Source organism: Rhinatrema bivittatum, chromosome 9 (assembly GCF_901001135.1).
Source record: "Rhinatrema bivittatum chromosome 9, aRhiBiv1.1, whole genome shotgun sequence".
In the NCBI taxonomy this organism is placed as follows: Eukaryota; Metazoa; Chordata; class Amphibia; order Gymnophiona; family Rhinatrematidae; genus Rhinatrema; species Rhinatrema bivittatum.
Window position 1 is genome coordinate 226,900,780 of NC_042623.1, and position 144,179 is coordinate 227,044,958.

Genomic DNA, 144,179 nt, shown 5'->3' on the forward strand with positions numbered 1-144,179 from the left:
GACAACTTGGAGAAATCTTTGATGAAATGTCGATAATAATTAGCAAATGCAAGAAACCATTGAAGTGCCCGTAGTCCGTTGGGTTGAGACCACTCTTGTATGCTTTTTACTTTAGTCGGGTCCATTTGGAAACCCTGTTTGGAAATAATGTAACCCAGGAAAGGTAAGGATTCAGTTTCAAAAACACATTTTTCGAGTTTGGCATATAACCGGTGTTCCCTTACTCGTTGCAACACTTGTATAACTTGTTGGCGATGAGTCTGTAGATCCTTAGAAAAAATCAAAATATCATCAAGATATACCACAACACAGATATACAACAGGTCTCTAAAAATTTCATTTACAAAATTTTGAAAAACAGCAGGAGCATTGGTTAACCCAAACGGCATAACAAGGTATTCATAATGTCCATCCCTGGTGTTAAAAGCAGTCTTCCACTCATCCCCCTCCCGAATCCGGACCAAATTGTAGGATCCACGTAGGTCCAGTTTGGAAAATATTCGGGCTCCTTGCAGACGGTCAAACAGTTCCGCAATAAGAGGCAGAGGATATCGGTCCTTGATAGTGATAGCATTAAGTCCATGATAATCGATGCAAGAGCATAATGTCCCATCTTTCTTCTCCACAAAAAATAACCCGGCCCCCGTGGGAGAGGTGGATCGTCGAATAAATCCTTTTTGCAAATTGTCCTGAATGTATTCAGACATAGCACGGGTCTCAGCGGCAGATAAGGGGTAGACGTGCCCTCGCGGCGTGTGGATCCTGGAATCAACTTAATAGCGCAGTTGAAATCACGATGTGGGGGCAATGTGTCAGCAGCCTTCTTAGAAAATACGTCTGCAAATTGTTTGTACAGACCAGGTAACTCCTTCAGGACTGAGGTACAGATGAAACCGGAAGCAGGAGTTGTTCCCTTCAAACAAGTCATACGGCATTCTGGTCCCCAACGAATAAGTCGAAGGGAAGACCAATCGAATTGGGGATTGTGGCGTTGCAACCATGGTATACCAAGAACCACCGGATGAATGGCTCTCTCGAGGACGTAAAAGGTAATTTGTTCTGTATGATCGGGCGCAATGTAGCAGTCCAGAGGTTCCGTGTGATGGGTTATTCTTCCTGGTAAAGGTTCCCCGTGAATGGAAGAAATGATTAATGGCTTATGACAGAGATGGGTAGGGATCTGAAGTTTATCCACTATTTCTTGTAATATGAAGTCTCCTCCGGCTCCCGAGTCCACTAAAACCAGAGTAATAAATTCATGTCCTTCCGTATGAAGGGTCACTGGTAAGGTGAGTGGGGGTTTTGGAGATGTAAGACCTAGGGAAACACCCCCCAAGGTTCCTAGGCCTTGTAGTTTCCCGGACGAATAGGGCAGGTTGCTAGTCGATGTCCGGAACCTCCACAGTACAAACATAGACACGCTTTGCCACGTCTCAGGCGTTCCTCCGGTGATAAGGGACACCTTCCGAGCTGCATGGATTCCTCCACAGATCCTTCACTGGTGGAGGTTTCTCGAGGGGTCGCAGAGGCGGTTTGAGGAACATGGGAGATAGCTGGCCTTCTCCTCCAACTTATGTTCTCACAGGTCCTTTCTTGCAGCCGGCGGTCGATTCTAGTTGCTAACTCAATGAGGCTATTTAAGGAGGACGGGAGTTCCCAGGCGGCCAGCTCATCCTTAAATTTGGCTGATAATCCTTCCAGGTAAATGGTCCGAAGGACATTCTCTTCCCAATGAAGTTCGTTAGCCAAAGTACGAAAATCAATATTGTAGTCTGTGAGAGAGCGCCCTCCTTGACGGAGATGAAGCAAGTCAGTAGCGGCGGCGGCTTGTTTCCCTGGTTCCTCGAAGATAGTCCGAAATAGTTCTATAAACCGTGGGAAGTCCTGTAATACCGGGTCTGAGCGCTGCCATAACGGAGAGGCCCAGGCAAGGGCTTTGCCTTCCAATAATGATAAGATGTAGGTGGTTTTGGTTATATCGTCTGGAAAGAAGGGGGATTGTAGGCGAAAGTGCATATTGCACTGGTCTAGGAACCCCAAACAGAGACGAAGATCTCTGGCGTATCGTGGTGGGGCTGGTAGAGGAAGAACCGGGCGGGGACAGTCTTGTGCTGCAGACGAAATCGATGCAGGTGGAGGAGTTGCGGCTGGAGTACTGGGGTGTGTAGCAACTACTGCGTCCAGTCGAGCATTGAGTCGCTCCATGGACGCTGCCATGGATTCTAGCATATTCTGTTGCTCCATGATTTTCTGAGCCAAGCCGGGAATGGCACGCAGTGCAGAAGCCTCTGCCAGGTCCATGGCCTTGACTTACTGTTATGACTTGAGAGGTGGACCCTTGGCCCGGCAATGAACGTAAGTCCCACCGTCGGAAGGTGAGGCTAATCCCGAGGGTCACTGGCGGTGATAGATGAAGATCTGGATGCAGGCGCCTCCTGCAGGTCGTGTAATCCAGATAGCTGGCGCCTCCAGCAGGTCGTGAGATCAGAAGCTGGTGCCTCCAGCAGGTCGTGAGAGCCAGAAAGTACCACAGCTAGTCCAAGGATCAGGAGCCAGAATATTCTGCAGACAGTCCAGGGGTTGAGAGCTAGAAAGTACCACAGCCAGTCCAGGGATCAGGAGCCAGAATATTCCGCTGCCAGTCCAGGGGTCGAGAGCCAGAAAGTACCACAGCCAGTCCGGGGATCAGGAGCCAGAATATTCCGTAGCCAGTCTAGGGGTCGAGAGCCAGAAAGTACCACAGCCAGTCCAGGGATCAAGCACGGAAGGTCAAATCAGGAACAACGAACAGGAACAACCACAAGAGCCAAGAAGTCAAGGCAAGGTCTGAGATGCAGACCTTGCCTTAAATAGTCTCCAGCTGTTGGAGTCTGCAGGAAGGAACCCATCCACTTCCTGTATGGCCCTTTTATTATCTTCAGCCGCGTTGCGAGGCACAGGAACCTCGGCGGGGGCAGAGCCAGAGCGCACCGAGGGACGGCCGACGCCACGGCCATGATGGCAGCCCCCGGGAAATCCACCAACGCCGACTACCGCCAGTGAGTAGTTGACCCCGGTTGCGGTTTGCCGCTGCCGGCGGTTCTAACACAAATAATACTAGCAGAGAAAGTACGGAATCTAGGAGTAATAATTGACACAGAACTAAGCTTAAAACAACACATATCTCTAAAAGTAAAGGAAGGATACGCCAAACTCATGGTTCTCAAAAGACTAAAACCACTTCTAACAACCCCCAACTTTCGATCAGTACTACAAGCACAAGCACAGATTATTGTAATGCCCTTCTACTAGGTCTACCATACACCTCACTAAGACCACTACAAATTTTGCAAAACACAGCTGCAAGAGTTTTAACTGGCAAAAGTAAAAGAGAACACATCACCGAAACACTGGCAGAATTACACTGGCTTCCCATTGAACAAAGAATACAATACAAAACACTTTGCACCATACATAAACTAATACATAACGAAAACGCAGACTGGCTTAACACAGCCCTTCACGTACACATCCCCAACAGAAACCTAAGGTCAGCCAACAAAGCACTCCTAACTATTCTATCAGTCAAAACAGCAAGACTAAAACAAGTAAGAGAAAGGGCGTTATCCTTGGCAGACCCCATACTATGGAACTGCCACTGCCATTAGCAATGGTAACATGGAATAGATTTAGTTTTTGGGTACTTGCCAGGTTCTTATGGCCTGGATTGGCCACTGTTGGAAACAGGATGCTGGGCTTGATGGACACTTGGTCTGACCCAGTATGGCATTTTCTTATGTTCTTATGTTCTTAACTCCATGCCCTTGGAGTTAAGATTACAAAGAGACAGCAAAGCCTTTAGAAAACATTTTAAAACCTGGCTCTTCAAACAAGCTTTTCAAAAAGAAAGGGGAGAATAGAAGCCAGGGCAGTGCAAGGTACAAACAATTGAACACCCAGCACATACTACAGTAATCAACAAGTGTGTAGATTTTAATAGACAGTTTTTAATAGATAGCTCATCACTAAGGAAAAGTTACAATTATAAAACTAGTGTTATACTCAAAACTGATAGAAAGAGACCTGGACATGAATTATCACATTTATCAATTAACATTGATTACAAACTATGTTACCGAACCTTATGGCACCTATATAAACTAACAGATTTTAGTATCATTACTTTTATGAGCCTTATTGTAAACTGTTGTGACGGTACCCACCTTAACGACGGTATAGAAAAGATTTAAAATAAATAAATAATAAATAAATAAATAAGACGTGCTGGAGCGCTTTGAGTCCCACTGGCTGCGGCCAGTCCCGGATTCCCTTTAATTTTGTGGGGTCCATGGAGAAGCCTTGTTGGGAGATTATATAACCCAGGAAAGGCAGGCTGGACTTTTCGAACAGACATTTGTCCAATTTTGCAAACAGATGGTTTTCACCAAGGTGCTGGAGGACAGTTTCTACATTGGCGCGAAGAGTGTCGAGATCTCTGGAAAAGACGAGGATGTCGTCCAGTTAAGCCACAACTTTATTTTATAATAGATCTCTAAACATTGTGTTCATCATTTGTTGGAATACTGTGGGTGCGTTACAGATGCCAAAAGGCATCACCAAGCATTCATAGTGACCGTCCCTGGTGTTAAAAGCAGTTTTCCATATATCATCGGGGCAAATCCTCACCAGGTTATATGCCCCGTGCAAATCCAGCTTTGTGAAGATGGAGGCATCTTGGAGACAGTCGAATAATTCAGAAATCAGCGGTAAGGGATATGTATCCTTACGAGTGATGGCATTTAGGCCGCGGTAGTCAGTACATGGCCTAAGTGACCCTTGTTTCTTGGTCATGAAAAAGAATCCCACCTCGGCGGGAGATGTAGATGGGCGAATAAAATACTTTTGCAAGATTTTCTCAGGTAATTACAAAGGATAGGTGCATCCACGGGGAGGCATGGTTCCAGGAAGGAGATCAATTGCATAGTCAAACTTTCAGAAAGGCGGAAGGAGATCGGCCTTCTGCTTAGAGAACAGATCCTCATATGCAGCAGAGGGAGCAGGTAAAACATAGGACGTAGTAGCCAGGGGAACTACAGCAGAAGGTGTCACCTTTTGGAGGCAAGACTGATGGCATGCAGGGCCCCATTCTACTAGCTGCAATGAAGCCCAGTTAAATTGGGGAGAATGCTTCTGTAGCCAGGGGAGCCCAAGTACTATAGGGTGGATGGACTTATCCAATACTAGTAATTCAAGTTCCTCAAGATGTAAAGCCCCAGTTCATAACTGGACAGGTTCCATGGTCAAGGAGATGCGGCCAGGTAGCGGCTCTCCATAGATAAAAGTGATGCACAAAGATGTATCAAGTGAATGGGTTTTTATACCCAAAAGTTGTACAAGGTCTTTAAGGATAAAGTTACCTCCTGCTCTGGAATCTACTAGAGCAAGAACCAGGAAGGCCTGGGAGTCCGAAATTAAAGTGACCAGTATGGACAATTGAGGGGCTGGAGAAGTTGCACCCAAGTTCAGGACCCCTACTGAACTCGGGCCAAGGAGTTTTGCGAACAAGTCTGTAGATGGTGGCCAGGTGCTCTGCAATACAGTCATAGGCCAGTTTGTCTCCGTTGGAGGTGCTCTTCCAGTGTCAGCTGCCCACTACCCAACTCCATTGGTTCTTCTGCTTTGACCACTCGAATATCACTGCAGGATGCAGGATTGGTAACCGGTGGTGAGTGGGAGCAAACCCGCGAAGGCTTCTTGTGCATCCGACTCTCCCGGTGACGCTCTTGAATATGATGGTCAATTTGGCCTGCCAAGTCTATAAGGTCCTCCAGAGAGGAAGGGAGCTCCCGTGCAGGCAACTCATCTTTTAGCTGTAGAGAGAGTCCATCCAGGTAGATAGCTTGGAGGCAGTCTTCCTGCCAGGCGAGCTCAGTAGCCAAAGTCCGAAACTCAATAGTATAATCAAATAGACTTTGTTGTCCTTGATGAAGATGTAATAGATTAGTGCTTACCACGGCATGTCACCCAGGATCATCAAATGTCCATCGTGTGTTCCTACAGGGGAGAAGCCCAGGCCAGCACTTTCCCTTCAAGGCGGGACAGGATAAACGTAACTTTAATCAACTCGTCCTGGAAGACGGAAGGCTGCAGAGCAAATTGCATGTAGCATTGGTTTATGAACCCTCTGCAGAGTCTGGAGTTGCCATTGTAGTGTGGAGGTGCTAGAAGTGCCAACAAGGCACAAGGCATCAATGGAGGTGGCTGTGGAGAAGGAGCAGCCGAATTACTCATAAGGGCATCAAGCCGGGCGTGAAGACGATCCATGGAGGAGGCCAATGCCTCAAGAAACTACTGCTGTTCTTATACCTTAGATGCCAAGCACGGGATGGCCTGGAGGGCACGTGACTCCGAGTCCATGGCCTTTGCAACCTGTTGCGGCAGAGGTGGACCCTTGGGCTGAGGTGGGGTTGACGCAACCCGTAAGCAAGGATCTAAGGGTCCCCACCATCAGCAGGTGGAGTGGGCTGAAACGAGAGGCCACTAGAGCTTCACCTATACCAGCCCTCATTCCCCTCGGGATGAGTCTTAGGGTGCCAGGTCTTAGGTGGACCTCGAGGTTAGCTAGAGGTGAGTAGCTGTTCAGCCCAGAGACAGCAGTCGGTAGATGAGTAGTTCTATCCTGGAATGGATTCAATACGAGGGCTCAGGTGCCAAAGGAACTGGAGGCACCCAAGCAAAGGAAGGCCTAAGCCTTGAAATTCCATGTCCAGAGGATAGGCGGGGATAGGTGTCACTGACAGGCTGGATTCTGAGCTGGCAGTGAATGGAAGTTGTGGCAAGCAACAAGGATCTCTGGATGAAGGAGAGTCTGTAGCGTAGTCGTGCAAAGCACGGGTCAGGGCACGGAGAATGCAGGTATAGTCAATCCAGGCAATAACGGTATGGAGCAGGAAGGCATGGTCAGGCGTAGCAGTGGTCAGGGCACGGAGAAGGCAGACATGGTCAGGCAAAGCAGTGGTTAGGGCACAAAGAAGGCAGAGGTGGTCAGGCATAGCGGAGATCTGGGGCTGGAGAGTAGCTGAAGAGTAGTCAGGCGTAGTGGAGGTCCGGGGCTGGAGAGTAGCTGAAGAGTAGTCAGGCGTAGCGGAGGTCCGGGGTGGACAGTAGCTGAAGAGTTGTCAGGTGTAGTGGAGGTCAAGTCCAGAGAGTCAATCCAACACATAAATGAACAGGAACTAGGAGAACAGGCACCGGGAACCACAGAAAGACAGGAACAAACGATGAAATGATTTAAGGGACAGCAGCAAGTACTCAGAGTACGAGGAGACCTGTTGCAAAGGCAATGCTATGGAGCGATGCCTGAGCTTTTAAACACTGAAGAGTCTGACGTCCGCATCCGGGTCCGCAGCCAGGTTCCCATCGCGGGACCTTTAAAAGAATTGCTGAGGCGCGCATGCACCTAGGAAGGGACACAGCGCTGGTGGCGGCGTCTTTCCGCGGGCCACATGGAGAGGCCTGACAAACAGGAACATCGTGGCTGGTAACATTGGGCAGAGTGGCAGGTCCTTCCAGGTGGATAAACTGCAAGGCCATACCAGCTCACCGGTGCAGATGGAGAGTGATAAGTGCTGTCCTTAGCTTGGCAGCTCGGAACGTAGAGTGAAGGACATCGAGGACTGATGACGGCGAGTGCGGGATGTAAGATAACTCATCACAATGAAGATGGAAGATCAACAAGATGACATCTTAGGAACTTGGGATGATGGTAAGGTTGAAATTCTGTATACACAGCAAGATCTGGAGCATAGCAGTAAATACGAGGTGACTCGCCATTGAAGTCAAGGAACAGGATGGACAACTAGATGACATCTCAGAAGACCTAGGATGGAAACCAGGGTTGGAATCACTACTTGAACTGGCAACAACCAGGTCTTGGCTGAAGATGGTCCCAGGCAGGGGCCAGAACAAGGCAAGGAGGAACTGGGTTGGAAATGCCAAGATGAAGCCAGGTTTAGGGTGCAGGCGCCTCCTGCAGATCATATAATTCCAAATACTTGGAGTTCCTGTGGAGTACACTCGGATTGATGATATACTCCCAGAAACTTGATGATACTTGACAATGAAGTTGGAAGTAGTACTGGATGAGGAAACCTGGGTGCAGGCACCTCCTGTAGGTCATTTGGAACCCAGAAAATAGAGCCAACATCACAGTGGGAAGAACAGAGATGGCTCCTGGAAGAGTAGCAGGCGATTCCAGGGAGATGTGTGCCCTTGGACCACGACGCAACTGCAGAGAGGAGCTCCTTGGAAGCGCTGCGGCAGACAAGATATAAGAACATAAGAACATGCCAAACTGGGTCAGACCAAGGGTCCATCAAGCCCAGCATCCTGTTTCCAACAGTGGCCAATCCAGGCCATAAGAACCTGGCAAATACCCCAAAACTAAGTCTATTCCATGTTACTGTTGCTAGTAATAGCAGTGGTTATGCTCTAAGTCAACTTAATTAATAGCAGGTAATGGACTTCTCATCCAAGAACTTATCCAATCCTTTTTTAAACACAGCTATGCTAACTGCACTAATCACATCCTCTGGCAACAATAATTGTGCGTTGAGTGAAAAAGAACTTTCTCCGATTAGTTTTAAATGTGCCACATGCTAACTTCATGGAGTGCCCCCCCTAGTCTTTCTATTATCTGAAAGAATAAATAATCGATTCACATCTACCCGTTCTAAACCTCTCATGATTTTAAACACCTCTATCATATTCCCCCTCAGCCAACTGTTCTCCAAGCTGAAAAGTCCTAACCTCTTTAGTCTTTCCTCATAGGGGAGCTGTGCCATTCCCCTTATCATTTTGGTCACCCTTCTCTGTACCTTCTCCATCGCAACTATATCTTTTTTGAGATGCCGCGACCAGAATTGTACACAGTATTCAAGGTACGGTCTCACCATGGAGCGATACAGAGGCATTATGACATTTTCCGTTTTATTCACCATTCGCTTTCTAATAATTCACAACATTCTGTTTGCTTTTTTGACTGCCGCAGCACACTGAACTGATGATTTCAATGTGTTATCCACTATGATGCCTAGATCTCTTTCTTGGATGGTAGCACCTAATATGGAACCTAACATTGTGTAACTATAGCATGGGTTATTTTTCCCTATATGCATCACCTTGCACTTATCCACATTAAATTTCATCTGCTATTTCGATGCCCAATTTTCCAGTCTCACAAGGTCTTTCTACAATTTATCACAATGTGCTTGTGATTTAACTACTCTGAACAATTTTGTATCATCTGCAAATTTGATTATCTCACTCCTCGTATTTCTTTCCAGATCGTTTATAAATATATTGAAAAGTAAGGGTCCCAATACAGATTCCTGAGGCACTCCACTGCCCACTCCCTTCCACTGAGAAAATTGTCCATTTAATCCTACTCTCTATTTCCTGTCTTTTAGCCAGTTTGTAATCCACGAAAGGACATCGCCACCTATTCCATGACTTTTTACTTTTCCTAGAAGCTTCTCATGAGGAACTTTGTCAAACGCCTTCTGAAAATTCAAGTACACTACATCTACTGGTTCACGTTTATCCACATGTTTATTAACTCCTTCAAAAAAGTGAAGCAGATTTGTGAGGCAAGACTTGCCTTGGGTAAAGCCATGCTGACTTTGTTCCATTAAACCACGTCTTTCTATATGTTCTGTGATTTTGATGTTTAGAACACTTTCCACTATTTTTCATAGCACTGAAGTGAGGCCGGTCTGTAGTTTCCCGGATCACCCATGGAGCCCTTTTTAAATATTGGGGTTACATTAGCTATCTTCCAGTCTTCAGGTACAATGGATTTTAATGATAGGTTACAAATTTTTACTAATAGGTCTGAAATTTCATTTTTTAGTTCTTTCAGAACTCTGGGGTGTATACCATCCGGTCCAGGTGATTTACTACTCTTCAGTTTGTCAATCAGGCCTACCACATCTTCTAGGTTCACTGTGATTTGGTTCAGTCATCTGAATCATTACCCATGAAAACCTTCTCCAGTACGGGTACCTCCCTAACATCCTCTTCAATAAACACCGAAGCAAAGAAATCATTTAATCTTTCCGCTATCTTCTCTAAGTGCCCCTTTAACCCCTCGATCATCTAATGGTCCAACTGACTCCCTCACAGGCTTTCTGCTTCGGATATATTTTTAAAAGTTTTTACTGTGAGTTTTTGCCTCTACGGCCAATTTCTGAAAATTCAAGCAGAGAGCTATGCTGGATATGCATGAAGTATCAGTCTTTCTCCCCTGACGTTACAGAAAGTGGGTCTTGAGAGGCCTTAGCCCTATGTTAGCGGGAATGATGGCTACTACCTGGAGGTAATACCCTTGTTCAATAAACATACACACGGTCAATGTGATTCCAACATTGCCCTAAGCTTCAACGGCAAGAGGAAATGTGGAAGAAAGGATTTGCATTCACAAAATAGTGGGGAGTAGCTTACTTGTTACGGCAGTTACTACCCCAAGCCAAATAAGCCTGATACTTCACTTTCAATGCATATCCAGCATAGCTCTCTGCTTCAACGGCAGGGGAGAAAGACTGATACTTCACGCATATCCAGCATAGCTCTCTGCTTCAACGGCAGGGGAGAAAGACTGATACTTCACGCATATCCAGCATAGCTCTCTGCTTCAACGGCAGGGGAGAAAGTCTGATACTTCACTTTCAATGCATATCCAGCATAACTCTCTGCTTCAACGGCAGGGGGAATGAAGAAAAGTGGATCTATATACAGACAACAACCAACAAGGACTGAATTACATAGTCTGGGTAAACAAGCATGGGTGTAGCTTGCTTATTGCAACGGTTACTACCCCTAACTAATTAAGCTAGATATTTCACTTAGATGCAGTTCCAACACTGCTCTCTACATTAATGGTGGGGGTGGAAGGGAAATAGAACCAAAAGGTTACTAAGAGCCCAGAGTAACAGATAAGTATGAGAAAAAAAAAGTGTGAAACTTGCTGGGCAGACTGGATGGGCCGTTTGGTCTTCTTCTGCCGTCATTTCTATGTTTCTATGTTTCTATGCATATGCAGGCTTTGGCTAGATGTAGCAAGAGATGCCATGAGCAGCTGCTGTACAAGAATAGGAGATGTGTGCCCTTGGACCTCGGTGAACCCAGAGGAGCTCCAGGGGGAACACCGAGGCTGGTGAGACAGATCCTTGTCTGGGTCGAGACCAAGCCCAGGCCCCTGCCGACATGCATACCTCAATGAGACCAATCACCCTTGGTTGGTCTCTGAGTGGTCCTCCGACTACTCCAAGCCCTTTCGGACCTGCCGCTGGGAACGGCAATGGCAGCAGGCTGGACAGGAGACGAGGGCAGACGAAGGCTCTGGAACATGAAGACTGAGAGAGGAGACTTGGGACGTGAAGCTTGGGATGTGAAGACAGGCAAGAAGCTTGAGAACGAAGACTCAGGATCAAGGTTTTAGGAACAAGTATTGGTTTGAGGCTGCTACGCAGACCACGCTTGAGTGCAAAGAGTCTCCAGATGAATACGTGGTAGTTGAAGCCGGAACATGGTGAAGATTCAGTAGAAGCCTGTACCAAGGCGCGCCCTACACAGCTGCCCATGGCTGTTCGCGGACCATGTTGAAATGGCACAGATTCAATCAGAGTCTTAGGCATGGATGGTGCAGCCATCAGAACATCCGGGGGCCGAGACAAATTCCAGGGTAAGGGACCAAGACGAGACTTGGCTTCGAAGAAAAGAAGGGGGCCAAGGCGAGACTTGGCTTAAGGCATGAAACATGGGACCAAGACGAGACTTGGCTTCGAACTGAAGATGACCCTCCGGAGGCTAGTGCTGCGAGACAAGAAGGTAGCCATGACATGAGGTGACGAGACATGACATGACACGCCAGAGAAGGTAGCCATGAGGAACCAAGGATCCAGGAAGCAGAAGCAGAGATGAGGCATCAGGAGGGAACCCAACTGACCGAGGCTCAAAAGTCTGAGAACAGGAACTGAACGAAACGGATTTACCCTCAGGATGGACATCTGGAGGACTCGAGGAGCTGGAACATCACAGGAAGACCACAAGACATCAGGAAAACCACGAAACATCAGGAAGAGACCAGGAACATGAAGAACGATGAGGGATCCCACGAAGAACAAGAAATACCAGCAGGAGTGAAGACGAGAAGTCCTTGAGATGAACTAACTCCTTGCAAAGGCCCACAAGGACTGGAAGCTGAGCCCTTATATAGATCTGAAGATCAGGAGATGCCCTGGGAGGAGTCCAGGTGGGGCCAGGAGGCTGGCCCTTTAAATCTCTGAAGGAGGTGTGGCCCGCGCCCTAGGATACAGGAAGCAGGAAGTATGCAGAACCATAGCCAGCAGCCATGCTGCAGGAGCAGTGCAGGGAGAAGCCGAGCTTCTACACACGCCCCGATGTCAGCAGCGGCTCCTGCTGCTGCTGGGAGCACTGAGGGCGGCTCCAGCCACCAGGAAAGCCTGGGGACTGCGGCCTCCAGGCCGTGAAGCTGAAGAGAGTGTCAGTGGCACTCCCTGCCACTAGAGGGTCCCGATAGGCGTGGCTCCAAGCCGCGCTGAAGATTAAAGTCCACGGCTCCTGCGCTGCGGAGGTAAGTGCAGAATCATAACATTAACTTGCCAACACTTATGCATTATCCTATTTTCTTCTGTTGGATCCTTCTTCCAATTTTTGAATGAAGATCTTTTGGCTAAAATAGCTTCTTTGACCTCCCCTTTTAACCATGCCGGTAATCATTTTGCCTTCTTTCCACCTTTATTAATGAGTGGAATACATCTGGACTGTGCTTCTAGGATGGTATTTTTTAACAATGACACACCTCTTGGACATTTTTTACTTTTGTAGCTGCTTCTTTCAGTTTTTTTCTAACAATTTTTCTCATTTCTTCAAAGTTTCCCTTTTGAAAGTTTAGCACAAGAGCTGTGGATTTGCTTACTGTCCATGCATGGGTGGAACAGGCTGACCACTGGAGTCCTAACCTCTGTTGAACCTGCATGCACCGGTAGAGACCGAGCAACACAATGCTGGTATCTGTGGTAGCCCTCCGGCCACTTGATAGCCCTTTTGGACCTGCTACTAGGGAGCGGCAGATGCAGCAGGTCGGACAGAGGTTGAGGACAGGCGATGGTACTGGATCTAGGAACAAGACGGGACCTCGGACTTGGACTAGGGTTGAAGACTTGAACAAGGCGAGGATACTTGAAACTTGGAACTCAAACGAGACGAGGATGCTTGGAACTTGGAACTTGAAACTCAGACGAGACGAAGATGTCGGGAACTTGGAACTCAGATGAGACAAGGACACTTGGAACTTGGAACTCAGATGAGACGAAGACACTAGGAACTTGGAACTTGAAACTCAGATGAGACAAGGATGCTGGGAACTAGGAATTCAGATGAGACGAGGATGCTGGGAACTTGGAACTTGGAACCCAAACGAGACAAGGACACTTGGAACTTGGAAAACTCACACGAAGACTTGGAATTTGGAAAGGCTCACATGAAGACTTGGAACTTGGAAGGACTTCAGACAAGGACTTGAAACTTGGAACTCGGATGGAATGAGACAAGGAATCTTGGAACTCAGATGGAATGAGACAAGGATTCTTGGAACTTGGAAGGAGCAAGGACAAGGACTCAGGATACTCAGAGACTTAGACAGGCACTGCTCCTCAGAGCGCCCTACCAGCCGACATTGGCTGGTCGTGGACAACCCTGTCTCATGGCGTGCCCTACACAACCTGAAGAGGCTGGTTGTGGACCCTGCAGAGAGCGGAACAAGCACAAGACAGGCTCAGGATGAAGGAGGAATCCAGGCAGTGCTCAAAGACAGATCCTGCCAGAAGAGGACCATGCATCAGCCACCAGGAAACAGAAACTGGATTGATACGGATTTACTCCCAGGAAAGGTCAGCTGGAGACGAGGTCCGGGGTGAGCAAAGCTGAACCCAGAGCCAGGAACTGATGGTACTTCAGGATCAGGATTGGATGAAGGACATCAGGATTTAGACTTGGAACTTGGAACATCAAAATCAGGCTTGGAATTCAGGACATCAAGGTCAAGATTTGGAACTCGAGACTTGGAACATCAGGACTCAAACGTAGAACATTGGTTATGAAAGGACATCTAAGACATCTGGACATCATGGACCTCTAGGGAAGAGGACCGCAGGGACATCTAGAACATGACAGATGAAGACATCAGAGGGCAGAGACGTCTGGACATCCAGAAACAAGGAGATGTCTGGACATGGAGACACGGAGACATCAGGACATCTGAAGACAAGAAGACGGGATCTGTCTAGAGACCAGGACATGGAACAAAGGTCAAGACGAAGGTTCAGGAACAATGGACGAAGACGAAGAGTATCAATGAGGAATAGAGTGCCTTGAAGAAGTGAAGAAGGAGGACTCCTGGAATGAAGAACTGGAACTGAAGATTCAGGAGTGCTCCGACTCCATGACCAATTTCTTGCGAAGGCGAAGCCTGACTAAAGGCTGAGCACTTTTGTAGGGCTGAAGAGGAAACGCCTTGGAACGTCAGCAGGAGGAGCCCAGGAGGACTGCCTACTGCTGGCCCTTTAAATCTTGAGAGGAGGCACGGCCCCGCGCCTAAGGGGGCAGGACCAGGGACAGCAGCCATGCTGTGCAGGAGAAGCAGGCCCAAGGTGGCTCTTGCCGTGAAGAAAAGCAGAGGGTGGCTCCAGCAGCTGAAGAGAGGACTGAAGATGGCTCCGGGCTCAGGAAACACTGGTGGCAGCCTCTGGGCCGCGAAGAGGAGCTCCGGGGCAGCCTCCCAGCCGCAAGAAGAGGAGCGATGATGGTGGCACTCCCTGCCACAAGATGGTCCTGGCAAGAGCGGCTCTATGACGCGCTGGGACGCAGAAGATGTCGGCGGCCTCCGGGCCACATGGGGACGGTGTCTGCAGCCTCCTGGCCACAAGATGGAGGAAAGACGTCGGCAGCTCCTGCCGCAATGAAGCTAGGACGTCGGCGGCCTCCTGGCCGCAAGGGAGAACGCGCAGTGGTGGTTCCAGGCTGCGAGGGAGGCCTGGTCGGTGGCGGCTCCCAGGCCACATAAGAGGCCTAGTCAGCAAGGGCAGGAGCAGAGGAGTCAGCGGCCTCCAGGCCATGAAGGAACGGCACCAGGGCTGGCAAGGAAGGTAAGAGGCTGCTTTTGGGCTTGTTCCCAAGCAGAATCGTAACAACTGGCCCCATAAAATTCCAAACTAAACATTAATGGCAACCACACAATGTTGCGCCCGTTGGTCGCAGACGTCTGCAACCTCTCATGCTCACCTCTTTTCTGGCTACTTTTTCAATTCTCGGAAGAGTGGCAGCCTCTGCCAGCGAACGCCGACCTCCCTGGTGTCCCTGGGATGGCGTGGGTGATGCCAACTGCCATCTTGTTCCTGGGGTTAACTAGCGCGTGCACGGGTCATCTTTAATACACGTCATGGTGGGAACCTCGGGGGCGTCCTCTCTGCATGGCATCACCGCCTCGCTGTATTTAAGATGACTGGCCCTACACTTAGATGAGTTAGCAAGGAGTTCTTCTCGTTGCTGAATACGCTTCTCCTTGGACTTCCGGTTCCTGTTCCTGTTTTGGTGGGGAACGCTCTGAGTACCTGCTTCTCGGGGGCTTTTGTGCGTTCCTAGGCTATCCGCTCCTCGGAAAGCCTTCCTGCTTTGTTCTCCTGGAACCAAGCCTTGTAAGTACCACCTAGCCTCATCTCTGCCAAGCCTTGCTGGGATTCCCTGTGGTGTAGACCGTGCCTCGGGCCACTACCGCATTCTCACCAGCAGGATTCGCTACATCTCTCAAGCGCTGCAGGAGATTGCTTCTACATCCTCAAGTACTTCTGAGCTCCAGGACCTCAGACTACTTCAACATCATCTGCCTTGTCCAGTCCTCTTCGGCATACCCCGCGCTGTGGGCCATTACCGGATCTCCACATCTGAGGTATTTGCTACTCTATTGAGAAGACTTTCTGGCGTACCCCACACTGCGGCCACTACCGGATCGCCTCATCTGAGGTATCACCCTGGGCATACCCCTTAGCTCAAGAACCCGCTCCATGGGTTCTGCTCAAGAACTGCATCCTTACCGCATTCCCCAAGCCACGTGTTATGCTCTCTCTTTCTTCCATAATAAAGTCTATACTACAGCTGTGTTCTAGCTACTGAGACCACGTCTACCAACGGTGAGGCCTACAGGGCTCCTCCCTGTGGGCGGTGACATCTCTCACCTCGGCACTGGGTTTACATCCATACCAAAACTCCATGTTGCAACCGTCCCTTTCCGACGACCTCACTCCGCCTACCTCTCTTTGTTTGCTCCTCCTCATGCTGCGGATGGACGCCTGGCTTCAGCGGCGTCTGCCTATCATCCTCTCTGGCGTCCCCGGACCAGCTTGGGCGCTGCCTCCCACCATGCTCTACTTGTACCATAGGGCACGTGCACAGCGCAGCCCTTCTTCTTATTTTCTACTTGGCGCGAACCTCCGGGGCGTCCCACCGTGATGACATTATGATGCCCGGATATTTAAAGCCTACAATGTTTGCTAGCCTTTGAGTTAGCAAGGGGCTTATCCTACGGGAATCCTACGGATGGGATTCGCTATCCATACCCAGCTACTCTGCGTCTCCAATCCCTATTGGAGACTCTAATGCTAACGGGGTACCCGCTCCTCAGGGGCCTCACTTGCTTTCCAGGTCGCTATCAGGAAACCGGTACTCGCTCCTCGAGGGCCCATGTTCCCTGACTACGCTGCCTACTCCTACCTTCTCTTCTGCCTGGAAGGATTCGTTAATCTTCAACATCAGTGAGTACTACCATCCACCTCAGAGCTGTTCCCTGGAACCAGGCACTCGCTCCTCGAGGGCCTGCCTCCATTCCAGCCCCAGTGCCATCTCCGTGGAACTGCTGCGTGAGTACATCATCTGCAAGCCTCCCAGCTCTCAGGGTTCAGATACTCGCTCCTCGAGGGTCTGCTCTCCCTACCCTGGTGATCTCCATAGTGGGGTCTTGTATATTCTCCACTGTACTCATTCTCTCAGTTCTTTCCACTACAGCACTGCTACCGGAGGAGTCGCTGTTCCAGCGCCTGAGGAATACCAACCCTGCCGGGCTATTCCAGCTGCTCACTACTGCCACCTCTGGTGGCTTCCTTTCACAGTCTAATAAAAGATCAAACTCTGTGTTTGTGTGTCCTGAGCTAAGCCTGACCTGTGGCCCCTCAAGGGACTTCCCTCCATGGGCGTGGTCAGATGCCACAGTGATCAGGGTTCTACCCAAACCTCACAGTTTACAACAGATTGCTAACTCCATGGATCCAGCACAGCTCAATGCCTTACAGGCCGTCCCAGGCCTGGCCCTTTGTATAGCTGAACAACAAGCCACATTGGAGAAACTCACTTCAGCGTTTTATCAGCTACAAGCACAGAAGACGCAAGGCGCCACTTCCAGTAATGAAGGTCAGTTACCTGAAGTAACTATAAAGACTACGGTACCTCTGGCTGCTTCTGTTTGTTTCTCAGGAGAGATTCAAAGGACTAGAGGTTTCCTAAACCAATGCTGCATGCATTTTGCATTACAGCCTGCACACTTCCCCACAGCCTACGCCAAGACTACTTATATTCAATCTTATCTTGATGGAGGGGCCTTGTCTTGGGCCTCAACGCTGTGGGAGCGCGAGGATCCAATCCTGTAGGATATTGAGGGATTTATAGAATTATTCAAATCCGTTTTTGATGATCCTGCTCGAGTGATTGTTGCTGGTTCTGACCTGGTGGACCTGAAGCAAGGCAACCAACCACTGGCTGATTTTGCAATAGAGTTCAAGACTCTTGCTACAGAGTTATGCTGGGAACCTAGATGCCTGAAAACTCTCTACTTCAGAGGTCTGAATACCCACTTGAAGGACGAGCTTGCCGCTCGAGAGACACCTGACTCGCTAGATGAGCTAGTGGCTTTGGCTACTAGAATCGACCACTGGCTGCGTGATAAGGTGAAAGAACTCAAGCCTACTAAAGGACCGGTTCAGAAGGAGACTCGTGCTAAACTTGAACTTCGGGTGGTTCCAGCAGCTCCTGTTGCCAGTGGAGAAGAACCAATGCAATTCGGTCGCAGTCATTTGACTTCAAAAGAGAGAAGACTTTGGAAGAGGCATGGCCTATGTATGTTCTGTGGACAAGCTGGTCACGATATCCCAACATGCTCTATTTGTCCGGAAAATGGATGGGCCTAAGTCCTGCAGGAGGACTGTTCTTAGGCCTTACTACGCCTTCTCCTCCACTCTCTCTACCAGTCTTCCTGACTTGCGGACCGTCTACAATCCAAACTCTTGCCCTTGTGGATTTGGGGGCAGGAGGCAACTTTATACTTCGACGCCTAGTGGAACATTTGAGGATTCCCCTCGTTACTTTAGAAGCTCCACTTGTCTTCCATCCATGGAGAACCTTTGCCCGGTGATGTGACATGTCATACTGAACCAGTGACTCTTCGCACTGGAGCCCTCCATACGGAGACAATCCCCTTCTTTGTGTTGGAGAAGGCCATGCACCCTATTGTTCTGGGGTTACCCTGGTTGCAGATGCATCAGCCTCAATTCAACTGGTCCTCTTTGGAACTCTCCCGCGGGGGCCCAGGTTGTCATGGCAGATGCCTCAAGGAAGTCTCTCCTGTTACCTGCATGCCTACAACTCCAGTGATGGCAGGACTGCCGCCTCAGTACACATCATTTAGTGATGTGTTTTCCAAAGAAGCTGCTGACATCCTCCCTCCACACAGATCTTACGACTGTGCCATTCGGCTGAAACCAAATACTGAACCTCCTAAAGGACGTGTCTATCCTCTCTCTGCAATAGAGAACAAGGCTATGTCCGAGTACATTGAGGAGAATTTACAGAAAGGTTTCATTTGACTTTCAAAGTCACCAGCCGGCGCAGGATTCTATTTTGTGGGGAAGAAGGATGGAACTTTACGTTCTTGTATCGATTATCGAGGTCTGAACGAGATTATGATTAAAGACCGATATCCCCTGCCTCTAATCTCAGAGCTGTTTGACTGGCTTCAAGGTGTCAAGATATTTTTGAAACTTGACCTGAAGGGGGCCTACAACTTAGTCCGGATTCGCAGGGGCGACGAGTGGAAAACGGCTTTCAACACTCAAGACGGTCATTTTGAGTACTTAGTAATGCCCCTCGGCCTGTGCAATGCACCCGCTGTGTTCCAGAACATGATGAATGACATTCTGTGGGATTTGTTGTACAAGAGTGTCGTGGTGTACCTAGATGACATCCTGATAATTTCTCAGAATTTGTCTAGGCATCTAGAAGATGTCAAGCAAGTTCTACTAAGACTCTGAGACCACCGACTCTGTGCCAAACTATCTAAGTGCGAATTACATAAAGACTCTGTGCCTTTTCTTGGCTACATTGTGTCTAAAGATGGCTTCCAGATGGATCCCCAAAAAGTAGAAAGTATCAATAATTGGTCCCAACCTACCAGCCGGAAGGCCCTGAGATGATTTTTGGGGTTCACCAACTATTATAGAAGCTTCATAAAGAACTGCTCTTCTTTAACCGTGCCCTTGACTGCCATGACCCAGAAAGGGGCCAATGCTTCTAAATGGTCTGCGGAGGCCATTTCCACGTTCGAAGATTTAAAGATTGCCTTTTCCACGGAAACATACCTACGTCATCCGGACCCCAACAAGCCATTCATCGTAGAGGTCAATGCCTCTGACATCGGTGTGGGGGCTGTTCTGAGCCAGACTGGAGATTCCAAGTCCTTACGTCCCTGCTCTTTCTTCTCACGACGTTTCTCTCTGGCAGAGAAGAATTATGGAATCGGTGACAAAGAGCTCCTGGCTATTAAGTTGGCATTTGAGGAATGGCGGCCTTGGCTCGAAGGTGCTCAACATTAAATTGCCGTGTTTACGGACCATAAGAATCTAGAGTATCTCCGCCATGCGCAACTTCTTAATCACAGACAAGCTAGATGGTCCTTATTTTTCAACCGCTTTGACTTCGTGCTGAAATATCACTCCGGAGACAAGAATACCAGAGCTGATACTCTTTCATGCTCCTTTTTCTCGGAGGATATTCCAGAGGAGCCGCAGCACATAATTGACCCGAAGAAAGTCGTCTTAGCGGCTACTCATTCTGTGCCCACTGGTAAAACTATCGTGCCAAAGCATCTCAGAAAGAAAGTGCTCCATTGGGCACATGATTCCTAGCTGGCTGGCCATCCTGGTCAACGCTGTATCCTGCTAAAGCTACAGAAGTATTATTGGTGGCCAACTATCAAGGAAGACACTCTATCCTATGTGGCATCATGTACCAACTGTACCAAGCACAAACCCTGGATGCATATCGCTACTGATTTTGTAGTTGATCTTCCCCTTTCTGGAGGTATGAATACCATCTGGGTCACAGTCAACTGCTTCAGCAAGATGGCCCACTTCGTGGCACTGCCTGGCTTGCCCTCAGCCTCGGAACTTGCAAAGCTCTTCATAATTCTCATCTTTCGACTCCATGGTCTACCGAAGCATATAGTCTCGGATCGAGGATCACAGTTCACAGCAAGATTCTGGAAGGCCCTGTGCAAACTCTTCGATATCTCTCTAGATTATACATCTGCCTATCATCCTCAATCTAATGGACAAACAGAACAGATGAATAGGACCCTGAAAAAGTTCATTCGCGCCTGTGTGAGTTGTCATCAAAATAACTGGGCCAAACTGTTACCATGGGCTGAATTCGCCATTAACTCTCATCCAGCAACATCAACTGGATTAACACCATTTGAAGTGGTATATGGACGTTCTCCATCTCCGCCACTTCCACTGAAGCTCTCAGTGTCGTCCTCAGCAGCTCAATCCACTGCTGAAGAAATCCATCAATTATGGACTCAGACAAAAGCAATGCTACTCAAAGCGAGTGATCGAGTTAAAAGGTTTTACGATGCTGATCATTCCAAAGCGCCTGTCTTTCAACCTGGTGACAAAGTCTGGCTATCCACTAAGCACCTTAGACTGAAGTTACCCTCCTCTTGATTTGCTCCTCGCTACGTTGGACCATTCCCTATCCTCCGACGTCTTGGCAATGTTACCTACAGTCTGAAGTTACCACCTGGATTGAACATGTATTTATTTATTTATTTATTTTTTATTGAGTTTTATATACCGTCGTTCGGTGAAGCCATCACAATGGTTTACAAGATTCAAATGGAAGTTAGTATCTTAACATAAGCGAATTGAGGATACTTCAGGAGGAAGAATAGCCTAATGGTTAGATCAGTGGACTATGAACCAGGAGACCAGGGTTCAAGTCCTGCTGTTGCTCCTTGTGACCTTGGGCAAGTCACTTTACCCTCCATTGCCTCAGGTACAAAAAACTTAGATTGTAAGTCCTCTGGGGATAGGGAAGAACCTACAGTACCTGAATGTAAACTGGTGTGATATCTCAATTGAGATCAAATGTCAGTATATGAGTGAATGTTTAGCCTACCTCCTGCCTGGACAATAGACTCCGATTCTCCTAAGCGCCTTAAGCATTATCTTAATAATAGTATTATAGTTATAAACTTCAGCATGCTATAACCTATTTTTCCAGCTGATTAAGCTTCCAAGTTCCATTTTCCTTGTTCAATGTAACTTTGCCTCTTCCACACTTTTGTTTTAAGTTTATTGTCTCTACAGTTGTTTACCCTGGTTCAATGTAAACCGATCTGATATGGCTTGCCCATGAAGGTCGGTATAGAAAAGTGTTAAATAAAATAAATAAATATAAAAATAATAGTAATAATAAACATATTATATTTGAAAATGAACGGTTAAAAGGGATGGGAGTGGGAAAGGAGGGTTACAAGGGTGGTGAAATTAGTTAAATGTAGTTATTCTTTTTTATAGTCCAACATAAGTTCATTTTTGTATGAAAAGGGTTTGCTTGGTGCTGGTTGATGTCTTGTTTTTGCGTGGTTTTGGTTGGTAGTTCTGTTGAGTGTTTGGCTGTTGTGATACTTGATTGTCAATGTAGACTTTGTAGAACAGCCATATTTTTAGATCCTTCTTGAATGTTTTGAGGTTAGGTTGTGTTCTCAAATCTTTTGGGAGGGAGTTCCATATTTTGGGGCAGGCGATGGAAAATGTTCTTTCTCTGGTTGCTGTCAGGTGAGCATCTCTGATGGGGGGGGGGGGGGGGGGGGGCTGTTAAACGGCCTGTGTTGTTTGAATGTAAGTTTCGTTGGGCATTCTGGGGAGTTAGGATTAAACCAGTTTGTCCTTGATGTTCATTGTGTAGTAATTTGTGTATGATGGTCATGGATTTGTGTTCATTTCGGGATTTTATTGGAAGCCAATGTAGTGAAATCAGTATTGGTGTTATGTGATCATTTCTCTTTGTTCTGGTTAGAATTCTGGCTGCTGAGTTTTGTAGAATCTGGAGAGGTTTGATGTTGGAGTATGGTAGTCCAATCAGTAAGGAGTTGCAGTAGTCAATGGTTGAGAATATGAGTAGCTGTAGTACAGTTCTGAAGTCATAAGAGTTTAGGAATAGTTTCAGACATCTTAGGGTTAGCAGTTTGTGATATCCTTTTTGATTTTGTTTGATATATGGTTCTTGTAGGATAGATCTTTGTCAATAATTATTCCTAGGTTTCTGGTGTGGGTGACAGGGGATATTGGGTTCATTTGATTTCTAAGTATGAGTTGGAGTGGTGTTGTTGGATTGGGTTTTCTATCCAAGAGGATTATTTCAGTTTTGTCGATGTTGATTATGAGTTTCAGGCATGTTAGAAGATATTTAATTGAGAGAAGTAGAGCAGATATTTCTTTGTATGTTTCTTCAAGTGAGTTTTGGATGGGAATTAGAAGTTGAATGTCGTCTGCGTAGAGGAAGTGGGTGATTCTACTATCTTTTAGTAGTTGGCATATAGGAAGAAGGTATATGTTAAATAGAGTGGCTGAGCCTTGGGGAACTCCAGTGTTGAGGCTAATTTTTTTGGATGGGTTGTTGTTAATTGATACTTGGTAGGTTCTGTTGGATAGATAGGATGAGAACCATTGTAAGGTAGTGTCAGTTAAACCAATTTCAGTCAGCCATTCTAGGAGTATTGTGTAGTTTACTGTATCGAAGGCAGCTGAGAGGTCAAGGAGTATGAGTAGGTATTTTTTGCCTTTGTCGAATCCTCTTAGTATAGTGTCATTCAGTGAGAATAGGAGAGTCTCTGTGCTAAGGTTCTTTCTGAATCCGTATTGGGTTGGTGATAGGATGTTGTTTGTTTCAAGGTAATCATCAAGTTGGGAGTGTACGACCTTTTCGATGATCTTGGCTATGAAGGATAGGTTTGAAATAGGGCGGTAGTTTGCTAGGTTTTCTGGATCCAAGTTTTTCTTTTTTAGTATCGGTTTGATTACTGCAGATTTGAGGCATTTGGGGTAATTACCTTCAGTCAGGGATAAATTGACGATCTTGGTGAAAGTTTTAGTTATGGTAGGTTCGATTGCTTTGAGTTGTTATGGGGATGCTGTCTAGGGGGTGGTTGGCGGGGTTCATTTTTTGATGACTGATTGAATTTCAAGGGTGGAGGCGGTGTCAAAGTTTTCCCATGTTGAGGTTACCTTTGTGTTCAATCTGATGTTTTGGCTGTTGTTGATTAGGTTGGTTTGTATTAGGTTTGATATTTTTTTGTTGAAGAATTCTGCAAAGTCATTACTTCCGTATTTGATGCATGTAGTTTTCTGGGTGGTTTTAGTGAGGTTTTGTACAATGGAGAATAACATTCTGGGGTTGTGATGAAATTTGTTGATTTTGTTAGAGAAGAATTCTTTTTTTGCATTGTTGTTGATGGTGTTTTTATATTGTGCTAGGTAGCTCAGATATGTGTTTAGTGTGGCTGCAGTTTTGTTCCTTCTCCATTCTTTTTCTTTTTTTCGGAGTATACGTTTGGTTGCTCTGATTTTATCATTATACCATTGGTTGATGTCTTTTGATTGCTTTATTGTTTTTGTAACAGTGGGGTTGATGCTGTCTGCTACTTTTTTTGTGATGTTTAGCCATGATGCTGTGGCATATTCAGAGTTTGATAAATTTATGTTTGTTAGTTCTGTTTGAAGAGTTTTCTGTAGAAGTTCAGTGTTGAATGCAGGACTGTATGTTATTTTACTCAGTGTGTTTTGAGGTGATTTGAGGTTGAAGTTAAGAGTTAAGTTGGCTTGAATTAGGTGATGATCAGACCAAGGTATTTGCGTTGTGTGAGTTACGTTTGTTTGCCAGTCGTCGGTGTTGATGAAGATGAGGTCAATGCTGTGGCCTGCTTTGTGAGTTGGGATTTCGATTATTTGTTTTAGATGTAGTGTTGATAAGGCATCAATGATGGTTTGGCAGGTTTTTGAGTGGGGGAGTGTGTCTATGTGTATGTTGAAGTCTCCAAGGATGATGATGGGTTTGTTGAGTGATGTTATTCATGAGGTATTCAATTAGGGGGGAGCAGTTATTGTCGAGCGAGCCTGGTGGACAGTAGATAAGGCATATTTGGAGTTTTGAGGAATCAAATAATGCAACTTCAAAGGGTGTAGTTATGTTTGTTGGACGTGGAGTTAACTGAAGGTTTTTTTTGGTGATCAGCATTAGACCTCCTCCTTTTTTTCTTCTTTCTGGGAATTGAGAATGTGTTGTATTCTTGGTTGTCTAGTTGGTTAATTAGTACGGTATCAGTGTTTTTGAGCCAGGTTTCAGTTATTGCGATGAAATCAGTATATATAAACATCCATAACGCCTTCTGATATGTTTCACTTTTGAAACCACTCATCATCAGTGAATTCTCTTCCAAAACTCAGGAACCATCTCCTATTAATGCAGAAGATGACCTAGAATACAAGGTCAAAGCCATTCTTGATGTCCGCAAACAAGGCAAAACCTGGGAATACCTTCTCTCATAAGAAGGTTTCAGCCCCAAAAATAATTCTTGGGAGCCGCTGGCTAATATCCTCGACAAAGAGATGCTCCATCAGTTTCATCTCTGCATCCTTGGAAACCAAAACCTGGTACCCGCAGAGGAGACCGCCCTTTGAAGGGGGGTACTGTTGCAACTGTCCCTTTCTGATGGCTTTACTCTGCCTACCTCTCTTTGTTTGCTCCTCCTCATGCTGCGGATGGATGCCTGGCTACCGCGGCATCTGCCTGCCGTCCTCTCCGGCATCCCCAGACCGGCTTGGGCGCTGCCTCCCACCATGCTCTGCTTGTATTTATTATTTATTTATTTTATTTGAAATTTTTATATACCGACATTCATCCAGGATATCACATCGGTTCACAGTGTAACGCAAACAGACGCCATGCTTGTACCATAGGGTGCACGTGCCGTGCAGCCCTTCTTCTTATTTCCTATTTGGCGTGAACCTCAGGGGCATCCCCCCGTGATGATGTATGATGCCTGGATATTTAAAGACTATAATGTTTGCTAGCCTTTGAGTTACCAAGGGGGTTATCCTACGGGAATCCTACGGATGGGATTCACTCTCTGTACCCAGCTACTCTGCCTCTCCAATCCCTATTGGACTCTCTAATGCTAACGGGGTACCCGCTCCTCGGGGAACTCACTTGCTTTCCAGGTTGCTATCAGGAAACTGGTACTCGCTCCTCGAGGGCCCATGTTCCCTGACTTTCTGCCTACTCCTACCTTCTCTTCTGCCTGGAAGGATTTGCTAATCTTCAACATCAGTGAGTACTACCATCTTCACCTCAGAGCTGTTCCCTGGAACCAGGCACTCGCTCCTCGAGGGCCTGCTTCCATTCCAGCCCCAGTGCCATCTCCCTGGAACTGCTGCATGAGTACATCATCTGCAAGCCTCCCAGCTCTCAGGGTTCAGATACTCGCTCCTCGAGGGTCTGCTCTCCCTACCCTGGTGATCTCCATACTGGGGTCTTGCATATTCTCCACTGTACTCATTCTCTCAGTTCTTTCCACTACAGCACTGCTACCAGAGGAGTCGCTGTTCCAGCGCCTGAGGGATATCAGCCCTGCCGGGCTTTTCCAGCTGCTCACTACTGCCACCTCTTGTGGCTTCCTTACACAGTTTAATAAAAGATCAAACTCTGTGTTTGTGTGTCCTGAGCTAAGCCTGACCTGTGGCCCCTCATGGGACTTCCCCCCGTGGGCGTGGTCAGCCACCACAGTGTCCAGGGGTCCACCCAAACCTCACAGTTTACAACACTCCATGGACCCAGCTCAGGTCTCCGCCCTCCAGGCTATCCCTGGCCTGGCCCAGCGACTTTCCGAGCAATAGAGGACACTTGAGACTTTGGCCAACGCTTTTAACCAGTTGAGTTCTCAGCTGGACTCTGCCTCGATGCCTGACAAACTCTCTGCCACATCACAGGCGTTGCCTATATGGCACTCCATACCCTTGCCTGCACCTACACTTACAGGTGATCCCCTGTTATGTAGAGGCTTTCTGAATCAGTGCTGTATGCACTTTTCACTACAACCTACCTACTTCCCAGACGGAGTGTCCAAAACTACGTATATACTGTCTCTTTTAGACGGGAAAGCCCTGACCTGGGCATCACCTCTTTGGGAGTGTAATGATCCAATTTTGAAAGATTTGACTGGTTTCCTTGTTCTCTTTCATTCTGTATTTGACGATCCCACTCACAAGACTGTCGCCGGATCTGCACTCCTGCATCTCCAACAAGCTAATAAATCTTTAACTGATTATGTTATTGAGTTTAAAACCCTGTCCTCAGAACTGCATTGGGACCTGGGTTGCCTACGGGCTATTTTCCTGGAAGGCCTTAACTTTTGCATCAAAGAAGAATTAGCAGCACGTGAACTTCCCGATCACCTGGACTCTCTCATTGACCTAGCCAGATGAATTGATCATCGTCTACATAAACAGTCACAGGAGCTTAAAGGTTCCAAGAAGATACCATCGGGGCTCCCTTGCTCTCGTCCACCGCCAGTTACCCAGACTATTCCAGTACTCTGCATAGAGGAAGAGGAACCCATGCAGCTGGGCTGCAGTCATCTTTCAGCTAAAGAAAGACATCACTGGAGAAGACTAGGCCTCTGCATGTACTGTAGCCAACCTGGTCACGCTATATCCACCTGTCCTATCTGTCTGCGAAACTCGCAGACCTAGGATTCGTCGGAGGACTCCTCCTAGGTCTAATGTCCCATCTCCACCATTGACCCTTCCAATCTCTATCACTTCAGACATGCTCGAGTTCCACACATTAGCCTTAGTGGATTCCAGTGCCGGTGGGAACTTTATACTCAGAAAACTCGTGGAGCACCTATGAATTCCCACTGTTCGGACACCCACACCGCTGTTCTTATCTTCTATCCATGGTGAGCCATTATCTGGTGGGGTCTCGTTTTCCACTCAACCTATTCGTCTCTGCATGGGATCCCTCCACACGAAGACCATTTCGTTTTTAGCCCTAGATAAAGCAATACACCCGGTGGTACTCGGATTAACATGGCTACAATTGCATACACCTCAATTTGACTGGAGCACCCTGCAACTATCCCAATGGGGAGAGTCTTATCATGGGAGATGTCTCGAGGTTGTGACTCCTATGCCATGCATGACCACTACCACCTCGCTGCTGGGCCTACCCCTGCAGTATTCTGCTTATCAAGACATATTCTCCAAGAAAGCGTCAGACATCTCACCGATCTTTTGACTGTGCCATCAATTTACTACCCAATATCGAGCCTCCCAGTGGAAGGGTGTATCCACTGTCTCTCTCAGAGACCAAAGCTATGTCCTCCTACATCCAAGAGAACTTGGTGAAAGGTTTCATCCGACCATCCAAATCTCCTGCTGGGGCCGGGTTCTTTTTTGTGGGTAAGAAGGACGGTTCCCTTCGCCCATGTATAGACTACCGTGGTCTCATCGAGATCACTATAAAGGACCGCTACCCATTGCCATTGATCTCCAAACATTTTGATAGGCTCCAAGGAGCCAAAATATTCACAAAATTGGACCTCAGAGGGGCATACAATTTGGTCCACATTCACCAGGGCGATGAAGACAGCATTTAATACCCACGATGGCCATTTTGAATATTTGGTCTTTGCAATGCCCCAGCTGTGTTTCAAAACATGATGAATGAAATCTTCAGGGACCTACTTTACACCTGTGTAGTAGTTTATCTTGATGACATACTGGTCTTTTCCCAGAACCTCCAGAACCATCAATTGGACATCATTAAGGTTCTCCAGAGACTGAGAGACCACCACCTATACGCCAAATTGGAGAAATGCTCTTTTCATCAAGAATCCATTCCCTTTTTAGGCTACGACGTGTCCAGTCGGGGTTTTCAGATGGACCCACAAAAGACCAAGAGCATTCACGAATAACCCCAACCTACTGGACAAGGCTTGAGGAGATTCCTCGGATTCACCAACTACTACATTCATCACTATTCCACCTTGACCGTGCCTCTTACAGCCATGATGCGAAAAGGAGCTAACCCTTCTCAGTGGTCACCAGAAGCCCTGAATGCCTTCCAACAACTTAAGAAGGTGTTCCTTCAAGAGCCTCTTCTACGTCATCCAGACCCCTGATAACCTTTTGTTGTCAAGGTCGATGCCTCTGACGTCGGGGTTGGAGCAGTCCTTTGCCAACATGCTGATAGCCATACCTTATATCCCTGTTCCTTCTCATGGCGTTTCTCTCCAGCTGAACGAAACTAGGGGATAGGAGACAAGGAGCTACTAGCGATTAAGTTGGCGTTCAAGGAATGGCGCCCCTAGCTCGAAGGTGCTCAACACCAAATCACGGTTTACACCGATCATAAAAACCTCGAATACTTGCATCAAGCACAGCACCTGAACCACAGACAGGCCTGTTGTTCTTTATTTTTTAATCGCTTCGATTTCCTTTTGAAGTATCGCCCAGCAGACAAAAACACTCATGCGAATGCGCTATCCCATTCTTTTTCCACGGAAGATGTCCCTGACACTCATCATCACATCATCGATCCTGCTAGGGTAATTCTCTCTGCTACCCACATGGTTCCAGCCAGGAAGACAGTGGTCCCAGAGACACTCCAGAAGAAGATACTGCGGTGGGCCACAACTCTCTGCTCGCAGGTCAACCTGGACAGTCCCGTACCTTTGCTACATAACAAAGGTATTACTGGTGGCCCTCCATGAAAAAGATGTTCGGGCCTACGTGGAGTCATGTCCTACTTGTGTGAGACAGAAGCCACCACCTGGTCATCCCTGGGAACTTCTTCAGCAACTACCAGCTCCAAGCGACGGACTTCATCGTTGACCTGCCTAAGTCTGATGGCAATAACACCATCTGGCTTACAGTTGACCGTTTTTCTAATATGGCTCATTTCATGGTGCTACCCGGGCTACCTTCAGCTCCAGAACTGGCGAAGCCATTCATCCATCATGTCTTTTGCCTCCATGGCTTGCCAAGACATATCCTCTCCAACAGAGGGGTCCAGTTCACCGCGAAGTTTTGGAAAGTTTTGTGCAAAAAATTTGACATCTTCCTGGATTTCACTAGCACTTACCATCCTCAGGCAAATGGACAAACTGAAAGAACGAATCGCACGCTAAAACAGTTCCTCCGTGCCTATGTTAACTCCAGGCAAAGCAATTGGGCCGAGTTACTTCCATAGGCAGAATTTGCATTGAATTCTCATCCATCAGCTTCTACAGGGTCATCTACCTCCTTTACCGGTGCCGTTGTCAGTATCATCTCCCGCAGCTCAGGCGTCAGCACAAGAACTGCATCAACTCTTGCAACACACCAAGGACCTTCTGCAAACAGATGGACAAAAGGCCAAGAAATTCTATGATGCACACTAGGGATGTGAATCGTTTTCCATATCGTCTTAACGATAGAAATCGTGTGGCAGGGCAAGAAAATCGTCTTAGGCACGATTTTTTAGTTAAAAAATCGTTAAAAATCGTTTTTTCCGATTAGTGCGCACTAACTCGAGTTAGTGCGCACTAACGGGAGTTAGTGCGCACTAACTGGGAGTTAGTGCGCACTAACTGAAAATGATACAATTTGACACTTTTCAGGTCAGTTAAGGTCAGTTTAGGAATGAATATGTATTCCTATTGGCTGCCCTCTTATTTATTCATGTTACCAAGTTTCCTACTGACAGTATATGGGGGATGGGAAATGGAAACAGTTGGTAGCTTGACAAAACAAGTAATGTGATCAGTCAATGTGACTAGAACTTGTGCCCTAACCCTGATACCAGGGGTATTGTGATCTTCCTGCACACAGTGCCCTATCCCTCCCTATTAATACCAGGAGTGTTATGATCTTCCTGCACACAGTGCCCTATCCCTAATACCAGGGGTGTTGTGATCTTCCTGCACACAGTGCCCTATTCCTGATACTGGGGGTGTTGTGATCTTCCTGCACACAGTGCCCTATTCCTGATACCGGGGGTGTTGTGATCTTGTTGCACACATCCCAATATCAGGGATAGGGCACTGCATGCAGGAAGATCACAACACTCCTGGTATTAATAGGGATAGGGCACTGCATGCAGGAAGATCACAACACTCCTGGTATTAATAGGGATAGGGCACTGCATGCAGGAAGATCACAACACCCCTGGTATCAGGGATAGGGCACTGTGTGCAGGAAGATCACAATACCCCGGAGGAGTGAGGGTCAGGCAGCTCCCCCCTGTCTGTGAAGCCAGCCTCTCACTAGTAATGCAGGGAGGGAGCTGTCTCAGACTTCACCATCCTCCCCCCCCCCCTTACCCACATACCATTCACTAGCTGGGACATGGGGGAAGTCAGGAGTGAGGGTCAGGCAGCTCCCCCCTGTCTGTGAAGCCAGCCTCTCACTAGTAATGCAGGGAGGGAGCTGTCTCAGACTTCACCATCCTCCCCCCCCCCCCTCACCCACACACCGTTCACTAGCTGGGACATGGGGGAAGTCAGGAGTGAGGGACAGGCAGCTCCCCCCTGTCTGTGAAGCCAGCCTCTCACTAGTAATGCAGGGAGGGAGCTGTCTCAGACTTCACCATCCTCCCCCCCCCCCCTCACCCACACACCATTCACTAGCTGGGACATGGGGGAAGTCAGGAGTGAGGGTCAGGCAGCTCCCCCCTGTCTGTGAAGCCAGCCTCTCACTAGTAATGCAGGGAGGGAGCTGTCTCAGACTTCACCATCCTCCCCCCCCCCTCACCCACACACCATTCACTAGCTGGGACATGGGGGAAGTCAGGAGTGAGGGTCAGGCAGCCCCCCCCTGTCTGCGAAGCCAGCCTCTCACTAGTAATGCAGGGAGGGAGCTGTCTCAGACTTCACCATCCTCCCCCCCCCCCTTCACCCACACACCATTCACTAGCTGGGACATGGGGGAAGTCAGGAGTGAGGGTCAGGCAGCTCCCCCCTGTCTGTGAAGCCAGCCTCTCACTAGTAATGCAGGGAGGGAGCTGTCTCAGACTTCACCATCCCCCCCCCCCCCCCTCACCCACACACCATTCACTAGCTGGGACATGGGGGAAGTCAGGAGTGAGGGACAGGCAGCTCCCCCCTGTCTGTGAAGCCAGCTTCTCACTAGTAATGCAGGGAGGGAGCTGTCTCAGACTTCACCATCCTCCCCCCCCCCCCCCCACCCACACACCATTCACTAGCTGGGACATGGGGGAAGTCAGGAGTGAGGGTCAGGCAGCTCCCCCCTGTCTGTGAAGCCAGCCTCTCACTAGTAATGCAGGGAGGGAGCTGTCTCAGACTTCACCATCCTCCCCCCCCCCCCCTCACCCACACACCATTCACTAGCTGGGACATGGGGGAAGTCAGGAGTGAGGGTCAGGCAGCTCCCCCCTGTCTGTGAAGCCAGCCTCTCACTAGTAATGCAGGGAGGGAGCTGTCTCAGACTTCACCATCCTCCCCCCCCCCCTCACCCACACACCATTCACTAGCTGGGACATGGGGGAAGTCAGGAGTGAGGGTCAGGCAGCTCCCCCCTGTCTGTGAAGCCAGCCTCTCACTAGTAATGCAGGGAGGGAGCTGTCTCAGACTTCACCATCCTCCCCCCCCCCCCTCACCCACACACCATTCACTAGCTGGGACATGGGGGAAGTCAGGAGTGAGGGACAGGCAGCTCCCCCCTGTCTGTGAAGCCAGCCTCTCACTAGTAATGCAGGGAGGGAGCTGTCTCAGACTTCACCATCCTCCCCCCCCCCTCACCCACACACCATTCACTAGCTGGGACATGGGGGAAGTCAGGAGTGAGGGTCAGGCAGCTCCCCCCTGTCTGTGAAGCCAGCCTCTCACTAGTAATGCAGGGAGGGAGCTGTCTCAGACTTCACCATCCTCCCCCCCCCCCCCTCACCCAGACACCATTCACTAGCTGGGACATGGGGGAAGTCAGGAGTGAGGGTCAGCAGCTCCCCCCTGTCTGCGAAGCCAGCCTCTCACTAGTAATGCAGGGAGGGAGCTGTCTCAGACTTCACCATCCTCCCCCCCCCCTTCACCCACACACCATTCACTAGCTGGGACATGGGGGAAGTCAGGAGTGAGGGTCAGGCCGCTCCCCCCTGTCTGTGAAGCCAGCCTCTCACTAGTAATGCAGGGAGGGAGCTGTCTCAGACTTCACCATCCTCCCCCCCCCTCACCCACACACCATTCACTAGCTGGGACATGGGGGAAGTCAGGAGTGAGGGACAGGCAGCTCCCCCCTGTCTGTGAAGCCAGCCTCTCACTAGTAATGCAGGGAGGGAGCTGTCTCAGACTTCACCATCCTCCCCCCCCCCCCTCACCCACACACCATTCACTAGCTGGGACATGGGGGAAGTCAGGAGTGAGGGTCAGGCAGCTCCCCCCTGTCTGTGAAGCCAGCCTCTCACTAGTAATGCAGGGAGGGAGCTGTCTCAGACTTCACCATCCTCCCCCCCCCTCACCCACACACCATTCACTAGCTGGGACATGGGGGAAGTCAGGAGTGAGGGTCAGGCAGCTCCCCCCTGTCTGTGAAGCCAGCCTCTCACTAGTAATGCAGGGAGGGAGCTGTCTCAGACTTCACCATCCTCCCCCCCCCCCCTCACCCACACACCATTCACTAGCTGGGACATGGGGGAAGTCAGGAGTGAGGGTCAGGCAGCTCCCCCCTGTCTGTGAAGCCAGCCTCTCACTAGTAATGCAGGGAGGGAGCTGTCTCAGACTTCACCATCCACCCCCCCCCCCCTCACCCACACACCATTCACTAGCTGGGACATGGGGGAAGTCAGGAGTGAGGGACAGGCAGCTCCCCCCTGTCTGTGAAGCCAGCCTCTCACTAGTAATGCAGGGAGGGAGCTGTCTCAGACTTCACCATCCTCCCCCCCCCCCCCTCACCCACACACCATTCACTAGCTGGGACATGGGGGAAGTCAGGAGTGAGGGTCAGGCAGCTCCCCCCTGTCTGTGAAGCCAGCCTCTCACTAGTAATGCAGGGAGGGAGCTGTCTCAGACTTCACCATCCTCCCCCCCCCCCTCACCCACACACCATTCACTAGCTGGGACATGGGGGAAGTCAGGAGTGAGGGTCAGGCAGCTCCCCCCTGTCTGCGAAGCCAGCCTCTCACTAGTAATGCAGGGAGGGAGCTGTCTCAGACTTCACCATCCTCCCCCCCCCCTCACCCACACACCATTCACTAGCTGGGACATGGGGGAAGTCAGGAGTGAGGGTCAGGCAGCTCCCCCCTGTCTGCGAAGCCAGCCTCTCACTAGTAATGCAGGGAGGGAGCTGTCTCAGACTTCACCATCCTCCCCCCCCCCCCTCACCCACACACCATTCACTAGCTGGGACATGGGGGAAGTCAGGAGTGAGGGTCAGGCAGCTCCCCCCTGTCTGTGAAGCCAGCCTCTCACTAGTAATGCAGGGAGGGAGCTGTCTCAGACTTCACCATCCACCCCCCCCCCTCACCCACACACCATTCACTAGCTGGGACATGGGGGAAGTCAGGAGTGAGGGACAGGCAGCTCCCCCCTGTCTGTGAAGCCAGCCTCTCACTAGTAATGCAGGGAGGGAGCTGTCTCAGACTTCACCATCCTCCCCCCCCCTCACCCACACACCATTCACTAGCTGGGACATGGGGGAAGTCAGGAGTGAGGGTCAGGCAGCTCCCCCCTGTCTGTGAAGCCAGCCTCTCACTAGTAATGCAGGGAGGGAGCTGTCTCAGACTGGTATCAGGGTTAGGGCACTGTGTGCAGGAAGATCACAACACTCCTGGTATTAATAGGGATAGGGCACTGTAAGAGATGACTGTAGTAGATTGAATAAAGATCTGATGTTTCTGCTCTCCTCACACCAAACAAAAACAACACACAAGCAGAGAAGCCCTTCTTACAAAGCTGAGCTAGTGGGTTAAGTAGGAGGAAAAGTAAACATACTGGTGCCAGTGTGGCTACTTAAAAAATACACTTACCAACAATCAATTACATATATTTGAACTGTGTACAGTTCCAGCCAGGACCACCTTTCTAAAATGCACAGTGATTGGCAAATTCAACATGCACTAGCATTTCAGGTGCCTGCTAACAAAAATAATAAACAAACAAGTTCTAGTCACGTGAGTGCTGATCATTACATTACTTTTTTTGTCAAGCTTCCAACTGTTTCCATTTCACATCCCCCCAACCATATTGGTAACATCAATAGATAAGAGCACAGCCAGCCAATAGGAATACATACATACATATTCATTCCTAAGTGACCTTTACTGACCTGGGAAGTGTGAACACTTTGTTTCATTTTCTGTTGGTGTTCGTTAGTTTCCAGTTCCATTTCCCATCCCCCCAACCATCACCTCAGTGGTAACCTTGGTAATATCAATAGATAAGAGGGCAGCCAGCCAATAGGAACACATATTCATTCCTAACTGACCTTCAGTGACCTGGAAAGTGTTTATTTGTATCATTTTCAGTTAGTGCGCACTAAATCGAGTTAGTGCGCACTAACGGGGAGTTAGTGCGCACTAACACGATTTAACGATTTTTAACGATAAATCGTTAGAATTTCTATTGTATCGTGTTCTATAACGATTTAAGACGATATAAACATTATCGGACGATAATTTTAATCGTTGAAAAACGATTCACATCCCTAATGCACACCATCGAGCAGCTCCACAGTTACAACCCAAAGACAAGGTATGGCTCAGTACCTGCGTCATCTGCCTAAAACTGCCCCCTGCTCAATTTGCACTAGATACATCGGGCCTTTTATTGTCCACCTCCGCCATCGCCTGGATCCCGTCACCTACAGCCTACAGTTACCTTCTTCATTGCGCATCCACAACGCCTTCCACATCTCCCTTCTAAAACCGCTCATCCTTTTGGAATTCTCAAAGAAGACACCTCAACCTCAACCTCTTACTGCTGAAGAAGACATCACCTATCAGGTCGAAGATATACTGGATATATGAAAATACGTAAGGCGCTGGGAGTACCTCATATCCTGGGAAGGATTTGGACCTGAGGAAAATAGTTGGGAGCCTGCATGCAACATCCTCAACAAGGAGTTGATCTGGCAATTCCATGTTTCCCATCCTAGGAAACCAAAACCCCCAGGAAAGGGCCCTAAGAAGGGAGCTACTGTTGCTCCCGTCGGTCGTAGATGGCTGTGACCTCTCATGCTCACCACTTTTATGGCTACTTCGTCAATTCTCGGAAGAGTGGTGGCCTCTGCCAGCGAACGCCGATCTCCTGGCGTCCCCGGGACGGTGTGGGCGATGCTGACCGCCATCTTGTTCCTGGAGTTACCTAGCGTGCATGCGCGCGCAGGGTCATCTTTAATACACATCATGGTGGGAACTTCGGGGGCGTCCCCTCTGCATGACGTCACCGCCTTGCTGAGTTAGCAGGGAGTTCTTCTCATTGCTGAATCTGCTTCTCCTTGGACTTCCAGTTCCTGTTCCTGTCTCAGTGGGGAACGCTCTGAGTACCCGCTTCTCGGGGGGCTCTTCTGCGTTCCTAGGCTATCCGCTCCTCAGAGGGCCTTCCTGCCTTGTTCTCCTGGAACCAAGCCTCATGAGTACCACCTAGCCTCATCTCTGCCAAGCCTTGCTGGGATTCCCTGCGGTATACCCCGTGCCTTGGGCCACTACCGCATTCTCACCAGCAGGATTCGCTACATCTCTCTGGCGCTGCAGGAGATTGTTTCTACATTTTCAAGTACTTTTGAGCTCCAGGACATCAGACTACCTCAACATCATCTGCCTCGTCCAGTCATCTTTGGATTACCCCGCGCTGCAGGCCACTACCGGATCTGCACACCTGTGGTATTTGCTACTCTATTGAGAAGGCTCTGGCGTACTTCACTCTGTGGGCCACTACCGGATCGTCTCATTTGAGGTATCACCCTGGGCATATCCCTTAGCTCAAGAACTGTACTTTTACTGCGTTAACCGCTCCACAGGTTCTGCTCAAGAACTGCATCCTTACTGCATTTCCCCGCTCCACGGGTTATGATCTCTCTTTCTTCCATAATAAAGTCTATACTACAGCTGTGTCCTAGCTAGTGAGACCATGCCTACTGACGATGAGGCCCACAGGGCTCCTCCCTGTGGGCGGTGACATCTCTCACCTCGGCCTAGGATTCACATCCATACCAAAACATAACACACTGCAATGGCCGACTTCATTCCCCTACCTCTCTTCCTTATTAAACCAAAGTGCCCCTTTAGATATAGCCCCCTAAGTTCCCATACCTTCCCCCATCTAAATATATTAATATCCATAGTGTCTAGGTCACCTTCCACCACCAAGCCACAAAAGAATGACCCTGCTAGTCAAAGGTGGGACAGGTGGATCCACACCCCTATCCCCTTACTCTTCTGTAGCTCAAAATTTAATCTTCAATACTCGGCAGAGGGCCCGGGGTGCCTCCTAGTCCTGGGTCAAGAGGATTCCATTTTTCAAAATGGTACCACAGGGCCTTGCCCCCATCACAGGATAAGTCTACCTGGCTAAATTTGCTATCCAGACTTTGTCTGAATATGGACATCAGAGATTCATTCTATCAGTGACCTGCATAGGTCAATGGGTTTCTCAGGGAGAAAGGCACTTACTCTTCTTTTAGAGGTAGAACTGAGTCCCCAGGCCCTTGGGAACTCAGGAAGTTTCTAAAAGCTAACCAAAAGTAAGGAATGAAGGGTGAATAAAATGTCTTCCTCCAAACAAAATGGTTATAAACCTGGAATCCGTATGTTCAAGCTACTATAAATCAGGTTCCTGCCTCCATAAGCTTATCATGTGTTGGAGTCTTAGAATGTGGACTGAGCTGTGTCTGAATCTGAGTGATGTGTTTTGGATCTGTCAAAAAATGGTTTTCAACCTTACAGAGATTGCAAGCTGCCACAGCCAAGGTGAAGGTATATAAAAATACGTCAAAAACCCCTGAGTGCTCTCCTGTGAATGACAAATGTTCTGCAAGAACCAGAATCCAGCACTCAGTGTTAACAAGTTGGGAAAAGGGCTCTACTGTTTAGCCTGCCCAGAGAACAGCACTATGTAGCTAGCAGAGGAGGAAGTCAAAGGAATGCTGGGAGACCATTTAAGGTAGGAAAGGTGCAATTTGGATGTCTCTGTCTGTGTGTGAGGGGGAGGGAAGGCCAGGAGTTGGCAGCCTTTCAATCAGTTCTCCTGAAGAGCTAATTATTGAGAGGGAGAGACAGAAATCTGAGCTCTGAGGAAATAGAGAGACAGACAGCTACATATAATATACCAACAAGAAACAGAAGAGCCAGGAGCTGAGAGACTTCCTTTCTAGAGATTTCCAGGCCCAGGAGCATATGGATGGATCACCCTCCTAAGAGACTGTCAGGTAAATTTTAAAAGGAGGGTGCATGTGCCATAAATGTGTGTACTGGGCACGTGAGCAAAAATACGCTTAAATTTATATCGTGTGTGCAAATAAATATCCCTTCCGCATGTATGCGTGAAGCCTTTATGTGCATTAAGGATGTGAATCGTTTTTGAATCGTCCAGAATTGTTAGAGTGCACGATACAATACAAATGCCCCTGATTTATCGTCAGGGGCATTTGTATTGTATCGTTAAATAGGGCGCGGGAAAACCGGCACACCAAAAAACCCTAAAACCCACCCCGAACCTTTAAAACAAATCCCCCACCCTCCCGAACCCCCCCAAAATGTTTTAAATTACCTGGGGTCCAGTGGGGGGGTCCCGACACGATCTCCCTCTCTCTGGCCACGACTCCGTTGAGAGAAATGGCGCCGGTGGCCCTTTGCCCTTATCATGTGACAGGGCAAAGGTAGCGCCAGTGCCATTTTGGTTCCTGGTTCCCGACGTCACGCTTCCAGGAGATCGCCCCCGGACCCCCGCTGGACCCCCAGGGACGCCCGTATGACATAGTGAGGGCAAAGGTAGTGCCGGCGCCATTTTCAAGATTGGCAATACGGCCCGCGTGCAGGAGGTCGCTCCTGGACCCCCGCTGGACTTTTGGCAAGTCTTGTGGATGTCAGGAGGCCCCCCCAAGCTGGCCAAAAGTCCCTGGGGGTCCAGCGGGGGTCTGGGGGCGATCTCCTGGAAGCGTGACGTTGGGAACCAGGAACAAAAATGGCGCCATTTCTCTCAACGCAGTCATGGCCAGAGAGAGAGGGAGATCGCGTCGGGACCCCCCCCCACTGGACCCCAGGTAATTTAAAACATTTTGGGGGGTTCGGGAGGGTGGGGGATTTGTTTTAAAGGTTTCGGGTGGGTTTTAGGGTTTTTTGGTGTGCCGGTTTTCCCGCCCTCCCCCGATTTACGATTTTTAATGATTAAAAAAACAAAACAAAACACGACGATAAGATTTCCCTCCCCCCCCAGCCAAAATCGATCGTTAAGATGATCCATCACACAATTCACACCCCTAATGTGCATACTCACAAGTGAGTATGGGGGGAGGGAGAGAGAGAGAGAGAGGGGGACTCTGTTAGAGAGACAATCTGATCCTCTATATATCTCCCACTGTAAGAGAGACACTTTCAACTCAGTGTGGGAGATATATATAGAGTGTCAGAGTGTCTCTCTAACAGAATTTCTCTCTCTCTCTCTGTGTTCAAGATCCCTCTGTCCCAAAATCTCCAGACTTGCACCTCATCAGGACCAGTGGTAAAGTTCCATAGGTAACAAAATTTGCGTTGCTCATGTGCGGCCCACATACACAAGTATAGGGCTGTTTTTGCACGAGCAATGCTTTTAAAATCTACCTGTGAGTTAAGTAATCTAAACTTTGCATAGAGAGTATCTTAGCAGAGGTGGGAGAAGGTTTATTTCCTTGCCATTTGTCACAAATTCAGTATCTCATCTTAACTGCTTCAGCCTTTCAGCCGAAGTTGAGCATAAACCCTAGCTGGCAGGTACAGACACAGGAGATAGGGTTGGGACAGAGAAGCTTCTGGCCCGTGGTCTTTCTGTAAGGGACTGAAACCAGACCAGCTTTCTGTTTAGTACCAAGTAAACCATTTGGGGAAGCTCCCCAGGAGAAAGAGACCTTCCACACACTGTGGTGCTCATCTATTTGGTTTGTCATCTAGCCAGCTCCACCATCAAGAGGGACTTCTTCATTTTCTTGATTGTTTTTTGTTTTCACACAATGTTGTGTTTGGGACAGGGTGCACCCTCTATAAACTGGTGACATTGGGGTGGATCCGTCCCCCCCCCCCCCCACACACACACACACACTTATTGAGCACTCAGGGGTAAAGAATTCTTGAAAGCTGTGCACTGCACTGCCTCCCCCCACCTTTCTCTATTAGCGTTCCTTATATTTTATTTCCTATCCATATGAGTATTTTGGTTGCCCTGCCTATCATTGCATGATATAAAATAAGAAAACTGCAAGTTTATGTTATATTTCACTAGTGTACTTTTCCCATCTAATGTTCTGGTTGGATTTACTGTCTACTTACATAATACTAGGAAAATGGTTAATTTCTGTTTTATTCTGGTCTGTGGTGCCACAAGTGAGAGGTTGTGTGGGAAGAGCATTGAATTGTGGTATTGGGGTGACCATAGCCCTGTCTTATCCCTCACTCAGGCTATGAACCTGAAGATAAATCATATTAGTAAATATAGTTTCTCATGTCTAATATAGACTAATTAATGTCTATAATAATGCTAATTTAGTCAGTCTAATATAGACTGACTAAATTAGCATTAGCAACAAGATCAATTAGTAAGTTAACAGCTAAGGACATACCAATCCAAAACTTAACCAATATGAGAACTATCCAATGCAACTGTTGTAGAGCCTTTATTCTGAGGGAAAGCATCTGGAGACTTGGAGCTTGCCCGATCTGTGCACAGCTCTCTTCTTTGAAAACGGAGCTGACTGAGGTTAAAGCTCAATTAGCTTCAATTACAAGAATTACACCCACATTGCATTACTCAGAAAATAATTCCCCAACACCAAAGAATAACCAGGAGTCAAGAAAAAGAAATACAGTAGACTCAGGTAGGATAACACATGTGTCCCACAGTCACCCATTCTTGACAGATGGGAAGCCAACAAGTATACCCCCCCACTCAATCAGTTCATCAAGTAAATCATTAAAAAACAGGATCACAGTGGGCTCTGGTAGAATTAGACCTGTAACAAGGAGACACACACAGTATCAAATGCAACAAGAACATAAAGCCCTCCCTATATTAACTGAAGAAATTCTAGAGAAAAACATTGACGTGTTACCAGAAAAGAGAAAAAACCAAAGCATGCAGAATTTCAAGATCCATAACCAAAAGAAAAAGCTAATTGAGATAGATAACTCTGTCATCAATGGCACAACTGCAAAAGGAAAGAGTAAAGTGAATAACAAATCTCAACTAAAGTCTCATAAGGAGTACAGGAAAAGCAATAACCATAAAGAGAGTACCTGGAAATCTATGACTACAAATGCTCATAGTTTGGGAAATAAAATCCCAGATCTGCAGGCCCTAATGACAGAGGCAGAACTGGACATCGTTGCTATCACAGAGACATGGTTCACAGAATCTCATGATTGGGATATGGCAATACCAGGCTATAACTTGTTAAGGAAGGACAGAGTGGATAGAAAAGGGGGAGGTGTGGCTCTTTATGTCAGAAATAATATCCAAGCATCTGAGCTGCAAGGAAGTTGGGCCAAGGAAGAAGCACTATGGGTCGACCTAAAAACAGATGATGGAGCATCCATTTATATTGGAGTGGTTTACAGGCCTCCAAACCAAAAGGAAGAGCTGGACAGAGATCTGGTTGAAGACATCCATAAGATAGGTAAGAAAGGGAAAGTGGTGATCGTTGGTGACTTTAATATGCCAGATGTAGACTAGAAAATCCCATCTGCAGAATCTAAAAACAGTAGAGCAATAGTGGATGCCATGCAAGTATCTTTGTTCAAACAAATGGTATTGGAACCCACAAGAGAAGGAACTATTCTCGACTTAGTGCTCAATAATGGAGATATCGTCTCTGATGTCAAGGTGGGCGCCCACCTCAGCACCAGTGATCATCAAACGGTATGGTTTAATATCACTAAAAGAATATGGAAAAGAAGCACAAAGACCAGAGTTTTACAGTTCAAAAACACAGACTTTGAGGAAATGGGGAAGTACCTAGAGGAAGAACTAAATGGATGGGAAAATGAGAGAGATGTGGATCAACAGTGGACCAATCTAAAAGGAGCAATCGCCAAGGCAACTGCTCTATATGTTAGAAATGTAAAGAAAAGCAAAAGAAAAATGAAACCTATCTGGTTCTCAAAGGAGGTGGCTGACAAAATTAAAGCTAAAAGAACTGCATACAAGAAATACAAAAGATCCCAAAGGGAGGAGCACAAAGAAGAATATCTGATTCAACTGAGGGAGACTAAGAAATTAATCAAGTTGGCAAAAAGTCAAGCAGAAGAGAGGATTGCCAAGGAGATAAAATATGGTGACAAAACATTTTTCAGATACATCAGCGAAAAGAGAAAAGTCCAAAGTGGTATAGTGAAATTGAAAGATGAAAATGATCAATATGTGGAGAGAGACGAAGAAATGGCAGAAATATTAAACGAATACTTCAGCTCTGTGTTCACTAAAGAAGACCCTGGAGAAGGACCATCTCTACACAACAAGAAACTGGAGGGAAGCGGAACAGAGGAAAATCCATTTACAGTAGATAATGTATGGGAAGAGCTAAAGAATCTGAAAGTGGACAAAGCCATGGGGCCTGATGGGATTCATCCAAGGATACTGAGGGAGCTCAGAGATGTGCTGGCGGCTCCGCTGTGCGACCTGTTCAATAGATCCCTAGAAACGGGAGTGGTGCCGAGTGATTGGAGAAGAGCGGTGGTGGTCCCGCTTCACAAGAGTGGGAACAGAGAGGAGGCTGGTAACTACAGACCGGTTAGCCTCACTTCAGTGGTGGGAAAAGTAATGGAGTCACTGTTGAAAGAGAGAATAGTGAACTATCTACAGTCGGGAGAATTGATGGACCAGAGGCAGCATGGATTCACCAGAGGAAGATCCTGTCAGACAAATTTGATTGACTTTTTTGACTGGGTAACCAAGGAATTGGATCGAGGAAGAGCGCTCGATATCATATACTTGGATTTCAGCAAAGCTTTTGATACGGTTCCGCACAGGAGACTGGTGAATAAAACGAGAAGCTTGGGAGTGAGTGCCGAGGTGGTGACCTGGATTGCAAATTGGTTGATGGACAGAAGACAATGTGTGATGGTAAATGGAACCTTCTCTGAAGCAGTGGCGTAGCTACGGGTGGGCCTGGGTGGGCAGTGGCCCACCCACTTTCCATTCAGGCCCACCCAATTTTCTTTGCAAGACACTGCAGCCAATAAAAGCAGGCAGCATCAGCAGGCACCCAAGGGAGAAAAAAAAATAAAATCAGCTGGTGTGTTGCGGCTCCCGGTGTCCCACAGCCCCAGTAATACTTCCCTTTACCTTCTTCCTGCCCCCGCGGGCCAATGGGAAACCTCCTATCTTCTTCCTGCCCCCGTGGGCCAATGGGAAACCTCCTATCTTCTTCCTGCCCCCGTGGGCCAATGGGAAACCTCCTCCCTTCGACCTGCCCCCGCGGGCCAATCGGAAGCCTTCTTCCTGCCAGTGGAAGGAGGAAGCCTCTGATTGGCTGGTGGGGCAGGAAGAAGGGGGTCATCAGGGTGGGAGGAGTGGCAGTGTTCAAGCCACGGGCTGGAAATGCAGGGCAGGGAGGTGACTGGGGTGTATGTGAGACAGAGACAGAGACTGGGCAGGGAGGGTGACTGGGGTGTGTGTGAGACAGAGACTGGGCAGGGAGGGTGACTGGGGTGTGTGTGAGACAGAGACTGGGCAGGGAGGGTGACTGGGGTGTGTGTGAGAGACAGAGCCTGGGCAGGGAGGGTGACTGGGGTGTGTGTGAGACAGAGACTGGGCAGGGAGGGTGACTGGGGTGTGTGTGAGACAGAGACTGGGCAGGGGGGTGACTGGGGTGTGTGTGAGACAGAGACTGGGCAGGGAGGGTGAATGGGGTGTGTGTGTGAGACAGAGCCTGGGCAGGGAGGGTGACTGGGGTGTGTGTGAGACAGAGACTGGGCAGGGAGGGTGACTGGGGTGTGTGTGAGACAGAGCTTGGGCAGGGAGGGTGACTGGGGTGTGTGTGAGACAGAGACTGGGCAGGGAGGGGTGACTGGGGTGTGTGTGAGACAGAGCCTGGGCAGGGAGGGTGACTGGGGTGTGTGTGAGACAGAGCCTGGGCAGGGAGGGTGACTGGGGTGTGTGTGAGACAGAGCCTGGGCAGGGAGGGTGACTGGGGTGTGTTTGAGACAGAGACTGGGCAGGAAGGGTGACTGGGGTGTGTGTGAGACAGAGACTGGGCAGGGAGGGTGACTGGGGTGTGTGTGAGACAGAGACTGGGCAGGGAGGGTGACTGGGGTGTGTGTGAGACAGAGGACTGGGCAGGGAGGGTGACTGGGGTGTGTGTGAGACAGAGACTGGGCAGGGAGGGTGACTGGGGTGTGTGTGAGACAGAGACTGGGCAGGGAGGTGACTGGGGTGTGTGTGAGACAGAGACTGGGCAGGGAGGTGACTGGGGTGTGTGTGTGAGAGACAGAGCTGCTGCTCCTGGTATGTGCTTTCAAGGGAAGGAGTAGGAGAGTTGCTGGAGATAGTAAGTAAAAGTGGCATTTTAAGTTTATTTTTCTTGATTGACTGCCATTTTAATTATTGAGTATTATGTGATGTGTCTGCTGTTTTGAAATATTTTATTGATATTTGGACAATGTTTAATAATTTTTATGAGTTTTGTTGGATGTTATTCTGTTCATCAGCTGTTTTGAAACATTTATTAATATAGTTTTACAGTTATTTCTGTGTGGGGCTCTATAGCAGCTTGGCTTGTTCTGTTTTCCTAATAGGAGGTGTATTAGTGTTTAGGACCTGATTTAATATTTGTAGTGTTGCCTTTTCATAGATAGGGTTGTTATATGTTCCATAATGCAGGTGTTAACTTTGTGCGGCTTAGTTTGTGTGCATTATTGCAGATCCTGGGACTGTTAGGTGCTATATTTCTCTTTCCATTTCTCCAGGTTTGCACTGCATGCAGAGTGGCTTTTTTTGGTTTTCCATTCCAGTTTCTATCTCCATATTTATAATGTGTGGTCTTTCTGTACTTTGGTGAAGGTCGGTTCTGTGTGTGTGCCTGAGGTGAGGTATTTTACTAGCATGTAGGCAATTGTATCAATCTTATTTGTGGATGCAGAGTGTATGTTTACATGATGATAGCTTAGTAAATGACAGGGCTGGATAGCCTTTTTCTCCTGTCTACCCAGTTATCCTCTCCACACTGCTAAGGATACATCCCAGCTGTCAGCCAAAGGGTGTGACCACCTTCCAGACATCTCTTTATCCAGAACAGTCTTTTTTTCTGTTCTTCCTTTGTAAAGAAATGGGGATGAATGTCAGGAGCCCCTGGATTCGATTCAGCAAATGTCAGCATCAGAGGAAGACTAAAACTAAATAGTTGAGTCATAGGAAAGGAAAAGAAATCTTCAAAGATATTTATCTGTTTTATTGATACAGATTAATAAGGCATTTGCTCAATTATGGTAAATAGTTTGGTACAAATTCAATGATGAAGGAACCCTCTTTCCTATTTTCTTAAACTTATCAAACGCAGTAATTCATGACCATCATAATAGGCATCATTGTGTGGTAAAGTATACCTTTGTCACTCTGCCTTATGCTTAATCATAGGTCAGTCCATATTTTTAAGTGTTTTTGTTGCTTAATTCACCCCAGTGATATACTCCAAATTTCTAGCAATAATCTTGTGTTACATCAATTCAAGGTTACTTTTGTTGAAAATTATGAACCAAACTTATCTGGATAATACAATGTTATTACTTCTTCTTAACCACCATCGACTTTGAGCTTGATGCCCTCAAACTGTCAGCAATATGAGAATTCACTATATTGCTGTTCTATGCCCGACATTGCACAATGTTTCGGACTAGCATCGAGTCCTTCTTCAAGGGCGTAATATATTCCACAGCATGGCGTATCTTGGCGTGGCATCAAGCTCAAAGTCGATGGTGGTTAAGAAGAAGTAATAACATCGTATTATCCAGATAAGTTTGGTTCATAATTTTCAACATAAGTAACCTTGAATTGATGTAACAAGATTATTGCTAGAAATTTGGAGTATATCACTGGGGTGAATTAAGCAACAAAAACACTTAAAAATATGGACTGACCTATGATTAAGCATAAGGCAGAGTGACAAAGGTATACTTTACCACACAATGATGCCTATTATGATGGTCATGAATTACTGCGTTTGATAAGTTTAAGAAAATAGGAAAGAGGGTTCCTTCATCATTGAATTTGTAATTAGTTTGAACCTAGTTCCATCTTAAAAGTACATTGCCTTTCTGAGCTTTTTTCAAGTAGAAATATTTTGGTACAACATTCCAGAGGGTTTTAAAACATCTCACAGAATACTGTGATGTATGATGAGATATCTGTCTTTATAGTAGACTAGTATATGGTTCTTTGTAAGTTATGAGATACTGCCACTTGAGATCTCTTTAAGTATAATTGAAATGCTTTCATAACTATATATTAGGTTTAGCATTGGTAGCTGCTTGAAGTAATTGAGTTTAAAATATTAAAAGTATAACAGCTATAGCAGATTATTTAGAAATCTATTGTCAGGTGTGTGTGTGTGAAAGTATTTATCAATAAGAATATGAATTCCATGGCTCAGACTTTTAGTGCCCACCCATGTTAACCTTGGGCCCAGCCAAAAATTCATTTCTGGCTACGCCACTGCTCTGAAGAGAGAGCGGTTTTAAGTGGTGTACCGCAAGGATCGGTGTTGGGACCGGTCCTGTTCAATATCTTTGTGAGCGACATTGCGGACGGGATAGAAGGTAAGGTTTGTCTTTTTGCGGATGACACTAAGATCTGCAACAGAGTGGACACGCCGGAAGGAGTGGAGAGAATGAGACGGGATCTTAGGAAACTGGAAGAGTGGTCGAAGATATGGCAGCTGAGATTCAATGCCAAGAAGTGCAAAGTCATGCATATGGGGAGTGGAAATCCGAATGAACTGTATTCGATGGGGGGGGAAAGGCTGATGTGCACGGAGCAGGAGAGGGACCTTGGGGTGATGGTGTCTAATGATCTGAAGTCGGCGAAACAATGCGACAAGGCGATAGCTAAAGCCAAAAGAATGTTGGGCTGCATAGAGAGAGGAATATCGAGTAAGAAAAGGGAAGTGATTATTCCCTTGTACAGGTCCTTGGTGAGGCCTCACCTGGAGTACTGTGTTCAGTTCTGGAGACCGTATCTTCAAAAAGACAAAGACAAGATGGAGGCGGTACAGAGAAGGGCAACCAGGAAGGTGGAGGATCTTCATCGGATGACGTACGAGGAGAGATTGAAGAATCTAAATATGTACACCCTGGAGGAAAGGAGGAGCAGAGGTGATATGATACAGACTTTCAGATACTTGAAAGGTGTTAATGATCAAAAGACAACGACAAACCTTTTCCATAGGAAAAAAATCAGCAGAACCAGGGGTACGATTTGAAGCTCCAGGGAGGGAAGATTCAGAACCAATGTCAGGAAGTATTTCTTCACGGAGAGGGTGGTGGATGCCTGGAATGCCCTTCCGGAGGATGTGGTGAAGACCAGAACTGTGAAGGACTTCAAAGGGGCGTGGGATAAACACTGTGGATCCATAAAGTCAAGATGCTGCCAGTAGTATAATGGGTACACGATCAATCAAACTGATTGACAGGTGAGATAAGGATGACAGCAGCCAATCAGCGTTCACTTCCGGTCTAAGCCCCGCCCACGCCCCACCCACTCCCCATAGAAGTGAATGGGGGCATAGCCACGCCCCCTCCCGCCCTCTACCACGCCCCCAACCACACCCCTTCCGCCACAGGCCCCACCCCTTTCGCAGCCAATCAGCGTTCACTTCCGGTCTAAGCCCCGCCCACTCCCCATAGAAGTGAATGGAGACGTAGCCACGCCCCCCTCCCGCCTCATCCCGCCCCTCCCACGCCCCCCAGGCCCCACCCCTTCCGCCACAGGCCCCACCCCTTCCGCCCCGGCCCCCACCCCTTCCACCCCTGGCCCCCGCCCCAGACCCCGCCCCAGACCCCATCGATGCTCCTCCCCTCCCAATAGAAGTGAATGGGGAGCCCCTCCCACACCCCCCCCCCCAACCGCCCCCCCCCATGATGTCACGGATGACCCCCGCCCACACCCCAACCCCAAGCCACACCCCCCTGTGACGTAGCGGGTATGACATCACCGGAAGTCCACCCCACACCGCCCCCCAAAAACACACCCCCTAAAACGTCATCAGAAAGGGTCCTGTCGCTTTTTTAATGATGTCAGTATTAATGGACTCTGGCTGTTTTGATGATTTCACCGGAAGTACAATACAAAAGTCCCGAAATATGCGCTCCTAGAACCTCCTGATGCCTTTAATGATGTCGGAGCCGGGTTAGGTAGTATGCTTTTAGGAGGCAGGAAAACTGCAGGAAATATGCTTTTTTTCTAGCCACTCTGTTTTTAAAAAACCAAACAAAATACAAGCTGATAGGAGGCAGAAAAACAGTGGCTCGTTCTGTTGACAAGGATTTGGTTTTTTTTTTTAAACAAGTGATTGAAGCTACCGGTGGTGAATTGCATGAACTGCAGGATCAAACTTTGCAAAAGACAGGTTTTTTTTTTCCAAAAGACTAGGGACCGGGTAGTATAAAGGGTACGCTGTCACTCAAACCCCCAAGCCAAACCCCCCAGTGATGTCACCAGAAGCCCAAGCCCACCCCTCCAAGCCCTTGCTGTAGATAGGCATGCCCCAATAAAAAAAGTTACCAGAGAGCAGGCAGGAAACTGTGACTCATTCTGTACACAGAGACGGAGAATCCAATTACACCCCTTCCCTCCGCCCCCTCTGCCTCAATCCGACCTTCCCCCAGACCTAAATCTGAGCAGAGGATAATTGAAAGCAGTGGGGGGTGTAGGTTTGCAATGGTGAAACACAAGGCTTTAGTTTTGTTTTAAAAAAAACAGACTTCTGTATTTTACAGCCATATAAAAAAACAAGAATGCACCAGCGGATCTTAAAGAAAATTTATAATGAGCCAGGAAATACCGGCAGTTTTGGCGGTATAACACCTCTTTTGCAGGCAGCTAAAGCATGTATGCCGTCTGTGACCAAGAAACAAGTGATTGATTGGCTTACAGAACAAGATGCTTATTCTTTACACAAACCTGCTAGGGTACGATTTAAAAGAAATAAAACCATAGTGTCAGATATAGATTGGCAATGGCAGGCAGATTTGGTTGATATGACAGCCTTGTCTGGTTATAACAGAGGCTACAAATACATTTTGACGGTGATAGATGTTTTGTCAAAATACGCATGGGCTGTGACCCTAAAAACAAAAACAGGTCGTGAAGTGGCAGAGGCCTTTGAAAATATATTTAAAGGTGGTCGTGTTCCCAACAAAATACAAACAGACAGAGGTAAAGAGTTTTTAAACAGATCTGTGAAGAGTTTGTTAAAATACAGGGGCATTCAGCATTTTGTGACCAACAACGATGTTAAGGCAGCAGTTGTGGAGAGATTTAACAGGACTTTAAAATCCAAAATGTGGCGATACTTTACAGCGCGCAACACTTTTCGCTATGAAGATGTGCTTCCGGCTTTTATGAACAGTTACAATCGCAGTTTTCACAGAACAATACAGGCCCGCCCCATCGATGTAACAACCTCAAACTCACAGCGGTTCTGGAAAGTAATCTACGGCAATAACAACAAACATGAAACTGCTAAGCCTTTTTTAAAAAAGGGGGATCATGTTAGACTGTCAAAAACTAAAGGGAAATTTGAAAAAGGTTATGAACAAACATGGACAGATGAGATATTTATAATTACCGACGTCCTAAGCAGGGGACAGAAAACAGTGTACAAGATACAAGATTATGGTGAGGAAACCATTCAAGGTTCTTTTTATCCTGAAGAATTACAGAAAGTCAACCCTCAACAGGGCAGAATATACCGCGTTGATAAGGTTCTAAAGGTAAAAGGGAGAGGTAAGAACAAGCAGTGCTTTGTGAAATGGCGAGGATGGCCTGAAAAATTTAACAGCTGGATAAAAGCATCAGAGATTCAAAACATTTGATTTGAAAAGGCCTTGTCTCATAAAAAGAAAAAAAAATGAATGAAGGGGGATTTTACGTAACGCTGCCTAGTAACGCATCTGTGAGAATATTTCCACAAAACAACAGCTCTAATTTCACCACACAATTAGCTAGACCTTTGGACCTACAGGGACCGTGGGAAGTGGGTCTGGTGGAAATACAGTACCCGAACACATGGGATAATATTAAAGAAGACCATAAATATGTTGTCACCACTGGTGAAGGAAGCACAGAGCATCACTAATGGGTACACGATCAATCAAACTGATTGACAGGTGAGATAAGGATGACAGCAGCCAATCAGCGTTCACTTCCGGTCTAAGCCCCGCCCACGCCCCGCCCACTCCCCATAGAAGTGAATGGGGGCGTAGCCACGCCCCCTCCCGCCTCCTCCCGCCCTCGACCACGCCCCCCAACCACACCCCTTCCGCCACAGGCCCCACCCCTTCCGCAGCCAATCAGCATTCACTTCCGGTCTAAGCCCCGCCCACTCCCCATAGAAGTGTATGGGGGCGTAGCCACGCCCCCTCCCGCCTCATACCGCCCCTCCCACGCCCCCAGGCCCCACCCCTTCCGCCCCAGGCCCCACCCCTTCTGCCCCTGGCCCCGCCCCAGACCCCGCCCAGACCCCATCGATGCTCCTCCCCTCCCAATAGAAGTGAATGGGGAGCCCCTCCCACCCCCAAACCGCCCCCCATGATGTCACGGATGACCCCGCCCACACCCCAACCCCAAGCCACACCCCCCTGTGACGTAGCGGGTATGACATCACCGGAAGTCCACCCCACACCGCCCCCCAAAAACACACCCCCTAAAACATCATCAGAAAGGGTCCTGTCGCTTTTTTAATGATGTCAGTATTAATGGACTCTGGCTGTTTTTGATGATTTCACCGGAAGTACAATACAAAAGTCCCGAAATATGCGCTCCTAGAACCTCCTGATGCCTTTTTAATGATGTCGGAGCCGGTAGTATGCTTTTAGGAGGCAGGAAAACTGCAGGAAATATGCTTTTTTTCTAGCCACTCTGTTTTTAAAAACCAAACAAAATACAAGCTGATAGGAGGCAGAAAAACAGTGGCTCGTTCTGTTGACAAGGATTTGGTTTTTTTTTTAAAACAAGTGATTGAAGCTACCGGGGGGCGGGCCTGTATTGTTCTGTGAAAACTGCGATTGTAACTGTTCATAAAAGCCGGAAGCACATCTTCATAGCGAAAAGTGTTGCGCGCTGTAAAGTATCGCCACATTTTGGATTTTAAAGTCCTGTTAAATCTCTCCACAACTGCTGCCTTAACATCGTTGTTGGTCACAAAATGCTGAATGCCCCTGTATTTTAACAAACTCTTCACAGATCTGTTTAAAAACTCTTTACCTCTGTCTGTTTGTATTTTGTTGGGAACACGACCACCTTTAAATATATTTTCAAAGGCCTCTGCCACTTCACGACCTGTTTTTGTTTTTAGGGTCACAGCCCATGCGTATTTGACAAAACATCTATCACCGTCAAAATGTATTTGTAGCCTCTGTTATAACCAGACAAGGCTGTCATATCAACCAAATCTGCCTGCCATTGCCAATCTATATCTGACACTATGGTTTTATTTCTTTTAAATCGTACCCTAGCAGGTTTGTGTAAAGAATAAGCATCTTGTTCTGTAAGCCAATCAATCACTTGTTTCTTGGTCACAGACGGCATACATGCTTTAGCTGCCTGCAAAAGAGGTGTTATACCGCCAAAACTGCCGGTATTTCCTGGCTCATTATAAATTTTCTTTAAGATCCGCTGGTGCATTCTTGTTTTTTATATGGCTGTAAAATACAGAAGTCTGTTTTTTTTAAAACAAAACTAAAGCCTTGTGTTTCACCATTGCAAACCTACACCCCCCCCACTGCTTTCAATTATCCTCTGCTCAGATTTAGGTCTGGGGGAAGGTCGGATTGAGGCAGAGGGGGGCGGAGGGAAGGGGTGTAATTGGATTCTCCGTCTCTGTGTACAGAATGAGTCACAGTTTCCTGCCAGCTCTCTGGTAACTTTTTTTATTGGGGCATGCCTATCTACAGCAAGGGCTTGGAGGGGTGGGCTTGGGCTTCTGGTGACATCACTGGGGGGTTTGGCTTGGGGGTTTGAGTGACAGCGTACCCTTTATACTACCCGGTCCCTAGTCTTTTGGAAAAAAAAAAAAAACCTGTCTTTTGCAAAGTTTGATCCTGCAGTTCATGCAATTCACCACCGGTAGCTTCAATCACTTGTTTTAAAAAAAAAACCAAATCCTTGTCAACAGAACGAGCCACTGTTTTTCTGCCTCCTATCAGCTTGTATTTTGTTTGGTTTTTTAAAAACAGAGTGGCTAGAAAAAAAGCATATTTCCTGCAGTTTTCCTGCCTCCTAAAAGCATACTACCGGCTCCGACATCATTAAAAAGGCATCAGGAGGTTCTAGGAGCGCATATTTCGGGACTTTTGTATTGTACTTCCGGTGAAATCATCAAAAACAGCCAGAGTCCATTAATACTGACATCATTAAAAAAGCGACAGGACCCTTTCTGATGATGTTTTAGGGGGTGTGTTTTTGGGGGGCGGTGTGGGGTGGACTTCCGGTGATGTCATACCCGCTACGTCACAGGGGGGTGTGGCTTGGGGTTGGGGTGTGGGCGGGGTCATCCGTTGACATCATGGGGGGGGGTTTGGGGGGGGGGGGGGGGCTCCCCATTCACTTCTATTGGGAGGGGAGGAGCATCGATGGGGTCTGGGCGGGGTCTGGGCGGGGCCAGGGGCAGAAGGGGTGGGGCCTGGGGCGGAAGGGGTGGGGCCTGGGGGCGTGGGAGGGGCGGTATGAGGCGGGAGGGGGCGTGGCTACGCCCCCATACACTTCTATGGGGAGTGGGCGGGGCTTAGACCGGAAGTGAATGCTGATTGGCTGCGGAAGGGGTGGGGCCTGTGGCGGAAGGGGTGTGGTTGGGGGCGTGGTCGAGGGCGGGAGGGGGCGGGAGGGGGCGTGGCTACGCCCCCATTCACTTCTATGGGGAGTGGGCGGGGCGTGGGCGGGGCTTAGACCGGAAGTGAACGCTGATTGGCTGCTGTCATCCTTATCTCACCTGTCAATCAGTTTGATTGATCGTGTACCCATTATACTACTGCTGCCAATGAAGAGTGGGTGACTCGCCAGAATGATGGCTACTGCCTGGAGTCAATACCCTTATTAAATAAACATACACATGCTTACTGTGACTCCAACATCGCTCTAAGCTTCAACAGCAAGAGGAAATGTGGAAAAAAGGATTTGCACTCACAAAGAGGGGAGTAGCTGGCTTGTTACGGCGGTTACTACCCCAAATCAAAAAAGCCTGATACTTCACTTTCAATGCATATACAGCATAGTTCTCTGATTCAACGGCAGGGGAGAAGAAAAACTGATACTTCACACATCCAGCAGAGCTCTCTGCTTCAACGGCAGGGGAGAAGAAAAGAGGGTTCGCACTCACAAAGCGGGGAATAGCTGGCTTGTTACGGCGGTTACTACCCCAAACCAAATGTGCCTGATACTTCACTTTCGATGCACATCCAGCATGGCTCTCTGCTTCAACAGCATGGGAGAAGACTGATACTACACGCATATCCAGCATAGCTCCCTGCTTCAACGGCAGGGGAGAAGAAAAACAACCGATAAGGGCTGTATAACATAGTCTGGGTAAAACAAATAAGCATGGGTGTAGCTTGCTTATTGCGGCGGCTACTACCCCTAACGAATCAAGCTAGATATTTCACTTGGATGCAGCTCCATCACTGCTCTCTACATTAAAGGTGGGGGTGGAAGGGAAATAGAACCAAGAGCTAAGAGAAACAGATAAGTATGAGAGAAAAAATGTGTGAAGCTTGCTGGGCAGACTGGATGGGCCATTTGGTCTTCTTCTGCCGTCATTTCTATGTTTCTATGTTTCTATGTGGTACTCCTAACCCCAAGCATAGTGGGAATTCATAGTCCAGACCAAGGGGCAGCCACATGTAAAATGGGAGAAAGCCATCTAGTCCATACCTCAAGGTCCTTTTCCCAAATCAAAAGTGTGGATGAAGCATGAAGGCATGCTGCCTCTAGAAAGGAGCAACTCAGGCTTCACAGCTACAAAACGGTACCTTGGATTTCTTTAGGCAAGGACTGGACCATTCACTTATCTTACATGGGGGAGCTAATCCTATTTTCTCTACCCATTTCATTAATTGGCATGCTCCTTTAGTAGAGACTTGGTAGAGCTCTCTACAATGGGTGTTTAGGAACCTCCTTTTTTTAAGTCCCTGTTTATTTTTTATTTTTAACAATCTTTAGAATTCTGGCGCCTGCATGGAATTCTGTGATGAGTCAGCACAGAAGCTCCCTGTCTGATATAGATCCATCATTATGGAAGCAGCCATCTAGAGGGAACTCTAAAAAGAATAGCACACTAAGTCCACTGAATTGATGTAATAATAGGAACAAACAATGAAAGATGATGATTTTATCTGCCATCTGAATTATCTAAAAATATGGCTGGCTAGTGCTGCTGCTTTAGTAAAAAGCCTTATATAATGAATAGCATTGCTGTTCCTTTGAAAGCTTTCCCTGATGTAATGGCTTTAATGGATATCCTAACACCTGTATATCTGAGAATTTATATCAGAATGTGTTTTAAGTTAAATGATACAATCTCACATACTAAATGATGAACCAATAAAATCAATTCCTTCCTCTTCTGAGCAGCTTTTATTGTGGAAATAAGATAAGCAGTGTTAGGTAAAAGGTTCTTGTCAGACATCAGCAAAGGGAGATCACAACAGCAGGATAATCCATTATGACAGAGGATAAATCACAAATTAGTCCCATTTATGTTTGCTGAAAGCTTTTGCTTCTGAGGCTAATGACAAGATTTTGAAGCATCAGAAAACTTTAATAGATAGACCTACAGAGATGAGGGGAAAAAAATCTTTTGCCAAATACGTGTGGGGGAAGGGAAGATGGGATATTTGGAACAATCCCCCTCCCCCGCATACACATGCACATAAGATTTTGAACTTCATCAAGAAAAATTTGCTGGAATTCTTGGGATCATGGAGCTACTGTGCTGCAAACCTCTGGCCTCATACCAGCTTGAAGCTATCTTCTCTGCTGCATGATAGGAATATGCAGTTATGTATGGATGTCTGGATGTATGAGAGGACAAACTTATTGAATCGATGGCTACCCGATAGCTGAGCAGCATGTTTTGAAGGGTTTTTGAGTTTTTCATCTTGTCTTGCTTTGATTCGGCTGCCTTACCACACACTGAATGACTTGGGGGTACTGATACTTCTTTTCTGGCTACTTTGCTCTGCAGTCTGTGTTTTGGGGTTTTGATGCCGCTCTTCTCCCTGCCTTGCCTATCACGTCTTGGGGTAATGATGCAAGACGGGGGTAATGATGCCACTCTGTGTGGAGTGAATCTAATAGCGCTCATCGCTTGCAAATGCATGTGAATGAGCCTATTAGCTATTCACTCCCGATGCAAAAAAAATGTGCATCTAGGAGCAGGCGTTAATAGCTGAGTGCTCCTAAAACTTGTACAGAAAAGCAGAAAAAACTGCTTTTCTGTACTGCCTCCTACTTAAAATCGTTGCAATATTAAGTGGGAGGAAAAACTAAAGTAAATTAACAAAAAAAAAGAAAAGTTAAAAAAAAGTGCTGGCAGTTGGGTGCAGGAAACAGACGTTCAATTGACAAGCGTCTGTTTCCTGAATCCCTGGCTGTGCGGTTTTCCTGCTCTCCAGGTGGTGCATTGTCCTTTTGCACCAAGGATGTGTCTCCAAGGCCTACTGCCCAGGAGGGAAGGGTTAGGTCGGCCGTTTTAGTTGGTGATTCGATTATTAGGAATGTAGATAGCTGGGTGGCTGGTGGGCGTGAGGATCGCCTGGTAACATGCCTACCTGGTGTGAAGGTGGTGGACCTCACACATCACCTAGATAGGATTTTAGACAGTGCTGGGAAGGAGCCAGCTGTCGTGGTACATGTGGGCACCAACTACATAGGAAAATGTGGGAGGGAGGTTCTAGAAGCCAAATTTAGGCTCTTAGGTAGAAAGCTTAAATCCAGAACCTCCAGGGTAGCATTCTCTGAAATGCTCCCTGTTCCATGCGCAGGTCCCCTGAGGCAGGCAGAGCTCCGGAGTCTCATTGCATGGATGAAATGAGGGATTCAGTTTTGTAAGGAACTGGGGAACCTTTAGGGGAAGGGGGAGTCTCTTCCATAGGGATGGACTCCATCTTAACCAGGGTGGAACCAGACTGCTGGCGCTAACCTTTAAAAAGGAGATAGAGCAGCTTTTAAACTAGAACAAAGGGAAAAGCCGACAGTCGCTCAGCAGCACATGGTTCGGAGGGAGGTATCTTCAAAGGATACTAATGATGCATTAGAATTAGGGCATCCCGACTGTGAGGTTCCAATAATAAGAAAAGTAGTCCAAATGCCTGTAACTAAAAACTCACCTGAGCTAAAAAATTCTAACTTATCCCTATCAGTTAAACAGCAGAATGAAAATACAAACAAAAAACAAACTTTGAAATGTTTGTATGCTAATGCCAGAAGTCTAAGATGGAAGAATTAGAATATATAGCAGTGAGTGATGACCTAGACAATTGGCATCTCAGAGACATGGTGGAAGGTGGATAACCAATGGCACAGTGCTATACCGGGGTACAAATTATATCGCAATGACAGAGAGGAGCACCCGGGAGGCAGTGTGGCGCTTTATGTCTGGGATGGCATAGAGTCCAACAGGGATAAACATCCTGCTTGAGACTAAATGCACAATCAAATCTTTATGGGTAGAAATCCCTTGTGTGTTGGGGAAGGCTATAGTGATAGGAGTATACTACCGTCCACCTGGTCAAGATGGTGAGACGGACAGTGAAATGCTAAGAGAAATTAAGGAAGCTAACCAAATTGGTAGTGCAGTAAGAATGGGAGATTTCAATTACCCCAATATTGACTGGATAAATATATCATTATGACATGCTAGAGAGATAAAGTTCCTGGATGGAATAAATGACAGCTTTATGGATCAATTGGTTCAGGAACCGATAAGAGAGGGAGCAATTTTAGATCTAATTCTCAGTGGAGCAAATGATTTGGTGAGGGAGGTAATGGTGGTGGGGCCGCTTGGCAATAGTGACCATAATACTATCAAGTTTGAATTAATGACTGGAAGGGGGACAGTAAGCAAATCCACGGCTCTCGTGCTTAACTTTCAAAAGGGAAACTTTGATAAAATGAGAAAAATAGTTAGAAAAAACTGAAAGGAGCAGCTACAAAGGTAAAAAGTGTGCAAGAGGCGTGGTCATTGTTAAAAAATACTATCCTAGAAGCACAGTCCAGATGTATTCCACACATTAAGAAAGGTGGAAAGAAGGCAAAACGATCACCGGCATGGTTAAAAGGGGAGGTGAAAGAAAAAAAAGCAAACAGAATGTTGGGAATTATTAGAAAGGGAATGGTGAATAAAACGGGAAATGTCATAATGCCTTTGTATCGCTCCATGGTGAGACCGCACCTTGAATACTGTATACAATTCTGGTCGCCGCATCTCAAAAAAGATATATTTGAGATGGAGAAGGTACAGAGAACGGCGACCAAAATGATAAAGGGAATGGAACAGCTCCCCTATGAGGAAAGACTAAAGAGATTAGGACTTTTCAGCTTGGAGAAGAGACGGCTGAGGGAGGTGATAGAGGTGTTTAAAATCATGAGAGGTCTAGAACGGGTAGATGTGAATCAGTTTTTTACTCTTTCGGATAATAGAAAGACTAGGGGGCATTCCATGAAGTTATCATATGGCACATTTAAAACTAATCAGAGAAAGTTCTTTTTCACTCAACGCACAATTAAACTCTGGAATTTGTTGCCAGAAGATGTGGTTAGTACAGTTAGTATAGCTGTGTTTAATAAAGGATTGGATAAGTTCTTGGAGGAGAAGTCCATTACCTGCTATTAAGTTGACTTAGATAATAACCACTGCTATTACTAGCAACAGTAACATGAAATAGACTTAGTTTTTGGGTACTTGCCAGGTTCTTATGGCCTGGATTGGCCACTGTTGGAAACAGGATGCTGGGCTTGATGGATCCTTAGTCTGACCCAGTATGGCATGTTCTTATGTTCTTAACCTATTTTAGCCAAAAGATCTTCATTCAAAAATTGGAAGAAGGATCCAACAGAAGAAAATAGGATAATGCATAAACGTTGACAAGTTAAATGTAAGACATTGATAAGACAGGCTAAGAGAGAATTGGAAAAGAAGTTGGTCATAGAGGCAAAACTCACAGTAAAAACTTTTTAAAATATATCCGAAGCAGAAAGTCTGTGAGGGAGTCAATTGGACCGTTAGATGATCGAGGGTTTAAAGGGGCAATTAGAGAAGATAAGGCCATCGTGGAAAGAATAAATGATTTTCTTGCTTCAGCATTTACTGAAGAGGATGTTGGGGAGATACCCGTATCAGAGAAGGTTTTCATGGGTAATGATTCAGATAGACTGAACCAAATCATGGTGAACCTAGAAGAAGTAGTAGGCCTGATTGACAAACTGAAGAGTAGTAAATCACCTGGACCAGATGGTATACACCCCAGGGTTTTGAAGGAACTAAAAAATGAAATTTCAGACCTATTAGTAAAAATTTGTAACCTATCATTAAAATCATCCATTGTACCTGAAGACTGGAGGGTAGCTAATGTAACCCCAATATTTAAAAAGGGCTCCAGGGGCAATCCGGGAATTACAGACCAGTTAGCCTGACTTCAGTGCCAGGAAAAATAGTAGAAAGTGTTCTAAATATCAAAATCACAGAACATATAGAAAGACATGGTTTAATGGAACAAAGTCAGCATGGCTTTACCCAAGGCAAGTCTTGCCTCACAAATCTGTTTCACTTTTTTGAAGGAGTTAATAAACATGTAGATAAAGGTGAACCGGTAGATATAGTATACTTGGATTTTCAGAAGGCGTTTGACAAAGTTCCTCATGGGAGGCTTCTAGGAAAAGTAAAAAGTCATGGGATAGTTGGCGATGTCCTTTCGTGGATTACAAACTGGCTAAAAGACAGGAAACAGAGAGTATGATTAAATGGACAATTTTCTCAGTGGAAGGTAATGGGCAGTGGAGTGCCTCAGGGATCTGTATTGGGACCCATACTTTTCAATATATTTATAAATGATCTGGAAAGAAATACGAGGAGTGAGGTAATCAAATTTGCAGATGATACAAAATTGTTCGGATTAGTTAAATCACAAGCAGATTGTTATAAATTGCAGGAAGACCTTGTGAGACTGGAAAATTGGGCATCGAAATAGCAGATGAAATTTAATGTGGATAAGTGCAAGGTGATGCATATAGGGAAAAATAACCCATGCTATAGTTACACAATGTTAGGTTCCATATTAAGAACTAGCACCCAAGAAAGAGATCTAGGCATCATAGTGGATAACACATTGAAATGGTCGGTTCAGTGTGCTGCGGCAGTCAAAAAAGCAAACAGAATATTGGGAATTATTGGAAAGGGAATGGTGAATAAAACGGAAAATGTCATAATGCCTCTGTATCTCTCCATGGTGAGACCACACCTTGAATACTGTGTACAATTCTGGTCGCCGCATCTCAAAAAAGATATAGTTGCGATAGAGAAGGTACAGAGAAGGGCGACCAAAATGATAAAGGGAATGGAACAGCTCTTCTATGGGGAAAGACTAGAGGTTAGGACTTTTCAGCTTGGAGAAGAGACAGCTGAGGGGGGATATGATAGAGGTGTTTAAAATCATGGGAGGTCTAGAATGGGTTAATGTGAATCATTTATTTACTCTTTCGGATAATAGAAAGACTAGGGTGCACTCCATGAAGTTAGGATGTGGTACATTTAAAACAAATCAGAGAAAGTTCTTTTTCACTCAATGCACAATTAAACTCTGGAATTTGTTGCCAGAGGATGTGGTTAGTGCAGTTAGTGTAGCTGTATTTAAAACAGGATTGGATAAGTTCTTGGAGAAGTCCATTACCTGCTATTAATTAAGTTGACTTAGAAAATAGCCACTGCTATTACTAGCAACAGTAGCGTAGAATAAACTTAGTTTTTGGGTACTTGCCAGTTTCTTATGACCTGGATTGGTCACTGTTGGAAACAGGATGCTGGGCTTGATGTACCCTTGGTCTGACCCAGTATGGCATGTTCTTATGTTCTTATGAAGCTGGGTCTGTCTGTCAGAAATACTCACTGCAATTAATTGGACCACAGTCTCAGAGCACTCCCAGGGAGAATAGCTTTCAAAGAACTCCACGCTGACCCTTATACATGCATATATGGGTCCACGCATTTACTATTGTATTTTAGTATCTGCATGGATGCATCTCCACAGCTTCTAAAATACATGTATCAATGGACCCAAAAGTACCCATGTACTTTTTATTTTCATACACAAATATGCGTGTACTTTGAAATATTCATATGTACCTTGAAACTTGTACACGCGTATGTATTTATGTGCATATACGCACACTTCCTGTTTTGCCAGGGTAGGTTCATTCCAAGATGGTGTTCCCAGCAAGGCAGCCAAATTTCACCACCAGGGATATGTTTATTAGGCTGGTATCCATGGAGGTGAGGAACGAGGTCCTCTTGATTGCCAACTGTGGGGTGAGAAGGAACAATAAAAGAAATTGGCTGGCTTGGAGGAGCCTGCAGGCCACATTCAATCTCAGAGCTTCCTACTGCCTCAGGGTAAGTACATTGTGGGACCTAGGAAGGTGGTAGGAGTAGGTAGGTGAGGGTGGGGGTAGGGGCGTTTGAGGTGAAATGGGGGGGGCTTTTGGGGATTGGGGAAGTTAGGGGTCTAGTGGGTATTTTGGAGATCAGGAAGGTATAGGGGTCATTTGAGGTGAGGGAGGCTTATGATAGGGCAAGAGGGGGCATTGAGTGATTGTGGTAGGGTAGTTAAGTATTTATATCTCCTGCTATGAACAATAACGCATGTGTTAATGCATTATCATGTGCATTAATGCCATAACGCATTTTGATGAATGACCCAGAAAGTTAGGGATTTTGAAATCCTTTCCTTATTTTCCTAGCTTTTCTCTCTAGAAATACACACTCCTTTCTCTTAAATGTATCCTGGTGCAAATTCCTTCTATGGCTCTCTCCCTCTCATTTGTGCTCTAATAACAACTGTCATATGCATATCAGTCCCAGAGGTACACTGGACTGTACCATCTATCCCTTTGATAGGGAATGGAGTTAATTAGTATTAGTATGCTGATAAGGTTATGGGCCTAATACAAAATTACTGGATGGTCAGCAAACAGGAAGGATGTAAATGTGTAGTCTTCTATGGTAGAAATGTGCTTTCATTTTGAAGCAACAGTATATATCACATTTAACTAGAACTGTGTTTAAGGACTTATAAGAACATAAGATATGCCATACCGGGTCAGACCAAGGGTCCATCAAGCCCAGAACCCTGTTTCCAACAGTGGCCAATCCAAGTCACAAATACCTGGCAAGTACCCAAACATTAAATAGATCCCATGCTACTAATGCCGGCAACAAGTAGTGGCTGTTTCCTATTGATTAATAGCAGTTTATGGACTTCTCCTCCAGGAAATTATCCAAATCTTTTTTAAATCCAGCTACACTAACTGCCTTCATCACATCTTCCTGCAAGGAATTGCAGAACTTAACTGTGCGTTGAGAGAAAAAGAATTTTCTTTGATTTGTTTTAAATTGATTACACCTCAGTATAAAAAACGGTATATAAAACTCTTTAAATAAATACATATGCCACTTGCTAACTACATAGAATGCCCCCTAGTCCTTGGATTATCCGAAATAGTAAATAATGATTTCAAGTCTTTTCATGATTTTGTTCAAGTCTTTTCAAGTCTTTTCATGATTTTGTAGAGCTCTATCATATCCCCCCTCAGCTGTCCCTTCTCCAAGCTGGAGACTCCTAACCTCTTTAGCCTTTCCATGCCCTTTATCATTTTGGTTGCCCTTCCAGAATTGCACCAGTATTCAAGGTGCAGTCTCACCATGGAGCGATACAGAAACATTATATTATCCTCTGTTTATTAGTTATGGATCATGTTCCTTGGGTTTGATGAGGGATTGGGAGCACTCTGCAGGCACTGCTTATATTTATTTATTTATATTGTTTTGTATATCAATATTCTGATAACAATCATAATGGTTTACAGCATCAATATAAAACAAGAAACATAAAAAAGCATTAAAAAATCATATACAAGTTAAATATATCTTGATTTAAAATTAAAAATATAATAGAAGTACAAATAATCTAGCAAAATAAAAATATGACATAAGATTAATAATAAATATCAACATGAAGGCCTCACTAACTAATTCCAAGACAGCTCGGTATCCAATGCGACTCCATTAAATTAAATTGTTTGCTCTCCAAACGCTCATCTAAACAGCCAAGTTTTTAAACCGTTTTTAAAAGTTTGATAATTTGACTGTAGTGTTAACTCAATTGATAGGGAATCCCATAGTTTAAGCCCAGCTAATACTCTGCAAAGACTGAGGATTTCTGAGTGAATTAAGATTGCTGACCATATTTTCACCATGCTTTGTAAATACTTTTGGTAATGTTGGGATTGTTGCTACTGGTAAGGCATTACCTGATGGTTAGTTGACAGTAGTATAATAGTAGTTAGAGTGGGAGAAACATTAAAGGCATGGAGGCACACCATTAGCCTTCAGTTATAGTTTTTTTGGGTTTTTTTAACTGAATTCATAGACTGATATGAAGGCACTTGCTGCCAAACTGACCAATCAGGAAGCTGCATCCACCACAGTTTCTCCACATGAGATTATTGTTGCTTCCGTCAGTCGCAGACGGCTGCGACTGCTCTGCCTTATCTCTTTTTCTCCCCTTTCACTCTCTTTGGGCAAGATGGCTGCCTCCGGTGCCGAGTGCAGAGGGCCTGGAAGTTTCCAAACCAGCATGGGCGTCCCCATCCGCCATGCTCACTCCCGTGGCCTCCTAGGGCATGAGCACGCAAATCTCCTACGCTCAAATAGACGTCATGGTGGGAACCTCAGGGACGGCCCCACTGCATGACATCAGTACTTCTGGGTATATCTAGCTTCCGCCTCTGCTACCACCTTGAGTTAGCAAAGACTTCACTTCGCTACTCTGACTGCTCTAAGCTGCAAGTTTAGACGCCGCTTTTACTCCAAGGGCCTCACTCCAGTCAGAAGCTCTAGACACCTGCTCCTCGGGGGTCTCTCACTTCCAACTTCCCTTCGGGGGTTCTTCACTAACTAAGACAACCGCTCCTCGGGGGTCTTTCTCTCTCTTCTTTATTCAGGATATTGGACCTTGGGTACTCGCTCCTCGAGGGCCTATCTACCTTTACGGACCTTCGGTCCCACCATTCTACCACCAGGAAGATGCCTTCATTCTATGAGTACCTCTATGATCCAGCACTCCAACTCCACCCACCAGCTGTGGCGTTACCTGCATTGCGGGCTCCCACCTATTGTGAACATCTGGGTGAGACTATACTTCTGAGCCTATTGAACGTACTGGCACTTCGTGGATCAGTGCCTTACCTTCCTGCTTTCACCAACTATCTACAGCAGTACAATAAAGACTTTATCCACACTGTGTCTGCTATCTGTGTCAGCCTATCGCAGTGGTTCCCCATGGGGCCCCTTCCCGTGGGCAGAGTCATCTCCATTTCGACCAAGGGTCCACAATGCCACAAACACATCAATTATTTTCTAGTTCACAGGGCACATTTAAGAAAAGAATGGAGAAAATAACCTATTCAAAACTTTTTCTCCTCCTAATTTTTTTCAGAAACAGAAGTTTGGAAAACCTGTTATGCTGACAATTGATAATGCAATAGAAATTTAATATCGGGCAGAATGTGATTTTATGTAGGGGGGGGAAGGTAATTTTCTTTGCTTACATTAGTTACTGCTTTATAGAACATAGTCCTTAATAACCGTCCATGGGTAGCTAGAAAAATGTCTTACCACCTTGCTGTTCAAATGATACTTGAAAGTTAACATATCAATATGAATAATGCACTAAATAGAATAATTTATTATTTGTACATTTCTGGATAATCGAATTGAATGTGCTGGAGAAACACATTCGGTTTTTATAATGCAAGTCTGTTGGCTGAGGCACCAGCACCAGGCAATAAAAGTTATAGACTATGGAAGAGCTATAAAGGGAATAAGGATTTTTCTTGTTTCCATTCTTTGATATAATGTGTCTTTGAGTAATACAACCTTCATGGATTATATTCGTGGAGATCACCTAGGAGTTATAAATATGTTAACAAACATATGGCCTTCTACTATAAAGAAAAAGGAAATATTTTCATGCTTCAGTTCCATGAGTCTCAATGAAAAAGGGCCAGCAAATGTTCAGCCTTTTGCATTATTAATTACAAACGGAATATCTTGTGCAGCTGCATACCTCAGTAGAACAAAGGATAGTGCTGGAGAGTGGCAGCAAATATTGCAGTGCCAGAAAATCTAAATAGAGATAGGCCCCAATACCTCCATGGCACCACTGCATTTGCTATTGTAAATCCATAATCTGGGTATTTGGTTCTGGGTATGTGTGTGTTTGTGTTTGTGTGTGTGTAGGGGTGGGGGGGATGAGTGGGAGTGGGGTGTGGTAAGGGGGATTATAAGGGAATAAATAAGTGCCAAATTCTATTGTACAAGGATATCTTTCACCTCTATCAATCAATTCAAATCTAGTTCAGGTCAATAGTGAATGAAAGTCATCATTACCGTATCTGAAAACCATTTATTGCCCTATGCGAAATGAGTTGGAGACTGCAGTCCAGGTCCCAAAGGGCAAATATACATATCACAACAAATATACCATATCTGGTAACATTGCAAACTGAAATACTTTCTGGCAGCCTTAGCAGAGTAACTAAGAACTGAATGATAGGGAAACTGAATTAATTTCACATCCTTAGAGGGGATCCGTCCAGAGCAGGGTAGGGAAGTGGGAAGAGAAACCGCACCTGCTTTCAGCACATTCTTTAACTAATGCACTATGTATAAGGGATGTGCATTCGTTTTCAACGCATGGGAAACCTGCAACGCATAAGTCCCTATTCGTTGTATTCGTGGGTTCGTGAAATGCATCGCGATCCCCCATGAATAAAACATATCATATTAGTTTCATTCTTTTGGTTCGCAGTGACTTCTTAGCAGCCGTTTGAAATAGGAGAATGCTATGTGGGAGTATCCATAGCAAAAGCCATCCCTTTCCTGTGAGTCATAAGTGACCTCATAGCCCTGTCATAGAGTGGGTCAGACAGGTTGGCAAGGAGACGAGAATGCAACCTATCAGAGCTAAGCATTTTTCTAATGCAGCCAATCGCCGCTCTCACTCAATGCTCTGTGACACTATTCCTGATGATGCTACACTATTTATACCTTAAGCATGTGGCATGCCACGCTCGCTCTTTGTGGGGGTGGTCCAGGGAGGTGGTCTGGGGATGGTGGCTTTACTCAGAGCTAGTCTGAGTGTCTCAAATCTGTATTCAGTTGCTAGCTACTTTGATAGAATTTTCCATTGAAAAATATATTTCTTTGTTTTTTCTGCTGTGCCAAGCCATGCTTTTTATTTATATATAATATATATAGAAAATTGTTAAAATAAATTTAACTGCATGTTTTTTTATTGATCTCAGATGGTCTCTCTGTCTGTCCCAATGAGACAAGCTGCTAGCAGTGGCGTTTTGCAGCTTATTTTTATATTTTAACCTCTGGGGTAGGTTGCAAGCAGGATTTGGGTGTTGTGGGTGGGATATATATTCAATTTCTAGCTAGTTTGATAGAATTTTCCATTGAAAAAGATATTTCTTCATTTTTACTGCTGTGCCAAGCCATGCTTTTTATTTAACTGCAGTTTTTTTTATTGGACTCAGACTGTCTCTTTGTGCTCTTTTAAGCCAAGAAGGCAGTGCAGTGGGCATCAGTGGGCACTGGGCAGTTTTGAAGACTCACATACACTGGGACAGCGGTGCTCTCTGAAGCCAAATTCCCAGTAGGCCTCTTTTGTACAAGTTTGGTGCGTGCACATACAGCGGTGTGTGGACAGTTTTGCAGACTCACATATATTGGGACAGCGGAGCTCTCTGAACCCAAATCCCCAGTAGGACTCTTTTGTAGTTACAAGTTTGGTGTGCGCACATACAGTGGTCTGTGGGCAGTTTTGCAGACTCACATATATTGGGACAGTGGTGTCCTCCGAAGCCAAATCTCCATTAGGCCTCTTTTGGAAATAATTCTTTTAATTGAAATCCCTAGTAGGCAGTGACATTAAATCCATAATGTCAGGGAAAGCTAGACATGGTCGAGTGATTGGGACTAGCAGAGGAGGCTCTTCAAAAGGCAGTGCCAGTCCTCCATTAAAGTTAAAAAGGGACCTGTTCCAATCTAAAATCTCTGGAGGGGCAGGCATTTCCATCCGGAAAAAAATAAAATTTAAAGATGATGCATCACCACCACCTGTTTCTGACCCTGTAGTTTTGGAGGTGAGGGAAGAGGAGGCTGAGTCATGCAAGATAAAATGGCGACACCCAAAAGCAGCAGTGCAAGAGCAGACTCGACTTAGCATTGAAAATGTAGTGCAGTCACTGTTTGCTTCTGATTCCAATGAAGACTCATCTTGTGTGGGATTCTCATCCTCAGAAATGGAAGAAGTAATAGCTGAAGAAGGTTTAGGAGGATTAGTTAGTCCTGTCTTAGCCTCCACTTCAGTGCTGCAGGGGAGAGATGAATCCGATGATGATTAGGAGGAACAGCAGTCAGCACAGGCACAGAGTGTGACTGATGCCCCTGGCATTGCTTCTCAGGATGCACCCACTACTTCAGCTCCAGTGCCAGCATCCACACCGAAGGTTATAGAGAAGGGATCACGAATGAAAGCTGCGATCTGGAGACACTTTAAAGTGATGGAGGACCTGCATATTGCTCAGTATAATTACTGTGCCAGGGCTATTAGCAGAGGCAAGCAAATGGCAACACCCAACAACAGTACTGCCATCTGGGGATGGTGGCAATACCAGTCAGGAGACCCCTTTCTCCAGGCAGCATAAAGTGGTTGAAAAGGAGCAGAGTCACTCCACGCCCTCAGCCCCTTCTAGCAGTCAGGTGGCAGGCCAGCAGCCCCCTGCCATGTGGCAGAAGCAACAATAGAAAGGGAAGGGACCACAACCAACTTTTAAAATTCATGCGGCTGTAAGCCTGCCCCTGAGTGACGTTACCTCGGCAGCCCAGAGCCCTTGATAGTGCAGGAGATGGCCCCAGGCTCGCCCTTTTGCTCCCTCCCGCTCAGCTACCCGGTCGACCCTCCCTGCGCTCTCGGAGCGGACCCGTCGGGGTCAGGGGAGGCGAATTGAGACCAGTAGCCACTTCTCCACGAGGCAGGTGAGGCAGACAGCCACCCCCGGACTCGGACGGAGCCCCCCCCCCCCTTTCTAACAGGGGAAAACGAAAAACAAAAACAAACAGAAAAAATAGAAAGGGAAGGGACCACAACCAACTTTTAAAATTCATGCGGCTGTAAGCCTGCCCCTGAGTGACGTTACCTCGGCAGCCCAGAGCCCTTGATAGTGCAGGAGATGGACCCAGGCGTTGTGCGCCTGGCGTCGTGCGCCTAAGGAGCGCGACAAAGGGGCCTGCCCCTTTGAGCGCCCTTTCGAGCAGCCCTTTCGAGTAGACCTGAAGGATCGCTTTGCCTCCCCCTCCAATGCTACCATAATTCATCAGTCCGCCTATCCCACAGCTAACCAAGGAGGTCAGGAGCCGCCACATCCGCCGCGACCGAGACAAGAATCCGCCCTAAGAAAACTGCATACACAAAAGGCAGGCCACAGACCGTCCGCTAAACTTTGCCCCCCTCCAGATAAATCCTCCAAACACACTGCACATTCACATTAAGTGAACTTTACCACTCAGCCTGCAACCAACTTTCTGACTTCATTCGCCCAGCACTCAGCCTGCAACCAACATTCTGAATTCATTCGCCCAGCACTCAGCCTGCAACCAACATTCTGACTTCATTCGCCCAGCACTCAGCCTGCAACCAACATTCTGACTTCATTCGCCCAGCACTCAGCCTGCAACCAGAATCTGACTTCATTCGCTCAGCACTCAGCCTGCAACTAACTTTCTGACTTCATTCGCCCAGCACTCAGCCTGCAACCAGCATCTGACTTCATTCGCTCAGCACTCAGCCTGCAACTACTTTCTGACTTCATTCGCCCAGCACTCAGCCTGCAACCAGCATCTGACTTCATTCGCTCAGCACTCAGCCTGCAACTAACTTTCTGACTTCATTCGCCCAGCACGCAGCCTGCAACCAACATTCTGACTTCATTCGCCCAGTACTCAGCCAGCAACCAGCATCTGACCACATCCTCCCTGCACTCAACCTTTTACCATTCCTTTAGCGATAACTCTTACCCCCCTTGCAGGTTTTCAATCAACCACGAGGCTTCCAGGATCTTCACTCTACAGCAGCAGGTTATCACTAGGACAACCTCAATTCACAATGAACACCTCCCACATTCCAATCCTCAAATACTCAAACTTCACCACCAAAATAATGAGAACTAACCTTAACACTTCATACAGTAACTCCCTCATTCCAATCATGACTTCTCCCATCACTCAAATCATTGGACTAATGACTTTCTCTATTCTACTTCTGAACACACAATCCCTACTAAAAAAGGCCACACTTTTAAGCGATATACTTACGGATGAGTCCCCTGACATATGTGCAATCACTGAGACCTGGCTAAAAAGCACAGATACCGCTATAATAAATCAGCTCCCTACAGATTCTTACAATATCTTCTCTGTCCCGAGACCTAAAAAGAAGGGAGGTGGTCTTCTTCTGGCGGCAAAAAAGAAATTCAATTTTACTCTACAACCCACTTTACCTCCTCATAAAATTGAGATTAGTCTCTTCAAATCAAAAGACTTACAAATTTGTTTAATCTATGCCCCCCCGGGCATATTGGAAAAAAATCCATCACCACTTTCTGAATACATCACCAAACACATCAATATCAACATCCTGCCATCATACTTGGCGATCTTAACCTTCATTTTGATCGCTCACCTCTTACACCAGCATGTGATGCCACACTCTCTACGCTAAACGCACTTGGTTTTAAACAAATAGTCTCGGAACCCACACACAAGGCAGGACACATTCTGGATGTTATATTCACGAACTCACTAATATGCTCTGACCACCCCCAATGCACTCCTATACCTTGGTCAGACCACTATCGAGTTGATGCATGCTGCACTTTCAACTACAACCCCCACACGCCACTTCCTAAGAAAAGAACCATAAATTTCAGAAAAAAATGTAAAACTGAAGATATTATTGAGGCCCTTGCAGAGGATATCCACAAACTAGACCTCTCTGATGCTAACTCCGTCTGTTCTTCTTGGCATCAACTTACCAGTAACATTGCAAATCGACTCTGCCCTATTCTAACAAAAGAGATCTGCTCTGAGAAGAAAAACAAAAAACCCTGGTACACCACAGACCTGAGAACAATGAAACTCGATCTTCGTAAACTAGAAAAGAAATGGCGCAGAAACCAAGATCCAACACTACTTCTAAAGTACAAATCCCTTCTCCACCAATACCGTAAAACCACCGATAAATCCAAGAAAAACTATTATACAGCAAGAATACACCAATACCAGTTCAACCCGCGTGCCCTCTTCCAATATGTATCTAGCATAATCACTCCTACCATACATACCTACCAAACCAATGAAAATGAAAACAAATGTGAGAAACTAGCTACCTACTTCTATGACAAAGTGGCTAATATCATGGCTCGCTTCTCTAATCCAGCTCCGCCAACAACCCTACTAACCTCCAACATCATGTGCACCTCTACTACGCTGTCAAATTTCAAAACGATAACTGTATCAGAAATTGAGGGGATCCTTAAAAGAATCAAACCTGCCATGCACCCGATTGATATCATGCCAACCAAAACACTCCTCTCTATTCCCACAAGGATTGCCACCCCCATCGCTAACATTATCAACAAATCAATTGCGACTGGAGTTTTTCCAATGCAACTCAAACATGCTATAATAAAGCCTACACTCAAAAAAACTGATTTGGATCCGTCGGAACCGGCTAACTATCGTCCAGTATCCAACCTCCCATTCTTGTCTAAAATCTTAGAGAAAGTCATCAATAAACAACTCACTGACTTTCTTGACGATAATCTATTACTCTTCCCTTCACAATATGGGTTCCGTAAGAACCATAGTACAGAAACTCTTCTAGTATCACTCTCAGACTCAATACTCAAAACCATTGATTCTGGTCTTTCTTACTGGCTCTCCTTGATATTTCTTCTGCATTTGACACGGTCAACCACAATACCCTCCTTTCCCGACTCGCAGAAATTGGTATTACTGGCACTGCCCTATGCTGGCTCCAATCGTTTCTGAAGGACAGGACATACAGTGTAAAAGTTGACTGCTATGTTTCGAAACCTAGAAATCTAGCACAAGGTGTTCCACAAGGATCCTCGCTTTCATCTACCCTCTTCAATATATACCTAGCTCCACTCTGTCGTCTTCTGGTCAAACTAGGCCTTCCTCATTTCATATACGCAGATGATGTACAGATCCTCATCCCTATCAACGATTCATTATCTAATGCCCTTAAAACTTGGGATTCGGCCCTGATGGAAATAAAGAAACTTCTTACTGAAAACTTCCTAGCAATAAACACTTCCAAAACAGAGCTCCTCATCATTTCACCACACAATAATACCTCCTTCAACCCATCACTCATCTCACCCTCGGACTCACTCCATTTACAACAAGTCCGCAGCCTTGGCGTTATCGTCGACAATCATTTCTCCTTGAAGAAATTCATCACGGATACAATCAAAAATGGATTCTTCAAATTACATACACTAAAAAGAATTAAACCTCTGCTACATCTTTATGACTTCAGGACAGTGCTTCAAGACACAATATTACCAAAACTGGACTACTGTAATGCTATACTTCTAGGTCTCCCTAAAAACACACTACAACCACTACAGATGTTACAAAACGCCGCTGCTCGCCTACTCACTAATACACACCGCCATGATCACATTACTCCAGCTCTCATGTTCCTTCATTGGCTTCCTGTAGCATCTAGGATTCTTTTCAAAGTTCTCACACTCATCCTTAAGTCGATCTACAACCAAGATATGCAATGGTTCCACGACCACTTTACTTTCCACACTTCAAAGAGACCAATTAGAAAAATGCACCAAGCCAAACTTTCGTTATTTCCAATTAAACACATCAAACATGCGGCCACTAGAGAACGCTCATTCACGATAGCCGGCATTAACATTTGGAACAAAATACCCACTGATCTACGCCTAGAGCCCTGCCACAGGAAATTTAAGCAGAACCTCAAAACCTGGCTGTTTGAGCAAGCTTACACTCACTGACCATGTCTACTCCTGACTTTTCGATTTATCTATCCTGTATAACCCTTCTCCTACGATCCTCCACTGCTGACCCGTATAGATGTTCTTCGCTGCTATAAATTGACTTTACTGTCTCTGATCACATGGTTAACACTCGACTTACTATTTAACATTGAACTGTTCTTTGCATTCGTTCATTGGTTTATTGTACTTGTTTTAAATTCTTGTTAATAATTGAACCATTTTGTACACTGTATTTCCTGTTGAATGTAAAGCTTATTGCTGTGTTATTGTTTATTGTAAACCGAGGTGATGTTTTTAACGTGCCGTGGTATATAAAAAATCACTAAATAAATAAATAAATAAATAAATAAATAAATAAACAACCCACCATGGAGGAAATGGGGTGGTGTTCAATAGCACTATCGCGGGGTAGGAGGCAGGCAGCCTCAAAAGTTGTAACCAGGAGCATTAGGGAAATGATTGCCCTTGATGACCAGCCCTTGCAGATAGTGCACATTTGCTGAATGTCTTAGTTCCAAATTACATAGTCCCCTCCACAACCACATTTAGCAGAAAGGTCATCCCCAGCCTTGACAGCCAGTGTCGTAGTCACATTCAAGAACTGCTAGCTAATGCGATATCTGGACTGCCATGAATGCTGCACACTGGTGGGACCAGGCTGAGGCAGGGGCAGGCAGTAGCTCTATTAGTGAACAAGTATCAGGGTGGAGTTAGGCTTTACAGCACACCCACCTGACAGATGAGGCCCATACCTCAGCCAATATTCTAGCATGCATCAGACAGATGCTGGCGGGCTGGCAGCTACACCAGTGAGACAGGAATCTTCAGGCAGGGTTCTTTGTCACAGACAAGGTGCAAACATGGTAAAAGCAATATCCGACGGGGGTTTTCAGAACATCCAATGTTTTCCACACACTCTGCACCTGGTAGTGAAGTCAGCTCTGGGGTTGGAGTCCAATCATCAATAGAATGAATACCTGCATACATTAATACACAAGTGCAGGAACATAGGAGCGCACTTCCACAGAAGTGTGAAGGCGGGGCAGGTTCTCCAACAAGAGCAGACTGATTTTGAGATGCCTCACAAGCGTCTCATTCAAGACATTTCCATCAGGTGGAATTCCACCTATATGATGCTGCAGAGGTTAGTGGAGCAGCAGACACCCCTTCATGAACTTTCTGTGGCAATGGACATAGGTGTGCATAGTCCCCTAGGGCATCAAGATTGGTTAGTTATGATTCAGCTGGTAAAAATCCTGCAGCCCTTCAAGGATGCCACGGAGGAGCTGAGTTCCAGAAGTGCCACCTTGGCTGACATCATCCCTATAGTTAATTTTCTGGAGGAAAATTTGGAGGGCTTTAAACAGGAAGAGGGAATGACAGCAGAGGTGCTGCATTGTCATGACGTTTTGCAGAAGCAGATGCAAGAGAGATTAAGGCCTTTAACAGAAGACCAGGAATACATGCTTGCCACAGACTGTGATCCCGGTGTGAAAGGGAAACTCGCCCTACAGTTCGATTGTCTCACATTTGTGAAGGACCTGCTGTTAGTAAAATCCATAAACAGGAGCGCCATAGGCAGAGACAGATTAGGCATGAAGCAGAGGAGGAAACAGCGGGCACTTCAGAGAGTAGTGCTAGCCCAAGCAGGAGCAGCACTCTGTCAGCAACAGCTAGTACTTCCTCTTCCTCCACTTCAGTACGCCAAAGCCATGTTGCCCATAAAGAATCATCTGTTCTGCTAAGGGCTAGAGGGAAAGCAGCTGGCATGAGTGACTCTCAGCCCACCCAAGCAAAGGAGACCCCAGCACAAATGTCAGTGACATGGTATCTCTCAGAGCCCACAGACGACATGCAGACAGATCTGCTGGCATATTGGGCACACAAGTCCACTGTCTGGCCATACCTAGCCAAAGTGGCTCAGTGATATCTGTCATGTCCACAAACCAGTGTGCCCAGTGAACATGTATTTTCAATGGCAGAGAATATCATGAGCCCTCACCGCTCAAGGCTGGCACCAGAGTTGATGGAAATGCTAGTGTTTTTGAAAATAAACATGCCTTTGCTTAAATTTCCAAATTTTCCCTGTGAATAGCAAGATGAATAAAAGCAATTGAAAGTCTTGTAGCAGCTCCAACCACCTCCTATGCTCCAGATAATATCAGCACATGTATCTGACCTGAAATGCTTTGCCAGTCTGTCCACTTTCCAGGCCTTACGTTCCTACAAGGGCTTAACCTCAAATGCTGTGCCTGTCTGACCAGCCCTTATGTCTCTACAAGGCCTGACCTCAAACGCGATGCCTTTCTGAGTTTAGTTCTAGTATTTCTAATTTCAGATTCATGTATTTGTGCATCATTTCTTTCCAGAATATTTTTTTTCCTGTTTTGCAACATTTGGAATGTAAGAACATAAAAAGCTGACTTCAGATGTTTGCAGCTTGCATATTTCATATGCTCCCTAATTTTCATGACCTCCATTATATGGGCCTTTTTCCCTAAATCTTTCTTAGGTGCCAACATTAATGTTTCTAGTACTATAGAAAACTGGTGGTAGTTGCACTCTAGTTCATCCTCTGTATTCCCATAGTTTACAGAGGCACTGTGTAAACTACAAAGTCAACATAGGATGATATTTTGATTTGGACTTGAGTAGCGGTTTTCTTATTTCTGAGAGCTCTTCATGTTCCTTTGTCATCAGCTGGTGCATAAGTACAGTTAATAGCTTCTGGGTTTTTACAAGGGCTTGACCTCCAATGCTGTGCCTGTCTGTCTAGGATTTACATCCTTACAAGGGCTTGACCTCTAACGCTTTGCCTGTCCATCCTGGCCTTACGTCCCTACAAGGGCTTGATCTCTAATGCTGTGCCTGTCCGCCCAGGCCTTATGTCCCTACAAGGGCTTGACCTCTAACGATGTGCCTGTCTGTCCAGGACTTACATCCCTACAAGGGCTTGACCTCTAATGCTGTGCCTGTATGTCCAGGCCTTACATCCCTACAAGGGCTTTGATTCAGATGGACTGAATCAAATCACGGTGAACCTAGAAGATGTGGTAGGCGTGATTGACAAACTGAAGAGTAGTAAATCACCTGGACCGGATGGTATACACCCCAGAGTTCTGAAGGAACTAAAAAATGAAATTTCAGACCTATTAGTAAAAATTTGTAACCTATCATTAAAATCATCCATTGTACCTGAAGACTAGAGGAATGCAAATATAATCCGAATATTTAAAAAGGGCTCCAGGGGCGATCCGGGAAACTACAGACCAGTTAGCCTGACTTCAGTGCCAGGAAAAATAGTGGAAAGTGTTCTAAATATCAGAATCACAGAACATATAGAAAGACATGGTTTAATGGAACAAAGTCAGCATGGCTTTACCCAAGGCAAGACTTACCTCACAAATCTGCTTCACTTTTTTGAAGGAGTTAATAAACATGTGGATAAAGATGAACTGGTAGATGTAGTGTACTTGGATTTTCAGAAGGCGTTTGACAAAGTTCCTCATGAGAGACTTCTAGGAAAAGTAAAAAGTCATGGGATAGGTGGCGATGTCCTTTTGTGGATTACAAACTGCCATTAGCAATGGTTACATGGAATAGACTTAGTTTTTGGGTACTTGCCAGGTTCTTATGGCCTGGATTGGCCACTGTTGGAAACAGGATGCTGGGCTTGATGGACCCTTGGTCTGACCCAGTATGGCATTTTCTTATGTTCTTATGTTCTTAAAAGACAGGAAGCAGAGAGTAGGATTAAATGGACAATTTTCTCAGTGGAAGGGAGTGGGCAGTGGAGTGCCTCAGGGATCTGTATTGGGACCCTTATTTTTCAATATATTTATAAATGATCTGGAAAGAAATACGACGAACGAGGTAATCAAATTTGCAGATGATACAAAATTGTTTAGTTAAATCACAAGTAGATTGTGATAAATGGCAGGAAGACCTTGTGAGACTGAAAAATTGGGCATCAAAATGGCAGATAAAATTTAATGTGGATAAGTGCAAGGTGATAGGGAAAAATAAACCATGCTATAGTTACACAATATTAGGTTCCATATCAGGTGCTACCACCCAAGAAAGAGATCTAGGTGTCATAGTGGAAAACACATTGAAATCGTCAGTTCAGTGTGCTGCGGCAGTCAAAAAATAAACAGAATGTTGGGAATTATTAGAAAGGGAATGGTGAATAAAACGGAAAATGTTAATTGACAATCCCACAAATTAAAGACCACTGATTTGATGTTCAAAAATTGCACTGACTCCTGTTGCATCAGTAATATATTCCACTGTGTTATTTAAAAGTCTTGAAACTGGTGATCATGAATTTTCTGTAAACAAGAATTTAGTCTTGACCAATTCTATACATTTGACAGCTTCATCCAGCCTCTCTTTCTTTCTCAGAAACTTTGGCTGTATTCCAAAAAAGACTGGCAACACTGTCTGGATCCTCAGTGGCTGAAGAATCAAAAGTAACTTCTTTTGATTTTCTTAGATGGTGACATCAAGGGATAAACATACCATTTTTGCATTTATTTATTAGTCTTGTATCTTTTTAATTCTGATTGAAACATTTAAACAGTCTTTTTTTAAGTCTAAATCATGGAAGTTAAAATGTCTATTTATTTATTTATTTATTTATTTAGGGGTTTTTATATACCGCAGTACGTAAAAATACATCACCGCGGTTTACAATTAACAATAATTAGCAACAGGCTTTACAGATAACAGGTATATACGATAACAGGCAGTACAGTTAGTAAACCATAAATTAATATAATGTTTTACATACAAAAAAATGATTTCGGAAGAAACTAAAAATCATTTACGAACTAACACAACAACTTTAGAGCATAATATTCAATAATAGAGCTGGTAGAAGCCACAGGATGTAAATTGAACAAAGGAATATTCTATTATTTTGAAACTAATTGAAGGATTCTAAACAGGGATAGTGTAGGAGAACAGAGTGAGGATTAAATTTTTGGGGAAAAATATAGGGTCGTAGGGACAAGGAGCAGGGAGTTAATGTGGGTAGAATATTAATTGTCAATTCGGATTAATCAGATATCATAGTGTGAAGGCTTGTTCAAACAACCACGTTTTCAGTCCTTGCTTGAATTTTTTATGGCAGTGTTCCAGACGCAGGTCAGTGGGCATCTTGTTCCATAAGTTAATTCCAGCTATGGAGAAAGCGCGGTCTCTTGTGGTAACGTGTTTGATATGTTTCATTGGTGCAGATGCCAGTTTAGCTTGATGGATATTTCTTATTGGTCTCTTGGAGGTACGAAAAACGAAATGCTCCGAGAACCATTGCATCTCTTGGTTATGGACCGACTTATGAATAAGGGAGAGAACTTTAAAGATAATCCTAGAAGCTACAGGCAGCCAATGCAGGAACATGAGCGCAGGTGTAATGTGATCATGGTGGCGGGTATTAGTGATTAATCGTGCTGCAGCGTTCTGTAGCATCTGTAATGGTTGAATAGAGTTTTTAGGGAGACCTAAAAGTAAAGCGTTAAAATAGTCAAGTTTTGGCAGTATGGTAGCTTGCAACACAGTCCGGAAGTCTTGTGGATGTAGGAGGGGTTTAATTCTTTTTAGAGTGTGAAGTTTGAAAAAACCATTTTTGATAGTGGTCGAGATGAATTTCTTTAAGGAAAAATGGTTGTCAATTATGACGCCAAGTCTGCGAACATGCTGTAGTTGGGGAAGGACTGAAGTTGTGAGATGGGAAGAGTTAGAGGAAATGTTATTGTGTGGCGTGATGACAATGAGTTCAGTTTTGGACGTGTTTATTGCTAGGAAATTTTCTGTGAGAAGCTTTTTTATTTCAGCCAGGGCTGCTTCCCAAGTTTTCAGTGCATTAGAGAGGGAATCGTTGATAGGAATGAGAATCTGAACGTCATCAGCATATATGAAATGACGGAGATTCAGATTTGCTAGGAGTCGACAGAGAGGGGATAGGTAGATGTTGAACAGAGTTGATGAAAGCGAAGAACCTTGTGGTACACCTTGTAGAAGATTTCTGGGTTTAGATATTTGGGATCCTAACTTGACACTGTATGTCCTGTCTTTCAGGAAAGATTGGATCCAGAATAACGCAGTGCCAGTGATGCCGATTTGAGAGAGGAGTGTCAAGAGTATATTATGATTCACCGTATCAAATGCCGAGGAAATATCAAGTAGGGCAAGAATGTATGATTGTCCAGAATCTAGTGTTTTTAGAATAGAGTCTGAAAGGGATACTAGAAGCGTTTCAGTGCTATGGTTCTTACGGAATCCATATTGTGACAGGAAGAGTAATCGGTTATCGTCTAGATATTCAGTGAGTTGTTTGTTGATTACTTTCTCTATGATTTTTGACAAGAAAGGAAGGTTTGAGACTGGACGATAATTGGAGGGTTCAGATGGATCCAGATCTGGTTTTTTGAGCGTGGGCTTTATTATTGCATGCTTGAGTTGTGTAGGGAAAATACCAGTCGATATAGATTTGTTTATAATGTTGGAAATGGGAGGAGCAATCCTTGTAGGGATGGAAAGGAGTGTTTTTGTCGGCATGATATCAATAGGGTGCAATGCAGGTTTTATCTTTTTTAGAATAGCTTCAATTTCTGATGCAGTCGTGTTTTCAAAATTAGCGAGAGATGGAGAGGTGATCATTGTGCTTGTGGGTAGCAGGGATGCCTGAGGATGATGTGTAGAAAAGCGCGCCATGATATTAGAAGTATGTAGCTAGTTTCTCACATTTATTTTTATCGTCATGTTCTGGTTCGCTATTTGATGGTGGGGTAATAATGTTAGCAACATATTGGAATAATGCACGCGGGTTGAACTGGTACTGATGAATCTTAGAAGTGTAGTAGTTTTTCTTTGCTTCATCAGTTGTTTTATGATACTTATTGAGTAGAGATTTGAATTTTTGAAGATGTGTTGGGTCTTGATTTTTGCGCCATATCTTCTCCAGTTTACGGAGTTCGCGCTTCATCATTCTAAGATCCGATGTGTACCATGGTTTTTTATCTTTTATATCAGAGCTGATTTCTTTCGTTAGTAGAGGACAGAGTCGATTAGAAATGCAGCTGGTGAGTTTATGCCATGAGGTACAAGCTGTATTGGCATCTGAGAGATCTAATTTATGGAGGTCTTCTGTTATAGCTTCGATAATATCATCTGTTTGGCATTTTTTTCTGAATTCAATGGTACTTTTCTTTGATTGTGTTGTATTGGGGTTACAGTTAATGGAGCAGCGCAAGTCTACTCGGAAGTGGTCTGACCATGGTATAGGTGTGCATTGGGGTTGGTCAGGGTGTACGAGAGAGTTCGTGAAGATAACGTCTAGAGTATGGCCAGCCTTGTGTGTTGGGCCTGATACAATTTGTTTGAATCCGATGGCATTAAGGGTAGCGAGAGTGGCATCACATGCAGGTGTTGGCGGGGAACGATCAAAATGGAGGTTTAGATCTCCAAGTATGATGGCTGGTATGCTGATGTCAATATTTTTTGTAATGTATTCCGTAAGAATTGAAGGATTTTTTTCCAATATGCCAGGGGGTGCATAAATTAGGCAAATTTGAAGGCTTTTTGATTTAAAGAGACCAATTTCTATCTTATGAGGAGGAGTGGTGTGTTGCAGTGAGAGGTTGAACTTCTTTTTTGCTGCAAGGAGAAGTCCCCCTCCTTTCTTTTTAGGTCTCGGAATGGAGAACAAATCATATACATCTGATGGTAGTTGATTTATTACGGCAATGTCAGTGCTCTTAAACCAGGTTTCCGTAATTGCGCATATGTCAGGTGATTCATCGTTGAGTATGTCACTTAAAAGAGTAGGTTTTTTTAGTAAAGATTGTGTGTTCAGTAGCATGATAGAAAAAGTCATTAATCCTATCATTTGAGTGATGGGTGACGTCATTATAGGGATGAGGGTTTTGTAATATGTGTTGATATTCCTTGTTCTCATTATATTAGTGGTGAAGTTTGAGTATTTAAGCACTGGAATGTGGGAGTATATCATAGTAATTGTGTTAGGTCTAGTGATAATTCAAATACTGATGCGTAAGTGTTTAGTGGAGGATTAAATGAGGTTGCTTGAATGCTGGTTATGTCTAATTATTTATTTATTTATTTATTTATTTAGGGTTTTTATATACCGATTTTCTTGATACAGATCAAATCAACTCGGTTTACATAGAACGATAGTACATTAACAATAACTAGTCAAACCTCAAAAGAGGAGACAGATTGGGAGCAGAAGGTAAAAAGTTACATTATAACAAGGGTGAGTAACTTGGAATTGATTATGGCGTTGCTTGAGTGCTGAGTGCTGGTTGTTCGTTGTCTGAGGTTGTTTGAATGCTGAGTGCTTGTTGTTCGTTGTCTGAGGTTGTTTAAATGCTGAATGCTGGTTGTTGGTAGTCTGAGGTTGTTTGAATGCTGAGTGCTGGTTGTTGGTAGTCTGAGGTTGATTGAATGCTGAGTGCTGGTTGTTCGTTGTCTGAGGTTGTTTGAATGCTGAGTGCTGGTTGTTGGTAGTCTGAGGTTGTTTGAATGCTGAGTGCTGGTTGTTTGAATGCTGAGTGCTGGTTGTTCGTTGTCTGAGGTTGTTTGAATGCTGAGTGCTGGTTGTTGGTAGTCTGAGGTTGTTTGAATGCTGAGTGCTGGTTGTTTGAATGCTGAGTGCTGGTTGTTCGTTGTCTGAGGTTGTTTGAATGCTGAGTGCTGGTTGTTGGAAGTCTGAGGTTGTTTGAATGCTGAGGTTGTTTGAATGCAGTCTACTGCTGAGGTTGTTTGAATGCAGTCTACTGCTACTTCAGATTTGATTAAGTCCAACTTCTGATCTAGTTCCTGTTTAACCAGGTGGCCTGTTTCTTTAGTCTTTTCAATGATTAAAATCATTGGATCAAGGGAACATTTATTTAATATACTCTTTGACTAAGCAACAAACAGCTTATCTTCTGCAAAAAGTTTTGGTTCTTTAAAAAGTGGTGGTATTTGCTCACTTTTGCAGTGTTCTATTAAAGTGACCTGATGCAATTCAAATATAATTTGAAGGTACATACAGATTCCTTACAATACATATGTATATAATAACAAAAAGGAACCAAACAATACAAATTTGTATCAAAAGTATATTAAAAAATAATTTCTATAAATACATATTGTATAATAACATTAGCACATGGATTTACATACTTAAAGAAAATGTTATATCACACACACACATACCCATTGACAAAAATATATACCATGTATATAGACAACAAAACTCTATCTTCTGCATTCATTTCTAATACATTATACATACATATGCATATATAAAATTCAATAAATACACATCACATTACATGGCAACAGATCGCTATTTACCAAATCAATATTAAATCATGTTCCATACCCTGGCAAAAGACCCACTGGTTTTGCCAATTCAGGCTTTTTCTGTATCCCAACTTTCTCTGTATCACAAAGTTAAAAAGATGCTGTGCTACTCCAATTATCTTCTTATGGCATTTGCAATTTTCTTATGATGTTAGCCATATTCTAAATGTTTGCCGGCAACCTCATGACAAAATTCAACAGAGCCATCTGTTTTCGATGTTCTTTCCAAATTCCCTTCCCTTACAGTACTTCTCAACTCTTGGTCTTGCTGTAGGAATTGGATGCTTTGCACACTTGCTACAGCACTCATGGACTTTTGGGCTGTGTTCATGTCACTCCTAGTATTGGTACCTTGGGCTTTTGATGTCATTCTTCTTCATGCCTCAGCTCTCGGTGTACCTTTTTGGGCTTTGATTCCACCATTTTTGCTGCATTGCTCTGTACCTACTGTTTTCAATTTTAATCATCATTGTCACTGCTGCTGCTGCTCCAAGATTTTTTTGGTACATTTGGTTACACCTCTCCTCTGGCTGTCTCTGAAGTTATTTTCAAATTTCCTTATGGTACTTGCCGACTCTTGGTCTTACCATGGCAATCTGAAGCTTTGCACACTTGCTGCACCACTCATGGACTCTTGGACTCTTCGTGCCATTCTTGGTATCATTTTACCCTTTTTTGATGCCTTGGGATTCTGTTGATGCCTTGGGAGTTTGATGCCATTCTTCTTTCTGCGTTGGTCTGTACCTACCATTTGTGATTTTAATTACCAATGCTACTATTTCAAGCCTCTGCTCCAGCTATTTTTCAGGTTCTTTTCAAATTCCCTTATGTTATTTGTCCACTGTTGATCTTGCTGTGACAATCTGATGCTTTATACAGACCTTGCAGAATTACATTTAACAGTTTCATGCTCTCTTGGACTATTTCTTCCAATTCCCTTCCTTTACAGTTCTCAGTGACTATTTGTCTCATCTGGTATTTAGCCTTTGATAGATTATTCCACAGCAAGATAAGACCATCTCTAAGCCTGAACCCCCAGCCCATTCACCAAATGATGTTAAAGGGATATTTCATAAGGCCTCCTCCAGGGATTTCCTCTGGCTTCTTCTAGCCCAGGGAGAGTAAGTTTCCCCTCCTCCTGGCTTCTTTATGGTTCAATTGGTCTTTTGACCTATATATTATATTTATTTAAATTTATTTATTTAAATCTTTTTTTTTATACTGACATTCATGAAGCATATCATATCGGTTCACATAGAACAGGGGTATTATAACATAAGAAAGGAGATTAAATTACAAAGAACAGGGGTCATGAGAACTTGGTTAATGGAAGGCGAAGGAAAGGCGTAGAAGGTAGAGGTGAGAATTCCATAATTAACAATGTAGAATGATGTAATGATTTGCGAATCTTGTTACAATTGTTATAGCATATAACATAAATATATAATAAATAAATAACAGATAACAATTAACATAACTGGCTGCTGGCTAGAAGGGGGCTAAGATAGTTAATAGGGGTAAGGCTGGGTAAAGGAGAGGTCTAACTTGCACATCAGGATTGCTACAGGCCTCATCCAGGTATTTCATTTGGCTTCTCACTGCACAGGGATAGTAAGTTTCCCATCTTTGGGATTCTTGATGGTTCAGTTAGTCTTTTGCCCTATATGCAGGTCTGAGGTCTGATTTACATACATATCAAGGCCATATTAAAGACCTTCTCCAGAAATTTCCTCTGGCTTCTCCCTGCCCAGGGCTTTGTACGAATTTTGTTTGTACCCTTTTCTCTTCATTTGGAGCCTTCGGATGTTCTTGCACCTCTCATCGTGCTTTGAGTTCTTCAAGCCACTTTTTGTGCTGCTTTGACTCTCAACACCTTGGGTTTTTTCCTGTCAATTTTGTTGCTTCATTTCCCCTTCATGGTACCTTGGGCTGGTCATACCACTCTTGGTGCCACTTTGCCCCTCTTGTGCTGCCCTGGGGTGTTCATTCCACTGGTTTTTTTTATGTCTTTGCCCTTATTTTGGGAGTCTTGGTGTGCTCATGCCACTCTTCTAGCTGCTTTGTACCTATCAAGTTGCCTTAGAGAATACCTGCCAATGCTGATACTATTTTACCCCTTTATGATGCCTTGGCTATTCATGCCAACTTTTGGTGCCACTTAGACACAGTCTTGGTGCATTGGAGTGCTCTTCCCCTTTTGATGATAGCTACCCACAAATTTTATTAGAATTTATTATAAACTCTCAATTTTGGACTCCATTGCTTCCTCTGTTTAATTTAATGGAAAATAAATGAATGAATAAACAAAAAAAAAGTTTCGTTTGGAATGCAGCAAATGAATGTTAGTGACCTACAAAATGAATGTAAGGAGCATTAAGTTCCCTTACTAACAGGTTTCCCTTTTAGGAGAGGGTCTGCTCATTTTAGACCATCAATAAGAGTTTTCTTCCCCTTTATAAACTGGGTTGAACATGCTCAAGGCATGTTTGGCTGTAGCTTTGAGTTTAGGAGGATTGGACCCCACAGCCTACAAATTAGGATAACAGGGAAAAATCCTATTTTTGTGCCCTCATGGACCAAGAGAGGTTTTTTTCTGTTGGAGAGAAGGAAAGAGGAGAGCTTTTGTCTTACAGAGAGCTGGGTCTGTTACTTTTGTGATATGGCTAGCCTGGAGGAGAAGCCCTCCTTTCTGGAAAGAGCAGGACTGAGACTACATGTCTGTCTACCGGTCAAGTGGGGCTGCAGTACTCAGAGATTTATTGAGCAAAAGAGAATTCATTGTGATTTTTTCTATTTTTCAGGGGCGGAATTGTTTTGGCCTTCACTTTCCTACCTCATCTTGAGAAGCACTATTCTTTCTTTCCCATCACAGGGAAAGGAGACCGATTCGAGTTTGGAGATGGATAAAGAGATTGTAATACTGGGAGATGTCAGTCTTTTCTTTATGATTATGATTTTTGCTATTCTTGTTCGGATCTTATTTTGCTAAGTTGCAGTAATCATCCTTATGTTCGAACACCACTCCCAGTCTATTGCATGGTTTTGTTACCTCCAGCTTGAAAACAATTTGAAGACAATGGCCTAAGTGAGTGCCAAGTGGGTTTGTGAAAGTAAGTGGGAAGTTTAAGAGACTGTATGGAAAAAGACCACCTACAGCATCTAGGGCCACGGAAGCTTGGCCCTCCTTCCTGCCGGGAAAACCTCAGCACCCAGGGTCAGAAGACTGATGTTTGTGAGAAGGGGTGAAAGGTCCGGGACAGTGAAATTGGCCCTGGCACTTGATGCAAGCTCTGAATTATGGACCCTTAAATCAAGAGGGAGTTGCATGAACAAGTGATCAAAATGAAATTTTTGCCTCTGCACATCTCTAGAATCTATCCAGAGGGAATGATCAAGAAAAGTTCCTGCGTTAGTCCACCCTTCTGCATTACCTTCAGCAATTAGCAGAATTTCACTGCCTCTTCTCCTGGCTTTTTGCCAGTTGCTGACAGTTCCTTGCTTGTCTCTAGTTCTTTCACAGCTCCTCTCTCCCAGCCCAGAAAGAGCTTTTCTTCTCCCAGTTTTTCCCACTGAAAGTTGCTCTAAAACAGGAGTGGGAATCAGGATGGACAGGCCAACATACTGTCAGAAGATGTTATTTCTGGCCTTTTCAAAGTGTCTAAAACCTGGAAATGATGTCTTTGTGAGTCCTGGGTTTCATTTCCAGTGATTCATCATTTTCAGATCAAAGGGATTCAGATTTACAAAAGAGATCCTGCCTATCTCTAGAACCATACCCCATTATTGTAGAGATTTTAAGATAACTGTAATAGTAGTGCTCTTTGTTAGCTGTTTTCATTAAAAGTGCCTTACAGACAGCTTGAACAGTTATTACAGTATTGCTCTATTAAAACTTGTGTTTGTTTTTTCTCTCTTGATATAAGATTAGGCTGTTCATTTGAACCTGGGAATGCAGATCTACACTGACGCTTGAGAAGAAGTTACCAAAGCTTCAGGTCACAAGGGGGAAGCTGTCAGTTCTGCTTTTGGTTTTGGTCCATTGCATGCAGAGAATTGTACTTTGTGAAAGCAAACCTATAAATCCTTAAATACACTGAGAGAAAATCAGAATAATTTCAGTCTGTCCTTGATGACCTCAAGTCATGGGGTAACTCCAGTTTAGAGGCTTGTGCTTTAGTCAATCAAGTTATCTCACTGATTCATAGATTGGATTTGTTTCTCTGAGGTTTGTTTTTCACATATATGTAGCAATAATACAGTCACCTAAAACACTGTGCAGTGCAACCACTGACAGCACCACCATATGGGAGGCAGTAGCTACAAAAATTATTTAGAAAGTGTTTGAATGTGATTTATATAAGAGAACTACCTCCATGATTAACCATCATTACAGTACCTCAGATTTACTCCTATGATAGTGACTTACTTTATTACAGTTATTATGCGTGAGTAGGAGGAACAGATGGCCTCAGTATACATTATATGCTCATTAACATAACTTATGCTCTCTCTACCTCTATAAGTCTGCCTTAGTTTTTTATTACATGGTTGGGATGAAACTGAGCTTCACCTATATTAAAGATGGGGAAAACAAATTCTTGTTTTATTCTTTAATTTGGGGTGTGGTTTGTTTTGGGGTTTTTTTTCTTTTTTTTACATTTTTAGTGAATTTCGATGTCCATATTCCAAAGGATTTAGCCGAACAACTCATTAGTTATCCAGTTGAATGAATGTTTGGGTATTTATCTGGCTAAATAACTGATTATCGGAATTAGTCAGATAACTTGGGGGCAATCTGGGGGCGATTCGGGAAGAAGTTATGTTTGCCAGATATTATTCAGCTAACTTCGATAATCAAAGTTAGCCAAATAAGTTATCCAAATAACTTTAAGATAGCCGGCTATATTCAATAGTATGGTTGCACTACTGAAAATACCTCCAAAGGTAGCCTGAAAACTTGTGTTTGTTTTTTCTCTCTTGATATAAGATATCAAGACCTCTGGAGGTCTTAATATCTTATATTTGGCTAAGGACTAGATTTTTCATTCCGCTACAAATATAGTGGAATCAAGAGCTGCGGCCAGAAAAGGGGCGAGGGGGGTGATAGTATGCAGCCAGCCACAACACCAGAGGATGTGGTTAGTGCAGTTAGTATAGATGTGTTTAAAAAAGGATTGGATAAGTTCTTGGAGGAGAAGTCCATTACCTGCTATTAAGTTCACTTAGAGAATAGCCACTGCCATTAGCAATGGTAACATGGAATAGACTTAGTTTTTGGGTACTTGCCAGGTTCTTATGGCGTGGATTGGCCACTGTTAGAAACAGGAAGCTGGGCTTAATGGGCCCTTGGTCTGACCCAGTAAGGCATTTTCTTATGTTCTTATGTTCTTAACACTGTGCCTGTCCATCCAGGCCTTACATTCCTACAAGGGCTTAACCTCTAATGCTGTGCCTGTCCATCCAGGCCTTACGTCCCTACAAGGGCTTGACCTCTAATGCTGTGCCTTTCTGTCGAGGCTTTACATCCTTACAAGGGCTTGACCTCTAATGCTGTGCCTGTCCATCCAGGCCTTATGTCCCTGCAAGGGCTTGACTAACACTGTGCCTGTCCAGCCAGGCTTTATGTCCCTACAAGGACTTGACCTCTAAGGCTGTGCCTGTCCATTCGGGCCATATGTTCCTACATGGGCTTGACCTCTAATGCTGTGCCTTTCTGTTGAGGCTTTACATCCTTACAAGGGCTTGACCTCTAATGCTGTGCCTGTCTGTCCAGGCTTTATGTCCCTACAAGGGCTTGACCTCTAATGCTGTGCCTGTCCATCCAGGCTTTATGTCCATACAAGGGCTTGACCTCTAACACTGTGCCTGTCCATCCAGGCCTTATGTCCCTACAAGGGCTTGACCTCTAATGCTGTGCCTGTCCATCCAGGACTTACGCCCCTACAAGGCCTTGCTCTCTAATGCTGTGCCTTTCCATCCAGGCTTTCCATCCCTACAAGGGCTTGACCTCTAATGCTGTGCCTTTCCATCCAGGCTTTCCATCCCTACAAGGGCCTGACCTCTAATGCTGTGCCTGTCTGTCCAGCTTGGAGCTTGCATATTTCATATGCTCAATAGTATTCATGACCTTCATAATACGGGCTATTTTCCCTAGATGTTTCTTAGGTGCCAACATTAATGTTTCTAGTGCTATAGAAAACTGATGGTAGTTGTACTCTAGTTCATCCTCTGTGTTCCCATAGTTTACAGAGGCACTGTGTAAACTACAAAGTCAACATAGGTTGATATTATAGATTTGGACTTGACTAGCAGTTTTCTTATTTCTGAGAGCTTTTCAAGTTCCTTTTTTGTCAGCTGAAGTTCATAAGTACAGTTAATAGTTTCTGGGTATTCACTAGATGCCAACGGAACCACCACACTCTAGGGGCCAACCCACTTAAAGGAGCCCTTTCCTGCGCAAAGGAGAGGGAACTCTCCCCAGCCTATCTCTTAGTGCCCATTGACCCATGTTGAACCAGAACCGCTGTTCACATGGAAACCTCCTCCACCTCAACTCGCCATGCTTTGAAGGCTCATGCTCCACTCTAGGGGCCAACCCATTTCAGGGAGCCCTTTCCTGCGCAAAGGAAAGGGAACTCTCCCCGGCTGTAGCCAGCCGGGGAGAGTTCCCTTGTTGAACTGCTGTTCACATGGAAACCTCCTCCACATCGACTCACCATGCTTGAAGGCTCATGCTCCACTCTAGGGGCCAGCAACCCATTCTAAGGAGCCCTTTCCTGAGCAAAGGAAAGGGAACTCTCCCCGGGTGTAACTAGCCTATCTCTTAACATCCGCTGACCCATGTTGAACTGCTTTTCACATGGAAACCTCCTCCGCCTCAGCCTTGAATATTCTCATTTGTATATCTGCTAAGTCCACCAGATCTTAAAAGACCAGCGAGAGCTCACTAGATGCCAACGGAAACACCCCACTCTAGGGGCGAACCCATTCTATGGAGACCTTTCCTGCGCAAAGGAAAGGGAACTCTCCCCGGGGCCAGCCCGTCTTGCCCCTATCAAAACCACAGGGATCAGACTACCTCCACTCTTCCAGTCTGTCTTGCCCTATCAACTTTCTGCCAGTCTGCCTTGCTGCCATACACCAGATGACTCACTCTACTCCTTGTGGTGTTCTTGCCACTATCATGGTTCCTCAGTGTGTTGGTGCTATTCTTTCTGCTGCTAGGTACAAAGCAGTTGGAAGAGTGGCATGAGCACACCAAGACTCCCAAAATAAGGGCAAAGACATAAAAAAAACCCGGTGGAATGAACACCCCAGGGCAGCACAAGAGGGGCAAAGTGGCACCAAGAGTGGTATGACCAGCTTTTGCTAAAGGATTTTCTTTTGTCAGCATGAAGCCTCATGATCCTTTTCAGTACTGGATCAATTTTGAACATTTTATTAGAATGCTCCAATTGAATCTGTTTTTATTTTTTAATGAAAAAAACATGACAATAGGGTCTGATGCATCCATGGTTTAAAATCCACATGGGCACTCTGGGTCCTCTTGATCCCATCATACACACATTCAAGGAATCAGTATGATCCATAGCTGGAGCCCTGAGATTGGTGCAGGTCATGTGACATCAACTGATGTCTCCATGGAAGCCCTATAAGAAGGCAGCCCCCAGACCCAACAAAAACTGTTCCTGCCCCTTCCCAGGCTAAAACGCTTCAAAACTACTTCAGTACTCTGCACTTTATCTTCAGTTTGCTCTCCCAGAAGTGTTTTTGATCTGCCACTGGAGCCCTGAAGTCAGCGTAGGTCATGTGACATCATCTGACATCACCAAGCTTCTTTTCTGCTTGTAATTGCTATTTTTTATGTGCTGTTATGTTGGGGAATATTTCTGGTTATTGTTGAACAAGGGAGGTATGCAGCATTGAATCTACAGAAGGCTGTAAATGTTAGTTAGTTTTTTGGTACCTTTGAAGCCGAACTTATCTGCATCTTGATGTAGGATAGTAAAATCCTATGCTTGTGCATTGCAAGTAGGTAATCTCAATGTACAATCAGTAAAAAATAAGGAATGTTATATAGTTAGGACCAGATTAAGGGGTGGGCCAACCAAGTAATTGCTCGGGGCGCCAACCAATAGTGTGCTGAAACCTCACAATCTCTTTGCTGTGATGGTTTCCTCCCTTCAGCTCCTCCATTGTGGAAGATCCAGTGGCCGAAGGTCAGAGGAGGCTGCAGGACCACCCAGCAGAGCTCAATCCACCGGTGGCTGAAGACTGAAGGAAACTGAGGAGTCTGCCCAGTAGAGTCCAACCTGCTGGTGGGTGAAGACGAGGAGGCTGTGGGACTGCTCAAAGGACCCAACCCACTAGCAGCCAGGATAAGGAAGAGGCTGTGAGCCACCTGGCAATTCCCAACCTATTACATTGCTGAAGTGAAGAGGAGGGCCCAGGGCTACTGGTGGATCCCAACCAAAGAAGAGCTGGAGATGCCAGGGCTATGTATGTGTGTGAGAGAAGGAGCATCTGTGTCTATGTGTGTGAGCATGTGTGTGTGAGAGAGGGAGCATGTGTGGGAGAGTATGTAAGAGTAAGAGCTTGTGTATGTGAGAAAGCATGTGAGAGTTTGTATGTGGGGGAGAGCATGCGAGTGAGAGCTTGTGTGTGTGTATGTGTGTGTGTGTGTGTGTGTAAGAGCATGTGAAAGTGAGAGCTTTTATGTGTGTGTTTGATTATGTGGGGAGGTATGTGAGCTTGTGTGTGAATATGTGTGTGGGAAAGCATGTGAGAGCTTGTCTCTGTCTGTGGGAGAGCATGTGAAAGAGAGCTTATATGTGTGGGAGAGCACGTGAGAGTGAGAGCTTGTTTATATATGGGAACTCATTTGAGAGTGAGAGTTTATTTGTATGTGGGAAAGTATGTATGTGGGGGAGATAGCATGTAAGAGTAAGAACTTATGGATATGTGAGTGAGCTTGTGGCAGAGCATATGGTAGTGAGAGATTGTCTCTGAGTTAGGGAGCCTTAGGATTTTAATGCCACTCTTGATGCTACTTTGCTCCTCTTGTTTTGATGTTGGGGATTAATGCCACTAGGGATGTGAATCGTGTGCCCTATCGTCTTAACGATCGAAATCGTTTGTCAGGAGAAGAAAATCGTGTTTGGCACGATTTTTTAGTTAAAAAATCGTTAAAAATCGTTTTTTCCGATTAGTGCGCACTAACTCGAGTTAGTGCGCACTAACTGAAAATGATACAATTTGACACTTTTCAGGTCAGTTAAGGTCAGTTTAGGAATGAATATGTATTCCTATTGGCTGCCCTCTTATTATTCATGTTACCAAGGTTCCCACTGATAGTATATGGGGGATGGGAAATGGAAACAGTTGGTAGCTTGACAAAAAAAGTAATGTGATCAGTCAATGTGACTAGAACTTGTGCCCTAACCCTGATACCAGGGGTGTTGTGATCTTCCTGCACACAGTGCTGTTGGAGTAATGAAGAGGCATCAGACAGCTTTCATGGCAGGCAGGAAGAGAGAAGGCAAAGAGACTTTGCCCTCCCGAGCCTCTTCCTTTTATTGTACATTCATACAAAGGCAGATGATGTGTCATTACATGATTGGCTACTTTCCCATAGCAACAGAAGAGTCATTACACCATTGGCTTTGGCTCAGGGGGTGTGCACGGATCATATCATAAACTGCTGAAATCTATACCTCCTGACTTTGTCCTGCCTCTGACTAGGGAACACCCAGCCCCTCCCCCAGGAATTCAGGGCCAACAGGTATCCTTTCCCAGGCAGAGACTTAAGCACAAGTGATGCTTTTATTCAGGCAAATGTCAGGGAGAAGGGAAGTTAGTGTTTAAACCTGATGAAATGGCTTGCTGGCAAGCGCGTATTTCCCACATCTCACCCTTTCTGTTTTTGTTTAGGTAGCTCAGTAAAGCTTTAAACCCTTACTGAAATCTGTTATGTCTTAGTATGGGCTGGAAATAGGGGAAGAGGGTTTATGGAGGGAAAAAAGCTGATTCGACGTGGTGTGCCAGCTGCCGATGAGCTCCTGAATCTCCATATCACCCAGAGCTGGTGCAGGTGGTGTGCCAACTCTGCAGGGCTCCGGATTCCCTATTAGGCATCTTACAAGACATCTTTGTATTCGGGCTGAGAGCAAGGTTTCAATATGGATATGAGGTTGGGTATGCACTGAATACAGCATCACAGGCAAATAATTAAGACAATTATGGTCATTATAATAGAAATCACCCTTTTGAGACCAGAAATATCAGGGAGCCAGGACCATAGCCAATCCCATGGAGAAGTTGGTATTTTGTCTGAAAGTGGTGCATCAGCAACCATGGTTTCTATCTGCTCTATGGTATGTGTGAGGTTTGCTTTATAGTCTGATATGTACACACAGCAATGAGATCCAATTAATGCACAAACACCACCCTTTAAGGCTAAAATGGTTTCTAAGATATAGCTGTTCTGTAATGCTACTTCTCTAATCTGAGAGACTTTTGTTGTAAGTAGTTTTAATGCATGGACTGTCTGATTAAATATGACAGTCGTCCAGTTAGCTAGGATGTGTAAGTCTCTGTAATTCATAACTGTCCCCATTGGGGGAAACAGGTTTCTAGCTATCTGAGTTTCTGTATACTTTTCTATGGGATTATTTATCGCCTCCCTTTTGTTACGGAGCCTTGCTTTGGGTAAATTTTTGACTGCATAGTATGAGGGGAGGATGTAGCCTAAGGTGCATCTGTCTCTCCATCTTGGGGAAATGTACATATATGCTCTACGCCCACATAACATCCATATGTTTCCTAACAGATTAGTGGACATGTCATTGGTTATCATTTGGGCTATATAACTACAAAAGGTAAATCCTTCATCCCCTCTATACTTTCTGTACTTGCTTGGGTCTCCCACTGCACATCCTGAAATCTGCCAATTGCATACATATGTGTGGTATAATTATGTAAGTGTTCAGTGATTAATACAAAGGTACAATATGGATATTTCCCACCTGAATCCCTTTCCCATCCCCTGTATAATTGTCCCAACAAAGAGCGGCAGTCTCTTGAATACAGCTACCAATGTGTAGTATGGTGTTATTAACTGGAGAGTTAATGAAAACACCTCTCTGTAAAGGATAATTAGTCCATACTGTAAGGTTAAATGGTACAGCATGTATCAGTAGTTCTCCGCAGGCATGGGTTGGCACGTGTGTGCAGATCCAACAGTCTGTTCGATTCAACAGGTGTGAAAAGTTCTGTGCATCGAGGATGTATATGTTGTTCTGTCAGAGTCCTTGTTCTGAATTCGCCATAGCTGGAGAAATAAGGCAAAAGATGAGGATGCAGAACACAATTGTTAATGAGTTGGCATTCAGGCAAGAAAAGGCGGCTAATAAGTTCTCTGGAGTTTTCTCAAGGCCTTGCTGTTCTAAGAGTTGTGCAGATTGGTTGGATAGGGCCTTGATCTGTCCCCAGGTCATGTGGTGCTGCTTTTTGCAAGGAGTCCGGTCTCTGTTCTTCTGAGGGCTGTGGAGGCTCAGGGAGAAGTTGGGGATCGGGTCCTGTAGACCTGGACACCTTTCCATCGTTCCACGGCTTGATATACCTGTGGAAGCAAGCAGAGAAACATATTCTCGTTCCCCATTTTAAGGGAACGGGACCGTACCAGACATTAAATATTCTATACAAAACTGATGGCTGTGGGTAACTAACCCTAGTCCCATAATGATTATTCATGGCTGTGGTCTTAAATTTATTTAAAGTGATTTAAAACAATACTTTGTTCAGCCAGTCCTGTTTAGGGGAAAATCCAGGGGCAATCCCCCCTTTTTCTTTTTGTTTGGTCCAGAGCTCTTAAGGGTATGATTTGCTCTCTCCACAATGGCTTGCCCTGTGGTGTTGTAGGGGATGCCAAATAAGTATTTAATATTCAATTATTGACAAAATTCATGCAAAGGAATGGCTGCAGTAAGCAGAGCCATTTTTAGTTTTCAGAACGTAACCCCATTATCAAGAACGTTTTTATGCAGTGATCAATTTTCATTCAGTAAAATAGCAATAAATGTAAATTAATCGTTTAAAGGAAAAGTCATTTGCTGTAAGCTGAATCAAATGACAAGTATATTAGACATTACATTAAACATATATTACACAAGACTGACATATATTCATTCATCTTGCAAATATTAATTTACACAAAACTGACACATATTCATCCATCCTGCAAATATTTCTTGCATCAAGACAGACAACAGATAACACATAATATGAGCTAAAAATCTTATCAAAAAGTTATCAAAAACAAAATTAGATCAAGGATCAAAAGTCAAAAGTCAAAAGGTGTTTAGAAAAATGTTAAAATAAACTGCAAAGTGTCCATCTTCACATCTCCTCATGGCAGGAAGGCTGTAAATCTGGAAAATATCATAAACTGGCATACAGCAAAAAATTACTAAGGTAAGGATTAAAGTGAAATTCTTACTTTTTTAACCTTGAAGAAATCAATTCTATTATTCAATTTAATAAAATCAATTTGGATTTGCAAGAAAAGGTTTGGGAGGGATTGCTTTAGAAGTAGCAACCTCTGTCAGTAAAAATTTTAAGGTTCAGAATTCTGTAAAAATTTTGTGAAAAAGAAAATAAAACTGAAGTTTCTTTAATACAGAAGGTCTGTAGGCCTGAAAAATAAAAACTATTATACAACAGAATTATTAAAACAATAATATAATATAACTTGTAGAATAACATAGCACCTCCTAGTGGAGACCCCATCATTACTTTATAGATTGCAACTATTGTTCCAGGTTGCAATCAATAATACTCTGAGCTTAGATTCAATGTGGAGTATCAGAATAGAATTTCTTCTTATAATTATTAGAATAGGAAATTAAACACGCTGTTCAGTAATCTCAGTTCAGTATTAAGGAAGTTTGAAAGTATTAAAAGATTAATAACAGATGAAGGGCTAGTGTAGTAATGCATTGAAGGTTGAGGGAAAAGATTTGGATCAGCAGGATATCTGAACTGTCTCGTGCCCCCCTTTGAAAGCTGCAAGCACAGTTAAAGAAAAGTATTAGTTATAACAAATATAGAAAAGTTATAACAAATATATAAACTAGAGAGAGAAACTGCAGTACTAAGTCCAGTTTTTTTTTCTTTTCAAAAGTTCTCCCTCCCTCCCCCATGAGTGGCTAGCAAGAGTTACAGAAAAGGGGGGGAGGAGCAGTGTTTCTCAAAAGAAAAGAACTGCACCCAAGGAGTTAATCCTTCAGTCAATAGGAACTTAAAGATAGCATTGTTTAACAATTGATTTGCTGATTCCATGCAGACAGATACTATTTTTCTCCTGTAGGGCAAATTACAATAAAAGTAGAAGTTCTGTGCACTGGCAATTCAAGCTATAAACTTAAATCTAAGAGAAATGGAGTCATTTTAAATGTGAGCCAAATAAACTTTGCAAAAGGGAAACTTTCACATGTAATTTACACAGAATATTATTCAAATTTCAGTACAGTTTTAACATAAGGCTGTGCATACACTTTGTGGGGGAAAATACTCTCAAAGTATGCAGACTTTTTGTAACTGAATTCAAATAGAAACTACTCCTTAAGCATGCAGTCCCTCTGCAACTGAACATCGAAGACCAGGAGAAACCATTTTTTTTTAAATTTTTTTTTTCATAGTGATATTTTCTTTGCTTGTAACGCAGGAGTCTAATTAAATCCTTTTTTTCATATTGATATTTTCTTTGCTTGTAATGCAGGAGTGCAGCTGCTTGGCCCAAGGTCTTATATGCTGATTTCTTTGAAGACCTGGGGGCATAGCCACTGCACATGGCACTTGCTGCCACACCCAGCTCTTTAATCCCCTTTGTGGTGGGGGAAGGGGGTTGCAGGCAAGATGGAGGAAGGCTAGTTTTTCTGACCTCAGTGTTTTCAGTTTCCTGGGGCCTTTTCTCTGAGGTGGACGCAGAGGAAGCCACAGGAGCCATGTGAGTGTGTGTCCCCAGATGTTCTATTTCATTTTCTGTCCCCCTTTGTTCATGGTTCTTTTCTGTGATGGGGAAGGCTTGAAGTCCTTCCAACAATTCTTTTTCTGTAAGGCTTTCTTTCTGCGGTTTCTGCTGAAATTCAATGCTAATCGCCCCACCCAGGCCAGGTAGTGGCTCTATTGTTCTCAAGGGTTGCTTTTCTAAAGAAATGGGGAAGGTGTGAATTGCTTGTGCCTTGGGTGTAGGTATGGAGAGCTGAGGATACAAAGAATTTGCTGTCTCTGAGGAAGACTGAGAAGATGGGGGAAGGGTATGTCTGCCTGCTTCTAAAAGCACATGGTTTGAAACTGCTGTCTTGGAACTTTTTTTTTCTTCCATGTGTTCGATGGCCTCTGTACATTTTTGCCATATTAAGCTTAGCTTTATGGGAGCTCTGGGAGCCGTATGAAGATAATTGCCGATTGAGATCCATTCCTGGGTATTTAGAGTATTTAGAGTTCCAGCCTCCATCGAATACCAAGGGCAAAGCAAGCTATTTCACTTATTAATTTTTCTAAGTCCCCCAGGCTGACTTGCGCTATTTTTCTTCTGGTGATGAAATAATGATTATTGATGATTTTCTGCAGCTCCTTGGCATGTAGCCTCTGCTGCATAGATAAATCACTGCCCATGCTTACGAGTGTGGGGAACAAACTTGCTGAGAAATACTTTTAAAATTACTAAGAAGTACTTTTTTTTTTTTTTTTAAATATTACGATTGCAAATCTGTTGAACGGTACGTACCTTTAAGCTATGACCAGCCGAAATAAGCATGGAGTTTATCATCACGGTCGGGCTCACCAGATGTAGGAGTAATGAAGAGGCATCAGACAGCTTTCATGGCAGGCAGGAAGAGAGAAGGCAAAGATACTTTGCCCTCCCGAGCCTCTTCCTTTTATTGTACATTCATACAAAGGCAGATGATGTGTCATTACATGATTGGCTACTTTCCCATAGCAACAGAAGAGTCATTACACCATTGGCTTTGGCTCAGGGGGTGTGCACGGATCATATCATAAACTGCTGAAATCTATACCTCCTGACTTTGTCCTGCCTCTGACTAGGGAACACCCAGCCCCTCCCCCAGGAATTCAGGGCCAACAGGTATCCTTTCCCAGGCAGAGACTTAAGCACAAGTGATGCTTTTATTCAGGCAAATGTCAGGGAGAAGGGAAGTTAGTGTTTAAACCTGATGAAATGGCTTGCTGGCAAGCGCGTATTTCCCACACAGTGCCCTAACCCTGGCACCAGGGGTGTTGTGATCTTCATGTACACAGTGCCCTATCCCTATTAATACCAGGAGTGTTGTGATCTTCCTGCACACAGTGCCCTATCCCTATTAATACCAGGAGTGTTGTGTTCTTCCTGCACACAGTGCCCTAACCCTGACACCAGGGGTGTTGTGATCTTCCTGCATGCAGTGCCCTATCCCGCCTGCATTACTAGTGAGAGGCTGGCTTCACAGACAGGGGGGAGCTTCCTGACCCTCACTCCTCCCCTCCCCCATGTCCCAGCCAGTGAATGGTGTGTGGGTGAGGGGGGGGGGGAGGATGGTGAAGGCTGAGACAGCTCCCTCCCTGCATTACTAGTGAGAGGCTGGCTTCACAGACGGGGGGAGCTGCCTGACCCTCACTCCTCCGGGGTGTTGTGATCTTCCTGCACGCAGTGCCCTATCCCTGATACCAGGGGTGTTGTGATCTTCCTGCATGCAGTGCCCTATCCCTATTAATACCAGGAGTGTTGTGATCTTCCTGCACACAGTGCCCTATCCCTAATACCAGGGGTGTTGTGATCTTCCTGCACACAGTGCCCTATTCCTGATACCGGGGGTGTTGTGATCTTCCTGCACTCAGTGCCATATCCCTGATACCGGGGGTGTTGTGATCTTCCTGCATGCAGTGCCCTATCCCGGTTACCGGGGGTGTTGGGATCTTCCTGCATACAGTGCCCTATCCCTAATACCAGGGGTGTTGTGATCTTCTTGCACACATCCCGGTATCAGGGATAGGGCACTGCGTGCAGGAAGATCACAACACTCCTGGTATCAGGAATAGGGCACTGTGTGCAGGAAGATTACAACACCCCTGGTATTAGGGATAGAGCACTGTGTGCAGGAAGATCACAACACTCCTGGTATTAATAGAGATAGGGCACTGCATGCAGGAAGATCACAACACCCCTGGTATCAGGGATAGGGCACTGTGTGCAGGAAGATCACAACACCCCAGAGGAGTGAGGGTCAGGCAGCTCCCCCCTGTCTGTGAAGCCAGCCTCTCACTAGTAATGCAGGGAGGGAGCTGTCTCAGCCTTCACCATCCTCCCCCCCCCCCCTCACCCACACACCATTCACTGGCTGGGACATGGGGGAGGGGAGGAGTGAGGGTCAGGCAGCTCCCCCCTGTCTGTGAAGCCAGCCTCTCACTAGTAATGCAGGGAGGGAGCTGTCTCAGACTTCACTATCCTCCCCCCCTCACCCACACATCATTCACTGGCTGGGACATGGGGGAAGTCAGGAGTGAGGGTCAGGCAGCTCCCCCCTGTCTGAAGCCAGCCTCTCACTAGTAATGCAGGTGGGATAGGGCACTGCATGCAGGAAGATCACAACACCCCTGATATCAGGGTTAGGGCACTGTGTGCAGGAAGATCACAACACCCCTGTTGTCAGGGTTAGGGCACTGAGTGCAGGAAGATCACAACACCCCTGGTATCAGGAATAGGGCACAAGTTCTAGTCATATTGACTGATCACATTACTTTATTTGTCAACTACCAACAGTTTCCATTTCCCATCCCCCCAACCATCACCTCAGTTGGAACCTTGGTAACATCAATAGATAAGAGGGCAGCCAGCCAATAGGAATACATATTCATTCCTAACTGACCTGGAAAGTGTCAATAATTTGTATCATTTTCTGTTAGTGTTCCTGAGTTTCCATTTCCATTTCCCATCCCCCCCAACCATCACCTCAGTGGGAACCTTGGTAACATCAATAGATAAGAGGGCAGCCAGCCAATAGGAATACGTATTCATTCCTACCTGACCTTTACTGACCTGGAAAGTGTCAATTTGTATCATTTTCTGTTAGTGCGCACTAACACGATTTAACGATTTTTAACGATAAATCGTTAGAATTTCTATTGTATTGTGTTCTATAACGATTTAAGACGATATTAAAATTATCGGACGATAATTTTAATCATTGAAAAACGATTCACATCCCTAAATGCCACTGTTATTGGTTTCCTCTTTGAAGCCTTAGGGTGCTCTTACCACTCTTGCTGCTTTGCTCCTTTGATGGTGCCTTGGAGAACTCCTGCCACCTTTGGTACCCTTTTGCCTTTTTATGTGCCTTAGGCTAGTCATGCCACTTTTGGTGCCACTTTGCCACAGTCTTGGTGCCTCCAAATTCGTGTCCTCCTTCTGATGATGTATACCTATCAGATTCATTAGAACTGAATAGAAAATCACAATTTTGAAGCTCAAAATAGGCTACATTGGTTTCCCCATTACTTTACTGGGAAACACAAAACAAATGGAAGAAATAAACGAAAATTTTGTTTTCATTTGAAATGAAACAAATGAATGAAGATAACCTGCAAAATGGAAAAAAAAAAAAAAATGAAAACTTTGCATCTGCACATTACTATTAATTCCCAAGTCCCAAACAGCAGCAACCTTAGCCATAAAAAATAGCAGAACTGTAAATATTATACCAGGCCTAGAACACCAAGGTACTTTCTCCTGGAAAAACAAAATTAGATAGACTGCTATAAACCCCTATATAGAAATTAAATATTAGTGAAATATCTCATCTCTGCCACTCATATCTTTGATTTTATGTCTCTTCTATCATCCTAATTATGTATGTTTTTTTAAACCTGTAAACTGTTTTGATCAACAAACATTGTAAAAGTGGTATACAAACAGTTTTAAATGCATAACTACAATAAATAAATATAGACTCTCCCCTCACTTAAAACAGAATAAGGGACCACCAATTAGAAATAGAAGCATGCAGTGAAAAACTGAACTGGAAATTCCAAGAAGCCAGACTAAAGAGAAACAGAAATGCATTTCTTCCTATACTTAGCAAAATAGAAAGATAAGGTCAATGTAACCCTGATCTTGGAAGCGCCGCAGCAGGCAAGACATAAGAACATAAGAACATGCCATACTAGGTCAGACAAGGGTCCATCAAGCCCAACATCCTGTTTCCAACAGTGACCAATCCAGGTCATAAAAACCTGGCAAGTACCCAAAAACTAAGTCTATTCCATGTTACTGTTGCTAGTAATAGCAGTGGCTATTTTCTAAGTCAACTTAATTAACAGCAGGTAATGGACTTCTCCTCCAAGAACTTATCCAATCCTTTTTTAAACACAGCTACACTAACTGTGTTACGAGCACGCGCGGGCGCGGTCGTCTCGAGCTGGTGGTGAGCCCTTGGGCCACGGCGAAAGCTAGGGAGGAGCCTCAGCCACACTGTGGGAGGTGAGCTGGGCAGGCATGGTGAGCCAGGCGGGTACAGAAGCAGGGAGTCCGACCCTCAGCTGGACCTGCACGCCCATGGTAGCCAACACGGGGAAGTTGACTGATGAACGGTCCTCCGACTGTTCCCGGCCCTTTCGGACCTGCCGCAGGGAACGGCAATGGGCAGCAGGCCGGACAGAGGCGAGGGCAGACAGAGTCCTTACACAGAAGACGTCAGACGGGGGCTGAAGCAGACATCCAAGACAGGCTGAAGCAAGACGTTGGAGACATCAGGGCAAAGGCTGAAGCAGACATCGTAGACAAGGCAGGTGCAGACATCGTAGACAAGGCTGGAAGGAAACATGGCATTGTCCATCAGGGCGCCCTACTCAGCCCACCCGTGGGACTGAGTCGCGGACCACCCCGTCCCAGACGCGCCCTACACAGCCCAGGAAGGCTGGTCGCGGACCACGCTGAGGAAAGGAGGGTGCAGGGAAGACAAAGTGGAAGATCCAGGCGAGCAGGAATGCTGGGATACTGACATCCGAAGCCCCTTCGGCTGGCAGGCAGGGAAGCTCAAGAGCCTGGGGGATGAATCCCTCCTGTTGGCCACTCCAGGGCCCAACAGGACAGAAGGCTCAGGAACCAGACGAGGACATAGGGCGGAACACCCGGAACTGGAACAGGAACGGAATAAGGCAGCTTCAGGAACAGACATCAAGGCAAAGTCAGGAACAGACATCAAGGCAAGGTCAGGAACGGAGAGCCATCAACGCAAGGCAGACCACGGTAGACCTGGATCGGCAAGGTTACAGACGACTGTAGAGCCCAATCCGAAGGCCAGTTGCAAATGACAAGGAAGTCCTTATATACTGGAGGTAGAAGGCAACTCCCTGGGAGGAGCTTGCCAGGACCGCCCACCGCTGGCCCTATAAATAAGGAGGAGAGCTGCGGGCCGGCCCCTAGGAGAAGGGCGTCGCCAAACAGGAAGTCCAAATGCTGGCATGCAAGCCACAGGCACAGCTAGGCCTCTCAGGCCCTGGAGCAAGTCCCGGATGGAACACAGGCCCTGGAGCTGTGTCTGCTAGGCCTCCCAGGCCCTGGAACTGTGTCTGCTAGGCCTCTCAGGCCCTGGAGCTGTGTCTGCTAGGCCTCCAGTCCTGTAGTGCTGTCTCTCTTGGGCCTCCAGCCCTGTAGTGCTGTCTCTCTTGGGCCTCCAGCCCTGTGACTTTGAGTCTCCTGGGCCTCCAGCCCTGCTGCTACTCCTGAGCCCTGCTGCTGCTGCTGCCTGCTGGTTCCAGCTACTGCTGCTTCCTGCTTCCAGCCTCCTCTTGCTTTTTCGGCCACGTGTGTCCTAGTGGCCTCTTGTTTTGTCACCCTCCTACCTTCCCTTCCTTTGTCCCATGCTGGTAGTCTCCGGCGCCCTCGCAAGGGGGCGCTGGGGTGCAATGGATTCTCCTTCCCTTTCTTTAGTTGTCTGTTTCTCCCTGTTTCTTTAGGGGGCGGGGCGGCCTTTGGCCGCCCCCGCCTCCTCCCCACCCACAATAGATGGCAAGCAAGCCACAGGCACAGCTAGGCCTCTCAGGCCCTGGAGCAAGTCCCGGAAGGAACACAGGCGAGGCCCTGGCTTCGGAGCGGCCTCCGGTGGAAGGTGAGAGACCACCTGTAGCGCAGCAACAGGAGGGATCGCAACAAACTGCACTAACCACATCCTCTGGCAACAAATTCCAGAGTTTAATTGTGCGTTGAGTGAAAAAGAACTTTCTCTGATTTGTTTTAAATGTGCCACATGCTAACTTCATGGTGTGCCCCCTAGTCTTTCTATTATCTGAAACAGTAAATAACCGATTCACATCTACCCATTCTAGACCTCTCATGATTTTAAACACCTCTATCATATCCCCCCTCAGCCGACTCTTCTCCAAGCTGAAAAGTCCTAACCTCTTTAGTCTTTCCTCATAGGGGAGCTGTTCCATTCCCCTTATCATTTTGGTCGCCCTTTTCTGTACTTTCTCCATCACAACTATATCTTTTTTGAGATGTGGCGACCAGAATTGTACACAGTATTCAAGGTGCGGTCTCACCATGGAGCGATACAGAAGCATTATGACATTTTCCGTTTTAATCACCATTCCCTTTCTAATAATTCCCAACATTCTGTTTGCTTTTTTGACTGCCGCAGCACACTGAACTGACGATTTCAATGTGTTTTCCACTATGACACCTAGATCTCTTTTTTGGGTGGTAGCACCTGATATGGAACCTAACATTGTGTAACTATAGCATGGTTTATTTTTCCCTATATACGCATCACCTTGCACTTATCCACATTAAATTTCATCTGCCATTTTGATGCCCAATTTTCCAGTCTCACAAGGTCTTCCTGCAATTTATCACAATCTACTTGTGATTTAACTACTCTAAACAATTTTGTATCATCTGCAAATTTGATTACCTCATTCGTCGTATTTCTTTCCAGATCATTTATAAATATATTGAAAAGTAAGGGTCCCAATACAGATCCCTGAGGCACTCCACTGCCCATTCCCTTCCACTGAGAAAATTGTCCATTTAATCCTACTCTCTGTTTCCTGTCTTTTAGCCAGTTTGTAATCCACAAAAGGACATCGCCACCTATCCCATGACTTTTTACTTTTCCTAGAAGTCTCTCATGCGGAACTTTGTCAAACGCCTTCTGAAAATCCAAGTACCCTACATCTACCAGTTCATCTTTATCCACATGTTTATTAACTCCTTCAAAAAAGTGAAGCAGATTTGTGAGGCAAGTCTTGCCTTGGGTAAAGCCATGCTGACTTTGTTCCATTAAACCATGTCTTTCTATGTGTTCTGTGATTCTGATATTTAGAACATTTTCCACTATTTTTCCTGGCACAAAGGAAAGTGAAAGGGAACTCTCCCAGGGTCTCGCCTAATTCAAAGTACCCGCTGACCCATTTTGAACCGCTGTTCACATGGAAACCTTCTCCATTTCGACACACTTTCCAAGGCTTGGGCCTCACTCTCGGGGAGAACGAATTCCAAGGAGCCCTGTCCTTCACAAAGGAAAGGGAACTCTCCCCGGGTCTCGCCTATCTCATAGTACTGGCTGACCCATTTTGAACCGCTGTTCACATGGAAACATTCTCCACTTCGCCGCAATTTTCAAGGCTCAGGCCCCACTCTCGAGGTGAACCGACTCCAATGAGCCCTGTCTTTCACAAAGGAAAGGGAACTCTCCCCGGGACTCACCTATCTTAGTACCCGCTGACCCATGTTGAACTGCTGTTCACATGGAAACCTTCTCCACTTCACCACACTTTCCAAGGCTTGGGCCACACTCTCGGGGTGAACCCATTCCAGGGAGCCCTGTCCTTCACAAAGGAAAAGGAACTCTCCCCGGGTCTCGCCTATCTCTTAGTACCTGCTGACCCATCTCTTAGTACCTGCTGACCCATGGAAACCTTCTCCACTTTGGCCTTCAAAGTTCTCGTTTGTATATCTGTTATTTCCTCCCTGATTTTCAAAGACCAGCGAGAGCTCACTAGACGCCAACAGAGCCGCCTCTCTGCCAGCCTGTCTTGCCCCTATCAACACCACAGGGACCAGACTACCTCTTGTTGTAATCTGTGTTGTGGTGGACCCTGGGCCGTAGCAAGAGTTGGCTCCACCCACAGGGAGGGGCCCTGTGGGGACTCACTACTGCAGGCATGGCCTCAGTAGAGACGGACACAGATAAGATAGACTTTATTGTACTGGAATCGTAGGAAATACCCACAGCATGGAGGGAAGACATAGTCCAAAGTATAAAGGCAGCACAATGCAGATATCCCCGGTAGTGGCCCGCAGAGCAGGGTATGCCAGGGAACTCTTCTCTGGATGGTAACTCTCTGGATGGATCCGGTAGTGGCCCGCAGCGGGGGATATGCCGAGGAGCAGCAGGTAGAAACCCAGAGAAGTGCAGAAGGTCAGCAGAGTGAAGTAGATGATGGTACCTACTCCGGATAGATGCGTAACTGGAATGAGCATAGTAATGTCTTGAGGCCTGGGGTACAACAGCGGTTCTGTCAGCTAGGTGGTTGAAGCAGAAGTAGTCTTCACTAGACTGAAATAGTGATGTCCAGAATAAGAGAGAAGGAGACTCCAGGCAGAAAGGCCCTCCGAGGAGCGGATAGACAGAACGTTGCAAGGCCCCCAAGGAGCAGGTACCTAAGGCGTTCTTAGTTCAGGAAGTAGTGAAGCGAAGCGTCTCTGAATGGAGTGGAATAAGCAGGAAGGAAGTCCTTCCTAACTTGTAGGAAGCTTAGGCAGGCTTGGTTAAATATATCAGGCGGGTGAGGTCACGTGGAGGGGACACCCTCAAGGTTCCCGCCCTGATGTCAATAAGCGAGGGCCTGGCGCGTGCGTGCCCTAAGTAATCCCCATCTCAAGATGGCAGATGGGATCGCCCAAGCAGTCCCGAGGATGCCGAGGAAAGTGGCATTTGCAGGCTGACGCCACCATGGCCTTGAGAATTTCTGTAGCAGTGAAAAGAGAGGTGAGCAGCAAAGGTCGCAGCCGTCTGCGACCGACGGGCACAAAACCTCTCCTCTGCCTGCCTGTCTTGCCCCTATCAACACCACAGTGACCTGACTACCTCTGCTCTGCCAACCTGTCTTGCCCCTATCAAAACCACAGGGACCAGACTATCTCCGCTCTGCCAGCCGGTCTTGCTCCTATCAACACCATAGTGACTTGACTTCCTCCACTCTGTCAGCCTGTCTTACCCCTATCAAAACCACAAGGACCAGACTACCTCTACTCTGTCAGCCTGTCTTGACCCTATCAAAACCACAGGGACCAGACTAGACTACCTCTGCTCTGCCAGCCTGTCTTGCCCCTATGAAAACCACAGGGACCATACTACCTCTGCTCTACCTGCCTGTCTTGCACCTATCACCACCACAGGGACCAGACTACCTCTCCTCTGCCAGCCTGTCTTGCTCCTATCAAAACCACAGGGATAAGACTACCTCTGCTCTGCCCAAACCGGGATATAAGATGAAGTCCCAAATCTTCCAAATCCTTCAATGTAGAGCCTCGAAAAATTGTTGATAAAATATTCCCAAACTAGCAAATAAACTGGCATCTTTCACATTCTTTCCGAGACCGCCAACGAAAGAATGTGAAAGACACCATTTTATTTGCCAGTTTGGGAATATTTTATCAACAATTTTTCAAGGCTCTACATTGAAGGATTTGGAAGATTTGGGACTTCATCTTATATCCCGGTTTGAGCTAAGTATTGCAATCGACTGTGTGAGATTTTACTGCCAGACAAGAGCTTTTTGTGGCTTTGTTTTAACTTATAGACTCAGAGAATTCACTTTCCCGTGGCAATATTTTTTGAAAAGTCATATAATTATTAATAAATCAATGCGACCTCTCCTATGTTGGGTCTGATTGTCATACAGACTCAGTTGGCAGTGGTCCTACATAATTTTTCTAATAGAAATCTTATATACATGCGGCGTGTTGAAATTTAAAAATTGACCTGGAAACTTTGTCATATTATCCTGTACTTGTACTTCAGGTTTCTGGATTGTGCAGTTTGGCTCATTGTATGTGATTTGCCCCTATCAAAACCACAGGGACCAGACTACCTCTGCTCTGCTCTGTCTTGCACCTATCAACACCACAGCGACCTGACTACCTCTGCTCTGCCATCCTGTCTTGCACCTATCAACACTACAGCGACCTGACTACCTCCACTCTGCCATCCTTTCTTGCACCTATCAAAACCACAGTGACCTGACTACCTCCACTCTGCCAGCCTGTCTTGCCCCTATCAACACCACAGCGACCAGACTACCTCTCCTCTGCAGCCTGTCTTGCCCCTATTAAAACCACAGGGACCAGACTACCTCCACTGTGCCAGCCTGTCTTGCCCCTATCAAAACCACAGGGACCAGACTACCTCTCCTCTGCCAGCCTGTCTTGCCCCTATGAAAACCATACTACCTCTGCTCTGCCTGCCTGTCTTGCACCTATCACCACCACAGGGACCAGACTACCTCTCCTCTGCCAGCCTGTCTTGCACCTATCACCACCACAGGGACCAGACTACCTCTGCTTTGCCTGCTTTTCTTTCACCTATCAACACCACAGTGACCTGACTACCTCCACAATGCCAGTCCGTCTTGCCCCTATCAACTTTCTGCCACTCTGCCTTGCTGCCATACACCAGATGACTCTACTCTATTTGGTGTTCTTGCCACTATCATGGTTCCTCAATGTGTTGATGCTAGTCTTTCTGCTGCTTTGTCGCTTTATCGGTGTCATGTGGTTTTTTTCTGACACTCTTTCTGCTTGCTATGTTCCCCTTCATTGTGCTGTAGGATGTTGATGCCACTTGTCTTGCCACTTTTCCTCTCGTGCTGCCTTCGATGGTTCATGCAACTGTTATCGGTGCTCTCTTTTGAACCTGTGGTGTATTTTTGACACTCTCGCTGCTGCTTTGCACCTCTGTTAAAGCACTCTTGTCACTCCTGGTACCCCTTTGCCCCTTTACAGTGCCTTAGGCTATTCATACCACTTTGGTGCCACTTTGCCACAGTCTAAGCACCTTGGAGCTCTTTTCCCGTTCTGATGATTGCTCCCCATAAGTTTCATCTGAATTGATAAGAAAACCCCAATTCTGCAGCCAAAAATAGGCTGCAAATACTTCCCCCATTGACTTCAATTGCAAATGAAAAACAAATAAAACTAATAAACAAATTGGTTTGTTTTTTTTTTTTGCTATGAAACTAATGAAATGAATTGGGGTCTGAACGAAACGAAAAAACAAACCAAAACAAAATTTTTTCTTCTGCACATTCCTAAAATCCAGGTAGCATTTTGGAAGGCAGAACCCAACCTATAGCCCAGAAATCTCCCAGAAAAATTCAGGTCATGTGGCTGCCTCTCTCTCTGTCACACCCTTGAGCCCCCATTCTCCTCTCTCTCACAGTTTCCAAGTCTCTGCTCTCATCTTCCTTTCAACTACCTATGGCCGAGTTCCTGTTCTCCACCCCTCAGTCACCAAGTCCTTACTCTCTCCCTTCTCACCGATGGCTGAATTCCCACTCTCCTCCCACCCAATAGCTAAGTTCCTGCTCTTTTCTCCCATACCAGCTGATCATTCTCTTTCCGTCTTCCCAATGGCCACGTCCCCATTCTCTCTTACCCTTCTTCAATTGCGAACTTTCTGCTCTTCCCCTGCTCCCCATAACTGAATCCCGTGCTCTCACTTCCCCGTCTAGAACTTCAAAATGTCAAGGCCTCTTTCACCGCTCAGGGTCTCCCTTCAGTCCTGCGCTGGCACAGCTAGATGCTGAAGATCCTTCCACTGGCACCACTACTACCCTCTCCTGCATTGCTGGCTATGCATTGAAAGTGAAGTAACAGACTTTCTTCCCTGCCGTTGAAGCAGAGAGCTATGCATTGAAAGTGAAGTATCAGACTTTCTCCCCTGCCATTGAAGCAGAGAGCTATGCTGGATATGCGTTGAAAGTGAAGTATCAGTATCAGACTTTCTCCCCTGCCGTTGAAGCAGAGAGCTATGCTGGCTATGCTTTGAAAGTGAAGTAACAGACTTTCTCCCCTGCCGTTGAAGCAGAGAGCTATGCGTTGAAAGTGAAGTATCAGACTTTCTCCCCTGCCGTTGAAGCAGAGAGCTATGCTGGATATGCGTTGAAAGTGAAGTATCAGTATCAGACTTTCTCCCCTGCCGTTGAAGCAGAGAGCTATGCTAGCTATGCGTTGAAAGTGAAGTAACAGACTTTCTCCCCTGCCGTTGAAGGGTTACTTCACGTTCAACACATAGCCAGCATGGCTCTCTGCTTCAACGACAGGGGAGAAAGTCTGTTACTTCACCTTCAACGCATAGCCAACATAGCTCTCTGCTTCAACGGCAGGGGCAATGTAGAAAAAAGTATCTATATATATAGACAACAACCAACAAGGACTAAATTACATAGTCGAGTAAACAAAAGCATGGGTGTAGCTTGCTTATTGAGGCGGTTACTACCCCTAACTAAGCTACATACTCAATTAGATGCAGTTCCAACACTGCTCTCTACATTAATGGTGGGGTGGAAGGGAAATAAAACTAAAAGGTACTAAGAGCCAAGCGTAACAAGTAAGAGGAAAAAAAAAAAGTGCATAGCTTGCTGGGCAGACTAGATGGGCCGTTTGGTCTTCTTCTGCCGTCATTTCTATGTTTCTATGTTTCTATATGCATAGTTCAAACTATTCACACATCAGTGGTTTGAACCTGAAGGAGTTCTGTTTGAACCACACAAGAGAGGGCAGGACTGACAGAAGGCACTGCAGTGGATTAGATGTGTGGGGCCACTGGCACAGTTCTTCAGCTTTTGGTACATAAGAACATGCCATACTGGGTCAGACCAAGGGTCCATCAAGCCCAGCATCCTGTCTCCAACAGTAGCCAATCCAGGCCATAAGAACCTGGCAAGTACCCAAAAACTAAGTCCATTCCATGTTACGTTGCAAGTAATAGCAGTGGCTATTTTTTAAATCAACTTAATTAATAGCAGGTAATGGACTTCTCCAAGAACTTATCCAATCCTTTTTTAAACACAGTTATACTAACTGCACTAACCACATCCTCTGGCAACAAATTCCAGAGGTTAATTGTGCGTTGAGTAAAAAAGAACTTTCTCCAATTAGTTTTAAATGTGCCACATACTAACTTCATGGAGTACCCCTAGTGTTTCTATTATCCGAAAGAGTAAATAACTGATTCACATCTACCCGTTCTAGACCTCAAATGATTTTAAACACCTCTATCATATCCCCCCTCAGCCATCTCTTCTCCAAGCTGAAAAGTCCTAACCTTTTTAGTGTTTCCTCATAGGGGAGCCCTATGAGGAAGCCCTTCTCTGTACCTTCTCCATCGCAATTATATCTTTTTTGAGATGCGGCGACCAGAATTGTACACAGTATTCAAGGTGCGGTCTCATCATGGAGCGATACAGAGGCATTATGACATTTTCTGTTTTATTCACCATTCCCTTTCTAATAATTCCCAACATTCTGTTTGCTTTTTTGACTGCCGCAGCACACTGAACCAACGATTTCAATGTGTTATCCACTATGACCCTAGATCTCTTTCTTGGGTTGTAGCACCTAATATGGAACCTAACATTGTGTAACTATAGCATGGGTTATTTTTCCCTATATGCATCACCTTGCACTTATCCACATTAAATTTCATCTGCCATTTTGATGCCCAATTTTCCAGTCTCACAAGGTCTTCCTGAAATTTATTACAATCTGCTTGTGATTTAACTACTCTGAACAATTTTGTATCATCTGCAAATTTGATTATCTCACTCGTCATATTTCTTTCCAGATCATTTATAAATATATTGAAAAGTAAGGGTCCCAAAACAGATCCCTGAGGAACTCCAGTGCCCACTCCCTTCCACTGAGAAAATTGTCCATTTAATCCGACTCTCTGTTTCCTGTCTTTTAGCTAGTTTGCAATCCACGAAAGGACATCGCCACCTATCCCATGACTTTTTACTTTTCCTAGAAGCCTCTCATGAGTAAACCGCTAAATGTAGCGATAGTTACTGTTCCTTGTAAACCGGGGTGATATGTATATTATACAGGAACCTCCGGTATATAAATTATATAAATAAATAAAATAAATGAGGAACTTTGTCAAATGCCTTCTGAAAATCCAAGTATACTACATCTACCGGTTCACCTTTGTCCACATGTTTATTAACTCCTTCAAAAAAATGAAGCAAATTTGTGAGGCAAGTCTTGCCTTGGGTAAAGCCATGCTGACTTTGTTCCATTAAACCATGTCTTTCTAAATGTTCTGTGATTTTGATGTTTAGAACACTTTCCACTATTTTTCCTGGCACTGAAGTCAGGTAACCGGTCTGTAGTTTCCCGGATTGCCCCTGGAGCCCTTTTTAAATATTGGGGTCACATTAGCTATCCTCCAGTCTTCAGGTACAATGGATGATTTTAATGATAGGTTACAAATTTTTACTAATAGGTCTAAAATTTCATTTTTTTAGTTTCTTCAGAACTCTGGGGTGTATTCCATCCGGTCCAGGTGATTTACTACTCTTCAGTTTGTCAATCAGGTCTACCACATCTTCTAGGTTCACCGTGATTTGATTCAGTCCATCTGAATCATTACCCATGAAAACCTTCTCCAGTACGGGTACCTCCCCAACATCTTCCCCCCATAGCGGAAAGAAATCATTTAATCTTTCCGCTATGGCCTTATCTTCTGTAAGTGCCCCTTTAACCCCTCGATCATCTAATGGTTCAACTGACTCCCTCACAGGCTTTCTGCTTCGGATATATTTAAAAAACTTTTTACTGTGAGTTTTTCCCTCTACGGCCAACTTCTTTTCAAATTCTCTCTTAGCCTGTCTTATCAATGTTTTACATTGAACTTGCCAACGTTTATGCATTATCCTATTTTCTTCTGCTGGATCCCTCTTCCAATTTTTGAATGAAGATCTAAAATAGCTTCTTTCACCTCCCCTTTTAACCATGCCGGTAATCGTTTTGCCTTATTTCCACCTTTCTTAATGTGTGAAATACATCTGGACTGTGCTTCTAGAATGGTATTTTTTAACAATGACCATGCCTCTTGCACACTTTTTACTTTTGTAGCTGCTCCTTTCAGTTTTTTTCTAACAATTTTTCTCATTTTATCAAAGTTTCCCTTTTGAAAGTTTAGCACGAGAGCCGAGGATTTGCTTACTGTTCCCCTTCCAGTCATTAATTCAAATTTGATCATATTATGATCACTATTGCCAATCGGCCCCACCACCGTTCCCTCTCTCACCAAATCCTGTGCTCCACTGAGAATTAGATCTAAAATTGCTCCCTCTCTTGTCGGTTCCTGAACCAATTGCTCCATAAAGCTATCATTTATAGGTATGTGAATCGTTTTTGAACGATTAAAATTATCGTCAGATAATTTTAAAATCGTCCAAAATCATTAGAGTGCACGATACAATACAAATGCCCCCGATTTATCGTTAGGGGCATTTGTATTGTATCGTTAAATAGGGCGCGGGAAAACCGGCACACCAAAAAAACCCTAAAACACACCCCGAACCTTTAAAACAAATCCCCCACCCTCCCGAACCCCCCCAAAATGTTTTAAATTACCTGGGGTCCAGTGGGGGGGGGGGTCCCGACGCGATCTCCAGCTCTCTGGCCACGGCTGTGTTGAGAAATTGCACCGGTGGCCCTTTGCCCTTATCATGTGACAGGGCAAAGGTAGCGCCGGAGCCCGTATGACATAGTGAGGGCAAAGGTAGCGCCGGCGCCATTTTGAAGATTGGCAATACGGCCCGCGTGCAGGAGGTCGCTCCCGGACCCCCGCTGGACTTTTGGCAAGTCTTGTGGGGGTCAGGAGACCCCCCAAGCTGGCCAAAAGTCCCTGGGGGTCCAGCGGGGGTCCAGGGGCGATCTCCTGCACGTGTGACGTCGGGAGCCAGGAACCAAAATGGTGCCGGCGCTACCTTTGCCCTGTCACATGATAAGGGCAAAGGGCCACCGGCGCCATTTCTCAATGCAGCCGTGGCCAGAGAGCTGGAGATCGCGTCGGGACCCCCCACTGGACCCCAGGTAATTTAAAACATTTTGGGGGGGTTCGGGAGGGTGGGGGATTTGTTTTAAAGGTTCGGGGTGTGTTGTAGGTTTTTTTTGGTGTGCCGGTTTTCCCGCCCTCCCCCGATTTACGATTTTTAACGATTTTTTAAAAAAAACAAAACACGACGATAAGATTTCCCTCCCCCCCCAGCCAAAATCGATCGTTAAGATGATCGATCACATGATTCACACCTCTGATCATTTATTCTATCCAGGAACTTTATGTCTCTAGCGTGTCCCAATGATACATTTACCCAGTCAATATTGGGGTAATTGAAGTCTCCCATTATTACCGCACTACCAATTTGGTTAGCTTCCCTAATTTCTCTTAGCATTTCACTGTCAGTCATACCATCTTGACCAGGTGGATGGTAGTATACTCCTATCACTATAGTCTTCCCCGACACAGAAGGGATTTCTACCCATAAAGATTCAATTTTGCATTTAGTCTCATGCAGGATGTTTATCCTTTTGGACTCTATGCCATCCCGGACATAAAGCACCACATCGCCTCCTGGGTGCTCCCAGTCATTGTGATATAATTTGTACCCTGGTATAGCACTGTCCCATTGGTTATCCTCCTTCCACCATGTCTCTGAGATGCCAATTAAGTCTATGTCATCATTCACTGCTATACATTCTAATTCTCTCAACTTACTTCTTAGACTTCTGGCATTAGCATACAAACATTTCATAGTTTGTTTTTTGTTTGTGTTTTCATTTGCTTTTTAATTGATAGGGATAAGTTAGAATTTATTTTTTTTTTTTATTTATAGTTTATTAGAATTTTCACAAATCATATAAAATGCAAAAATCAAGGAACAAATTTGTGAGTAACACAATTATCTCAAGTAACATATCAAGAACGTTTAAACATACCACAATTTTATAGTCCACCAAATGGGAGGAACTCCTATGAGAAACTTAGGAAAAAATAGTAATTCTAAACAATTACATTAGCGGGATATAAATTTTTGCAGTTAAACTATCTCAGCCTCTTTCTTTATCTACCAAGAAATTTTCCAAATGAGCTGGTTCTTGAAAGATAAATTTATTTCTTTGATGTACTACCACGCATTTACAGGGGAACTTAAGAAAAAATGTAGCCCCTAAGGAGACAACTCTAGGCTTTAATACAAGAAATTGTTTCCTCCTGAATTGCGTGGTTCGTGACACATCTGGAAATATTTGAACTTTATATCCACAAAACAAAATTTCCTTATTTTTAAAGTATTTTTGCATAATATTAGCCTTATCTTTCTCTCTACAGAATGTTACTAGCAATGTGGCTCTCTGTGGAATATCATCTATAGATGATTCTAGGAAAGAAGTTAAATTAGGGGATATTTGTTGTATATTATCCAACCCTTCCTCTCCTTCCTGAGCTTTAATTCTAGAGTTTAATACATAATATATTTTTGAAATCATTTGATCATCAAAATTTTGTATTGACAGATTTTCAATTAAATACTTTTTTAACAGCTCGGAAGCAGAGAGGAGTCTAGTCATAGGAAAATTTAAAAACCTTAAGTTTTTTACTCTGTGCTCATTCTCCAGGCTCTCTAACTGCCTGTGAATGACCAGGCTATCCTTAATAAAGGAATTATTAGCCGTTTGTAAAGTTGCAATCTGCATGGTAGTTGTCCGTCCTAGCTCTTCCAACTGCTTCACACGATTATCATGTTTTTCCATAAATTTTTTAACTTCTACATTCCCTTTATTTGTCTGGGCCATAAAACCAGTCATTACATTCTGTAGATCGGTGATTGCCTTCAATACATCAGCCAAAGTCACATTCTGGGGATCTAAGGGAACTGGACTTATTATCTGTAGTCCAGATTCACCTGTAGATCCCACCTCACCCACATCCCCAGTTCTTAAGGGATGTGAGCCTTCTCTCGCAGAGGTCGGCAGAGAAGGGCAGACCAGAGGCTCTATTTTCCATCTGTGAGCCGGTGCCGTGCTGTTCCGAGGCCACGCTCCCCAGGTGACATCATTAGGAGGGGCCGAATCGCCGAGATAAATCCGGGCCAACTGCGGCGCGCAGCCGCCGACGCGCAGCCGAAGCTGCGCGCCTAAGGGGCGCGCCCCTGGGTAAAAAATTTTTCTTTAATCCTTTTCTAACCATATGGGCAGGAAAAGGAAATCCAAAGTCTGGACTTCATCTCCGGCGCCTACGCAGGCCAAGGGGCCTATGGATCAACATATAGTAAGGCGGGTAAGTCAAGCTGCCCGCAATACAATTCCTGATATATCTTTTTCTTCTGGAGCTTCTGATAGCCCTAGCCAGCAGCTACAATCACAGCCTCAACTGGTAGTGGATGCCTCTAATTATTTAAGTCCAGAGATGGAAGTTAGAATTTTTTAGCTCAGGTGAGTTTTTAGTTACAGGCACTTGGACTACTTTTCTTATTATTAGAACCTCACTGTTGGGATGCCCTAATTCTAATGCATCATTAGTATCCTTTGAAGATACCTCTCTCCGAACCATGCGCTGCTGAGCGACTGTCGGCTTTCCCCTTTGTTCTAGTTTAAAAGCTGCTCTATTTCCTTTTTAAAGGTTAGTGCCAGCAATCTGGTTCCACCCTGGTTAAGGTGGAGCCCATCCCTTTGGAAGAGACTCCCCCTTCCCCAAAAGGTTCCCCAGTTCCTAACAAAAATGAATCCCTCTTCCTTGCACCATCGACTCATCCACGCATTGAGACTCCGGAGCTCTGCTTGCCTCTGGTGACCTGCGCATGGAACAGGGAGCATTTCAGAGAATGCTACCCTGGAGGTTCTGGATTTAAGCTTTCTACCTAAGAGCCTAAATTTGGCTTCCAGAACCTCCCTCCCACATTTTCCTATGTCGTTGGTGCCCACATGTACCACGACAGCTGGCTCCTCCCCAGCACTGTCTAAAATCCAGGCTACAGATTGAGAGAGCTGAATCTGGAGTGGCAAAGCTGGGAAGCCACAGTTTTTGGCGGTGTGTGTGTGGGGGCAGTTATCACCCCTTGTCCCTCCTCATTGCATCGACACTGTCCTTGGGCCACTCTCCCATGGATATATTATGCTACTAGATACCCAGACTCCTTCCTCTTGTAATAAGCCACTGGGAAACAATCACATCTGTATCACTCTAATGATGGGTGGGACATAAAGGTTCTGGCTATATGGCAGACGTCAGAGGTTCTATCTGACAGTTCTTCACCATTCTCTATTGCCTTTCTGCTCCCACAGGGGGGTTTTAACTCGATTATTGGTAGCCTGAAAGAAGCACAAAACAACAGAGGCTGGAACAGCCAAGGATGTAACTACGTCAACAGAGATGATCACTGAAATCATTTATCTCTGCTCCCACTGTAATAGTTGTCCTTGAAGTGCACCCGAGTTTTAAAACATATTCAATAATACAGTATGTCTGTGACACGTTAGCTACTACATGTATGTGTAATGTATTGCTATTTCCAGGTGACTGATTGCCACTCGACCCTGCCTGCACACAGAACTGGGTCTGTAAACAGAAATGAAATGACTATCAAAACCACCACAGGCCAAGATTTCATGGTTGACCACTCTAGCTCAGAAGATGTTAGACATTACAATTTTGATAGCTTATTCTTCCACTGAAAAATGATTGTAACCCAAGCAATAAACGGCGGACAATGAATCCAATCAGCTGGAAGAGACTGAAATGAGACCAGAGCAGGGAAAGTCATGGGTCAAGGCCACACATTCTCTCCTTATTAATCCAGGCTGGGGGCATCAAGTAAAGAACAGGTTCAGACGTCTTTATTGAAATCTACAGCCAATCCTCCCCACCTGTGTTTCCGTTTGCTCCCACCATTCTTCTCACAGCAGCATTTTTTACCTTTAATAGAATTTTCCTTCTACTTATCATATTTCTTTCTTTTAAATCAGTAAACTTTTAGACATCCATATTGAGTAAGCAGAGTAGCAGGAAAGTTATCCCTGTTAAAGTTACCCGGATATTGAGTAGAACAAACCATATATGTGTCCGCTGAATATACCTGGATAAAGTCAAAAGGCCTGATATTCAGCCATATCTGGCTAAATTAAAAGGGATATTCAGCGGCAAGACTATTCTGCTGAATATCCGCACTGAAATCACTACTTAGCCGGGTAAGTTATATCTGGCTAAGTTAGACCAGCTCTATGGCTGGGCTAACTTATTTGATTAACTTAGCCAGATAGGAGTGAATATTGCTACTTATCCGGTTAACTTGATAAGTAGCGCCACCCTGATCTGCCCACTGCCCGCTCGCTTTTTATGCAGCTAAAAGCTCTATCGAGCGGACGCTGAATGCACTTTGAATATACTGCCCAAAGTTACCCGGATAACTTTAGGACAGCCCTCCAGCATCACCAGGCTTATCCAGATAACATTATCTGGGTAATAGAATGCCCCAACACCACCTCTTTTTCCTCTGGAAACAGGGGTCATTTACTATTCCTTCAAGGGGCAAAGGAGCACTTGAGGCCAGCTGATGGGTAGGGCATGCCATTGTACTGCTCTAGATCACCAGGCATACTTGTAAATCCAACAAGGCTGCTTCAGTATCCTGTCCCAGGATACTTTTAAGTCCCACCTGTAAGTCCTATGGGACCGCTTCAGGGGGTGGCTGAGGGGGGTTGTGAGGGGGGTTGTGAGGGGGGGGGGTCTTCTATAGACTGACCCACCTTCACCTCCACTGAATTTTACATCCCACATGGGGTGAATTACAGGTCATATCGGCCCCTTTAAGGCCTAAGCCTGGGAGCATCAGATGTGCATCAGTGTCCTAATGCCAATGGGATAAGCTAGCTACAGCTCTTGAGTTGTAGCTAACTTTAGATCAAATAAAGCGACTTGTGAATTTTAAGGCAAGCCACATTATTTGATTTACATGATTTTGCCTAGTCATGAGCTGATTAGCACGCAAATATTATTTTGAGTATGCAAGTGGGAGGAGTTAATGCAAATTAGGGTGTCCTTCCGTATTCCGCGATAGATTAATGCACATTAACACAGGATTTAAAGTCAGAAATAACTACACCTTTTTTTTTTTTGCATTAGAGGGGAAAAATGTTTTTATCGTGTGACCACGGCCTTTTATCACGGATCGTGGTTATCATTGCTGCTATTATCACGCACGATAAATGAGGCCTTCTATCAGACACACCTACCACACCCTCCTGGGCCAATAAAAAAACCTTTTCTTACCTGGCCTGTCTTCCTGAACCTATTATGTTTGTGGCAAGTTTACTTGTTGGGGGATACTGGTTGCTTCAGAAGCTCACCGCAGACAACAAGAACAACAACCACGAGAACAGATAAGGGAAGTTTCAATCCCTCCTAGGGAAGTCCCTGCACCAGAGCCCGAGCCACTGGCCCCGCAGGGAGAGGGTCGTGGCCCACGGCAGTGCTTGTCACGCTGGTGGGCCTGGCAGAGGAGATACAGGGAGTGCATCTTTCCTCCACAAGCCTCATTGCTGGGCATGCCAGAGGATTATGTGGTTAGCAGGTATCGCCTTAGCTCTCAGGCTTTCCTTGAATTAATTGAAGAAATCCAAGGGGATCTGGATCCAGTCATGGAAAGATCCTACATTGTGCTGGGCCTCACCAAATATTGGCCATCCTGCATTTCCTGGCATCCGGCTCCTTCCAGACGACAGTAGGAGTCGTCGGGAGAATGTCCCAAACCACTTTTTCCCACTGTCTGGGTCAGGTTATAACAGTTGGCCGCATTAATCGCTACATAGTTTTTCTTCAGGATAGGCAGGTCTTGATGGAATTGAAGACAGGATTTTATGCCATTGCTAACTTTCCGTGTTCTGGGAGCTATTGACTGCACTCACGTGGCCATCATCCCACCCCGTGACAGGGAGGAGATCTTCCGCAACAGAAAGCTCTTCCACACCATCCACATGCAAGTGGTCGATGACACTCACCTGTGCATTCTTGACATGGTGGCCACTGGCCAGGTACCCAGGAGACACGCTAGATTTCTTTATACTTAGGCAATCAGGCCTGTATGAAAATTTTGAGGACAGCCTCTATGGTGACAGCTAGCTCATAGGTAAGAGAGATGTTCTTTCTTAAATCCCTCTCTATGTATTTGTCGTAAATGGAACAGACATGGTGGGGTTGTAGGTGATGTAACAGCATCACTGACATAAGTGGCTTGTACAGTTAGGTCTACACGCCATTGCACCAGGGCCTAGGTTTCTCTTCCTAGGCTGGAGAGGCCTGCTAATATTGTGAGGCCAAACAATGCACATGCCATAAAGCTTTGCGTGTAAGCAGCCATTACACACTTTCTACGGGTTCACTTTAAACACTGGCCTTTTCCAGTGTTGGAGCAGCTGAAATCTCACTAAGTAATCACAACCTTTTAGCTTTCTCACTGCTGGTACTCCTCTCCTCTCTCCAAATGCCTGACACACCCTCAAAGAGACAGCTGCAGGAAGCTGGTATATATAAACAAAAAAAATAATGCGCCATGCATAAATCAACACTAGCCGCATAAAATGACATTCAACATGCAGACACTACACAGGACGCACTGATGCAACGTGTGAAGCGATGGCATGTCACACTTTGCGAAAATTGCCTATGCGATGCGGTAAATAGGAAAATATCACCATGCCCTTTTTTTTTTTTAGCGCGGGCACGATTTCTGCTATATTTATAGCAATTTGATGAATCTCGGCCTTAGCCGGATAAACTTATCCAGCTAACTTATCTGGCTAACCTTGGAGGCATATTCAATAGTGTAGCTGCCAGACATGTACTTTAACTTTTACTTCTGCCCTAACCCAGGCGCTAAAAACTCACATAAAAAAGCAAGTACTAAAATGTCTCCCTGCTAACACAGCTCTCTTTATTACCCGGTAATAGCTTCATTTACATATGCTAAGCCATCCGTGTGTTTTTATTCCGATTTTTGTGGCGGTGTTTTTTGGCACTCAAACCTTTATTACATATATGAGTAAGGTTAGCATGGAAAAACCCATGCAAAAATCAGAATAAAAATACATGGAGTGCTTAGCGCAGCTTATTACATCCAGCCCAATGAGTCATGGCCAGGCAAATAGGAGCAGCAGCAGCAAAAGGGAGACTGGGAGACTGGGCATGTAAATGGCAAATGAAATGTAATGTGGATATAGGCAAAGTGATGAACTTAGGGAAGGGTAACCCAAATTATAGCTGCACAATGCAAGGTTCCACATTAGGAGTCACCACTCAGAAAAGATATAGCAGAATTAGAAAAGGTACAGAGAAGGGCGACTAAAATGATAAAGGGGATGGAACAATTCCCCTATGAAGAAAGCCTAAAGAGGTTAGGACTCTTCAGCTTGGAGAAGAGACAGCTGAGGGGAGATATGATAGAGGTCTATAAAATAATGAGTGGAATAGGGATGTGAATCATTTTTCTGACAATTGAAAATATCGTACGCTATTTTCAAACTCGTCAGAATTCGGGGGCTCCCCGAAACCGATAGGAAAACCCCAAGAAATTGTTCATGGGGTTCTCTTATCATTTTGGGGGAGGGAGGGAAAAATGGCACACAAAACCAACCTCTAAACCCACCCCAACCCTTTAAAACACATCCCGCCCCCCCCCCCCAAAAATCTTTTTTAAAGTACCTGGTGGTTCAGTGGGGGTCCCGGGAGCGATCGCCCGCTCTCGGGCCGTCGGCTGCCACTAATCAAAATGGCGCCGATGGCCCTTTGCCCTTAGCATGTGACAGGGTATCCGTGCCATTGGCCGACCCCTGTCACATGGTAGGAGCCCCTCCCTTCCTAGGCACGCGCGTGCACAAGGAGGCCCAATTTAAAGGGCTTTTCCAGCCGGACCACGGACCGCCCCTCAGAGTGACGTCAGACGCCAGCAAGTATTTAAAGCCGGCATCTGCTTCAGTCAGATGCCTTGCCAGCACAGCACAGCCGAGCACAGCAACTAACTTGCTAGAAGTTAGTTGCTGTGCTCGGCTGACTCTTGCCTGGTCCCTTGTTGGTTCTCGGACCTGCTTGTGCTTCTTTCCAGTTCCTGCTTCAGTTCCAGTTCTGGATCTTCTTCTGTTCCAGTTCCCGCTTCAGTTCCAGTTCCGGATCTCTTTCAGTTCTTGGCATTGATTCTCTGGTTCTTGACTTCTGCCTGTTCCCGGTCTTCCATGCTTGCCGCCTGCCTCAACTTCGGATTGCTTCCTCATCTCGCCTAAGTCCCAGCGGCCCGGGTCCTCACGGGCTCCTCCTGGGGGGATCTCGGGTCTCCAGGGTGAAGTCTTCTCATCTCACCAGTCACCTAAGTTCCAGCGGCTCGGGTCCTCATGGGCTCCTCCTGGGGGGATCTGGGCTTCCAGGGTGAAGACTCCTGCTCAACGCCTTGCGAGTATCCACCTCCTGGTCTGCTTGTTCTCCATGGAGTGCACTTCCTCTTCCACCTCTTCACTCCGTCAGGCCGGCCTAAGGGTCCACATCTCCGCTCACAACAGGGACTTTGTAATTTGGAGCTAAGACCTGCAGCAAACGCTTGATACCCACATTCTCCATTACCAGCAAGGGTTGGTCATCAAGGGAAATCATTTCCCCAATGCTCCTGGTTACAACGTTTGAGGCTGCCTGCCTCCTACCCCGGGATAGCGTTACCACACACCACCCCATTTCCTCCATGGTGGATTGTCGCTTCTGCCACATGGCAGTGGGCTGCTTGTTGCGTTCATGCCTATTCTCGCCCTCGCTCCACCCTCTCTACATTTGTGGCAACTCCCTTCGGCTCAGACGGACAGATGCAGCCGCGGCTTCTCCCTGCCTCTTGGTCCTGGTATCCCCGGGCTGGCTTGACGCCTCGGATCCGCCATGTTCATGAGGACGTAAGGGCGCGCACGCATGCTCCAGATTTTGTACTAGCAAGGGTGCGAACCTCGTGGGCATCCCCCCGTAGTGACCTCATCCATTTTCAATTTAAAAGGTCTTTGTTTGGTAACCTCAAATGAGTTAGCAAGGAACTCCATCGGGACTTGCTTCGGCAGTCCACGCTACTTGCAACAATGATCTGAGTCAGCAAGGGGAAACCTTTCTCCATTGCTCGGCCTTTTCAAACTTACCAGGAGTACCCACTCCTCGGGGGCTCCACTCTCTCTTTTCTTGTTTTCAGATTGTTGGACGGGATCCGGTACTCGCTCCTCAAGGGCCGGAGTCTTCCCGAAGACTCAGAAGACTCCTATTGCCTGGAGGCGATCGCAAACGTGAACACAGTGAGTCCTTTTACAGACAGGAACCGGTACTCATTCCACGAGGGCCCTTGTTCCTAATCGCTAAGGCTCCCTTCAGACGTTATTGCAGGTACGGGGGGATCTGGGCTGCAATGGTAACTCACGGAGATCGTGAGTTACCATTGCAGATTGTAGATAGGAACCGGTACTCGCGCCACGAGGGCCTATGTTCCTAATTCCTTTCACAGAAGATATCGCATACCAATATCTTATGGATTACTATTACAGATTAACAGACAGGAACAGGTACTCGCTCCACGAGGGCCTATGTTCCTAAATCTCTTCTAGCCTCTCTTTTTTTCCAGAAGCCATCCCATACACAGTTATTGTGAGTTCTATTTCAGACTGCCTATAGGAACCAGTACTCGCCTGCGGCTCCTGTTCCTGAATACTAAAGACTCTCTGTTGCATAAAGAAGACACTACAGAGATCTACAATTGTGAGTGTATCATCTACCACAGGTTATGTCCAGCATACCCTGTCTACTCACTACCTATAGTCTCTCCTTACAGCTCAGTAGCTCAGAGATCATAGTTCCAGTATCAGAGGGACTTCAGCCCTGCCGGGCATATCAACTCACTACTGCCAACTCTGGTGGTTCTACTTCCAGTCTAATAAAGAACTATCTGTGTTTGTCTGAATACTCCAGCCTAGCCGGTGGTCCCTCTCAAGATCTCCACTTGAGGGTGCTGTCATCTGCCATCGACCCAGGGATTCACTATTTCTACTAAGTGTTACTTCTTATACTAATAGAGCGGTATTATCATCTGCCACTCTGTGGGAGCCAACCCACATCCTTTCTCTGGGGAAGCTGATCCATATCACATAGCTATCAAACAGGGGATCACTCAGGGGATCACACAGGTTGCTGGCTCATCTTTCTACAGAAACAATGCATAATAGTTGCTACTCCACCCCTCTGGAGGAGCAGAGCACTAACAGATTGCTACTCCTTAGCAAGATCCGTAACAGAGTGCTAACTGTGCCCCCTGGCGGGGTGTTCACTAACAGATTGCTAATTCCTCCTTCAACAGAATATCCAGCAGCCAGATTCATAACAGATTGCTCTGGAGGAGCAGATCTATAACAGATTGCTAACTCCTCCCCTCTGGGGGAGCAGGTCTATAACAGATTGCCAACTCCTCCCCTCTGGGGGAGCCTATCTACAACAGATTGCTAACTCCTCCCCTTTGGGGAGCTGGTTGCTAACACTGCTGGCCTGCCACCTGACTGCTAGAAGGGGCTGAGGGTGTGGGGTGACTCTGCTCCTTTTCAACCACTTTACGCTGCCCGGACTAAGGGGACCCCTGACTAGTACTGCCACTATCCCCAGATGGCAGTACTGTTGTTGGGTGTTGCCTCTTCATATGATACATCATGCCAAAATTAGTTATATGTATCATTTGCTTGCCTCTGCTAATAGCCCAGGCATAGTAATTACACTGAGCAAAACGCGGGTCCTCCATCACATTAAAGTGGCTCCAGCTCGCAGATTTGTTTCATGATCCCTTCTCTATAGCTGTCGGGGTTGATGCTGGCACTGGAGCTGAAGTAGTGGGTGCACCCTGAGAAGCAATGCCAGGGGCATCAGTCACACTCGCCTGCGCTGACTGCTCTTCCTCCTCATCATCATCAGTTTAATCTCTCCCCTGCAGCACTGAAGTGGAGGCTAAGACAAGACTAATTAATCCTCCCAAACCTTCTTCAGCTATTACTTCTTCCATTTCTGATGATGAGAATCCCACACAAGATGATTCTTCATCAGAATCAGAAGCAAACAGTGCCCGCGCTACATTGACAATGCTAAGTCGAGTCTGCTGTAGCACTGCTGCTTTTGGGTGTCGCTCTTTAGTCTTTCATGGTTCAGCCTCCTCTTTCCTCACCTCCAAAACTAAGGGTCAGAAACAGGTGGTGGTGATGCATCATCTTTAAATTTCATTTTTTCCCGGATGGAACTGCCTGCCCCTCCAGAGATTTTAGAATGGAACAGGTCCCTTTTTAACTTTAATTGGGGACTGGCACTATCTTTTGAAGTGCCTCCTCTGACAGTGCCACTCGACCACGTCTAGCTTTCCCTGACATTATGGATTTAATGTCACTGCCTACTAGGGATTTCAATTAAAAGAATTATTTCCAAAAGAGGCCCACTGGGGATTTGGCTTCAGAGAGCACCGCTGTCCCAGTATACATGAGTCTGCAAGTGCGTGGATATACACTTCTACTGGGACCGCTGTATGTGCACACACCATGCTTGTAGGTACAAAAGAGGCCCATTGTGGATTTGGCTTCAGAGGGCACCCCTGTCTCAATATATGTGAGTCTGCAACACTGCCTACAGACCTCTGTATGTGCTTGTGCAAGCAGGCACCAAGCTTGTATCTACAAAAGAGGTCCACTGGGGATTTTTCTTCAGAGAGCACCACTGTCCCAATATATGTGAGTCTGCAACAATGCCTACCGACCACTGTATGTGCTTGTGCATGTTGTGATCCTGGTCGTGGCTCCCGCAACCGGGCTCTTACCTCTCTTGCCAGCCTCGATGGTCTGCCGGTCCCTCCGACGTGATTCCAGGCCTGAACAGGCCTTTCCCTGCTACGGCGTCTCCACGAGAGAGACGCCGTTGAGTTCCTGGACATGGCCCCGCCCACCAGGTATGCGCGTGCACGAAGAGGCAGCTTTTAAAGCTGCAGGTGTGGGAAACCTTGACCGGCCCCCAGAGTGATGTCAGACGCCAGCAGGGTATTTAAACCCAGGCCCTGCTCCAAGAGATCGCTTTGCAATGAGGTTCACTCCAGTGTGAGTATCCAGTTGCTGTTCCGTTCCTGCTCCAGCCTTGATCCTGCTTCTGTTCCTCATCCAGCCTTGATCCTGCTTCCATTCCTGCTCCAGCCTTGATCCAGCCTCCGCTCCTGATCCAGCCTTCGCTCCTGGTCCTGCCTCTGCTCCAGCCTTGCCTTGCCCTCGGACTGTTTCCCTGGTTCCTGACTCTGATTCATCTACTGATTATCCTTCTCTGCTGCCTGCCCTGAACTTGGATTGTCCTCCGCTCTGCTGACCGTCCATTCCTGGAGACCCCTCCTAAGTCCCAGCGGCCTGGGTCCTCACGGGCTCCTCCCGGGGGGACCTCAGGCTTCCAGTGGAGAAGCTCCTGTTCGGTTTTCTGGCTTCGTGCCGCCTCCTGGCCATCTCATCTCTGCGGAGTCTTCTTCATGTTCCTCCATCACTCTGCACGGCCAGCCCAAGGGTCCACTACTCCAGCCATAACAGTTTGCAAGGCCATGGACCCGGCAGACATTTCTGGACTACAGGCCATTCCCAGAATGGCACAACTTCTTCAACAACGGCAGCACTGTTTGGATGTCCTGGCAGCCACAGTGGAACGACTAGCCAATCGTCTGGATGCTCTGCCTGAGGAGGCTCCACCGGTACTTACGGCGAGGAGCGCGGGCAGGCTCCTCACCTTACGCGTCCGGTCGGGCCGTTAATGTCTTTTCCTTCACGGCGGGCCTGCCACCGTCGTCGGGCTCCTCCCCGGCTGCCTCCAGCCCTGCGCGGCAGGGTTTGGCCGCCGGGAGCCTTCCCATGTGGCTGGCTCCTCCGCTGCCACGTCTGCCTTCCCCGACGCACTGAAGCCTCTCTTGGGGTCCTCCGGAAGCAAGGAAGCCATCCTTGCTGTGCCGGGGTCTTCGCCCGGCAGGGAGGCTGTCCCTGCCGGTGCCTGCTGCTGCTTGGGTCCTGCCCGGCAGGGAGGACGTCCCTGCCGATGCCTGCAGACACCTTCAGCTCTCTGCTCTTCCTGCAGCCAGCAGTCCTTCCAGCTTCAGCCTTTGAGGCATGGAGCCGCTCCTGCAGCCTGCCGTCCTTCAGCTCCATGGCAGGGCTGCTCCACTACCTGCCTTGCACCCTCGGGCCTTCCACGTGGCTGGGAACGCCACCAGCGGAGCCTGCTTCTCTTCTCTCCAGCTTCCTTAGGCGCGGGCGCGTGCCTCTCGTCTGTTTTTCAAGGGCCAGCCAGGTGTGGCCCTCTGCTGACCCCTCCCTGGGCGTTGTCCTCTTCAGCCCTACAAAAGGGCTCAGTGTCCATTCCAGTTTTGCCTTTACAAGGAGTTGGTCACTCCTGGGATCCTGCTGTCCTTTGCTCCAGGAGTCGTCCTTGTTCCAGCACTTCTTCAAGGTCCTGTGTTTCCTGTTCTTCATTGGAGCTTCTCGTCTTCTCTTATTGTCTACGTTCCAGTCCTGATGTTCACCTGCTGTTCCAGATGTCCGTGTTCTAGCCCTAAGGTCTGTCTCCTGTTCCAGTATCCGTGTTCTAGTCCAGATGTTTGTTCCTGATGTCCGTGACCCAGCTCTGATGTTGCTTCTCCTGATCCTGAAGTCCATGATCCTGTCTTGCTCTCCTGAACCCCTGGTTCCTCATTCCTGAGTCTTCGGTACACTTGGTACCCCGCGGCAAGCCATGTCATGTTCCACGACCAGCCCCATGGGCTGAGTAGGGTGCTTCATGATGCAAGCCAAGTGCCTTATTCCTGGGTCTTCTGAAAGCCAAGTACCCTGTTCCTGAGTCTTTTGAAAGCCAAGTACCTTTTTCCTGAGTCTTCTGCAAGCTTGGTACCCCGCGGCAAGCCATGTCGTGGTCCGCGACCAGTCCCACGGGCGGGCTGAGTAGGGCACTTCATGATGCAAGCCTTGTACCTTGTTCTTGAGTCTTCTGAAAGCCAAGTACCTTGTTCCTGAGTCTTCTGCAAGCTTGGTACCTCATGGCAAGCCATGTCATGGTCCGCGACCAGCCCCAAGGCTGGGCTTAGTAGGGCGCTTCATGAGGCAAGCCTTGTATCTTGTTCCTGAGTCTTCTGAAAGCCAAGTACCTCGTTCCTTCCTGCACTGGTCCCGCTCCCATGGATGTAGGACAGGGTGGTCCATGACCAGACCAGTAGTACTGGCTGAGTAGGGCGCCCTGAGGTATTGCGCCACTGTCCATATACCCCGAAGTCTCACATGTGCATCCAAGTACCTCGTTCCTGTGTCTTCGTCTGTGCCAGAGTCTACATCTGTGCATCCCAGAACCTCGTTGCTGAGTCTACGTCTGTGCCTGAGTCTACGTCTGTGCATTCAGGTACCTTGTCCTTGAGTCTCGTCTGAATCTCCATGTTCCGGTCTTCGCTGCCCTGGCCTCCATCCAGCCTGCCGCTTCTTGCCGTACTCTGTGGCAGGTCCGAAAGGGCTTGGAACAGTCGGAGGACTGTTCATAAGACCACCATTGCATTGTTGGTCTTCCGAAGCGTGCAGGTCCGGAGGAGGGTCAGTATCTCCAGTCTTCAGTCCAGCCTCACTCCTGTTCAACCCATGCTCGGGCATGCCACGCCTACCGCGGCACCTCTTCGGAGTTCCTCTGGGGTCGAGCTGTGGCCCAAGAACACATCTCCTGGTAAGCGGACCGCTCTCCTAGCGCTCCACAACACTGTGATTCTGGTGAGAGGCAGACTGTGCGGCTCCTTTTGATTTGCCCATTGCTCAAAGATGTTACCTGCAAGGCACAGGATCTTGCTGAGGCCAGCTCCTGAGTGTTGAAATGTGCTTGAAAGTCTATTAAATATGACTTTAGTGGAGGGACATGAGAATATGAAAACCTTGCAATTTTTAATAAAGCTTCTCAGGCCTATGATTACTAAGCTATAGAATGACATGCATTGTCAGTTATTGAAGCTAGATTCAAAATGAGGATCAGATAGTTTATTACTGTAGTTGTTGGATTTTTTTGTGATTAATGGAGTATGTGAATATGAGCAAATGTTGGAAGTATTTTGAACAATGCTATGTATTGGTAATCACAAAATTTTATAATTTTTGCTCTGTTTTCTACCCCTTCTTTTTGGTATTATAATACTAGGAAGCTGAGTTGCTTGGCATTGCAGACATAATTTCCAGAGGCCTTCTCACCTTAAACAATAGAGGGATTTTAATTACAAAAAATAAAAGTATATGTTCAGTCAGCATCTCATGCTAATATTTGTTTGCTGCTTTTTTTAATACTGTGATAGCATGTAAGGCATGTCACATAATTACATTTCTTAAAAGCATTTGTAATGTTCCATTTCACGGTGAAGTTCAAGTCATAAGGTCAGTGACTATGGAAGAAATAGAAATTGGGTTCATTAATTAGAGAAGAAATTTAGGTTCACAAGAGAGAGCAGACTTAATTAAATCCCCATCAAGCTTTAGGAAAAAGCATGTGGAAAAAAGCTTGGAGGCATAAACTAATTCTCTGTATGCCCTCCACACTGAGTGCTATTATTGATGGGAATGTTTCTAGGTTTGCAACATAGCATACTTATTTAGGGAAGACCTTCAGTAGAAAAATTATGTGAGATTTGTAAGGACACACTGATTACAACAATGTAAAAAGATGGATCTCAAATCTTACGACCTCTTTTTCCTAAGAAATTAAATAATGGCCTCTAATTTGCACCATTTTTTTCTGGACTGTATTGATGAATTAGATCAGGGGTGCTCAAACCAGTCCTACGGGCCTCCCTAACCAGTCAGGTTTTCAGGATATCCCTAATGAATAAGCATGAGAAATATTTACAAACACTGGTTGCCACATCTCAAAAAAGATATAGTTGCGATGGAGAAGGTACAGAGAAGGGCGACCAAAATGATAAAAGGAATGGAACAGCTCCCCTATGAGGAAAGACTAAAGAGGTTAGGACTTTTCAGCTTGGAGAAGAGGCGGTTGAGGGGGGATATGATAGAGGTGTTTAAAATCATGAGAGGTCTAGAATGGGTAAATGTGAATCGGTTATTTACTCTTTTGGATACTAGAAAGACTAGGGGGCACTCCATGAAGTTAGCATGTGGCACATTTAAAACTGATCGGAGAAAGTTCTTTTTCACTCAACGCACAATTAAACTCTGGAATTTGTTGCCAGAGGATGTGGTTAGTGCAGTTAGTGTAGCTGTGTTTAAAAAAGGATTGGATAAGTTCTTGGAGGAGAAGTCCATTACCTGCTGTTAATTAAGTTGACTTAGAAAATAGCCACTGCTATTACTAGCAACAGTAATATGGAACGGACTTAGTTTTTGGGTACTTGCCAGGTTCTTATGGCCTGGATTGGCCACTGTTGGAAACAGGATGCTGGGCTTGATGCTGGGCTTGATGACCCAGTATGGCATCTTCTTATGTTCTTATGTTCATGCATATTCATTAGGGATATCCTGAAAACCTGACTGGCTGGAGGATTTGAGCACCCCTGAATTAGATAACCCAGTATTTTTATATAACCTCTTCACTTTTTGTTTATAGCGCTATTGGAAACATTGGGGCGGATTTTAAAAGCCCTGCTCGCGTAAATCCGGGCGGATTTACGCGAGCAGGGCCTTGCGCGCCGGCGCGCCTATTTTCCATAGGCCTGCCGGCGCGCGCAGAGCCCCGGGACTCGCGTAAGTCCCGGGGTTTTTTATCGGCGGCGTGTTGGGGGCGGGGCCAATCGATGCGGCGTTTTGGGGGCAGGACGCGGCGTTTCGGGGGCGGGCCCAGGGGCGTGGTTTTGGCCCGGAGCGGTCCGGGGGCGTGGCCGTGCCCTCCGGAACCACCCCCGGGTCGCGTCTCGGCGCGCCAGCGGCCCGCTGGCACGCGCGGATTTACTTCTCCCTCCGGGAGGTGTAAATCCGCGGACAAAGGTAGGGGGGGTTTAGATAGGGCCGGGGGGGTGGGTTAGGTAGAGGAAGGGAGGGGAAGGTGAGGGGAGGGCGAAAGAGAGTTCCCTCCGAGGCCGCTCCGATTTCGGAGCGGCCTCGGAGGGAATGGAGGCAGGCTGCGCGGCTTGGCGCGCGCCGGCTGCCCAAAATCGGCAGCCTTGCGCGCGCCGATCCTGGATTTTAGCAGATACGTGCGGCTACGCGCGTATCTACTAAAATCCAGCGTACTTTTGTTTGCGCCTGGAGCGCGAACAAAAGTACGCGAACGCGCCGTTTTTAAAAATCTACCCCATTATGTAGAGAAAACACTTTTGACATTAATTTCTACCACTTAGGACTTTGATCTTCATCAGTAGTATTTAAGGAGATTCAGGCATAGCCCCTGGATAACAGGGTCTTGATGGGCTGCCTGTTCTGTTGGTGGAGGTGTCCCTTGTCATGGGACTGCAAGGTCTCAATACTTTTTTATATTTAGTTTTTTTTCTGCCGCAGCCTAAGGGTGAGGGGGATCCACAGCAGAGAAAATGAGAGCATAAAGTGGTGAACTGGCAGAGGAGAGCGTGAGGCATGGGGCTAGTGATTAGGTAGCTGCAGAAGGCCTACTGTATGCCTCCCACTGGAGAGAAAGAAGCAGAGCCAATGAGGAGAAGCAGCTGGATTGTTTCTCGTCTCTATGGTTGAATTTGGTGGAGGGGGCCCAAGAGAGCATTGGGAGGAAGACGAAGGAGCTGCTGCCACTACAGGAAAAATCATTGAGAAGATAAGTCGGTCAGAGTGAGCCTTGGGGAAGGCTCCCATTTTATGAGAAGGATGGCTGGGAACCTGGTGTTGGTTGTAGTGACCCTGCAGGCATGGAGCTACTGTGATTGACCAGACCAGCCCATTGGGGCATGTCTGAAGCCCCAGTAGGCTAATCTACTACTACCTCTGAGCTAATATTAAACCAATAGCTCAGCATGGTGATATGAATACTTTTCCCTCTAATAGGCCGATACAGTAAAGTGCGGCCACGGTTACCCTGCTTCTAACCCACTTTCTACTCACAATTTGGCCGCGTTAGCCCAACCCGTGATTCACTAGGGATGTGAATCGTTTTTCAACGATTAAAATTATCGTCCGATAATGTTTATATCGTCTTAAATCGTTATAGAACACGATACAATAGAAATTCTAACGATTTATCGTTAAAAATTGTTAAATCGTGTTAGTGCGCACTGACTCGAGTTAGTGCGCACTAACTCCCCGTTAGTGCGCACTAACTCGATTTAGTGCGCACTAACTGAAAATGATACAAATAAACACTTTCCAGGTCACTGAAGGTCAGTTAGGAATGAATATGTGTTCCTATTGGCTGGCTGCCCTCTTATCTATTGATATTACCAAGGTTACCACTGAGGTGATGGTTGGGGGGATGGGAAATGGAACTGGAAACTAACGAACACCAACAGAAAATGAAACAAAGTGTTCACACTTCCCAGGTCAGTAAAGGTCACTTAGGAATGAATATGTATGTATGTATTCCTATTGGCTGGCTGTGCTCTTATCTATTGATGTTACCAATATGGTTGGGGGGATGTGAAATGGAAACAGTTGGAAGCTTGACAAAAAAAGTAATGTAATGATCAGCACTCACGTGACTAGAACTTGTTTGTTTATTATTTTTGTTAGCAGGCACCTGAAATGCTAGTGCATGTTGAATTTGCCAATCACTGTGCATTTTAGAAAGGTGGTCCTGGCTGGAACTGTACACAGTTCAAATATATGTAATTGATTGTTGGTAAGTGTATTTTTTAAGTAGCCACACTGGCACCAGTATGTTTACTTTTCCTCCTACTTAACTCACTAGCTCAGCTTTGTAAGAAGGGCTTCTCTGCTTGTGTGTTGTTTTTGTTTGGTGTGAGGAGAGCAGAAACATCAGATCTTTATTCAATCTACTACAGTCATCTCTTACAGTGCCCTATCCCTATTAATACCAGGAGTGTTGTGATCTTCCTGCACACAGTGCCCTAACCCTGATACCAGTCTGAGACAGCTCCCTCCCTGCATTACTAGTGAGAGGCTGGCTTCACAGACAGGGGGGAGCTGCCTGACCCTCACTCCTGACTTCCCCCCATGTCCCAGCTAGTGAATGGTGTGTGGGTGAGGGGGGGGGGGAGGATGGTGAAGTCTGAGACAGCTCCCTCCCTGCATTACTAGTGAGAGGCTGGCTTCGCAGACAGGGGGGAGCTGCCTGACCCTCACTCCTGACTTCCCCCATGTCCCAGCTAGTGAATGGTGTGTGGGTGAGGGGGGGGGGGGAGGATGGTGAAGTCTGAGACAGCTCCCTCCCTGCATTACTAGTGAGAGGCTGGCTTCGCAGACAGGGGGGAGCTGCCTGACCCTCACTCCTGACTTCCCCCATGTCCCAGCTAGTGAATGGTGTGTGGGTGAGGGGGGGGGGGGGGAGGATGGTGAAGTCTGAGACAGCTCCCTCCCTGCATTACTAGTGAGAGGCTGGCTTCACAGACAGGGGGGAGCTGCCTGACCCTCACTCCTGACTTCCCCCATGTCCCAGCTAGTGAATGGTGTGTGGGTGAGGGGGGGGGGGGGGGGATGGTGAAGTCTGAGACAGCTCCCTCCCTGCATTACTAGTGAGAGGCTGGCTTCGCAGACAGGGGGGAGCTGCCTGACCCTCACTCCTGACTTCCCCCATGTCCCAGCTAGTGAATGGTGTGTGGGTGAGGGGGGGGGGGGAGGATGGTGAAGTCTGAGACAGCTCCCTCCCTGCATTACTAGTGAGAGGCTGGCTTCACAGACAGGGGGGAGCTGCCTGACCCTCACTCCTGACTTCCCCCATGTCCAAGCTAGTGAATGGTGTGTGGGTGAGGGGGGGGGGGGCAGGATGGTGAAGTCTGAGACAGCTCCCTCCCTGCATTACTAGTGAGAGGCTGGCTTCACAGACAGGGGGGAGCTGCCTGACCCTCACTCCTGACTTCCCCCATGTCCCAGCTAGTGAATGGTGTGTGGGTGAGGGGGGGGGGGGAGGATGGTGAAGTCTGAGACAGCTCCCTCCCTGCATTACTAGTGAGAGGCTGGCTTCGCAGACAGGGGGGAGCTGCCTGACCCTCACTCCTGACTTCCCCCATGTCCCAGCTAGTGAATGGTGTGCGGGTGAGGGGGGGGGGGGAGGATGGTGAAGTCTGAGACAGCTCCCTCCCTGCATTACTAGTGAGAGGCTGGCTTCACAGACAGGGGGGAGCTGCCTGACCCTCACTCCTGACTTCCCCCATGTCCCAGCTAGTGAATGGTGTGTGGGTGAGGGGGGGGGGGGGAGGATGGTGAAGTCTGAGACAGCTCCCTCCCTGCATTACTAGTGAGAGGCTGGCTTCACAGACAGGGGGGAGCTGCCTGACCCTCACTCCTGACTTCCCCCATGTCCCAGCTAGTGAATGGTGTGTGGGTGAGGGGGGGGGGGAGGATGGTGAAGTCTGAGACAGCTCCCTCCCTGCATTACTAGTGAGAGGCTGGCTTCACAGACAGGGGGGAGCTGCCTGACCCTCACTCCTGACTTCCCCATGTCCCAGCTAGTGAATGGTGTGTGGGTGAGGATGGGGGGGGGGGGAGGATGGTGAAGTCTGAGACAGCTCCCTCCCTGCATTACTAGTGAGAGGCTGGCTTCGCAGACAGGGGGGAGCTGCCTGACCCTCACTCCTGACTTCCCCCATGTCCCAGCTAGTGAATGGTGTGTGGGTGAGGGGGGGGGGGGGGAGGATGGTGAAGTCTGAGACAGCTCCCTCCCTGCATTACTAGTGAGAGGCTGGCTTCACAGACAGGGGGGAGCTGCCTGACCCTCACTCCTGACTTCCCCCATGTCCCAGCTAGTGAATGGTGTGTGGGTGAGGGGGGGGGGAGGATGGTGAAGTCTGAGACAGCTCCCTCCCTGCATTACTAGTGAGAGGCTGGCTTCGCAGACAGGGGGGAGCTGCCTGACCCTCACTCCTGACTTCCCCCATGTCCCAGCTAGTGAATGGTGTGTGGGTGAGGGGGGGGGGGGGAGGATGGTGAAGTCTGAGACAGCTCCCTCCCTGCATTACTAGTGAGAGGCTGGCTTCACAGACAGGGGGGAGCTGCCTGACCCTCACTCCTGACTTCCCCCATGTCCCAGCTAGTGAATGGTGTGTGGGTGAGGGGGGGGGGGAGGATGGTGAAGTCTGAGACAGCTCCCTCCCTGCATTACTAGTGAGAGGCTGGCTTCACAGACAGGGGGGAGCTGCCTGTCCCTCACTCCTGACTTCCCCCATGTCCCAGCTAGTGAATGGTGTGTGGGTGAGGGGGGGGGGGTGGATGGTGAAGTCTGAGACAGCTCCCTCCCTGCATTACTAGTGAGAGGCTGGCTTCACAGACAGGGGGGAGCTGCCTGACCCTCACTCCTGACTTCCCCCATGTCCCAGCTAGTGAATGGTGTGTGGGTGAGGGGGGGGGGGGAGGATGGTGAAGTCTGAGACAGCTCCCTCCCTGCATTACTAGTGAGAGGCTGGCTTCGCAGACAGGGGGGAGCTGCCTGACCCTCACTCCTGACTTCCCCCATGTCCCAGCTAGTGAATGGTGTGTGGGTGAGGGGGGGGGGAGGATGGTGAAGTCTGAGACAGCTCCCTCCCTGCATTACTAGTGAGAGGCTGGCTTCGCAGACAGGGGGGAGCTGCCTGACCCTCACTCCTGACTTCCCCCATGTCCCAGCTAGTGAATGGTGTGTGGGTGAGGGGGGGGGGGGAGGGTGGTGAAGTCTGAGACAGCTCCCTCCCTGCATTACTAGTGAGAGGCTGGCTTCACAGACAGGGGGGAGCTGCCTGACCCTCACTCCTGACTTCCCTCATGTCCCAGCTAGTGAATGGTGTGTGGGTGAGGTGGGGGGAGGGGAGGATGGTGAAGTCTGAGACAGCTCCCTCCCTGCATTACTAGTGAGAGGCTGGCTTCACAGACAGGGGGGAGCTGCCTGACCCTCACTCCTGACTTCCCCCATGTCCCAGCTAGTGAATGGTGTGTGGGTGAGGGGGGGGGGGAGGATGGTGAAGTCTGAGACAGCTCCCTCCCTGCATTACTAGTGAGAGGCTGGCTTCGCAGACAGGGGGGAGCTGCCTGACCCTCACTCCTGACTTCCCCCATGTCCCAGCTAGTGAATGGTGTGTGGGTGAGGGGGGGGGGGGAGGATGGTGAAGTCTGAGACAGCTCCCTCCCTGCATTACTAGTGAGAGGCTGGCTTCACAGACAGGGGGGAGCTGCCTGACCCTCACTCCTGACTTCCCCCATGTCCCAGCTAGTGAATGGTGTGTGGGTGAGGGGGGGGGGGGGGAGGATGGTGAAGTCTGAGACAGCTCCCTCCCTGCATTACTAGTGAGAGGCTGGCTTCGCAGACAGGGGGGAGCTGCCTGACCCTCACTCCTGACTTCCCCCATGTCCCAGCTAGTGAATGGTGTGTGGGTGAGGGGGGGGGGGGGGAGGATGGTGAAGTCTGAGACAGCTCCCTCCCTGCATTACTAGTGAGAGGCTGGCTTCACAGACAGGGGGGAGCTGCCTGACCCTCACTCCTGACTTCCCCCATGTCCAAGCTAGTGAATGGTGTGTGGGTGAGGGGGGGGGGGGGGCAGGATGGTGAAGTCTGAGACAGCTCCCTCCCTGCATTACTAGTGAGAGGCTGGCTTCGCAGACAGGGGGGAGCTGCCTGACCCTCACTCCTGACTTCCCCCATGTCCCAGCTAGTGAATGGTGTGTGGGTGGGGGGGGGGGGGGAGGATGGTGAAGTCTGAGACAGCTCCCTCCCTGCATTACTAGTGAGAGGCTGGCTTCACAGACAGGGGGGAGCTGCCTGTCCCTCACTCCTGACTTCCCCCATGTCCCAGCTAGTGAATGGTGTGTGGGTGAGGGGGGGGGGGGGGGTGGATGGTGAAGTCTGAGACAGCTCCCTCCCTGCATTACTAGTGAGAGGCTGGCTTCACAGACAGGGGGGAGCTGCCTGACCCTCACTCCTGACTTCCCCCATGTCCCAGCTAGTGAATGGTGTGGGGGTGAGGGGGGGGGGGAGGATGGTGAAGTCTGAGACAGCTCCCTCCCTGCATTACTAGTGAGAGGCTGGCTTCACAGACAGGGGGGAGCTGCCTGACCCTCACTCCTCCGGGGTATTGTGATCTTCCTGCACACAGTGCCCTATCCCTGATACCAGGGGTGTTGTGATCTTCCTGCATGCAGTGCCCTATCCCTATTAATACCAGGAGTGTTGTGATCTTCCTGCATGCAGTGCCCTATCCCTATTAATACCAGGAGTGTTGTGATCTTCCTGCATGCAGTGCCCTATCCCTGATATCGGGATGTGTGCAAGAAGATCACAACACCCCCGGTATCAGGAATAGGGCACTGTGTGCAGGAAGATCACAACACCCCCAGTATCAGGAATAGGGCACTGTGTGCAGGAAGATCACAACACCCCTGGTATTAGGGATAGGGCACTGTGTGCAGGAAGATCACAACACTCCTGGTATTAATAGGGATAGGGCACTGTGTGCAGGAAGATCACAATACCCCTGGTATCAGGGTTAGGGCACAAGTTCTAGTCACATTGACTGATCACATTACTTGTTTTGTCAAGCTACCAACTGTTTCCATTTCCCATCCCCCATATACTGTCAGTAGGAAACTTGGTAACATGAATAAATAAGAGGGCAGCCAATAGGAATACATATTCATTCCTAAACTGACCTTAACTGACCTGAAAAGTGTCAAATTGTATCATTTTCAGTTAGTGCGCACTAACTCCCAGTTAGTGCGCACTAATCGGAAAAAAACGATTTTTTAACGATTTTTAACTAAAAAATCGTGCCTAAGACGATTTTCTTGCCCTGCCACACGATTTCTATCGTTAAGACGATATGGAAAACGATTCACATCCCTACGATTCACTATTCCTTTTAACCCATCCTTACCGCTTCTTTAAATCAACGGGTACCCCTTTCCGCCCGCGGCATGTATATGAGATGTAAACGATCGGATTAGCTATTCTCCCCCATTCAGTAACGCGCGCCCCGACTATCGCCTTTTTAACCTGCAGTTTAGCCGCGCATTTAACCTAATTTACCACCTACCCCTACCCCTGCGTTAGAAGCAGGGGTAAGGGTAGACAGCAAACTTTCCCCAAAAAGAAAACCTAAAAATCTAAAATCCCCTCCTCCCGAAGCGACTGGACAGGTAAAATATGTAAAACCTAAAAACCTAAAATCCCCTCCTCCCGAAGCGACTCGACATGTAAAATATGTAAAACCTAAAATCCCCTCCTCCCGAAGCGACTCGACATGTAAAATATGTGAATAAGTGTAACCAACTTACTTTTTGTTTCTTTTTCAGCCCTTTCAGCCTTCTCTGCCGTCCTCTGGAAGTGGCAGCCGGCGGGGGCAGCCGGCAGCGAAAGCGGCTTCCAGCGGCCCCCGTCGGCGAAGACGGACGAACGCACGGCCGTAGTGCACGGGCGCTCAAGCCAGCGAAAGCACATGGACAGGCGTGCGTGACGTACGCCGTGACGTCACGCACGTGCATTCATGTGCTTTCATTGGCTTGAGCGCCTGTCAATTTGGGCGCTCTAGCCAGCAAAGCGCATGATGTCACAGCAGTTAGCCATAGAATAGGTCTACCTGCAAGATACAACTCCTCATCAAAGATAGTTTTTGTTATCTTCTTCCATTATATTTCATCCTCCAGGGCAGCTGAGCATGTAAAATTTCCTTTTTAGTTCAAACCCAGCACCCATCCCCTCCCATTTCTAACCACAAGGTCCCACATTACTCCAAACAGCGACCAGCACCAATGTAGCTTTTACCCAAATATCCAACTTCTAGGGATGTGCAGAAGGAAAAAATGTGTTTCGATTTGGTTTTCATTTTGCCGGGACCTAAATTCATTGTATTAGTTTCATAGGGGGAAAAAGCAATTCGTTGATTAGTTTTATTCGTTTTTCGTTTTCCCATTAAAGTCAATGGGGGAAGTATTTGCAGCCTATTTTTGGCTGCAGAATTGGGGTTTTCTTACCAATTCTGATGAAACTCTGGGGAGCAATCATCAGAATGAGAAAAGAGCTCCACTGTGGCAAAGTGGCACCAAAGTGGCATGAATAGCCTAAAGCACTGTAAAGGGGCAAAGGGGTACCAGGAGTGGCAAGAGTGCTTTAACAGAGGTGCAAAGCAGCAGCGAGTGTGTAAAAAACACACCATAGCTTCAAAAGAGAGCACTGATTACAGTTGCATGAACCCTGGAAGGCAACACGACAGGCAAAGTGGCAAGACAAGTGGCATCAACGTCCTACAGCACAATGAAGGGGGAACATAGCAAGCAGAAAGAGTGTCAGAAAAAAACCACAAGGTGACGATAAAGGGACAAAGGTGCAGAAAGACTTGCACCAACACACTGAGAATTCATGATAGTGGCAAGAACACCACAAGGAGTTCCCTTTCCTTTGCGCAGGAAAGGGCTCAGTGGCATGGGTTGGCCCCTAGAGTGGAGTACGAGCCTTCAAGCGTGGCGAGCCGACATGAAGGAGGCTTCCATGTGAACAGCAGTTCTGGTTCAACATGGGTCAACGGGTACTAAGAGATAGGCTGGCTGCACCCGGGGAGAGTTCCCTTTCCTTTGCACAGGAAAGGGCTCCCTGAAATTGGTTGGCCCCTAGAGTGTGGTGGTTCCGTTGGCATCTAGTGTTATGGTCGTGGATCCATGGGCCGGCTGAGACGGTGGATGGAATACTGTGGGAACCCACAGGAAGCGTCACAGCCAGGAGGTGGCACTGGAGAAACTCTGAAGAGGACTTCACCACTGGAAGCCCGAGGTCCCCCCAGGAGGAGCCCGTAGGAACCCGGGCCTCTTGGACTTAGGCGGGACCCTATGCGACCAAGGATCCGGGCAGCTTCCGGAGAGGTGGACGAAGAGGACGGCCGGGTTCAGGAGGCTGGAAGAGTCTTCACTCTCGGAAGCCCGCGGCTCCCCCGCTGGGACTTAGGAGAATCCTCTGGGCCAGCGGGTACCGGATACCTGAGGTGGTGGAAGAAGCCGGTCGGAGTCCAGGAGCGAAGCCTGGTCAGAAGCCAGAATTCAGAGATCCAAACCAGAGCCAGAGGCGGAAGCTGAAGACAGAGTCGTGGACGGAGCAGAGTCGGAAGCCAGAAATCTGAAGTCAATACCAAAACCAGGAGTGGAGGCTGAGGACATAGTCAGGAGCCAAAGCCTGGTCGGAAGCCAGTAGTCAGAAGACAAACCAAAGCCAGGGGCAGAAGCTGAAGAGGAGTCAGGAGACGAAGCTGGGTCAGAAGCCAGAAGTCATAAGGGACGATCCAGGATCTACAGCAGCAACTAGACCAGGGGTCGGGAACCTTTATGGCTGAGAGAGCCATGAACGCCACATATTTTAAAATGTAATTCCATGAGAGCCATACAAGACCTACCAAATTAATTTACTACAACCCCCTACTCTCCTGACGCTCCCCCAAGACCTGCCAAATTAATTTACTACAACCCCCCACCTCCTGACACCCCCGCCCCCCCAAGACCTGCCAAAGTCCCTGGTGGTCCAAGGCTCGCAGACAAATCTTTAATAAAAAAGTAAAAATCTAACAAAAACTCCCACCCTCCTGACATAATGAGGGCAAAGGGCTGTCGACACCATTTTGACTACTGGCAGCCGACAGCCCAAGTCCAGGAGATCGCTCCCGGACCACTCCTGGACCCCCGCTGGACCTCCATGGACTTTTGGCAGGTCTTGGGGAGGGGGGGTCAGGAGGGTGGGGGTTGTAGTAAATTAATTTTGGAGGTCTTGGGGGGCATCAGGAGGGTGGGGGGTTTTGTTAAGATTTTTACTTTTTTATTAAAGATTTGTCTGCGAGCCAGATGCAGCCATCAAAAGAGCCACATCTGGCTCGCGAGCCATAGGTTCCCTACCCCTGAACTAGACGCTCAGCAAACTGAGAGAACTTTGTTGCAAGGCAGGGAAGGAGCCTAGCTGCAGGACTTAAGTAGGGCTGGAGTATCTGATGTCATCGGGAAGCTGTCCTGTAGCTTCCATGCTGGCCCCTTTAAATTCATAGCCCCTGCGCGTGCGCACCTAGGGGGTTGGGCAAGACGTGAAGGAATGCCAGCGTCTCCCTCGAGGAGGGAGAGCCGCGGCTGAGGCCTGGGCAGGCCGAATCGGGACCGCAGCGGCCCGGGCCGGCCTTGAAGTGAGTGGAGGACCCGGGGCATGGCCCGGGGCCATAACAGTACCCCCTCCTACGCCCCCTTCCCGGAGGCCCGGGTTTACCTGGATGATCCATGTGGAACTGACGAAGGATAGACTTGTCCAGGATATGGGAAGAAGGCTCCCAGGAATTCTTCTCTGGGCGGTACCCCTCCCACGAGAGGAGGTACTCCCACCGGCGACGGTGGAACCGAACGTCCAGAACATCCTTCACCGTATAGGTGATGTTGGTTTCGGCCTCAGTGGCGGTAGGTTCCGGAGGTTTACCATGAAAGGTGGAGAGCACCACAGGCTTAAGCAGAGACACGTGGAACACATTGTGGATTCTCAGGGTGGAAGGCAGACTTAACCAGTAGGAGACTGCCCCTACTTGCTCCACTACCGTGAATGGACCAATGTACCTGGGGGCCAGGCGCATAGAGGGAGTCTGTAAGTGGATATTCCTTGTGCTCAACCATACTTTCTGCCTCAGGAGGAAGGCCGGGGCAGGTCGCCGTGACCTGTCTGCATATCTCTTAGCCTTGGCCGCCGTCAGACGGAGTTTCTCCTGAGTGGCGCTCCAGAGGTTGCGCAACTGTTGTGCGGTAAGTTGGACTGCCGGGGACGGTACCGTCAAAGGCAAAGGAAGGGAAGGCCTTACATTCTTCCCGTAGACCACCTGGAACGGGGAGAGGTTGGTTGCGGAGTGCTTGTGGCGGTTATAAGAGAACTCCGCCCACGGTAGCAAGGGAACCCAATCATCCTGGAGGTCCCACACGAAGAACCGGAGGAAGGCCTTTAAGGTCCTATTAGTGCGCTCGGCTTGCCCGTTGGCCTGGGGATGGAAGGCAGTTGTTAAGTCGAGTTGCACGCCGAACTTCCTGCAAAGGGCCTTCCAGTATTTTGCAGTAAACTGCGGACCACGGTCTGAGGCTATGTGTAAAGGGAGTCCATGTAGGCGGAAGATGTGTTGCGTAAAGAAGGTAGCTAATTCTGGTGCCGAAGGCAGTTTAACGAGAGGCACGAAGTGAGCTATCTTTGAGAAGCGGTCGACCGTGACCCAGATTACGTTCTTTCCATCTGAAGCCGACAAATCTACAATAAAGTCGGTGGAAAGGTGGGTCCAGGGCTCGGTAGGAATGGGTAACGGCTGAAGAAGCCCCCAGGGGTGACCATGCAGGGGTTTTTGCCAGGCACAGGTGGGACATGACTGGACGTAGAGTTGAACGTCCCTCTTGAGCTGTGGCCACCAATAGAATTCCGACAGAAGATCTAGGGTCCTGGCTATTCCTGGATGTCCAGCGGTCAAGGAGTCGTGGGCCCACGCTAACACTTTCCAGCAGGAACGAGAGGGCATCAAAGTCTTCCCCGCGGGAGCCACCTTGGATGCTGCCAGAAGAACCTTGGCCAGGTCCAGAATGTACTGAGGCAGGTTGGTGACATCTTCTGTCTCTGTCGTGCAGGAGAGAGCATCCGCTCGAACGTTCTTGGAGGCCGGTCAGTAACGGAGGGAAAAATTAAAATGGCTGAAGAAGAGCGACCAGCGTGCCTGCTGTGGATTAAGGCGCTGGGCGTGACACAGATACTCCAAGTTCTTATAGTCTGTGTAAACGATTACTGGGTGTTGGGCCCCCTCCAACCATTGGCGCCATTCCTCGAATGCAAGTTTGATGGCCAGTAGTTCTTTATCCCTTATGCCTTAGTTCCTCTCGGCAGGTGAGAACTTGCGTGAGTAGTAGGAACACAGCAGGGGTTTGCCTCCCTTGGATAACTGGCTTAGAACGTCCCCGACCGCTTCTTCGGAGGTGTCGACCTCCATGATAAACTGGTGTTGGGGGTCAGGGTGGCGGAGGCAGGTGTCTTGGAGGAACGCCTCCTTTAATTCCTGGAAGGCTCGTAGGGCCGTCGGCGACCAGTGTTTAGCGTTGGTGCCCTTCCTGGTAAGGGCCGTCAACGGAGCTACCATCTGGGAGTAGTGTGGGATAAATTGCCGGTAAAAGTTGGTGAACCCCAGGAACCATTGGAGTGCCTTCACTCCCAGTGGTTGTGGCCAATCCTTGATCACCGCGACCTCCGGGTCCATAAGGAAACCTGTGGAGGATACTATGTACCCAAGGAAGGGTAACGAGTCCTGCTCGAAGAGGCACTTCTCAAACTTAGCGTAAAGTCGGTTGTCTCGTAGTTTCTGTAGGACTCGTCGGACATCTTGGCGGTGCGTCTCCAAGTCCCTGGAGTATATGAGCACATCATCAAGGTAAACGATTACCGAGGAATGTAGCATGTCTCTTAGAACCTCGTTCATGAGGTTTTGAAAAACCGCCAGGGCATTGCAGAGGCCGAAAGGCATGACTAGATACTCGTAATGGCCATCCCTTGTGTTAAATGCAGTTTTCCATTCATCGCCTGGACGGATCCTTACTAGGTTATACGCCCCACGGAGATCCAGTTTTGTGAACACCTTGGCCCCTTGTAGTCTGTCCAGAAGTTCCGGGATCAAAGGCAGAGGGTACTGATCCCGCCGGGTAATGCTGTTCAAGCCGCGGTAATCTATGCAGGGCTGAGGGACCCGTCTTTCTTCGCTATGAAGAAGAAGCCCGCTCCAGCCGGGGACTTGGATGGTCGAATGAACCCTCGGTCCAGGTTCTCCCGGATGTATGCAGACATGGCTTATGTCTCAGGAAGGGACAATGGGTAGACCCGTCCTTGTGGCGGCATGGTACCTGGGAGCAAGTTGATCGCACAGTCGAAAGGGCGGTGCTCCGGGAGGATCTCTGCTTTCTCCTTAGAAAAAACATCGAGGTAGTCCTGGTAGTGGGGTGGCAGTGCCACGGACGACGTCAGGAGAGGTATCGCGGGTCGAGGAACCATGCCCAGACAGGAGTTGAAACATGATGGCCCCCAGGATGTCACCTGGAAGGTATCCCATGAGATTACAGGAGAGTGCTTCTGTAGCCAAGGTAGCCCCAGGATGACCGGATGCATGGACTTCTCTAGGACGAGGAACGAAATCTCCTCCATATGCAAAATGCCAGTGCGTAATGTGAGAGGCCTGGTACGGGTATCGATGGTCCCTGGAAGAAGTCTCCCCTGAATGGAGGACACACGGAGCAGGGGTCTTTGGGATAGAACCGCAATCTGGAGTTACTGAACCAAGTCCTTGAGGATAAGTCCTTGAGGAGTCCCCAGCCAGCTCCAGAGTCAATCAGGGCTAGCATATCGAACTCTCCATCGGGAAGGAGTAAGGTCACCGAAACAATGCATGGGGAGGCAGAAGTGGTATGACTTAGGGTTAGCTCCCCGACTGTGCCTAGGTCCGAGCGTTTCCCGGACGCTCGCTACAGCGGGCGAGGAAATGGCCTTTGCCACCGCAATATAAGCACAGGCCCAGGGACCGACGTCTCCTCCTTTCCTCTTGAGAGATAGGCCCCCGGCCTACCTGCATGGGTTCGGGATCTTGAGCCCAGGAGAGACTGACGGGGAGTGCCCGATTCGGGAAGGAGTGGTTCCAGAGGTCCCAGGCCTATGAGCCAACCTCTTCTCCCAGAACCGGCGTTGGATGCGGCGGTCTACAAGGCCCGCTAGATCAATGAGATCATTCAAGTCGTCCGGAAGATCTCTGGCTGCCAATTCGTCCTGAAGTCTTGGGGAGAGACTTTCCAAAAGATACCGTGCAAGCTATCACTTCCCCAGTTCAATTCAGCAGATAGAGTCTGGAAGTCCACGGCGTGTTCCGCCAAAGGCTGGTTACCCTGACGCAGCTGGAGCAGTTCTGATGTGACAGTAGGTTTGTTGGAGGACTCATTGAAGACCCGCCGAAAAATGGTGACGAACTGTACCAAGTTGTCCAGGCGGGAGTCCTGACACTCCCAGAGGTTGGAGGCCCACGCCAAGGATCTCCCGTCCAGCAGGGAGATAATAAAGCTTGTCTTGACCCGGTCCGTTGGAAACTGAAGCGGAAGGAGGTTGAATTGAATATAGCACTGGTTCAGGAACCCTCAGCAAAGCTTGGCGTTTCCTGAAAACCGCTAGGTTATTGGCATCTGTATGGGTGCTGTTGATCCGGAACTGGTACCAGCTCCAGGTACCAAGGAACTGGAAGCAGTGGCTCTGCCAATGCAGTCAGCTAATCCCTGCACTGTCGCCATCAGGGAGTCGAGGCGAGTTTGCTGCTGTTGCAGCCTCTGGACAATACCCGGGATGGCTTTCAAGCCTGCAAGATCCGCCGGGTCCATGGCCTTGCAAACTGTTATGGTCGTGGACCCTTGGGCCGGATGAGATGGTGGATGGAATACTGTGGGAACCCACAGGAAACGTCACAGCCAGGAGGCGGCGCTGAAGAGACTCTGAAGAGGACTTCACCACTGGAAGCCCGAGGTCCCAACAGGAGGAGCCAGTAGGAACCCGGTCCTCTTGAACTTAGGCGGGACCCTATGCGACCAAGGATCCGGGCAGCTTCCAGAGAGGTGGACGAAGAGGATGGCCGGGCCCAGGAGGCTGGAAGAATCTTCACCCTCGGAAGCCCGTGGTTCCCCCGGGAGGAGACCGTGAGAGCCCGAGCCGCTGGGACTTAGGAGAATCCTCTGAGCCAGCGGGTACCGGATACCTGAGGTGGTGGAAGAAGCTGAAGTCGGAGTCCAGGAGAGAAGCCGGGTCAGAAGCCAGAAGTCAGAAATCCAAACCAGAGCCAGAGGCGGAAGCTGAAGACAGAGTCGTGGACGGAGCTGGGTCGGAAGCCAGAAATCCAAAGTCAATACCAAAACCAGGAGCAGAGGCTAAGGATGTAGTCAGAGCCAAAGCCAGGTTGGAAGCCAGTAGTCAGAAGACAAATCAAAGCCAGGGACGGAAGCTGAAGAGGAGTCAGGAGGCGAAGCCGGGTCAGAAGCCAGAAGTCATAAGGGACGATCCAGGATCTACAGTAGCAACTAGATGCTCAGCGAACTGAGAGAACCTCGTTGCAAGGCAGGGAAGGAGCCTAGCTGCAGGACTTAAGTAGGGCTGGAGTGTCTGACATCATCGGGAGGCAGTCCTGTAGTTTCCCGCGCTGGCCCCTTTAAATTCATAGCCCCTGCGTGTGCGCATGCCTAGGGGACAGGGCCAGACATGGAGGAACTCCGGCGTCTCCCTCGAGGAGGGAGAGCCACAGCTGAGGCCTGGGCAGGCCGAATCGGGACCGCAGCGGCCCGGGCCAGCCTTGAGGTGAGTGGAGGACCCGGGGCATGGCCCGGGGCCATAACATCTAGTGAATACCCAGAAGCTATTAACTGTACTTATGCACTTCAGCTGATGACAAAAGAACTTGAAGAGCTCTCAGAAATAAGAAAACTGCTACTCAAGTTCAAATCTACAATATCAATCTATGTTGACTTTGTACCCTACAGTGCCTCTAAACTATGGGAACACAGAGGATGAACTACCACCAGTTTTCTATAGTACTAGAAACATTAATGTTGGCACCTAAGACACATCTAGGGGAAATGGCCCATATTATGAAGGTCATGAAAACTATTGAGCATATGAAATATCCAAGCTCCAAGCTGGACAGACAGGCACAGCATTTGAAGTCAAGCCCTTGTAGGGACGTAAGGTCTGGACGGTCAGACACAGCATTAGAGGATAGAGGTCAAGCCCTTGTAGGGAAGTAAGGCCTGGGCGGACAGGCACAGCGTTTGTAGGGACATAACACCTGGACGGGCAGGCACAGCAATAGAGGATAGAGGTCAAGCCCTTGAGGGACATAAGGCCTGGATGGACAAGCACAGCATTTGAGGTCAAGCCCTTGTAGGGACATAAGGCCAGGAAGGACAGGCACAGCATTTGAGGTCAAGCCCTTGTAGGGACATAAGGCCAGGAAGGACAGGCACAGCGTTTGAGGTCAAGCCCTTGTAGGGACATAAGGCCATGATGGACAGGCACAGCATTTGAGGTCAAGCCCTTGTAGGGATGTAAGGCCTGGATGGACAGGCACAGTGTTTGAGGTCAAGCCCTTGTAGGGACATAAGGCCTAGACAAACAGGCACAGCGTTTATGGTCAAGCCCTTGTAGGGACGTAAGGACTGGATGGACAGGCACAGCATTAGAGGATAGAGGTCAAGCCCTTGTAGGGACGTAAGGGCTAGACAGACAGACACAGCGTTTGAGGTCAAGCCCTTGCAGGG